A 144,179-nucleotide genomic window follows, 5' to 3' on the forward strand; every position below is an offset into this window, starting at 1 on the left:
CAGAGCAAGAAGCCGGGACGCGGTTTCGTTGTCAAAGCAACCGAGCAAGGAGAGAAAGGTATGTGACTAAAATGGTGAGAATTGATTTGGCATAGGGCTACAGTGGGAATAAATGTATTTGTCGGGTTACAGAGCAAGAAGCCGGGACGCGGTTTCGTTGCCAAAGCGACCAAGCAGGGAGAGAAAGGACGGAACCAATGGAAGGGTCTGTGCTTGCTAGCAGGTGAAAAATTGGGGCTTTGAAAAGTATATTGTAAGATTAAAGAAATATACATCGCTAGTGTATTAGTTTTAATCGAAATTAGGTGTTAAAAGGATGAATAGAAACTTACAGAGCTCTAAAAAGTGAATGGTTCAATTCCCAGTATTTCTATTCAAGTTGGAAATGCGTAGTGTAGTTTAACCTCCAGTATATAATTCTATTAGAGGAATATTCGGTTATGAACATTTAAAATTCTTTTAAAGACCGTTAAAAGCCGCAATTATATTAACAGGTTCTATTGTCGGGCAGCGGGACAAAGGGAACCCAAAAAGGACGGGAACAAATGGAGCAAAACATGCTGAAGGTAAGTAGGTGATTATGGAAAATATTATTAATCTTCATGTTTTGGGAAGGTTAATTGGGCATTATTGCATATTTCATATTTAATGTTCACAATGGTTGAAGACACTGCATTAATGAATTCCTGTGGATAGTAAAGTAATAGGGGGAGAGTATAGGTCTGTTAGTGAATATTTTCATTTTAGTTTGAGAAAATATTTGTGTTTGACTATAAGTGTTTAGTTTGCAGTACAACCGATATTAAAAATGTGGGTTAATCTAACGTAGATTCAGATATATCGTTTAAGCCTCCTGGGTGTAATGTCTGTAATTTGAATATCCAATAGTTTTCCCTCTGTTTTAGTTTATTGAATCTATTGGGAATATCATGTTGTATGTTTTCAATGGGTGTGACTGTGATTTGATTAAATTGGGAATTATGTACATGGGTGAAATGGCGTGAAACACTATGTTTTAAAAAGCCTGTGTTCACATTAAATCTGTGTTTATTTATTCGGGCTCTCAGGCACTGTGTTGTCCTCCCTACATATTGGAGTTTGCATGTACACTCCATCAGATAGATTATATAGGTACTACTGCAGCTTAAATATGACTTAATTGTAAAAGACTCTTTCGTAACTGTTGATGTGTAGGTGTCTTTTTTATTACTGATAGTATTGCAGCAAAGGCATCGTGGGTGGCCACATTTGTATGATCCGTTAGGTCTAGGTAAAAAGCTGGTTGATGGTGTTTTTGGTTTGCGGATTCTGCTTGGGGCCAGCATGTTTTTCAAGGTCAGTGACCGTCGGAAAGTGATGGTCGGGTGGGCAGGTATTATATCTTTGAGGAAAGGGTCACTTTTTATGATGTGCCAATGTTTGTGTAAGACTGATCTAACTGTTTTGTTACCTAGATTAAAAGTTGTAATAAAATTGATGTTGTGTATGTTTGATTCGGATTTTTTCTGTGCAGGATTAAGACATGACTCTTGGGATAACGATGAGGCTTTTCGTCTTGCCTCTTTGATTAGTTTGAGGGGGAAGTTTTTGTCTTTAAATCTTTTCTCTAAAGTGTTACATTCCGATTTGAAGTTTCCGTTGGTGCTACAATTTTTCCGTATTCTTCTAAACTGACCGAAGGGTACATTTGTCAGCCAGGGGCGGTAATGGGCACTTTTGAAGTCAATGTAGCTGTTTACATCTACAGATTTAAAATGAGTTTTTGTGACAAAAAGCTCGGTAGTGGTATCATAGTTGATGGTAAGATCCAGAAAATTAATTGAGTTTTCGGAGAAAGTGTGTGTGAACGAAATGTCGAAGCTATTGGTGTTTAGATGGTTGATGAAATTGGAGGCTTCAATTTCTGAGCCTGACCAAACGAAAAACAGGTCATCTATATAACGCCTGTATAACAGAATGTTCTTTTTGAAGGCATGATCCCCGAGAATATAATCCTTTTCAAAAGCCCCCATGTATAGATTCGCATAAGATGGTGCGAATCTGGTGCCCATTGCACAGCCTCTGGTTTGATTATAAAAATTGTGATCGAATGTAAATGCGTTGTGATGAAGAATGAAATTAATGCAGTCAGTCAGAAAAGAGGCTTGATTGTTTGGGATGGAGGTGTTAGATGATAGAAAGAGTTTAGTTACCTGCATGCCTTTAGTATGTGGGATGTTACTGTATAAAGCGGTTATGTCTGCTGTGAGAAAGTGTATAACGGAAGTATTGGTTTGGAGATTAAATAGGTCTTTAATTAATTGAGTAGAGTCCTTGAGATAAGATGGTAATGTGAGCACAAAGGGTTGAAGGTGTAAATCTATGAAATGGGAAAGATTGCTGGTTAGTGAGCCGATACCTGAAATGATTGGACGTCCAGGAGGGTTCGTGAGTGTTTTATGGATTTTAGGGAGATGATAAATGAACGGTATACTTGGGAATGGTACATGTAAAAACCGTTTTTCTTTCTTCGTGAGTAAGTCCTCCTGGAACGCTTTCTCTATCAGGGAAGTGTACTTGAGTGTGTAAGTAGGAAGGGGGTTCGAAGATAGTTTACAATAAAAGGTCTTGTCGTTTAAAATCCTCATAGTTTCTCCGAGATAGTCGTCTCTATTTTGGATCACTATGCCTCCCCCTTTGTCGGCAGGACGAATGACTATATTACTATTGTTTTGTAAAGATTTAATAGCCCTCCTTTCGTGTGGGGTTAGATTGTCTCGATAGGGATAGGGATTCACTAGCGACCTGAATTCACTACTGACTAGTGTTGAGAAAGTCTCAATGAGAGAGCCTTGGTGATGTATAGGGTAGAATTCAGATTTGGAATGGACGTCTACTGGAATGGCTTTAATATTTCCATGTGGTGACTGTGGTTCCTCTATGATAGTTGGTGATATGGTAGGTTTCTGTAATGCAAAGTGTCTGATTAGGGTAAGTTTTCTAAAAAACTTACCCTAATCAGACACTTTGCATTACAGAAACCTACCATATCACCAACTATCATAGAGGAACCACAGTCACCACATGGAAATATTAAAGCCATTCCAGTAGACGTCCATTCCAAATCTGAATTCTACCCTATACATCACCAAGGCTCTCTCATTGAGACTTTCTCAACACTAGTCAGTAGTGAATTCAGGTCGCTAGTGAATCCCTATCCCTATCGAGACAATCTAACCCCACACGAAAGGAGGGCTATTAAATCTTTACAAAACAATAGTAATATAGTCATTCGTCCTGCCGACAAAGGGGGAGGCATAGTGATCCAAAATAGAGACGACTATCTCGGAGAAACTATGAGGATTTTAAACGACAAGACCTTTTATTGTAAACTATCTTCGAACCCCCTTCCTACTTACACACTCAAGTACACTTCCCTGATAGAGAAAGCGTTCCAGGAGGACTTACTCACGAAGAAAGAAAAACGGTTTTTACATGTACCATTCCCAAGTATACCGTTCATTTATCATCTCCCTAAAATCCATAAAACACTCACGAACCCTCCTGGACGTCCAATCATTTCAGGTATCGGCTCACTAACCAGCAATCTTTCCCATTTCATAGATTTACACCTTCAACCCTTTGTGCTCACATTACCATCTTATCTCAAGGACTCTACTCAATTAATTAAAGACCTATTTAATCTCCAAACCAATACTTCCGTTATACACTTTCTCACAGCAGACGTAACCGCTTTATACAGTAACATCCCACATACTAAAGGCATGCAGGTAACTAAACTCTTTCTATCATCTAACACCTCCATCCCAAACAATCAAGCCTCTTTTCTGACTGACTGCATTAATTTCATTCTTCATCACAACGCATTTACATTCGATCACAATTTTTATAATCAAACCAGAGGCTGTGCAATGGGCACCAGATTCGCACCATCTTATGCGAATCTATACATGGGGGCTTTTGAAAAGGATTATATTCTCGGGGATCATGCCTTCAAAAAGAACATTCTGTTATACAGGCGTTATATAGATGACCTGTTTTTCGTTTGGTCAGGCTCAGAAATTGAAGCCTCCAATTTCATCAACCATCTAAACACCAATAGCTTCGACATTTCGTTCACACACACTTTCTCCGAAAACTCAATTAATTTTCTGGATCTTACCATCAACTATGATACCACTACCGAGCTTTTTGTCACAAAAACTCATTTTAAATCTGTAGATGTAAACAGCTACATTGACTTCAAAAGTGCCCATTACCGCCCCTGGCTGACAAATGTACCCTTCGGTCAGTTTAGAAGAATACGGAAAAATTGTAGCACCAACGGAAACTTCAAATCGGAATGTAACACTTTAGAGAAAAGATTTAAAGACAAAAACTTCCCCCTCAAACTAATCAAAGAGGCAAGACGAAAAGCCTCATCGTTATCCCAAGAGTCATGTCTTAATCCTGCACAGAAAAAATCCGAATCAAACATACACAACATCAATTTTATTACAACTTTTAATCTAGGTAACAAAACAGTTAGATCAGTCTTACACAAACATTGGCACATCATAAAAAGTGACCCTTTCCTCAAAGATATAATACCTGCCCACCCGACCATCACTTTCCGACGGTCACTGACCTTGAAAAACATGCTGGCCCCAAGCAGAATCCGCAAACCAAAAACACCATCAACCAGCTTTTTACCTAGACCTAACGGATCATACAAATGTGGCCACCCACGATGCCTTTGCTGCAATACTATCAGTAATAAAAAAGACACCTACACATCAACAGTTACGAAAGAGTCTTTTACAATTAAGTCATATTTAAGCTGCAGTAGTACCTATATAATCTATCTGATGGAGTGTACATGCAAACTCCAATATGTAGGGAGGACAACACAGTGCCTGAGAGCCCGAATAAATAAACACAGATTTAATGTGAACACAGGCTTTTTAAAACATAGTGTTTCACGCCATTTCACCCATGTACATAATTCCCAATTTAATCAAATCACAGTCACACCCATTGAAAACATACAACATGATATTCCCAATAGATTCAATAAACTAAAACAGAGGGAAAACTATTGGATATTCAAATTACAGACATTACACCCAGGAGGCTTAAACGATATATCTGAATCTACGTTAGATTAACCCACATTTTTAATATCGGTTGTACTGCAAACTAAACACTTATAGTCAAACACAAATATTTTCTCAAACTAAAATGAAAATATTCACTAACAGACCTATACTCTCCCCCTATTACTTTACTATCCACAGGAATTCATTAATGCAGTGTCTTCAACCATTGTGAACATTAAATATGAAATATGCAATAATGCCCAATTAACCTTCCCAAAACATGAAGATTAATAATATTTTCCATAATCACCTACTTACCTTCAGCATGTTTTGCTCCATTTGTTCCCGTCCTTTTTGGGTTCCCTTTGTCCCGCTGCCCGACAATAGAACCTGTTAATATAATTGCGGCTTTTAACGGTCTTTAAAAGAATTTTAAATGTTCATAACCGAATATTCCTCTAATAGAATTATATACTGGAGGTTAAACTACACTACGCATTTCCAACTTGAATAGAAATACTGGGAATTGAACCATTCACTTTTTAGAGCTCTGTAAGTTTCTATTCATCCTTTTAACACCTAATTTCGATTAAAACTAATACACTAGCGATGTATATTTCTTTAATCTTACAATATACTTTTCAAAGCCCCAATTTTTCACCTGCTAGCAAGCACAGACCCTTCCATTGGTTCCGTCCTTTCTCTCCCTGCTTGGTCGCTTTGGCAACGAAACCGCGTCCCGGCTTCTTGCTCTGTAACCCGACAAATACATTTATTCCCACTGTAGCCCTATGCCAAATCAATTCTCACCATTTTAGTCACATACCTTTCTCTCCTTGCTCGGTTGCTTTGACAACGAAACCGCGTCCCGGCTTCTTGCTCTGTAACCCGACAAATACATTTATTCCCACTGTAGCCCTATGCCAAATCAATTCTCACCATTTTATTCACATACCTCATTTATCCCACCACACCATGTTAACCGTCTACTGCAAGTTTCTATATCTGTTTATTAATGACATATGATTTTGAGTTTACCTAACAATGTATTTATGTATGTATTTTCGCTGTCTCTCACTCTTGCCCGTTCGTCTGTTTGAATTGCTATTTTAAATTTAACCTTTTAGACTGTTTTGCCAACTTTAAATGTTTCTGTTACTTAGTGCTATGTTTCTTTTTTTTAAAAAACCGGGTGTGACGTCACGATCGCACCTTGACCTTTTACAGATTTGGCGGTTTTTTTGACACATGCCTAAATGCTATATAAGCCATTTTGTTTGTAACTCTACACATGGCCTGATGAAGACGACTGTCCGTCGTTGAAACGCGTAGCCTACCTGTTCAAATAAATTGAAACCTACCTATACCTCTGGATATCGCTCCCATTTATTCCCACCACACAGCAGCGCCCCTGGAATGATCCACATTTTTCTCCTGCAACTATCGCTACAGAGACTAGGCATGGCTGCAGAATCAAGGTGCCAAAGATGTCTGGGCAGGAAACTCTGCAATCATCAGGAGAAGTTGCCATGGCGGTCTTGGCTGGATGGAAAAGAAAGAGAACATCTACAATCAGAGCAGATGTCACCTGTGGAACACTGGATTTATAGGGAAGGTTTTACCTCTCCTGACTTATCTGTCATAGTAAATCCTTGTGATCTACAAAAAGTCAACGTGTAGCCCAGGACTAATTAACAACTGGGTATTTAAATTCCACTTGCCATGAGGATGTGTCCCTACACAGTGCAAAATGGTCAGCAATTATTGGGGACTGTCAGTATATAGGGAAACAACTATTTAACTAGGGTTATGGTAACACCTAGTTGTCAATGCTAGTACAGAAAGGTGGTGGTCTCTATAGACATGGCGTTGCAGGGCAACAGTGGAGAAAGGGGGTCTAAGTTTGGGAAACAGCCCACGGCCTATGGTCTACTTAGTCCGCCATTGATAAGATCATATGCCCGCTGCACGATCAATCACATCTTCCTATAAGGCTGAGTTCACACGTCACAGCTTTGTTGTGGATTTTGCTGCACATTTGACGAGGATCTTACCATTTACATTGAAAATCGGCGACATCTGAGCTCAACTTTAGTCTCTGAGTTAAGTACTGGATGTCCTCCCAAGCTTTCAAGGCCTTTATCTGCTTTTCAGGTGTACATTTACGGCTGGATTTTTTTTCAACGGAAGCGGTCCCAATGTATGTGGTAAAAAACATATTAATATGAAAGATTATTTTTTCATGTGTTCAATATCCAGTTAAATAAACTCAATAGGATTACATTTATATCTGGGCCTCTCCCATTGCTTTCCTACAGTAAGGCCGGATTCACACGAGTGTGTGCGTTTTGTGCGCGCAAAAGGTACATAACAGCTCCGTGTGTCAGCAGCGTATGATGCAAAAGTAGATTTCTCAGAGGACAAACAGGTCCCATAGTACAAACAAACATATAGGCAAGAACAAAGACACCAATTAGAATCTGGAAAGAGTATAGCACATGCCAGAAACAGTATAACCAACACCTGTGTAATCCAGGTCTGAAGTATACAGTGGAGGAAATAAGTATTTGATCCCTTGCTGATTTTGTAAGTTTGCCCACTGTCAAAGTCATGAGCAGTCTAGAATTTTTAGGCTAGGTTAATTTTACCAGTGAGAGATAGATTATATTAAAAAAAAATAAGAAAATCACATAGTCAAAATTATATATATTTATTTGCATTGTGCACAGAGAAATAAGTATTTGATCCCCTACCAACCATTAAGAGTTCAGCCTCCTCCAGACCAGTTACACGCTCCAAATCAACTTGGTGCCTGCATTAAAGACAGCTGTCTTACATGGTCACCTGTATAAAAGACTCCTGTCCACAGACTCAATTAATCAGTCTGACTCTAACCTCTACAACATGGGCAAGACCAAAGAGCTTTCTAAGGAGGTCAGGGACAAGATCATAGACCTGCACAAGGCTGGAATGGGCTACAAAACCATAAGTAAGACGCTGGGTGAGAAGGAGACAACTGTTGGTGCAATAGTAAGAAAATAGAAGACATACAAAATGACTGTCAATCGACATCGATCTGGGGCTCCATGCAAAATCTCACCTCGTGGGGTATCCTTGATCCTGAGGAAGGTGAGAGCTCAACCGAGAACTACATGGGGGGAACTTGTTAATGATCTCAAGGCAGCTGGGACCACAGTCGCCAAGAAAACCATTGGTAACACATTACGCCGTAATGGATTAAAATCCTTCAGTGCCCGCAAGGTCCCCCTGCTCAAGAAGGCACATGTACAGGCCCATCTGAAGTTTGCAAATGAACATCTGGATGATTGTGAGAGTGATTGGGAGAAGGTGCTATGGTCAGATGAGACTAAAATTAAGCTCTTTGGCATTAACTCTACTCGCCGTGTTTGGAGGAAGAGAAATGCTGCCTATGACCCAAAGAACACCGTCCCCACTGTCAAGCATGGAGGTGGAAACATTATGTTTTGGGTGTGTTTCTCTGCTAAGGGCACAGGACTACTTCACCGCATCAATGCGAGAATGGATGGAGCCATGACAACCTCCTTCCCTCCACCAGGACATTAAAAATGGCTCGTGGCTGGTTCTTCTAGCACGACAATGACCCGAAACATACAGCCAAGGCAACAAAGGAGTGGCTCAAAAAGAAGCACATTAAGGTCATGGAGTGGCCTAGCCAGTCTCCAGACTTTAATCCCATCGAAAACTTATGGAGGGAGCTGAAAATCCGAGTTGCCAAGCGACAGCCTCAAAATCTTAATGATTTAAAGATGATCTGCAAAGAGGAGTGGGCCAAAATTCCATCTAACATGTGTGCAAACCTCATCATCAACTACTAGAAATGTCTGACTGCTGTGCTTGCCAACAAGGGTTTTGCCACCAAGTATTAAGTCTTGTTTGCCAAAGGGATCAAATACTTATTTCTCTGTGCACAATGCAAATAAATATATATAATTTTGACTATGTGATTTTCTGTTTTTTTTTTTTTTTATATAATCTATCTCTCACTGGTAAAATTAACCTAGCCTAAAAATTCTAGACTGTTCATGTCTTTGACAGTGGGCAAACTTACAAAATCAGCAAGGGATCAAATACTTATTTCCTTCACTGTATATAGGTCCAACAAAAAGTATGCCATCCTAATTAACCAGGCAAAGCTAAATGATGACCAAATGCAAACTCAGACCAAAGTCGTTGCCTAGCAACGCCCAAACACAGAAATCATTGATTAGCAGCAGTCCTGCTGCTAATCGTAAGGGTATGTTCACACGCTTAACAAAAAACGTCAGAAAATACGTTTTTAAGCCACTCCCGCTATTCGCAGCGTTTTTTACGGCCGTTTTTGGAGCTGTTTTTCTATTGAGTCAATGAAAAACGGCTCCAAAAATGCCTCGTCGGAACAGAACACCGTATTTTTCATGGGCAGATGTTTGGAGGCGTTCTGCTTCCGATTTATCAGCCGTTTATTGGGACGTTTACGGCCTGAAAAACAGCTGAAAACACTCCGTGTGAACATACCCTAACCCTTACATGAATTTCTCATAGTTGCATATGATCAGAAAACCTCTGGTCTCGAAGCTCACTCTTGTAGACCCCAATATAACTACCCACTAATTTACAAGGCATTACAAATCTTCCACAGATCCTACATCTCCCCTTCCAGAGGTTATAAAATGGGCATTTTTTTCTACAGACATTTAGGCCCCATGTACACGAACGTAAAAACGCCCGTAATTACGGGCCCATAGACTTCTATTGGCCACGGGTACCTTTCCGTTTGCTTACGGGAAGGTGCCCGGGCTGTTGAAAAATATGGAACATGTCCTATTTCAGGTCGTAATTACGGCAAGGGCAGGCCCATAGAAGTCTATGGGGCTCCCCTAATTATGCGTGGCTAAGTGTGTGCACCCGTAATTACAGAAGCGTTGCTAGGCAACGTCAGGGGATAGTCACTGTCCAAGGTGCTGAAAGAGTAAACTGATCGACAGTAACTCTTTCAGCACCCGGGACAGTGACTACCGCTGGAGTTAATAGTATTAAAAGTTCTTCCTCCAGTCCGGCATCCCGGGATGATGTTTAATCCTATGTGACCGCTGCAGCCAATCACAGGCTGCAGCGGTCAAATGGACTGCCGCGTCATCCAGGAAGGTCGGACTGGATGTCAAAAGAGGGACGCATCCCCAAGACAACGGCAGGGTACGTATGAACTTCTTTTATTTTCAATCGCTGCGGAAACTCTGCCCGAAAGGGCTGCCCCTTCTCTCTATCCAGCACTGATAGAGATGGGGCTGCCGATTAGTGCAGAGAAAACGGGTCCGTAAATATGGGTGGAATACTGGTGACAACAGACCTGTATTTACGGGCACGGGTCCGTAAATACTGGTAGAACATGGGTCGAATACGTGTGACCAAGGACCCGTATTTACGCCAGTATTTACGGGAGGAAAAAAATGTGTTTGTGTGCATGGGGCCTTTGTCTGTGGTCAGGGGGGAATTATTTAAGCATATTGGTCTACTGTCAGGGACTTCACTCTGAAAAATGTAACCACTTTTGTATCATTTCATATCCCTGTTTGGTAGGTGGGGGGGACCCTAAAAAAAGATTGATTACTTACCGGTAATCGATTTTTCATGAACCTATGACAGCACCCCTGTCATAGAAAGACATCCCATTCACTGGACAGGAAGCCTGACAATATAAAAAGGACATATCTCTCCACACACCCAGTTCTCAGGATGTGAATTAGTTATCTTTTATCTATATATACACACCGTGTGTGTACACACACACACACATTTATTATATAATCTTTTTTTTTTTTTTTTTGCGCCACCTTAGTGAAAAGCTACCCCACACAATAGATATATATTTATAGTCATATATATCCTGTATACAAGAGATACCAAGGAAGTTTACTGAAGGGGGAGAAATTAGGGGGGTGCTGTCATAGGTTCATGAAAAATCGATTACCGGTAAGTAATCAATCTTTTACCCTTTCACCTCTGACAGCACCCCTGGATATGTAAAATAGAACCCCAGTTCTTTATTAATCTATAATGTTTAATAAAGGTGTGGGGTGAGCTCCATGTAGCCGCCCTGCAAATCTGGTCTAGAGATGTGTTGGCTCTTTCAGCCCAAGAAGCAGATACAGCTCTGGTGGAATGAGCTCCAAATAATTCTGGGGGATTATTATTCTGGTCCACAAAGGCTAAGTGTATGGCCTGTTTAATCCACCTTGCTATTGTCGGTCTGCTAGCTGCCGACCCTCTATTTGGACCCTGAAACTAAATAAGGAGATTCTCTGAAGACCTCCAGTCCTTTGTGACCTCCAGGTAGTGGACTAAGCATCTCCTCATGTCTAAACAATTAAATTCCTGCTCCTTTGGAGGTTTTGGGGAGTCACAAAAGGAGGGAAGAATAATCTCCTGGTCCTGATGAAATGGCGAAATTACCTATGGCAAAAAACCTGGTAAGGTCCGTCCGCTCCGTCTGCTGCCGCTGCTCCATTTGCACAAGTCCGAAAGCCGCGACCGGAAGTAGTAATCTTACTGTCCGGCCGCAACTTCCGGTCCACAGGAAAATGGCGCCGGACGGCGCGCAGTTCAACTTGGACTGTGTGGGATGCGCCGTTCCCACACAGACGGCGTACACCATAGTGGATGGAACGGGCCCCGTTCGCATTCACTATGGGACTGGGGCTGCCGTACTCCATGTCTGTATGTGTCGTTAATCGACACATACAGAAATGGAGGAAAAAATGGCAGCCCCCATAGGGAAGAAAAAGTGTAAAAATTAAAAAAAGTTAAACACAAACACACAAATAAATGTAACATTTTTTAATAAAAGACTAAAAGCAAACTGATGTTACATTTTTTTTTTCGTGACACTATTCCTTTACGATACATTTTTGTTGAATCCATACTGCAAGATGCAGCCTGGAGATGTCTGGATGAACTACTGGGCCCTCGGACAGGAGATCTAGTCTGTCTGGAAGGATCCATGGTTGGGCCCTCGGACAACTTCCTCAACCAAGTGAACCATGGTCTCTTTGGCCAAAATGGAGCAATCAGGATTACCGAGGCTTTGTCTTCTCTGATCTTTTTTAAAACTTTCGGGAGTAGACAAAAGGGGGAAAGGCATAACCTTGTTCCTGGCTCCAACACTGGGAGAGAGCATCTACTGCTACTGGATATTCCCTGGGGTCTAGGGAGAAGAACCTGGGCACCTTCTTGTTCTCCCTGGTAGCAAACAGGTCTGTGGAAGGATTCACCCACCTGGCCACAATCATCTGGAAGACATCCTGATTCAGGGACAACTCTGACTGCAGCAACGATCTTCTGCTCAAGAAGTCTGCTACCTGATTGTCCTTTCCCCTTAGATGGACAGCTGTAGGGGACGATAGATGTAGCTCGGCTAGGGAAAAGATCTCCATAGCTAACTTCATCAGAAGCCCTGATCTTGTACCTCCCTGAAGATTTAGGTATGCTACTGTTGTTGTGTTGTCTGAAAGAACGTTTATCGATCTTCCCAAAAGTATAGAAATTGTGTTTTTCATTGCCTGAAGTACTGCCTCCAGCTCCCCATAGTTGGAAGATCTTATGGAGGTTTGAGGATCCCACTGACCCTGAAGGCAGAAGGATTTGCCATGGGCTCCCCACCCCCAAGGACTGGCATCTGTTGTCATGTTCAGGGTTGGGGACATTTCCCATGAAACACCCTTCCTGAGGTTTTCTACCTTCATCCACCACCTGAGAGACAGAGTCTGGCTACCGAGAAAAGGAGTAGGGAGTGATCTTGTGAGAGCTTTCTTTTGTCCCACTTCTCTAATATGTCCCTTTGCAGAGGTCTGGACCGGAAATGAGCCCACATTATGGCCGGCATACATGTCGTCAAAAAGGCTCAGGACGGACATAGCCCTTCTGAAAGAAGTCAAATGATCCAAAAAGAGGACTGAGACCCTCTCTATCAAAGGCTGGATCATTCGCTGAGGGAGAAAATACATGTCTAAAGGAGTCTAGAAGGATTCCCCAAAAAATTTATCTGTTGGATGGTGTTAAGTTTGACTTGTTTATGTTTATATTCCAACCCAGATCTATCAAATTCGCTTGTGCTGACTGTAGATGGAGTGTCAAAGTCTGGGCGGTGTCTGCCACTATCAAAAAGTCATCTAGGTAGGGAATGATCAGAATGTCCTTTGTTCGTATATATGAAGTCATTTCTGATATAAGTTTGGTAAAGACTCTCGGGGCCTGAGAGATGCCAAAACGGGAGCGCCCTGTATTGGAGGTAGATTAGGGAGTCGTTCGAAGCTACTGGTGAGTGATGCAAACAGGGACATGGTAATAAGCATCCTCCAGATCTATTGATGCCATCATACAATCCCTGAAGAGAAGATTTACAGTAGAGGGGATACTCTCCATCCGAATTTTTTTGTAAATCAGGAAGGAGTTCAGCTGTTTTAGGTTTATGACCCTGAATCGGCCCTCTTGTTTCTTTTCCAGAAAAAGGGGGGGGGGGGGAATAGTAGCCTTTCTCTATCTCTGGTCTCTGCACTGGTACCAGAAAACCCTTTTCCTGATAAGAGAAATAACCTCTGATTCTAGGGCCCGCTGTTTCTCTGAATCCTTCTGCCTCTTTGTGGGGAGGAATCTATCTGTAGGAGGGGACATGAATTCTAGCTTGTATCCTGTTTTTATGATATCTAGAACCCATTTGTTCGAGGAGATCTTTTCCCATTCTTGATAGAAGAGAGATAAGCGACTTCCTACAACACTCCTTCTGGCGTCATTGCTGGTGATCTTTATTCTTGGGATCGCTCCGAGGCCTAAAACAAGAAACCCCTGTTCTTTTTAGGGAATTTAAAGGATCTAAAATCCTGTCCCTTGGGAATGGGCTTTCTATTAAATTTCCTGGGACGAAAGGAGTCTGGCTTGCCCTGGGTAGGAAACCCCTTCCTCCTATTAGATGCTTTCTCCAGGAGAACATCCAGTGGAGGGCCAAACAAAAAAAAAATCTCCTGAACAAGGGATAGAACAAAGATTCCCTTTGGAGCCTGCATCTCCCTCTTCCATGTCTTCAGCCATATAGCTCTTCTGGCTGAGTTCGATAGGGCTCCGGATCTGGCTGCTAGACGGACCTAGTCCACTGAGGCATGAGCCAAAAAATCTGTGGCCTTAGACAAAACCGGTAGGGAAGCCAGTATCTGATCCCTAGGAGTCTTGTCTCTGAGATGAAGCTCCAACTGAGCTATCCAGATTTTAAGAGACCTGGCTACACAAGTGGCCGCAATACCAGGCTTAAAGGCCCTTGCAGAGTCTTCCCAAGTTCTTTTTAGATAATAGTCTGCCTTCCTATCCATAGAATCGGGGAGAGACCCAAGATCCTCAAACGGTAAGGCATTTTTCCGGGATATCTTCGCTACCGGGGCATCCAGTCTGGGAAAACTATCCCAGTCCTTACTTAAACCCTCCTCAATGGGATATTTTCTCTTCAAAATCTTGGGAATGCCTATTTTCCTGTCAGGATTCTTCCATTCCCTCCTAATGAGGCTGGTTATATTCCTATGAACAGGAAAAGTCCTCTGTTTCCTAGGACCCAGGCCCTCAAACATAATGTCCTGAATAGACCGGGTACCTTGGGGTCATCGATATTCATAGTGGCCCGGACTGCTTTAAGAAGTTGGTCCACGTCATCCACTGGGTTCTTCCCTCCCCATCCTCGTCAGAAGAAAACTCAGAGGAGCCTAGCTCCCCTTCCTCCTCACTAGAGGAATTAGAAACGTCTAGGTCTTGCCAGATGAGGTGCTAGGAAGATCACGATTCCTTCTGAGGGATCTAAGGGAGCTCTTAATCTCTGTACGCAATATATCTCTTATGCTAGAGGCAAGGCTGGGGGATTCCTATGCCAGGATTTTATCTAAACAAAGCTGGCATAACCGTTTTTGATAAGAGGCTGCTATCTTCCTACTACACACAGCACATTCTTTGTTGCGAGCCTTGTCCATCTTTTTCCTGGGACCCTCTCTGACCTAGGAAACATGCATTACACAAGGAAGAACAAAATTAATAATGGAAAAAAACGTTTTGACCTACCATGCTTCCTAGAAGATCCCATGCTGTCTAAAATACCGGACTGGAGGATTTTCCCGGGTCTGATCGCTCAGGTCGTTCCACGCGTCCTGCTGCTTCTCCTGGAGCTTCCATGCTGGTTGCTTTGTTGGAGAAGGAGCCTTCCTGGTTCAGGCCTAAAAATAGGCCTGGGATTGGCTGGGGAAGCTCACAGGCCACGACGCATTGTAGCGCCTCCTCCCCACATGGGCTGCCGGAGCACCGCTTCCTGGGACATCCGCACGTCATTTCCCAACAGCTGTTTTTGATTGACTATAGAAAAACCGCTCCAAAAATGGCCGTAAAAAACGCGAGTTGCTAAAAAAATGCCTGAAAATCAGGAGCGGTTCTCCCTTTTCAAACATTTTTGATTTTGTGTGTGCACGTACCCGAACAGTTAATGAAGACCCAAAATTTAGTCTCAGAAAATTAGATTATGTAAACCCAATTTCAAGAATTATTTTTAATACCGAAATGTTGGCCTACTGAAGAGTATGTACAGTATATGCAGTCAATACTTGGTCGGGGCTCCTTTTGCATGAATTACTGCATCAATGCGGCGTGGCATGGAGGCGATCAGCCTGTGGCACTGCTGAGGTGTTATGGAAGCCCAGGTTGCTCCATCACTGACTGTGGAAACTTCACAATGTAAATTTTGCATTTCATTTGGAAATCAAGGTCCCAGAGTCTGGAGGAAGAGTGGAGTGGCACTCAAGCCAAGTTGCTTGCGGTCCAGTGTGAAGTTTTCACAGTCAGCGTCATACACTTCTCTCCACAACGCCCACTTGGTCAAAAAGTAAAACACGCCCAGTTGTCCATTGAGAAACTCTGTAGCATAAAGCTAAAATAGGTCATAACTCCATCAAAAATGATAGTTTTTCTAAATAAAAAAAACACGGCTGTAATCTACATTACAGCGCCTATCCCATCATGTACAATATAGGCCACTTATAATGTGGTGACAGAGACTCTTTAAACATAAGTGTAATTTTGATGATATCACTGTTCTTCCCATAGAAAGTATCCCTGCAGATTTATCTAATAGATTCATTAGATTAAAACAGAGGGAAAATTTCTGGATTTACTAACTGGGGACTTTGCACCCCAATGGCCTGAATGATATAACTGAGTCTGCATTGGATTAGCAACTTTAGTTTTTTTCACATACTTTACCATTTATTATTCTTTCTTATATTTATTTTCATCCAAGTATCATTCTATTTTGATGCATATCCCATTACTTTATCACATTGAATATTCACTCAACTTTTTGTTGGTTCATTGCTTTTGTTCTGTTCTTTTCCTATTCGACGGAATTGTTCTCTTTTGCGTGTCATCTTGCGTTCCATGTTTGCTTTCTGGCTCTCCTCGGCCTCCGTAGTGTTCGCGGTTACCTAGACTCCGACAACGCTTTCTTCTATTATTATATCACCTCTCCACTGTTGGTGAGTTTTTCTATTCTCTCTTAGGGTATGTGCACACACACTAATTACGTCCGTAATTGACGGACGTAATTCGGCCGCAAGTCCCGGACCGAACACAGTGCAGGGAGCCGGGCTCCTAGCATCATACTTATGTACGATGCTAGGAGTCCCTGCCTCGCTGCAAGACAACTGTCCTGTACTGAAAACATGATTACAGTACGGGACAGTTGTCCTGCAGCGAGGCAGGGACTCCTAGCATCGTACATAAGTATGATGCTAGGAGCCCGGCTCCCTGCACTGTGTTCGGTCCGGGACTTGCGGCCGAAATACGTCCGTCAATTACGGACGTAATTAGTGTGTGTGCACATACCCTTATTCTGAATTGTCTTAGATATATCAGCTGTTTTTTAATGATTAAGTATTGAATGTTCTAATTACTGCCGTTTGACATTTGATTTTTATGTATTGCTGTAATTTTTTATAACCATTATTATCAATTATCCTATTTTTATTGACTCATATTAGTCCCCTTTTTAATATTTGTAATTTTATTTCTACATTTAGATAAACTCTGATGCTTTATTGCGGTATCTATTACGTAACATTTGATCTTTGACCCGCCACCTTTTGGCGTTTTTTTTTCGGTGCGTTGTCTAAATTTGTTTAATTAGTATAATTGTAATGTGCTGTCATTTTTTACATATATACCTTTGTCAATTGTGTGTATTTCACTTGTCTGATAAGGCCGCTGGTCCGGCGTTGAAAGCGTAGCATCTTTAATATCAATTTTATCCTCCATTAAACATGAACTTCGGTTAATTATGTTATTAAGCAGCACCATTGTGGTCCCTTCTTTTCCCTTGTTCCACTTAATCATTACCGGCAACTCCTTATGGTCGTTGCGTATGGGACCGGGCAGCAGCTATTTTTCCCCGTGACAGTGTACCTCTATATTCTAAGTATAATACCTACCAGTATTCACATTTACAAGGTGAGCACGAATTCATTTCTTGCTCTCCTACATTACCCTACTTATCTGCAATATGTGGCACCGTGTCTTTTTCTTTGTTTAAGACGTCATGAAGGAGCGCAGTTCGTTGGTAGAAGATGAGCAATAGCCACACAGCCCCCTGTAGATAATGCAACCCCCTCCTTGTAGATATTACTCCACACCCCCCTCCAGATAGCACTACATCCCATCCCCTGCTAAATTCTCCTCAGGACAGATACAGTTGAACCCAATGCTGAAGCAAGGAACAGTCAGCTTCCCTGCTTCAGTTCAGAGCAGAGGGAGCTCCTCCGTTCACTGAGGACTCCCCACAGTGCTATCTTCAAGAGGGTGTGGAATTATCTAGAGGGCACGGGGCTGCTCAATATTGACATTCTTGTGTCTCCCAAACGCTGCAAACTGAACCGGCAGACTGCATTTAGCGACACAAACTGGAAAACTAGGTTGTTAAAATAAGCACGTGGAGTAAACTCGATTAAACCTAGCGGTATTATTATAGTAATGTGTATTGTTAGAATAATGTAGTATTATAGTAATGGAGTATTCAAGAACCTGGGAAAAATGTTCCTTTCATCGGGCACTGTTGTGTGGGTGGTTCAGTAATTCCACAGATCCACCGGATGAATTAAAGACATTTTATTTAAGAACATACTACAAACCAATGAAAGTCACTGCTGCAACGCGTTTCAACCTCGTACTGAGGTCTTCGTCAGATGCCTGACGAAGATCCATAATCTATGGACTGAAATCCACCTGGAACTGACTTTTCTGGCACCTTGTGTGAAGTTGAATTATTTATATTTAACGGATGTTAAACGAATAGTTTTTGGATACAAGAAGAAAGACCCTTTTTGCAAAGAAAATAAAAATTGTTACGTGGTTCCTTCTATCGCCTTATTGATCTGAGAATTTGAAAGCTCCTCGTTTAGCACGCTAAAGCCAGTCACGTCACGATTAATGCAGGGTCAAACTATTCACTAGAGTCAAAGGCAAACTACCTCCTACTGAAAGGTGAGGAAGATGTTTTTGTTTTTTTTTCCCCTTCTAATAGAGGATATTTCTTATTCATTTTGAAATGTGTCCTAGCGTTCACAGATTACACAGCCCGACATGGGCTGTGTGAACGAGCTCCATTTAATGAGACAGCTCATTGATCGGCACACGTTTGCGCCATTCACAAGGAGCTATGTTAGGGAATGAGCAAACGTTAATACGATTGCTCACTCTCAGACACTTGTATCACGTCTAGCTTTTTACACATGTAGATGTACTGCCGACAACTATATTTCTTGCAGCATAAGCGATACAAATCAGTATATCTTTAATTCTTCCTGCAAGTTCCAAGATGTGCTGGGGAATGCTAGTTCAAAGTATAAAAAAAAAAAGGAATATATATGTAAAAGCATTTTATTGTAATAAATATTTTTCTATATGGGACACAGAATTATCATAAATTATTCACAACCTCAGGATAGCAAAACAAAGTTAAACATTCTCTCTCTCTTTCACATGAAACATAAACCCAAACAACATGCAAAATTGCACATTTTTCAGCACTAGTGCAAAGTTTTTCCTCTCCATTCTACTTATAAGCTGAAAACACCCGAGACAATTGACAGTTCCCCTTTCATATCATCAGCGAAGACTTTTGTTACAGTTTTAGTGCCCCACATTTGCCAGTGATCTTCAGTGAGGACCATGCACAGTCTTTTTAAACCATAGAAAATATTGAAACAGTTCCTGAGCTATACAGTAGCAAGACTTACATTCTTCATTGATAAAATACAAGTGATTTTTAGTTGGTAAATTCTGTGAACAGGTTTCTCTAAAGTAATGTTATTAAAGAGAACCTTTCACCTCCCCATACATGTGCAGCGAAGTGCAGCATGTAATGGGGAGGGCTGTACAAACCCTCGGGCACTTTACATTTTTTTCCTATCTTCCACCGTTATTTAGATATCAGTGCCATTATATTTGGCACCCCATATTTAAATAACCCCCTGAACTGTCAATGGGGCGTGTCACTGTCCAATCAGCTACAGACAGTGTCACAGCAAGAGCTGGAGAGAGGAGCGTGTGCGCGCGAACGTGCAGCTCAGAGCTGTGCGCACGGTCTCACTCTTCAGCTCTCGGCAGACAAGCTGAACAAGACTGATCTCTCGCGAGAGATCAGTCTTGTCCTTGTCTGCCGAGAGCTGAATAGTGAGAGCGTGCGCCCGCCCGTATGAGCGCACAGCTCCGATGCCGCTGCCGAATATACTCCCACTGCCATGGAACAGAAGAAGAATTCACATTCTTCTCTTCCACGGTGGCAGCGGAGCTGCACGCGCTCTCATCTCTCCAGCTTTTGCTGGGACACCGTCCATAGCCGATTGGACAGTTTCACAGCAATGTTACACGCCCCATTGACAGTTCAAGGGGTTATTTAAATATTGGGCGCCAAATATAACGGCACCGATATCTAAATAACATAGAAAGACAGGAAATTTTGTTAGTGAGACAGGGTTTGTACAGCCCCGCCTATTACACGCTGCACACGTATGGGCAGGTGAAAGGTTCTCTAACAGATCAACTAGAACAAAAGCAAACACTACTGGATGCCGACCGCAACTGAGCACGTTGAGGTTTACATTTACCAAGCCGTCTTAATATGTCTGGTTGCTGTGGACAACTGCTCCAGGTTCCCTTTGCACTAGTTTTCATACATCTCCCCAGAATTAGGATTATTCCAATCAACAGAAACAATTATTGCTATAGAACATATTATTCCAGTTAAAATTAAAAGGCCTGTCCAATTTTATGTAAATAAAGATTAAATTATTGTATTAATGGAAAGTTCTGCAACGTTCTAATATATTTTGCATTTCAAATCTTTACCATTTTTATAGCTCTCGGCTTGCCATCAATGAATGGAAACTTGTTTCCATTCATTGGCTGAAAACCTGTATACACCTAATACTTCTTACAGATAAGCGTTTGCCTAGACTTGATGCAATTGTAACAATGAGCTATATACATGAAAGCACAAATCTTGTGGTGATGGTTTACTACCATAATCCTCAATGTAACTGCCTCTCAGTAAGGCGGAGATCAGTACCTTCCGAGTTCCAGCCAGTAGGGATTCTTTAGGGCAATGCTCTGTGGATACCCACATATAGTTGGCACTAGAGACCGTATTCTTCCGTCTGGATGAGAGATAATTTGCATTTCAGTGTAGCTAAAATATATCAGGCTGGAATCCAGGCTCTTTAGCTCACAGAGGATTTTCTAGGATCCAAACCTGACAAACTCTCAGCTGTAGGTAGAACAGGCTTTCAGCATCTAGATGTAAATAAAGGTTTTTATCCACTGACAGCAAACAGATCTTGAAAACCGTGAAGAACCAAAACACAAAAGTACATTAGGAAGTTGTAAAAGTTTTCCTCATACAATAACAAAACTTTAGTTGCATAAAAGAAAGTTTCCTTCAGTGGGTGAGGTGCATGTAGTCAAAGTATCTGTCAGCTTTATAATCCTTATCTTCTGCAAAGTTAAAGGAAAGGAACCAAAATCTATAAATAACATTTTTTATTCTCCTAGTTGGACTTTGCACACATCCAGCAAGTTATTTAACACTGCTTTAAAACTATTGCAGGCGAAGCTGAGGCCTCTGCACATCTTTCTAGGCTTGCAAACCATATTCTTGAAGCAGCACTCATCCCAAAAGATTACAAAGCTCGAGTCCATACGGCAAGGTCAGAGGTCTGGTTCTTGTTAGATGTCCACATCATCCGAGTCTGTGGAAGTGCTGGTGCTCTTAGAATCATCACTATTCGGGTTCCAGACAAATCGGTAATTGTTCTCAAGCTGTTGTTGCCGCTTCTGTTCTTTGTGAGCGTCTTCGGACCCTTGTATCTAGAACAGAAAAACACTGAGCAAGTTGCCTACCACGCCAGTGCCATATCTAGGGGTGAGGGTTACTTCTCCTATATACAGGACTTAGACCGTTTTTCATGTCTGGACAGCCACTGCTTTGGGTATTCACCCTGACATTTGTGCCTAGCATACCCGGGTCTTTGATACTGTGCTAAGTCGTTGGTCCCCCACTTGTATAGTATATACCAAAGCATATAGACAACTATACATTACAGTAAGCTGGGCTATTACCATTACCTACGCTACATATTGTGTGCATTCTACCTTTTGGGGTGCCAGTGTATACTCAAGATTGATATTCATATCCCCTAGATTTGTGCTTGTGTATGGCATGGTGGGCGGCTTGTAGAGTGTGGCCATATTTGTGTAGTCACTATTTTTCTCCACTTTGATCGGATTACTTGTACATGCATCATTTTTGATAAGCCAATAAAATATAAGATTTTGTTATATTGCTCTGGGTATTCTTTTCCTCATGTTTTAGTTTTTATATAGGTTTAGTAATTTTGGGCCTTGACCATCTATAAATAATTTTTTTTTAAAAAAAGTAGCGACGCGGTGTTAGGCAAAAAATAAAATTTAAATATGCCTGCCCTTCCCATTATAATTTTCTGCAATAACAGCAGCAACAAAACAGAAGAATGAAAGTTCCTTTTGTTTGTCCTGGATGAATACACGGTCCGATCCAGTCATCTGTACATTCCTTACGCTTTCCAACAAACTTTGGCATACATACCAATATGTTGAAAAAAATATCTTTCAGGTTTCTGGTGTCCTCTTCTGAAAGCCAGTGTCCATCATCATCTTCACCAAAACCTCCTGTAAGTATCTTAATCTCTATTTTACCTGTTTGGAAGGGGGGGGGGGGATAAAATCACAAATAATCAGTAGTTTAAATTTATGTCAAATAAAGTAAAACAAAAAAATACAACCAGTTTAACCATTTCATTAACAACCTTTCGCACCTGACCTTTATACCTAAATGAGCTTGGCTGATATCTCATTCCAAAACCACGGGTGTGAGTACGGATTTAAGGGCCCCTTCTGTGGCTATAACAGCCTCGCTTTGCAGTGGGTCTAAAATGTCTGTATGATGTAACATTAAAATTTAACTAAACGTTTAACAAAATTCTGACATGTCATAGTGACCTGTCAGAAGTTTTGATTGGTGGGAGTCAGAGCACTGAGACCCCCGCCAATTCGCTAAAACAAAGCAGTTGGAGCGCTCGGGTGAACGCTCAGCCGCTCTGAGTCTGTTCGCCTTTTTCCGGAAATAAACGTATCGGTGTATGGACTCAGACTTTCTTTTGAGCCTGTACTTCGATACATTGATTGTCCACAGGATAGCGTCTCACGGTATGTGCTAAATTGTCCTTCTGCCGAAGCATAAACAGCTGCCGTTAAGGCATGAACTTGGTCGGCCACAATGTTCAGGTTTGCTCTACTGTTCAGTAGTCCATCCATAGATAGAGGACCAGGGTGTGCCCAGAAAACATTGCCCACACCATTACTCCACCTCCACCAGCCTGAACTATTGACCCCTGACAGGAAAGGGTCTATCGATTGATGCCGCTTGTGCCAAATTCCGACATGGTGCCACAGAAATATCTCGATTCATCAAACTGCAGTATGTATTGTAGTCTCTGCTGCAGACCTTCTTTTGGACAGGGTGAGGGTGTTTAATATTAATTGATGGTGGATAAGAATCTACCCCTTATGCTTCAATAAAGAGGTTTCCGAGGCAGTTGGTGGTAATTTAAAAAAAAAATAAAAAAATCATGCACCCTTTACTATAAAATTATTAAAAATCCCCTTGGAGTTCCACAATCAGTACAAATGCACTCAGCCTGCAGACTGTGACCTCTAATATTCTTATCATTTACAGTTAGGGGGGGGGGGGGGACGACACACGTTACAATTTCACTGTAACACATGCATATAGATTGGAGTAAAACCAACTGTGGATAAGTGGATAAAATACTGGTGAGGACCATTGCTGTGCCTCGGCAAGGACAGTCAATTCAGTTTGCATGACAAGTTGGTGCATTTTGGGAACGGCTGACTAAACGGTGTTCAGAGGATTGTGTCACGTAAGACCAAGTTAATTTATATCAGCAGATAGGGAGAAAAGAGATCACACAGAGTATTATCTGTATCGGAATTATAGCACAAGGTGGTACATAGCCCATATTAAGCAATAATCTTACTATACAAAAGATTATTTAGAGTGAGGCCCAAAAAACGCCGCCTTTAAGCACTAAAAGCCAATGCACCTGGATAGTCTACTAAATGCAAAACACACACGGAGCCAGACCACCACTCATTTGCACGAGGAGCCTACCTTCTGCCTTCAGGCCTTCCTTTTCAAGCAGGTCTTTAACAACATTCTCAATATGTCTCAGCTGTGGGTTTTCACTGCTCATTTCTTTTCTCTCAGGATGCTCAGAGCTGCCCCGCCGGATCTTTGTGACCCGGATTTTTACACGGCCATCCGAACGGTCATCTAATGTGAAGAAGGTGATAGGAAAATTAAACCTATCAATTTATTATAATAAATAAAAGGCTAAAACGAAATAGAGGGGTAATGGCCGTTCGGGGGACTCAAGCAGCAAAATGTACGACATTAACTTAATGAAGAGACCCTGCTAGCAAGCATGAGCAGCAGAAAAGAGCAGGGTAAGGAAAAGGAAGACCTGAAAGCACAATTCTAGGTGAAAAATATTCCAACCCAGATCTTACCAGTTCATCACACGGTAAAACAAAAACACACAACACAGCACATGCCATCTATACCAAAAATCACCCAACTGAAACACACAATCATTTACCTATGGTTTCAAATGCACCCCAAACACACCAGATCAATAACACAGAACCTAAGGAAAAGCTTCCGTGTAAAACAGAATTTGTCTAAACCTACTACTATCTAGTCGTACACCAACAATGACCCATTCATCACCACTCAGGTCAGAAATGCATTTTGTCTACCTGAAAATTGATACAGGACTAGAGTAGAGCACCTATGCACACTTTGGGGACAGGACTTTCATGGAAACACACCAGGACTTAACAGAGAACCTATGATCACTCAGACCAGATATCCCGATTGATTTGTCCCAAGGAGCGGGGACCTCATCAGTCAGTAAAAAGCTCACCTGCAGTAACACAGTAACTGAATACACAGGAGGGAAAGCGCGACGGACGAGGGGGAACATTACAGATATGAACATTTACAGAAGTAATAGGAAGAAAGGAAAAGGCCAAGAATACGCTGCTTACACACAATTGCATTACATCTAGTTTACTTCTACATCTGTGTGAGGATGGCTGTATCTTCATATTTGAACCCCATTTTACAGTATATATATAATCTCTATCTGCTTAAAAAGTTAAGTAACCCGATTAATCAAGATTTTGTACTTATTGTAAAATAGATTTCTTGCCGAATTAGGGGGCACAGCACCATGGGTACAAGCCCCTGCAGTTAGGCGATAACACTAGGTAGGACAGGTCATAGCCCTCCCACAGACACTGGCTAATTGAGCTTGTACAAAAGAAGGAGAAAAATAACCAAAAAAAAACAAAAAGCCAAACACTCAAAAACAGGTCCCGGGCCTCGAACCAACAAAAATAAGAGGCCGGGATCTGTGTCTCCCAATGAATTCAATGGATTTTACAGCATGTAAAATAATCCTGTTTTCCCGGAGGAAGAGGAGACCGCACCATGGAACGTCATAAAGCAGTCTCAGAGGGTGGGAAGAACAAAGTAAAAAGTACAGCCATGCAACCAGTCTAACACAGCTGCTTGCAGCAACCCAAACTGGAATCACCAGAGGCTTAAGAATGAAGGTCTGCGTACTAGGCCACGGGGGGGGGGGGGGGGGCAGTCTGGTGCCACCAAAACTGCTGTAACACCTCTTAAATATTCTGAGCAAGAGTGGAGGGAAGAGATTTTATTCGCCCCAATTTGTTACTAACCTATGAATGGACCTCATCCTCGCATTTCATTGGCTGTTCTTGTCGTGTTTTTGACTTGTTTTTTAATAGCTCCAAATGCAGTACCCCTTTAGAAATTTCATGAATGATTCTGAATGGTTATACAATTGGCCCATATACCGTAGGTCACATGATCTGTGACATTTAGAATATATTGCTTCCTTTTTTGTTATTTCTAGCCATGGTTTCTAGCTATGGTTTTAAAGCCGCATTTTAGTTTTTAAGTTAAACTTTACGGGGAACCTTATATTTCCTCATATATTCCCTTTATTTTACATGTGGATTAGTTTTATAAAAACTGAAGGAATTAATCTTCATGAAAATTCAGCGGCCAGATAGCAATTACATTATGTTTTTAAGCACCTAGGTGTAATCTGTATGTAATGATAGCATGTTACGAGGGTGTGGAACTTTGCATGTTTTTTCTTGAGGTTTTATTAAACCTTTGTGTATGTGCTTTGGGATAAAAGGAAGAGTGGGCAGGAGTGAGAATAGGTCTTGGAAGAAGCCTTTTGGCGAAACTAGAGGTGTGTGCTGGGCATTGGCGTTTACCTGGATTTAATTTATATGCTTGCATTATATGGTTGTGAGTATTAGAACTCTTTTTACAGCACTTTGGAGCAGTTATGTTAACACACCATCAGAGGCAGGTTCTTTTCGCTTTCCTCATACAGCTATTTAGGAAAATTTGTTCCGGGGATGGAAATAGTTTGTTAAAAACAGAGATCCCACCACTCCAACGCGCTCTTCTACAACCGACAAAGAAGCATTTACAGATGGCTCCAAAAAAAACCTTTGGATGATTTAGTGACTTCATTTAAAACCATGATCTGCGCAAACCTTTACTGTAAACATAACTCACTCCAGAGTGACCAGAGAGTCAACTTTGATGGCCTTGGGATCCCGTGCACTGGACACGTAGATCAGAACAATGTGGTTGAGACAAGACTCGAGACCCACGGCCAGGTAGTCCTTAGAGTATGTTCACACGCATTGTTTTCTAGCGTATTTTGGGGCGTTTACGCCTCAAAAACGCCTGAAAAAAACGGACGCTGAACGCCTACAAACATCTGCTCATTGAGATCAATGAGAAAAACAGCATTTAGTTCATAAGGTGCGTCTTTTTACGCCTCCAGTTTAAAAAAACGGAGCGCAAAAAGACGCTCTGTAAATAGTAGTAGCATGTCACTTCTTGAGGCTTTTTTTGGAGCGAATTTTCCATTGAACACTATGAAAAGCTCCTAAAAAAAATAAAAAACACCTGAAAAGAAGCTCCAAATTTAAAGTAGGTTCATTTTCAGCTTCAAAAACGCCTGAAAATCAGAGGCGGGTTTCTCTGAAAACAGCTCCGTATTTTCAGACGTTTTTGGTTAAGCGTGTGAACATACCCTAACTCTCGAACAGTTGATGCAATACTCCTGGGTGAATAGACCACTCTTCTAGATCTAGTGATTCTTGGCTGGAAAAATCTCCAAGCCAATTGTCCATTCCTGGTATATGGACCGCTCACAGCACTAGAATATGCTGCTCCACCCACAGTAGGACTCCAACGCCTACTGGTGCCACCCTGGCTATTCAGATAAGCAACCGCCGTGGAGTTGTCGGTTTAAACACTTACTGGTCGACCCCGGAGAGAAAAGAGTCCAATGGGAGAGGGTAAGGAAAATTGCCCTCAATTCCAGATCTGTAAGAACATCTGCTCCTGCAAAAAATTGCCCTGAAAAATCTGAAGACCAAAAACTGCACTCCACCCAGAAAGACTGGCATCCATTGAGACATCTAGCCAATGGAGGGGAGGAAATGACCGACCCATCATGATAGCCGGTGAGGTCTTCTACTTTTGCAACTCCTGAAAGAGGTTGTCCATGTAAGGAGCAATAGCAACTCCCCTGGCACAGAGAAAAGCCTCGAGAGTAACCAGTACCTTGGTGAAGAAATGTTCAGCCCAAAAGGGAGGGCGACAAATTAGAATTCTCCCTGCCTCAGCGATGAGACTACGGACCTTAAGGTTTCAGTGCGAATCCTCTGAATGGGAACGAAGCGGTTCAGCCTCCTCAAATCCCTTTTGAGGACTGAAGAGATTAGATTAAAACCCTTGAAAATGTATTGGCTGAAAACCCAGGACCATAAACTTTCTGTAGGAGAAGGGAACAAAGACTGGGAAAAGCAGAAACGCAATCCGGTGCCTGAGGCGGAGTTGAGGGAAAACGATCCTGGAAGCAGCTTTGAAGGCTATGTAAATCTTTGTAAGCCAATTTTTTTTTTTATGAAATCAAATGTCGTGTGTTTAAGCAACTTTTAAATTCAGTTTGATTAAAAAAAATGTTTTTTACTTTACGATAACGCTTCTATGTATCATGAATGCGGAATGGACAGCTCAGCTGAGACACAGGATCCACCTAACAATTACATCTAGGTTGATTTAATGAAAAAAAAAAAAAAATTGCTTACAGAAAAGGTGTGTATAGCCTTTAAGGACTAGATTTATGCGGTTGACACCACCTACCAAACCCAGGCATCGTCCACAAAGTCACGTCTCCTGAAAGGAAAGACAACGTCCACCCACTTGGACCACTAAAATGAATGGGGAGACACCTTTCATGTTGAAGAGGTCTTGGAAGAGGAGGGGCTTCTGGGCCACAGCGGCTATGCAGGTCTAGGCTTTAAGAGATAGGAGGATGAGCCATCCAAAGTGCTCCAGACTTCTGTCTGGTCTGAAAGAAAACGATGTACAAGAAAACGCCAGGAAAGGAATGGAAAAGGCGGATACCTGAGAAAAGGCTGCATATGGCGAGGGGGGATTCAGACGCAAAATAGAGCCCTTACTGCAAGGAGCTTCAGAATTAATCTCAGACGTTTTTAAAAAAAATCTGCTACCAACAGAAGAAAGGCCAATTAAGGCCAGATCTGCTGCCAAAGATTTCAGCCAAATAGAGCGCTGAAATAATTGGGCTAACTGAAGGGAAGCCTCAGATGAACTACGCTTCAAAATTTAATTTGAGTAGCAAGCTTGGCTAAATTCTGCTGCAGCACTCCTGCCAGGATACCAGCTTCTTCCCAAACATCGAATAAGCCTTCCTCATCATGGCAGATGCAAAAGCCAGGCAGCAAAGCAGACTTTTCCATCCATAATAGTAGACTTCGCTTGGGAATCCATTTTTTTTTTTTTAACAAGAGGGTCACTGAGTGAAGCCGCATCGGACGATGGGACGGTAGTGATCATTGATAGACTCGAGATAGCGAGATAGGTGGATCCACAGAAGGACCAGACCGTTTTGGCAAGGAAACCGTATCTGCACGTTTTGAAACAGCAAAATGTCGGATAGAATTTCCCCAAATTCACTATAGTTTGGGAAACATCGCAACAAAGAAGTGGAAACATAGCAGCTGGCGCTGTAAGGGTGCCTCCTCCGGAGAAGGGGAGATGGGGGTAATCCTTTACATAAAAGGTGTCCCTGACAGAACATATTAATGCCTACATGGCAGCTGTCCATTGCGATTCCTGTTCGGCCTCTGAATCGGAGTCAGAGGATAAGTAGCAGGAGAGAGACTAATCCATATTGCAAGCAACATCACCAGTGAAAACTCTAATATGAGACTCCTGGAAAGAGCCAGACGAGGAATGGGTCCGGTCTACGTCTCTTATTGGATCTACCATGAGAGGTACACGGAGTATTGTCCAAAGGACGGCCTCTAGGTTCCCGCTGCAATTTGGGTAGGCAAACATCAAAAGACTGAACCATGGACTGCGATGGTCTCAAAATGACCCCTAGGGACAAAGCAAAAGACATCGCTCATTCAGGGGATGCCACATCTTGAGGGGGGGATGGGACAGACCTGTGGAGAGTCCTGGATTGTAAGCACTGAGGGCAGAATGTGGTAAACTAGCCGAACGAAAACCTTGTATTACAACCACTACAGGCATAGTATGCTGCTTGGTAGAATCCTCCCACGGAAAAGACATGACAGAAGGGGGGAGAAAAGAGAAGAATACAAACAGCAATGTCCGAGGGAAAGTGAACCCTTGGAGAAGTTGCACAAAAGTAACAATACAGCCAAAATGCTGCACTACTGGAACCCTGGGTCTGTGTACCCCTGTAAACCCGAGAAGATGATGATAGGAAGGTTCCAATACACGAGCTGAATAGCAGAAAGTAATTCCTCAGATCCTTCAAAAATTATGCCAGCTGCAGGAGCTCACAGCCCACTTTAAACATGTGCCCCACCCCAAAACCCTCCTCCAGGAAAAGCTTCCAATCAACGTATGATATGGACGAGTGACAGGCAGGGGGCGGAGCAGAGAGATTGCGACCTAAGCCTGGAAAAAAAAAAAAACGGGACTATATTTGTAAGCTAGGCAGCAGCGCCAGTGGGACAAGGGGCACAAAATGGCAAAAACGCAGCACCCATCCCACATATTCACCAAGGAACATGAAAACGTGCCCCAGGACCACAGGCAAGTGAAAAAAAAAAAAAAGGTGCCAATAACTAGGAATGGCCAGAGAAGAAATCTCCCTCCCAATAAAGAATATCTTTCCCCTCTTCATATAGGGTCTACAAATGCTAGGACTCTAAAATGGTCCAGTTGGAAAACGGGGTTGGAGGGAGAAGGGAAAAAAACCTACTCACCCTCCGGAGTCTATAGGTGTACGCAGTGTGACCTCATCAGCAGCCTCGCACGTATAGTGGGGTTACTGGCACTCAGGCTGCAGGAGCAGAAAAAAAAACAACAACTTAGGTGACCAGCGGAGAAGCAAATGCAGTGCAGAGAACTGTCTGGTTTCCCAGCACACACTGCGGACTGTCTAGGCTGCGAACATGCCGAGAACCCACCTGCAACTAAGAATAGGAATAAATCTAAAATAAAAACATAGCAGCAAACCAGAGTATCAGGTCACGTCGGCTTTCTACAGACATTAGGCTAAAACTAAAGCAGCATCTGTGGGAAGGATATTGCCTGCCTGGGTGGAGCAAACACTTTCCTACCTAGTGTCGCCTCCTAGTGGCAGGAGCCTACATCCATGGTGCTGTGTCCCCCCCAAGGATACTAACAAGAATTACATGTTATTACTTAACTTGTACTGCTCCCGAGTTACAACTTATTACAGTTCACTTGTCTCCACAGCTGAATTCACTATTCTGCAGCCTTCTGTAGAGAAATACTCTAAGCACGCCTCTCTAGTTCACTGGGCAGTGTACAGTGGTCTGGATCAAATAAACTATCCCAGAACAATATGCACCACAGAACATTGCACTGTAGGCGCGAAGTTATACCACTTGGTATGTATTGGTTGACAAACCAGTTCGAGTAGCAACCAACAGAATTGTGAATGCAGCTCTAGACTAGAATACAAGCTCTACCTCAGGACAAGTATAAGGTACGTAATACAATAATTTACAAAGTTATTGAACATATTATGTAGATTCATTTTATAGAGAAAGTGTAAAAATGTGTGTTCAAGGACGAGTATACACTACTAAAAAGCATCCTGTGAACGTTGCCTGTGGTCCTTTAACCCTTTCCTTGCCAAGGACATCCCATACGTCCTTGCAGGAAGGCATTTCAGTAGCCAGGAGTGTATCCGATACGTTCTTGCTATTAAAAGCTCTAGCTCAGACTAGATTGCAGATAGAGTTGCGCTCTAGGTCTTGTTTTAAAGATCGGGTCTTCTCTGCATGCCACCAAGCGACCTCTGCACAGGAAATGCCTGTGACCTCATTATTGACACCATGGGGGTTTCCAAGAAACCGCCGGAATGCACAAGCAGCATTTCTGCATTTGAGAACATAGCGCTCATTTTGAATGCTATGTTCAGGAGTTTTGAATGACCGATCACTTATTATTTCATCCGGTCATGGTAAAAAAACAAAAAACAAACATTCTGCCGATTGAAAGTGTCAATTTAAGCACATAAATTTATAGGCTAATGGCATTAGGACCGTGCAATTAGTGCGTTAAAATTACATGAGGTAGGCGGGAAGGGTTTAATAAAAACAAGTAGAAATGAAAAAATCCTTACAGTACGCCAAGCATTATGCCACATACCGGTCGGAGCTATTGCAGGATCACGGTGGTCTTGTGTATTGACCTCATCGCTCTCAGTAGCCGGTGCCTCTTCTGCTTTCTCCTCTGCAGTATTATCCAGTTTATCGATCAGCTTGTTCAATGTGGTGGCAAGTGATTTTGAGGCTTGTTTTCTATCAAACTCACCCTTTAGACCTTCAGTCTCTAACTCTTTCTGAGCCTACAACAAAATGAGCATAATCATGACAAAGAATGACAATCAGCCGATTCCTGCCCTACACACCAGACATATACTGGTCTTCTAGAGAACACTGAACAGACCACTTAGACTACTAAGAAATTTACCTGTGTAACCAAGAAAGAAATGGAACCTGGCATCCATATGATATGATCGTACATATCGCAACTAGAAAATAGTATGAAATGTTTCCATGTGGGGTGGATTTACAATGGGCAGCATCTATGGGCACTGATAATTGATGGTCATTAAAATAGTTTCCTTAACCCCTTAACGCCGAAGGACGGATATATCCGTCCTCAGCAGCTGCTAGTTCGCGCAGGAGGACGGATATATCCGTCCTGTGATCGCGCGGGTACTGACAGCGTACCCACGCGATCAGCAGCAGGAGCACGGCTGTTATACACAGCCTGGCTCCTGCTGCAACTGCCGGAATCGAAGCGCGCGCCGATTCCGGCAGTTTAACCCATTAAATGCCGCTGTCAATAGTGACAGCGGCATTTAATGTGTTTGACAGAAGGGGGAGCTCCCTCTGTCACCCGATCGGCGCCCCCGCAAACAAATCGCGGGTCGCCGTCGGGTTTCCATGACAGCCGGGGGTCTAACAAAGACCCCCAGGTCTGTCTTCAGCATCTGCCTGTTAGGCGATGTCGGAGGCATGACCTAATAGGTTGCCTGTCAGTTTTACACTGACAGGCAATAATGCTTTGGTATACGAAGTATACCAAAGCATTATATATGCGATCAGCAGATCGCATAGTGAAGTCCCCTGGTGGGACTAAAAAAAAAAAAGTAAAACAGTTAAATAAAGTTTGTGAAAAAAAAACTAAAAAAAATTACAGTCAAAGTCAAATAAAACTACTTTTTTGCCCCAAAAAGTGGTTTTATTTAATAAAACGGTCAAAACAAATCACACATACACATATATGGTATCCCCGCGATCGTAACAACTTGACCAATAAAATGAACACATTAATTAAACCGCCGGATGAACGGCGTCCAAAGAAAACGCAAATAACAACGGCAAAATTCTCTCTTTTCTCCCATTCCCCCCATAAAAAATAAAATAAAAGTTAATCTATAAGTCCTATGTACCCCAAAATAGTACTAATGAAAACTACACATTGTCCCGCAAAAATCAAGCCCACATACAGCCACATCGACGGAAAAATAAAAAAATGACGGCTCTTGGAACGCGGCGATGCAAAAACAAGTAATTTTTTTCTAAAAGGGTATTTATTGTGCAAACGTAGGAAAAACATATAAAACCTTTACATATTTGGTATCCCTGTAATCGTGCCGACCCATAGAATAAAGTTAACATGTTATTTACGCTGCATAGTAAACGGCGTAAATTTATAACGTGAAAATGAATGCTGGAATAGCTGCTTATTTTCAATTCTCTCCTAAAATAAAGTTAATAAAAGTTAATCAATATGTTATAAGCATCTAAAAATGGTACAATTACAAAATACAACTCGTCCCGCAAAAAACAAGCCCTTATACGGCTATATAGACGGAATACAAAAACAGTTACGACTCTTGGAATGCGACCATGAAAAAACAAAAAATAATCCTTGGTCATTAACGTGCAAAATGGCCCGGTCATTAAGGGGTTAAAGAGACTCTGTCACCACATTATAAGTGCCTTATCTCCTAAATAAGGAGATGGGCGCTGTAATGTAGGTGACAGCAGTGCTTTTTATTTTAGAAAAACTATCATTTTCACCACTTTATGAGCGATTTTTAGCTTTATGCTAATGAGTTTCTTAATGCCCAAGTGGGCGTGTTTTTACTTTAGACCAAGTGGGCGTTGTACAGAGGAGTGTATGACGCTGACCAATCAGCATCATGCACTCCTCTCCATTCATTTACACTGCACTGGCGATCATAACATTTTTCGCTGCGTTTCTATAGTCCATGCATTAGCTTCAACGGCCGCGAAAAAACACAGGCAGGAAGGAATTTTGAGACAGATCTCTTCTGCTTGCAAAAAACCCCAAAAAAAACAAAAAAAAAAAAAACGCAAGTGAACTAGGCCTTAGACGGAAAAGAAAAAAACAGCCAGCAGTGCACAGCGCTCTCCTGAACAGTTTGTGGGCGAGACCAAAACTGCCATGTTTGCGCACTGTCCCGAGCTGGATAACGTGGCCATATCTGCAACACTTTATTATGGATGCGGCCCTCAGCTCCCAACTGATCAATCAGCTCGTTTGTGGGTGGTTGTTTTTTTCCTTGTAAAAAGGGTACCTCAAGTTAAAGGGGGTCTGTCCTGGAGACAAACGAAATCAGAAAAAAATAAATAAAAATAAATGTATGTTCCATACAAATTATGTCATTTTGGCTGTGCATAGTTGGTGTTAACAATAGGAAAATAACTACCAAATTAAAACCGTAAGCATAAAATACATACAAAAATGGGGAAATTACACTAAAAAGTACAAAAGAAAAAAAAAAAAAATAGAATCACTGATTACTAAGCAAAACACCGTCAGAAAGGAAAATTAGCCGTGAAACTCTAGTGGTGAATGCAAACAGACATGAAGTATGACAGTTTTTTTTGCTTTTTGCCATGACCACACCACTATTTTTGACTATCCGAAAAATGAAAAAAATTAAGTTGTTGTTTGAACTGGTTGTATTTTGGCGACAAGATTTCTCTTCATTTTGATATATGTGGCCCAGTGCATGCTCCAGCTCAAAATTATGTGCAACAGGGCCACCTAGTGGTTTAAGGCCATGTTCACACTTTTAAAGATTTGTATAACCAAAAAATAATAAGTGATCACCCACCAACTGGTACCAATTATATAAAACAAATAGGTTTTTTTATGGGGTGATCAAAAGACAATAGATTGCCTGCATCATGACTAGATATATAAACCAAAAGACGAGAGAAAGCTGCAAATTGCAATTTTGGAGTATCAAAAATATGAAACGATCTTTATTGACAAATATCTAATACATTTATATTTACAAAGGTCCACAGGCACTACAGAGGACAGCCCAATCATAAGCTCTGATAGACGTTGCAGTAGACAGAAGTGGGATGTAGATTCCTAACATGGTAGTTCACCAAACCTTGTTATTGAGTACGAATGCAATTTAGACAAAACATGTTATAGTAAAAGCTAAGAACAAGCAGTAATCTGCATCACACGTAGAGTACTACATTTACAAATCAGTGGCCCATGATGGTCAAAAATAGTCACATTAACCCATAATAAAGTATCCACCCCGACGTTCGTTTCGGCGCACTTGCCTTCACCAAATGCGCATCGGGGTGGACGCCAATCTATTGGCATATCCCAGATCTGGGACCCGGACCTATATGGAGAACAGGAGTCTCCTGACCACCGCTTTGCCTGGCCGCACAATCCAGGCGGGGGTTAGTGAAGAGGGGTTGTACCGCTCTCTCCAGTCTGTTCAATGGGAGTTACAGAAACAGACGATCAAGCGCTGCTCGGCTGCTTCCGTAACTCCCATTGAACAGAATGGACAGAGCGGCGCGACCCTCTCTTCACTAACCCCCGCCTAAATTCTGCGGACAGCGGCCACCACACCAGGCGAAACGTCAGTCGAGAGACCCCCGTTCTGGATTTAGTTGCGGGTCCCAGAGCGATCAGACATTTATGGCAAATCCTGTGGATACGCCATAAAGTCTAAGATGGGAACACCCCTTAAAAGGTCACCTGTGGCACTAAGCTATTATGAATGCGTGATGTGGATAGCAGAACTTTTTCTTACAAGATCGTGAGCAGGACGACAGATCTATTGTCTGAATATGGTTTCTAGCTGATCGATCAAAAGTATTGTACTCACCTCATCAATAATGTTATCAAATTCTTGCTCCATATCGGTTTTCACATTTTCCTTTATCTGGGAAACATCAGACTTGGTAAGGAGAATATTTTCCAACTCCTTCTCAAACTCCTGCAAGAGCACCTGCTCATCTTCATCCTCAAGATCCCGTATTTCGGAAACAGGGTTTGAATCTTCTTCACTGTGTAATTCATTACTCTCAGCGTCACTATCATCATCCTGCAAGAATATCAAATCTCTTAATGCAACCATTATAAAATGTCTAAAAGCAACTAAAACCTGTTAACGGAAGACCATCAAACTAAAAGTGTAGAGTCTAATCTAGACAGTAAGGCAGTGTCTACACCAATCATCCCTCCAGACTTCAAAGTGGCTAGTTAAAAAACAAACAAAAAAAACCCGAAACATTTAAGAATAGAGCCTGATACTGGAGCTGAACAGACATGACTCACAAGCTCTATATCCTGCCTATCGTCATGCTTACCCCACCAGACTGCGGAGGTTATGCTGCTGGCACAGTTCTACATCTTGCTACTCCCACTCTGCTAACCCATCTGGTCCCTCATACTCCACTGCCATATTGTCATTATGGTCTACTGAGCCACTGGAATCCAACTTAGGGCACCTTCAACACCACTTGAAAATGCACTTGGGCCCCTTTATAGCAGTCCTGAGAGAGACCCCGATACCAAGTGGCACCTTCCGTCAACTTCGTGGAATGACATTGCCCTGCGGCCTTCCTTGTCGGTCCTTACAGACTATCTTGAGTCTTCTAACTGGAATTCGGGGTGAGGTGAAAGAGCTATTTCACATGGTTTCAAAAAGGTCAATGCGTACCTGTGACCCCTTGACACCAATGTCTTTATTAAAGATGGTCGGTGTGCCCCCCTGGTCAGTGTGCCCCCCATCCTATTTGCCCTCATATAAGGTACAAGTTTACACTGGCAGATACCAATTAGAGCCAGCTAGTTTACCGGATTGTATGAGATTTGGCACACTGCCCGCTGAAACTACCCTGATTTCTGCTCTTTTTAAATGGATGCGTGCTAGTAATCCCTGCCTATTGCATTACCATTGCCCAAGGATGTATGCTGACAAAATACACACAGCCCATCTCTGCGTGTTTCTATAGAATGACATAAGATTTTAAGAGAATTATCTGTGGGTATACAACAGGTCTAAGGAACAAAGTTAGAGGTCCAGCACACGATAGGATATGAAAAAAAAAAAAATACAAAAATCGGTTTCAAAATTAAAACAAGAAATTAAAAAAATCCCGGGGAGAGAACGCCTACGCGTTTCAAACTTTTCAGTTCTTAATCATAGTTTCTCTCTGGTATATAGTCTGCTTTTATGGATCAGATGTTGGAAAAGGCAAGGAAGTGGGAGTGCTTAGAATTAACTCCTTCAAGTTGATTGGCTATTGGGTAGTTTTACACATTTTTAAGCAGCATACTAAACAAAATCACAAAAAAAAGAAGAAGTGCAATGTAAACAATTGAACAAAGAATATAAGTGAAGCATTCTATTATATTAAATGCATATGTACATCACCTCCTTAGCTTTAAAGGGAACCTGTCACCAAAATTTCACCAATTGAACTTTACTTATTTCTCACTGGCCGCTGCAATCAAAAGTTCATTGCCGTTATCCCCTCTCCTAAACTCCTCCTCCGACCATAAATAATGGTCTGCAAACATTTTGCGCCTTTTATCGTAATAATCCGGAGTCCCTTTGTGCGCACACCCCAGAAGAGATCATCAATGCGCAAGTGTGGGATTTTGTGTGCTGGGGAAGGTGCGGAGCTGTCAATCAAAGCTAAGGAGGCGGAGTAAACGCAGAAAGACTTGAGGAATGAAGATATGACTCTTTTCAAATGAAGATGTGACTCTTCAAATGTGGATATGACTCTTTTCTGCTCATTAGCATACGGTGTGGGAACACTAAAAACGGAATACTAAAGCTACAGAGCCGACTAAGAAGACAATTACAGGTTATATAGAAATGATGTTTCACCCACGACCACCGGGTATTGCTGGTTTAATAGGTGAAATGCTGGTGACAGGTTCCCTTTAAGAGACAATATCTGTCTCCTGGAAAGTTGTGTCCTTTCACAAATTAGTCCATTTATAAATCAGGTACTTGGATAGTGAGGCAAAGGGTGCTACAAAACCGCAGGAAAAACTGAGTACCTCGACCTATTTTGAAGAACAGATCTAGTTCTAGGAGAAATTATAACAAATACCAACATAGAATCAATTTTTCATCTTCAGAATATGACTCCACAGATGCCACTACAGATTCAGATGGTCTTTCTGAATCATATGAAACCACCAGACACCAGCACGGGCAGAGAAGCAATGATACAGCTACCCAATTTAATGGGATTAGATATTTTATATTAGATATTCTAGTACGGCACGAAAACCAAAAAAGCACCAGACAAGCAGGCGTTAACCCTTTAAGGACACTGCCTGCCTGTTTTGGCCTTGAGGACACAGTCGATTTTTAAAAATCTGACGTTACTTTATGTGGTAATAACTTGGGAATGCTTTTACCTATCCAAGCGATTCTGAGATTGTTTTCTCTTGACATTGTACTAGAGGTTAGTAAAAAAATGTTGTCGATAAATTAAATGTATCTTCTTGTAAAACCGATAGTAATACCACACTAAATAATTACTAGTTAACATTTCCCATATGTCTTCTTTATTTGCATCATTTTTTGAACATTATTTTATTTTTCTAGGATGTTACAAAGCTTAGAACTTTAGCAGCGATTTCTCATATTTTCAAGAAAATTTCAAAAGGTGATTTTTACAGGAGCCAGTTCAGTTGTCAAGTGGCTTTGAGGGCCTTATATATTAGAAACCCCCATAAATCACCCCATTTTAAAAAAATGCACCCCTCAAAGTATTCAAAAAAAGTTACTTAACCCTTTAGGCGTTTCACAGAAATGAAAGCAAAATAGATGTGAAATTTACAAATGTCATTTTTTTTTGCCAAAATTAAATTTGTAATAAAAACATTTAGTACCACAGAAGGTTTTAGCCAAGAATTGCAACTCCATATTTATTACCCTGATTCTACAGTTTCGAAATGTCCCTTGGACTGAAACACGAACCTCAAAAGGAGCACCTAGGGGATTTTGGGGCCTCCTTTTTTTAGAATATATTTTAGGCACCATGTCAGCTTTGAAGAGGTGGTGGCAAAACAGTGGAAAGCCCCCAAAAGTGACCCCATTTTGGAAACAACACCCCTCAGGAAAATTACCGAGGGGTATAGTTAGCATTTTAACCCCACAAGTTTTTTTGCTAAATTTATTGGAAATAGTCTGTAAAATTGAAAATCCACCTTTTTTCCTGGACAAAAAAACAGATTTTTTTTTTTACAAGGAATAAAGGAGAAAAAGAACCACAACGTTTGTACAGCAATTTCTCCCGATTACGGCAATACTCCATATGTGGTAATAAACTGCTGTTTGGACCCACAGCAGGGCTCAGAAGGGAAACCGCGCCATTTGGATTTTGGAGCACAGATTTTGCTGGAATGATTTTCGGTGCCATGTCGCGTTTGCAACGCCCTGGAGGGAACAAAAACAGTGGAAACCCCCCAAAAGTGACCCCATTTTGGAAAATACACCCCTCAAGGAATTTTCCTAGGGGTATATTTAGCATTTTGACCCCACAGGTTTTCTGCTGACTTTAGTGGAATTAGTCGTGAAAATGAAAAATCGAAATTTTTTTCTAATAAAATGTTGAAATTTTTTATTTTTACAAGGCTCAAAGGAGAAAAAGCACCCCAACATTTGAAAAGCAATTTTTCACGATTAAGGAAATACCCCATAAGTGGTCATAAACTGCTGCTTGAACACGGCAGGGGTCAAAAGAGAAGGAGAACCATTTGGAGCTCAAATTTAGCTGGTACGGTTTTTGGGTGACATGTCCCATTTGCTAAGTGCCAAAACAGTAGGAACCCCCCAAAAGTGACCCCATTTTGAAAACTACACCCCTCAAGGAATCTATCTAGGGGTATAGTAAGCATTTAGACTCCTCTGGTCTTTTGCCAAATTTACTGGAATTAGGCCGTAAAAATGAATATCAGTGTTTTTTCCACTAAAAAGTTGAATTTTTTCATTTTCACAAGTGAAAAATAGGAAAAAGCACCCCAACATTTATAAAGCAATTTCTCCAGAGTATGGCAAGACCAAACTGCTGTTTGGACACACGGCAGGGCTCAGAAAGGCAGGAGCGCTATTTGGCATGCAGATTTTGCTGGCTTGGTTTTTGGGCACCATGACGCATTTTCAAAACCCTAGAAGTATCAGAGTACAGTAAAAGCCCCCAAGAAGTGATCCCTATTTTGGAAAAGACACCCCTTGAGGCATTTTAAGGGGTGTAGTGAGTATTTTGCCCCCACAGGTGTTTTTTCATCAGTAATTAATGCGCAGCGGATGGTGCAAAGTGAAAATTGCAATTTTCCACTGATCTGCCATTTTAGTGCACAATATGTTGTGCCCTGTTTGTGCCACCGAGGACAAAATATCTCATACTGCTAAGCTGGTTCCCCCGGGTATGGCGATGCCATATATGTGGACGTAAACTGCTGTTTGGGCACGCTGTAGGGTTCAAAAGGGAGGAAGTGGAATTTGGTTTTTGGAGCGCAGATTAAGCTTGGTAGTTGTTCTGTTTGGGGTTTTGCTGGTATTTCAGTTTATAATGTGCGGGCATATGTAGGCTGTGCGGAGTACATCAGGGCATAATAAGAGGGTATAATAATGCGGTAAATAAAAATAGTACTTCAGAGATTTGTGGCCGATGTCTCACTGATAAATGGGGCCAGACGTTATCCGCTTTTGGACACTGCACATTATGTGTTGCTATATTCTGAGCGCCAGAACTTTATTTTTCAGTCAAAAAAAGCTGTTTAAGGGCTTTTTTTGCGGGACGGGTTGTAGTTTTTATTGGTACCATTTTGGGGTACATGCGACTTTATGATCAATTTTTATTCCAGGTTTTGAGCGGGGTGGTGATAAAAAAAAAAAAATAGTGACTGGCTTTTTTTTGCGGCGTTCACCGTGCGTCTGTGGGCGGGGCCTAGTAGGCTATCATACGTGGCAGACCAGGAGGCCACTATTAGGCCTCCAGTTGCCATAGCAGCGATCGGATTCGTCACGATAACAGTGTCGATGTCTACAAACCACTAAGATACCGCGATCGCGGCATCTGAGGGGTTAATGGCAGAGATCGGAGCTAGCTCCGTTCCCTGCCGTTACAGCACGGTGTCAGCTGTAACCTACAGCTGACACCAACAGCTGATGTTGCAGGCTCATCTTCTGAGCCTGCGCCATCTTGAAATTTCGGCGGATGCCTTTTAGGCCCCGCCTCTAGGCGGGACCTGGCAGGCTTCCGTACTTGGCAGACGGGAGGCCATTGTTAGGCTGCCGGAGCAGTCATCGGAACCCCGCGATTTCATTGCAGGTTTCCGATCGGCATGTAAACACCATAGATGCAGCTCTCGGTTTTGAGGGCTGCATTTAAGGGGTTAATCGGCCGGATCGGAGGCTAGCTCCGGTCCTGGCCTTGAAGCAGTGATAGCGTTAAGCTATCACTGCTTTAAAACAGTGTCTGCAGACGTGTCTGCCGACAGTGCCCTGTTAATGCTGTGACGTAATAGTCCGTCCGTTTGGGTTAACAGGACAACTCCTGTGACGGACTATTACATCACATAGCGGGAAGGGGTTAAACATGGAACAAAGCAATCGAAGATATCCGGCACGGAAACAGAACAAATAGGTGACTTTTCAGTCTTAAATTTGTCAGCCTCTATTCTTTCAATAGAACAGAGTTCTCAAAAAGGGTCTCAAATTTGTTCCTACGAGACATTTCGATCTTTATCGTACACTATTAGATGTGAATAAATCTGTGATATTTACAGTAAAAAAATAATTCAGAATTAAGATAATTCCACAAATTTTAATGCCACAGATGAGCCTGTACCTGAAATATTGCAGAGTGAGTATATGGATCTCAATTTCAGGGAACAATTGTCTCGTTTAACACTACAATCGTTGTGTAAAGATAACAGACCCCCAATGCAGGAAGCCTGTAAATCTATTAGGATTCCAAATCCCTCCTTTTATCCTATGAAGTCCTGATCCATTGTTATGGATGTTCAGCACATAGTTGAACAGGCATTGTCGGAGTTATACAAAGAGAAAATAGAATTAAAAAGGGAAATTTGACTAGAATATGCGTTGAAACGGCGAAGGAATAATTATAACGTAATTCGAGATTCGGATTAAGGGGGATCAGTGGCAATATTGGATACTACATTTTATGAATGAGAAATTACAACCATGTTGAATGATCAACATACATACAGAGAACTGAATACTGATCGCACAACAATTTTCAAAAAAAAATTGATCGAACTCCTGGCCGAAGGACAAGCGATGTCCATTCTGGACCAAATAGATGTGGACTAGATTAATAAAGACTTTTCAATTATACCAATTTTTCATGCTTTACCAAAGGGCCACTAAGATTCATTTCCTCCACCATTTAGGCCTATTGAATCAGGTATTGGCTCTCTCCTAGAACGATTGGGGGCATGGTTGGATAATAAACTACAACCGCTAGCTAATAGGACACCAAGTTATATCAAAGATCGCACTTCAGTCCTGAAGATTATGGACAATCCCCCTTGGCAACCAAGTTACACTTCTCTAACGTGTGATATTACAGCACTCTATACCTCTATTCCTCATGAGAAAGTCCCGATTGCCCTGGAACATCAATTGCACAGTTATTCTGGCTATGAAGACTCCCTGAAGCATTTCATTTTGATGACAATGGACTTCCTATTTAAACATAATTATTTTTCATTTAATAACCATTTTTTTCTGCAGGTCAGGGGTTGCTCCATGGGGGCCAAATTCTCTCCACGGGGGCCAACAAATATGTAGCTTGGTGGGAGGAACAATACATATATACAATTTCTAATCCTTATATCCGATATCTTCTGGTATGGGCGTTATATTGATGATATTCTTATAGTCTGGCAAGACCCTGTAACGTGCATACGACAATTTATCGGATCTATCAACAGTACAGAAAATTTTAATTTCACTTTTTCCAAAGATCCTATATCTATTCCGTTTCTAGACCTAACACTAACTGGTGACATACACAAGAACATTGTTACATGTGGTTTATACAGAAAACCCATTTCAGGCAACTCCTTTTTACATGCTACCAGCTCTCACCCTAAACATGTTACTAGGAACCTACCTATCGGAGAATACATTAGGGCTAAAAGAATTTGTACAGACCATAACGATCATCTACGAGAACGAGCCAACATTAATTTAAGTTTACAGGCGAGAGGATACTATTGGTACATTAAATATAGCTAGGAATATTGCGGACACCAAGACTAGGGGACAACATATATTCTACAAAAATAGTAATTAAACAAGAATCAAAACAGATTTTAGCACGGATTTCAATCAGATAACTGCTATTATTAAAAAATATCTACCTGTTCTTATTGGGGATGATTCGTTGTGGAACATCCTGGAGCCAGGCTGTGGTTTTGTGTCCAGGAACCCTATGTCTATAGGAGAGATGAATTCCCCTAGCGACTTTAACCCTTTTAATGACAAGCCGATTTTAAACTTTAAAGAGTCTGTCACCACATAAGTGCCCTATATTGTACATGATGTGATTTGGCGCTGTAATGTAGATTACAGCAGTGTTTTTTATTTAGAAAAACTATCACTTTTGACGAAGTTATGACCTATATTAGCTTTATGCGAATGAGTTTCTTAATGAACAACTAGTCAAGTGGGCGCTTTACAGAGGCGTGTATGACGCTGACCAATCAGCGTCATACACTTCTCTCCATTCATTTACACAGCACATAGCGATATAGCTATATCGCTATGTGCAGCCACATAAACACACTATAATGTTACTGCAGTGTCCTGACAATAGATATACATTACCTCCAGCCAGGAAGTGATGTGTATTCAGAATCCTGACACTTCGCTAATACAATCCCGACACTACAGCACAGCAAGCGTAATCTCGTTTGAAATGACAGTTTACAGCGTAATCTCGCGAGACTACGCCTGCTATGCTGTAACTCACAGAGAAGTGCAGAGAACTGGTCAGGATTCTGAATACTCATGTCCTGGCTGGAGGTAATGTATATTCATTGTCAGGACACTGCAGTAACGTTAATGTGTGTATGTGGCTGCACATAGTGATATAGCTATGTGCTGTGTAAATGAATGGAGAGAAGTGTATGACACCGATTGGTTACCGATTGGTCAGCGTCATACACGCCTCTGTACAACGCCCACTTGACCAGTTGTTCATTAAGAAACTCATTAGCATAAAGCTAATATTGGTCATAACTCCGTCAAAAATGATAGTTTTTCTAAATAAAAAAAACAAAAACACTGCTGTAATCTACATTACAGCGCCGATCACATTATGTACAATATAGGCCACTTATGTGGTGACAGAGACTCTTTAAGGTCCAAACTAGGCTGCGTCCTTAAGGGGTTAATGAAACATATTCAGACAGCGCTTTTTCTATGGTAGATACATACGACTCATTATTAAGAGGATAATTATTTAATCTCCAGGGAGATGTTGGAGAGATAAAGGATTCTTGATATGTAATGGATGTTGGTGCATGGTCTGACCACGTGATCATATCAATTCTTGTGCATGATATTCTTTGTAGTAACCATTTATCTACTAGTATCAAATCTATACGAGTATGTATTATGTGGACTAGAAAAAAAAAAAGTTATCTTTTTCGGACGCGTGAGTGTCTCTCCAAGAATCATAGAATTCTTCTGTGTGTAATAAGTTACGGTCACAATTATTGTCTCTAGGATGAGAGGGATTTCTATCAAGAATAGGATCTACAGTCCTATTAAAGTCTCCACAAATTATTACGTTGCCTTTTTACTTTGACTGAACTATATCGAATAATTTTTTTGTAAATTTATGTTGAGTGCGTAAAGACTCACTATGGTAAATAGTACATTGTTAATGAGACATATAAATCACCAAGTATCTACCATCGGGATCAGAGATCAAAGATATTAGTTGAAAAGCAATGGTATCCCTGAAAGCGATCAAGACTTTTTTTCTGTTGCACGAGAGTAAAATATATGCATAAAATGTCTATTACATATTCTGGGAGCATCACTTTAATGTAAATGGGTTTCTTGGGCACAAATGATATCGCATTTTTTATTAACGCATTCTTTCCAGAACAGGGACCTCTTAAAAGGGCTATTGAGACCCTTAACAAGTACATATCTTAATAACCATTTTGAGAATTTTACACACGCTATAAAAGGCATAACTGGGAGAGAGACTTCTGACATCACATTGCTTAATGGAAACACATCCAGCATACAGGAGTGTCAAGTTGGCAGCATTAAATATCTAAAAGAAAACCATTGACATAAAAAAAAGAAAATTAATAGTTGAAAAACATCCCAAATATCTGGAAATTTTGGGTAAAAAAAGTCTTGGTTCTAAGTGAACCCGTCTGGACATCCTAGGATAGTCACTTGACATCGAGGGGTCTGGAAGTAGAAGAAGATCAGCAAAAAAAAGACAAAAAAAAAAAGATGTGTATCAGCAGCATACATGAAGGTATTGATGTTAATAGAGCACCTAACTTTTCAGAAGACAACGATTTAAATCTCCAAATTGTTGAAATAAATTTCAAGTAGCCGGAAGAAAAGGAAATTCATGACCTTCTGCAGTGGACCATTCCTGTGGAATAGTAGTTGGCTTCTTTTTTGGGGATTTGTTATTTCCATCTAGTGGAAGATCTAGAGACCATTTCTTAAGTAAACTGGCTGCTTCTTTAGGAGAGGAGACAGAGCGTCGTTCCGAATTATCAATTTGACTGGAAAACTCCATTTGTAGGGTATATTGTTGTCTCAAAACCTGGGTGGTTGGAGCAAATTATTTTCTTCTGGCCAGTGTGGCTATTGATAAATCTGCCTATAGTGAAACGTCTTGAAACCTGTCGGGAAGTTTTTTCGTAGTAACTACAGCCTTCAGCAGCGCATCTTTGAAATGAAAAAAAACTTATTCTAGCCAGAACATCCCCAGGAATTGCAGGAGCCTGGGTTTAGGGACCCTGTGGGCCCCATCGATGAGTAGGTCAGTTAAATATTCTCTCAGCTGGTCATCTGTGATATTTTCAGGGATATTCCGGAAGAGAATATTGTTCCTCCTAGAACGGTCTTCTCGGTCAGCTAATTTCAGCCCATTAAGTGTTAAATCATCTTCTGTAGCATTAGGAGTGTCCACCAAACTATTATGAGCGGTGGTGAAATCCTCCATCTGGTCCTCTAAATGTGCCGTTCTTTCTCCAATAGCTCAGTGTGGAGATGATATTGCACCATGAATGTCTGCATGTAGTTTCCTTTATCACGGAGATGAAATTCCTGCTGAATGAGTTAGTGATAGGAAGCTCTGCAGAAGACATGGAGTGTATTGGAGTACCCCTGTATGGGGAAGATGTGGTAGCAAATTACCCATGGATTTATTGCAGCGATTTTTGAGAGGCAAAGGAGATTGTCTGCAGGTCTCATCTTGGCTGGACTGCTGAAGGACCGGGATCGAGGTACTCACATTTCTGACCGCGTTGGAGCGAGGTGGTGACTGAGGACGACGATGCACCACGCGGTCCGGCGCCATCTTGGTTCTGTGCTGCGCTGGAGAAGGGGGTAAGTTTGGCCGGGCTTCCCAGCGTTAGTCTCGTCCTGGTCACGTCGGCGGGTGCACTGGGCTGACAGCCGATTAGGGAGAGTAGGGAAGGTAGTTTTTTTTGAGAGTTGCGTGCCTGCTTTGAGCCGTTTGGTCCCCCTGATGCAGGGAGCTAGCTTTTCTTGCTGCTGCTCCGCTACACCGTTTATTTTATTTTTTACAGCGTTCACCGTGCGGGTTAAATAATGTAATAGCTTTATAGTCGGGGTCATTACGGACGCAGCGATACCAAAATATGTGCAACTTTGTCACTTTATTTTGTGTTCTTAATAATAAAAGCATTTTGTAAAGGGAAAAAGTGCGCTTTTCATTATTATTTTTTTTATAAACTTTATTACTTTTTTTCTTTAATAGTCCCCCTACTGAACGTTAACATGCGATCATCCGATCACTTTTATAATACACTGCAATACTTTTGTATTGTAGTGTATTACTGCCGGCCCGTTTAAAACGGACAGGCATCTGCTAGGTCATGATCTAGCAGACACTTACTACAGGCAGACCTGGGCCCTTAATTATTATTATAAATATAGGAGACACAGACAATCGGCGATCTTATGGCCGCGTGTCAGTGGGATGACAGGGTGCTCCCTCTCTCCAAAACAACTCAGATGCGGCGCTCGCTATTGAGCGCCGCATCTGAGGGGTTAAACGGGTGAGATCAATACGGACAACGATCTCACCCGTTCGAGCAGGGATGCCCCCAGGCCTCAGCTACCTCTGGTAGATGAGAGCAGGGAGATTTAATGGCTTCCTGCTCTGTTTATTTATTCGGATGCAGTGCCGTGAAAAGGCATATGCATCAGAATAAAGCCCATTAGTGGCTGCCGTTAGAAGGCGTATTGGCGGTCACTAACTGGTTAATAACCGGGTCAATTATTTTATTATTATGAAATTGGCTCTCTATTTCTGGTTCATATAAATGTGCAGGTCTACGATGTGGCCTTTGCACTCTTATTTATAACACCGATCCCTTCCATTCTTATGCAAATGATAAACAATATACAGGGTGGGCCATTTATATGGATACACCTAAATAAAATGGGAATGGTTGGTGATATTTACTTCTTGTTTGTGGCACATTAGTATATGGGAGGGGGAAACTTTTCAAGCTGGGTGTTGACCATGGCGGCCATTTTGAAGTCGGCCATTTTGTATCCAACTTTCGATTTTTCAATGGGAAGAGGGTCATGTGACACAAACTTATCGAGAATTTCACAACAAAAACAATAGTGTACTTAGTTTTAACGTTACTTTATTCTTTCAGGAGTTATTTACAAGTTTCTGACCACTTATAAAATGTGTTCAAAGTGCTGCCCATTGTGTTGGATTGTCAATGCAACCCTCTTCTCCCACTCTTCACACACTGATAGCAACACCGCAGAAGAAATGCCTCCCGATCTGACCCCCTTAGACAATTGCCTTCAGATGACCCCAAAGATAAAAGTCTATGCTGTGAAGATACGAGATGTGCAGCAACTGAAACTACGGATACTGGAAGCCTGTGCTAGCATTTCTTCTGCGGTGTTGCTATCAGTGTGTGAAGAGTGGGAGAAGAGGGTTGCATTGACAATCCAACACAATGGGCAGATATTTGAACACATTTTATAAGTGGTCAGAAACTTGTAAATAACTCATGAAAGAATAAAGTAACGTTAAAACCAAGCACACCATTGTTTTTCTTGTGAAATTCTCGATAAGTTTGATGTGTCACATGACCCTCTTCCCATTGAAAAAACTAAAGTTGGATACAAAATGGCCAACTTCAAAATGGCCGCCATGGTCAACACCCAGCTTGAAAAGTTTCCCCCCTCCCATATACTAATGTGCCACAAACAGGAAGTTAACATCACCAACCATTCCCATTTTATTTAGGTGTATCCATATAAATGGCCCACCCTGTAGAATTAAAACACATTCATTAACTAATACCACACATGTTGTCTATATTATATCATGTGAAAGTTGCAGGTTACAATATGTAGGTTGCACTACAAGACCATTAAAGAGGCTCTGTCACCAGATTTTCAAATCCCTATCTCCTATTGCAGCCGATCGGCGCTGCAATGTAGATAAGAGTAAAGTTTTTGTTTTTTTCAAAAACAAGCATTTTTGACCAAGTTATGACCATTTTTATATTTATGCAAATGAGCCTTTCTTATGTACAACTGGGCATGTTTAAAGTTATGTACAACTGGGCGTGTATTGTGTGCGTACATCTGGGCGTTTTTACTTGTTTTACTAGCTGGGCGTTGTGAATAGAAGTGTATGATGCTGATGAATCAGCATCATCCTCTTCTCTTCGTTACCAGCCAGCTTCTGGCAGTGCAGACACACAGCGTGTCCTCACGAGATCACGCTGTGACGTCACTCACTTCCTCCCACAGGAACTTCATCGCGTCGGATGAGCGAGGACACGCTGTGTGTCTGAACTGCCAGAAGCTGGGTGGTAACGAAGAGAAGTGGATGATGCTGATTCATCAGCATCATACACTTCTATTCACAACGCCCAGCTAGTAAAACAAGTAAAAACGCCCAGATGTAACACACACAATACACGCCCACTTGGACATAACTTTAAACACGCCCAGTTGTACATAAGAAAGGCTCATTTGCATAAATATAAAAATGGTCATAACTTGGTCAAAAATGCTTGTTTTTGAAAAAAACAAAACGTTACTGTTATCTACATTGCAGCGCCGATCTGCTGCAATAGGAGATAGGGGTTGCAAAATCTGGTGACAAAGCCTCTTTAACCCTTTCAGGGCCAAGGGTCATCGATACCTCAATGACCAGCCCCATTTTTTCAAATCTGACATGTCATTTTATGTGGCAATAACTCTGGAATGCTTTTGCCTATCCAAGCGATTCAGAGATTGTTTTCTCGTGACATATTGTACTTTATGTTAGTGGAAAAATGTGGTCAATAAATTCATAGTTTATTTGTGAAAAACACCAAAATGTAAATAAAATTTGCAAAAATTATAATTTTTCTAATTTTAAATGTAATCTACTTGTAAAATAGACACAAAATTGTTGCTAATTAACATCCCCCATATGTCTACTTTATATTTGCATTGTTTTTTGGACATTATTTTATTTTTCTAGGACGTTACAAGGCTTAGAACTTTAAAACTTTCAAAATGCTATTTTGTCAAGGACCAGTTCAGTTTTGAAGAGGCTTTGAGGGACTTCTGTATTAGAAAGACCCCATAAATCACCCCATTTTAAAAACTGCACCCCTCAAAGTATTCAAAACGGCATTCAGAAAGTTTATTAACCCTTTAGGTGCGTCACCGGAATTAAAGCAATGTAGAGGTGAAATTAGAAAATTACATTTTTTTCGCGGAAATTAATTTGTAATACATTTTTTTCGTTAACACAGAAGGTTTCACCCAAGAAACGCAGCACAATATTTATTGCCCAGATTCTGCAGAAATATCCCACATGTGGCTTTAGTGTGATAATGGACTGAAGCACCGGCCTCAGAAGCAAAGGAGCACCTAGTGGATTTTCGGGCCTCCTTTTTTTTTTTTTTAGGAATATATATATTAGGCACCATGTCAGGTTTGAAGAGGTCTTGTGGTACCTAAACAGTTGAAACCCCCCAAAAGTGACCCCATTTTGGAAATTACACCCCTCAAGGCATTTTCTAGGGGTATAGTGAGCATCTTGACCCGACAGGTCTTTTGCTTTATTTATTGGAATATGTCTGAAAATGAGAATCTACTTTTTTTCTCACTTTTTATTCTATATCTTGTTAGGGGTGATGACCAAAAAATAATTAAGCTAGTATTGTTTAATTATTTTTTGTGGTGTTCACCGTGCGGGAAAAATAATAATATTATAGTTTTATAGTTGGGGTCGTTACGAACGCGGTGATACCAAATATGTGTACTTTTTTAAAGTTTCATTTTTTTTTCCTATAATAAAAGACTTATTATAGGAAAAAAAGCATTTTAATGTTTTTGTAACTTATAACTTGTTTTTACACTTTTATAAAACATTTTTTTTATTACTTTTTTTTTTTACTTGAAGACTTGCAGCACTGATGGCTGCTATAATACATTACACTACCTAGGTAGTGTAACGTATTATAACCGGTCAGTGTGACGTTGACAGTCACACTGACAGGAAGCCTATGAGGACCAGCTGGTCCTCATAGGCTTCCGTGAATGGCAGACTGGAGGCTGTTGTATGGCCTCCGGTTTTGCCATGCAACCGACGGCAGCACCCACAATCAGTCCTCGGGAAAGTTTGTTGTACAAACCACAGAAAGAGCGGACATGTCTTATTACGGCCGCGTTCTGCGGTCCAGGCTCCAAAAAAATAATGGGTGCGGCCACGGGCACGGCCCGCGATTTGCAGACGGCTCGCAGGGGACTCCGCGGCCGGCCGGCCAACCCGAAAATCACAGCCGTGGGTATGGCTACGGTTGTGTGCATGAGGTCTTAACTGATACTTACCATCCAAAACAGCACAATGTGTCAGGTGCTTCAAAACACTTTGTTGATGTGCGCCATGGTAATACCAAAACCAAAGAGGGGGGGGGGGGGGGTTTGGAAGAAAATTCTTCAAAATAGAGAAGCTATGTGGATACTTAAACTGGAAACAAGATTCCTCAAGGATTTAAATTATAGAACAGACTTAATGTATATCTACTGATAATAATTTGATAGAAATTATATTTCCCTCACGTGTAATTTGCTCTACAATCATAAAATATTAAATACACATTCTTGCAAGATCACTAGAGTAGTGAGGTGACATGTAACAGTTTAAAATGGACAGAAGATATTCTAAAAGTCCAAATTATATAACAATATATATCCAATAGTATAGATTTGATTGAAATTTGTTTGCAATATTTTCAGAATATATTTATTAACCTCAAATTTGATACAAATTCGTTTGAAATTAGTTTAGAATATATTTATTAATATCAAATGGGATTTAAATTAGTTTTAAATATTTCTGTGTTAATAGTTCCTATAGGGGATAATTTTCTCTCTTTTGGGAGCCGTCTGAAATTAATTTTGTATTTCAAAATATCGTCATATTGATCTTACAACGCATTCATGCATTTATATACATATCTTGAGCTTTATACTAAATACTACTATATATTTTCACAAATGTGTATGTATACTTTGAAATAACTTTATACCGATTTTGTATTGAGTTTATGCCTATATTTCCAGTAAACTGTCATGTATTCTCTGGATAGGATTTAGGCATGTATGTATATATATATATGTCTTTGTATACTAGTCTCTGAATCTTTTTTGTTTGATTCACATATAACTATGTGTTTGGATAGTGTGGAGAAATGGTTTGGTGTATCTTCCCTTGTGATTAAGTTCATTAACTCCCTAGCTTTATAGTTCATTGGAAATAGATACGAATTTAATTAATATTATGGGACATTTCCATGTACAGCATCTTACATTCGTCTAAAGAACTTCCCTTTCCCTATTATCCCAGTTCTCAGATATCTTAAATGTGGTTTCAAGAAAAAAAAAAAAAAAGTCTATGATACACAAACTTATTATTATATGGGCAATATCATTAAAGGGTTAAATCGCTTGATTTTGCAGCACAAGCACCCGATTTATAAATGGACTAATTTGTGAAAGGACAACTTTCCAGTAGACAGATAGATCAATTTTCTCTTTTAAATCTAAAGAGGTGATGCACATATGCATTTAATATAATAGAATGCTTCACTTATATTGTTTGCATTGTATTTTTTCGCCTTTTTTGTGATTTTGTTTAGTATGCTGCTTAAAAATGTGTAAAGAAACTGCACCCAATAGCCAATGAACTTGAAGGGGTTAATGCTAAGCACTCCCACTTCCTTGCTTTTTCCAACATCTGATCCATAAAAGCAGACAATCATAGCTACTCCCTGGTATATAAAGAACTGAAAAGTTCAAAACGCGTAGTCGCTCTCCCCGGGATTTTTTAATTTCTTGTTTTAATTTAGACTCAAACAGTTTTGTATTTTTTTTATATCAGATCGTGTGCTGGACCTCACTTTGCTCCTTGGATTTCTACCTACTCCCGGTGTAGCTCTCTTGCCCGTGCACCGATCATACATGGAACGTGGCGTCCTTACTTCAAATGAGTGTTGAGCGGACTCCTTTTTCTTGTATATTTTATACAACAGGTCTATAGCTAGAGCGTAAAACAGCCCAAGTATGGCTTTAAACATCAACCAAAAACATTGCATAGAAGGATATGTGCAAAGCAAAGTTAAACCTGGAGTGAAGATCTTAGCTTTGAAGGCTACAGGAGAAACGGTTAGCGCAGTCCCTATGTTCACGTAGAGCACATAGAAGCTTCACCAGCATGAAAATTCCCCCCTTATTAGTCATGTTAGGGGCCCTACGGACAGCTTCTAATTTCATCCTTCATAATCTAAGAACCAGCACATGAAATCAAGATTTCAAATGGTTGTCAGTTAAAATAATATAGTCACAAACGGTTGGCGAAGCATTCCGAAAATCATCATCGATCCTGATATTTGATTCTGAGGATACCCCTGTAATGCAATACATCCGGGAAGAGGCTCAGCTGTGCTATTGCACTACTTGTGATATTGGCCTCAGTAATGCATCTTAAGCTGCCCAAACATATAAGACTATTGCCATCTAAAAAGCGTACGGGGGCCTCCCAACACCAGAGGTTGAAATCCATTATGCACAAACCTTTGTTCAGCTGGGAGATAAATTTGCTTTCTAAAAAGGTCTAGAAGGGACTCGTCTCACTCTCCCCTATTAAAAAAACAAGCATGCTCAGCCAATAGCCATCTTGGGTACAGGTAGCTTCACTCAAAGATGTTGGCAGCCGGTACCTTTTTAGGAGTTTTCTTTAAGTCGTCAATAAATTTCACCAGGTCTTCTGGATTCCTGATTATTCTATAGCGAAGAGTCCTGGCCGAACCTGAGGCACATAAAACCAGATGATCATCATACACAGGGGTGGACGGATTACAGTAGACTTCAGGAGCCAGTTTTATGATTTTTTTGTTTAGGACCCCAGAATAAGGACTTCTATAGACATAGGACACCATGACATTTCTATCTGCAGGCAGAATGGTATATAGAGCAGAGCAGATCGATATCGGTTTGTGAAAAATAGGCCAGTAGAACTTCTTTATATATTTAAATCCCTGCTTATTCGAGGCGTAGGAGTCCAGTGGGCGGTCCTACATGGTGATTGACAGCTATCTCTGTATGCAAATTCGCAATCTTCGAGGAAAAAATAAAAAACGACATACTCCATTGCATGCTTATTAAGGTGGTGCGCGCCCCATACATTATCTCAGCGGAGAGAGTTTCCTTATAAGAGCCTGCATCAAAAGTAGCACATGGGGAAAGGTGTCTAAACAAGCACATACCTTCTGTTCTTCCATCTGGAGAGTGAAGACTGGGGAATGTTTCTTCCTAGAAAAGGATGCATGACTACATATCAAACAAGAACTCAGATTACAAAAGCTAATTTTCCTTTCTCTCCAGAATGGAAATCCCAAAAACATTGATTACGACCCAAAGTTGCAACAAGTTGAAAGGCTACGTGACCGCTGTGCTCCCATCTAAGGGCCCTTTTACACAGGCAAATGCGCGTTACCAATAATTGCCCTGTGTAAATCGGGCAACTACCAGCCGATGAACGAGCAAACGGCTGCTCGTATGGTGTATGCAGGAATAAATATTATCGTCGTCGGCAGCACATGTCCCGGTGTAAACAGGGAGATGTGCTGCGGACATGATGGAAATGCACAGGGACGAGCAATCAGAATAACGAGTGCTCGTCCCCATACATTATGGATCATAGCTGATCATAGTGAAAGGAGCAAACTAGCACCGATCAACAAACTGCCTCGTTGATCGGCGCTCGTTTTTACGGTCAATATTGGCCGATGTAGAACGACCCAAACTCCGGTCTGAAAATCCATGGGAAAATATGTATGTCTAACATGCAGATTTCACGCATTGCGAAGGGTGAAATCTGTGGCAATATTCAGGAACAATTACACCACGTATTTGAAGATCCCTCAACATGCTCCGAAACCCGTGCAGATTTTTGTAAAACCCCTTTCGCTTGCATTGCACTCTAGTCTGTTGTGGAGTTCAGTCCCTGAAAATCTAAAACAATTACACCTGGTGTGAAGCCAACCCAACACTACAGCATGGCAGCTTGGCCCCGTTCTGTAAATAGGTGGGACCCGCATCTCCGTGACATTTATGACATATCCGCATGTCTCATGAGAAAACCCCTTGAATAACGTGACTGCCATTCCTATGGAGTTGTACGTGGTTTACCATATGTAAGTTTGTGATTCAGTTTATACATGTAATACCCACCACTATAGGGGCTTATAAATACATAACAGTACAAGCCATTAGAAGCTTACCGTAGGATCAGTATCTGGAGCCGGTGTTTCTGTGCCTTGTGGCCGGACTATTTTATTCCATAGATCAGTCTCGGTCTCTTCCGGCTCTTCATTCACAGCAGTTTCAGTGCTCTCGCTTTCTAGAGGGGATTTAGATTCTGAAAACCATAGCAATTGTCACATTATACAGGGCACAATGCTTTGTTACACCTAGTTAAAATCAACCTTCCTAAACTCCATATGCATGGCCTTAAAAAAATATAAAAGCAATCTCAGACAGGCCCCTTTAACCCCTTAGTGACAAGCTTATTTTAGGCCTTAACAACCATGACATTTTTTTCGTTTTTCATTCGTCGTACTTCAAGAGCTATAAAACTTTTCTCTTTTTCCGTCGACATTGCTGGACTTTTTTTATTTTTTTTGCGCGAATAGTTGTCGTTTTTAATGCCATCAGTTTGGAGTACATATTTTTTGATTAACAACTTTTTTTTTGGGTGGGGGAACCACAGCAATAACCGCCATTGTTCTATGCGTTTTAAAGGGTAACTAAAAGTTCAAAAGTAATGACCCAAACAATAGCGTTAAGGGCCGGTTCACATCAGCGTTCGCTTTCCGTTCGACTACACTATTGATTCCGTCGAAAAAACAGAAACCTGCCGGAACGGTGACAAACAGAAACCATTAGCAAGGTTTCCGACACCATTGACATCAATGGTGATGCAAACGGAAGCTGTGGTTTACGTTTGACTTTCCGTTGCGGGGTTCCACGACGGAACCCCTGAACGGGAAGCGAACGCTGATGTGAAGCGGCCATAACATGTTAATAACTTTATTGTTTGGGTCATTACGATCGAGACAATACCATATACGTGTACCTTTCTTTTTTGTAAATAAAACCAATTCTATGAGCCCGTACTCCGATAAATAGGATTTCCGGAAAAAGCTGAACAGAAACGAAGCAGCTGAGCGCTCACACGAGAGCTTCAGCTGCTTTGTTCTAACGATTGGTGGGGGTCTTTGTGCTCGGACCTCCACCAATCAAAACTTATGACATATCAGAAGTTTGTTAAACGTTTAGCTACACGAACATATTTTACTGATTTTTTCAGTCCCATAATGGGACTTCATTATGCGATCATTTGATCACTGCTATAATGCTTTGGTATACTTCGTATACCGAAGCATTATTGCCTGTCAGTGTAAAACGGACAGCCAATCTATTAGGACGGGTCTCTGTCACTGCCTAAGGGCGGATTTAAACGAGCGTGTGCGGCGTTTTGCACGCGCAAAAGGCACTTAACAGCTCCGTGTGTCATCACCATATGATGCGCGGCTGCGTGATTTTCGCGCAGCCGCCATCATTATGACACTATGTTTGTAAACAGAAAAGCACGTGGTGCTTTTCTGTTTTCAATCATACTTCTTACTGCTGTTGCGCGAATCACACGCGTCCCACGGAAGTGCTTCCGTGTGGTGCGCGTGATTTTCACGCACCCATTGACTTCAATGGGTGCGTGATGCGCGAACAGCGCAGAAATATAGGACATGTCGTGCGTTTCACGCAGCGGACACACGCTACGTGAAAAATCACGGACTGTCTCCACTGCCCCATAGGTGCGTGCGACGCGCGTGAAAATGACGCACGTTGCACGGACGTATTACACATTCGTGTAAATCCTCCCTCACAGGCACATTGCCAGGGCAGGCTTTGTTAAGCCCCTGGCTGCCATGGCACCCGATCAGAGGGCCCCGATCGCATTTGCGGGCCGCCGATAGATGACAGAGGGAACCCCTCCCTCTGTAAAAGACTTAAATGCTGCGGTCTCTATTGACCGCAGCATTTAACGGGTTAAACGGCCACGATTGAAGTAAACTTTGATCGCTACCGTTGGAGCAGGAGCAATGCTGTTATCGGACAGCCGAGCACCTGATCCAGCCTAAGGCATATTGGTGGTCACTAAGGGGTTAATAAAAGGTCTTTATAGGGTGATTTGGAGGCTGCTATTGTTTTAGCAGAAAACCTTCCTGTTTTGTTTTTTTTAATAAACTTGCCTTAGGTCAATAACGGATTTCAATTGGCCTATTCAGACATGCGTGAGTTTTCACGCAGCAAGTGTCATGCGTGAAAGTCACCGTATGTCTCATATTTGTGCGTTTTCACACACCTAGTCGCCCACTGAAGTCTATAGTTTAGTGAAAACAACGGACATCCCTGTGCCGTCCGTTTTTCACACATCAAATACATAGAAAAGCAGAGAAATAAAATGCAAAAAACAAAACAAAATGAAGTGCTTGCAGGGATGTGATAAACGTATGCCACACGCAAAGCACACCGATGCCAATACGCAACCCACACGGACAAGAAATGTAGGAAAAACGTTTACGCGCGCAAATCGGACACGCTCGTCTGAACGTAGCCTCATTCATTCAAGGGAATCCGTGACTAAGGCTGCACTCACATCTGCGTCAGGGCTCAGTAAGGCTTTCCGTCGGAATGGAGCCCTGACTGACACGAACTGAAACCAGAAATTGTGACAGAACGGAGCCCTGACGCAGATGAGAACGCAGCCCAACTTATACAGAGCATCGGAACGCTGTTCAAGAGCACGCGCTGTTCTGGGTCGTTCAGCAAGTCGTGTCATAATTAGAATACAGTCCGCTCCCCCCCCCCCCCCGGGGCTTCCCCCCCTGGAATTCTCCTGGAGCGTAGTCCCCGCCTACAGCTTAGGCAACGCTGTGGCCGGAGATTAGGGATTCCGCTCCTCCTTCTCACATGCACTTCAGTGCGGAAGCTCCAAGGGTGAAGGAGGAAGAGGAGAAGGGGGCGTGTAATATGATTGATGACACTCCGTGTCTTTGCTCAGCCTGCACTTCCTGCTGTGTAAAGACACGGCGCGTCATCAACTAGGTTTACAGGCGGTGGGACCAGAGGAGGCGGAACTCTGAAGTGCTCATGAAAAGTCCGCCCGGCCCACTGCCTAGAAATGTAGTTGATGACACACCGTGCCTTTCTCAGCCGCAAGTGAAGGCTGAGCAAAGACACGGTACATCACAGGAAATAAAAAATGTACCCTGGGTGCGGTCACGTGACCGCAGATCAGACCAGGGTAACGCTGGCACAGGTAACTAGACACTATATTAGAAATGTTATTAAATATGTCTAAGTTAAAACTGAAATCAAATTTATTCCTGGATAACCCCTTTAAGTCCCAGAAAACCCCTTTACGTATGGACAAAATAGAGATTTGTGATCTGTATCATTCTAGAGCGGCTACCTACCAATATCCACTTTCTCGTGTTCATCTTTGGTTTCTGCTGTCTTGAGATGCTTTCCTTGATCTAAAGAACCTATACCTTTGGGTGCCAATGTTTTAAGATCAAGGGTCTTCAGTTCTTCAGAAAGTTCTTCCACTATACGCTTTGTGTCATCTGTAAAGAAAACTTAATTTGATTACTAGAATATAATACTGGACCACGGCAGCGGCTACTCAATATGGCCGACCTGGGAGAGGGCACTGCAGGAAGAAGCCACTAGAGCTGCAGTGAGTCAAGCAGGCTACCAAACTTACATCCCCGGACCCGCGACCTGTCCAGCATCAGCTTCTCCTTCCTGAGCACTTCCCCTGATATCCCCACCCTCCTCTGTACACCTGCTGGGCTGCCGCACCATGCAGCACACACGTTGCTGCCTGGCCCCACCCATAATGTCTTGTGGGCAGGGCGAGAGACAAAAAAATGGATTCTGCAGGCTCTGAGGGGGAAGAGGTGAGACCAAGGGAGGAGACGCTGCAGCCAGGTAAGTATGAAGGACAAGGAAGACCTCACACCCAGGACACAAAGATACAGGCTGCTTAGTGTAAAGAGAAGATAGAGTCATTGTATAGGAGACAGTCTCTCTCTGTATACAAGAGTCTCTCTTTCACTCTGTATATAAAAGACAAAAAGAGAGGCGAGAGACTGCACGATATACAGAGGAGATTATGGAATATACAGAGAGGAGGGAGGGCATCATATACAGCGTTCCGCTCTCTCCTCAGTTCACATAGGAGAGTCTCTCTCCTGTCTGAAATAGAGAGGATAGAGACGCCCTCCTCTCCATGTTGGACACTTTTTGCCTCCTTAGTAATAGGACCGAAAAAGGAATCACGGTGCATGAAATTCCTTTATGTAGAAGAATGGACCCCATTATTTCACAAAAGGGAATTGCATATACAGCAATTTCTTAATGTATACAGATTGTCAGCGTTGTCCCTTTTAACAGTGCAGGTAGCACCAAAGGGAAAATGCTGATAATCAGTATATTAACCCCTTCCCGCACCTTGGCGTAAATGCACGTCTAGGTGAGCAATAACTTCGCGCACCTGGGCGTGCAGTTACATCCGCGCTTTAACAGTTAACCGCCCCGCGGCGCTAAACCGCAGCGGCGGTTAACTGTGCAGGGTGTCAGCCCTGCTCTCCCCGTTGCCGATCAGCGGCCTGTCGCCGCTGAAATCGGCAATTAACCCCTTCGACACGGTGGTCGATTGCGATCACCACATTGCAGAGGTTTACAGCGGATCGGCAGCCCCCCACATGCATTTGCGGGGGCTGGCGATCCTTATCATGGCAACCAGAGGCCAGACAATGGCCTCCGGGCTGCCAGGGTACGGAAGCCTCAGAGGAGCAGCCTCCGGCCGGTCCTCCGAGTCTTCCTATCACTGTGACAGTTACGTCACAATGACAGTTAGAACACATTACACTACGTAGGTAGTGTAATGTGTTCTAGCAGCGATCAGAGCTGCAAGTCTAAGTGTCCCCTAGTGGGACAAGTAAAAAAATAAAAATAAAAAAAAATGTTTTTAAAAAGTGTAAAAAACAAAGTTAGAAGTGACAAAGAATGCTTTTTTTCCTATAATAAGTCTTTTATTATAGGAAAAAAAAATTAACACGTTGAAAAAGTACACATATTTGGTATCACCGCGTTCGTAACGACCCCTTCTATAAAACTGTAGTATAATTTTTCCCGTACGGTGAACACCGTGAAAAAAATAAACGAAAAACAGTGCCCGAATCACAATTTTTGGGTTACCAACCCTCCCAAAATATACAATAAAAAGTGATCAAAAAGTCGCATGTACGCCAAAATGGTACCAATACAAACTACATCCCGTCCCGCAAAAAACAAGTCCTTACACTGCTTTTTTGACTGAAAAATAAAAAAGTTAGCGCTCTCAGAATATGGTGACACAAAAATTTATTTTATAAACAAGTGATTTTATTGCACAAATGCTGCAAAACATAAAAAATTATATAAATATGGTATCGCCGTAATCGTATTGACCCGCAGAATAAAGTAAAATGGTCATTTATAGCCCAGGGTGAAGGCAAAAAAAAAAACATTTTCAGAATTGATGGTTTTTGGTCACGTTGCTTGCCAAAAAACTGAATAAAACGTGATCAAAAAAATTTCTGGTACCCCAAAATGGTACCAATGAAAACTACAGATTGTCCTGCAACAAATAAGCCCTCACACGGCTCCGGTGCAGAAAAAATAAAAAAAAGTTCTGGCTCTCAGAATGGCGATGCAAAATGTGCAGAGTGTTCCAAAAGCAGATAAGATCGGGCGCCATTTATCAGTGCGACACCGGCCACATATCTGCGGATTATTATTTATTTACTGAATTATTATACCCTCTTATTATACCCTGATGTACCCCGCACAGATAACATGTACCCTGATGTACCCCGCACAGATAACATATGCCCCCACATTATAAACTGAAACACCAGTAAAACCCCAAACAGAACTACCAAGCTACATCTGCGTCCCAAAAGCCAAATGGCGTTCCCTTCATTCTGAGCCCTGCAGCGTGCCTAAACACCAGTTTACGTCCGCAGATATGGCATCGCCATACCCGGGAGAACACGGTTAATATTTTATGAGGTATTTGTCTTTAGTGGCACAAACTGGGCATAACATATAGTGCACTAAAATGGCATATGAGTGGAAAATTGTAATTTTCACTCTGCACCATCCGCTGCACATTAACCCCTTCGCGCACCAAGACATAGCATGTCTTAGTGTGGGGGGTGATGTATGGAGCGTCTCACGTGAAAAATAAAGAATTTAAAACGGCAAAATCGCTGTTTTTTGGTCACCGTCGCTCTACCTAAAAATTTAATAAAAAGTGCTCAAAAAGTTGTATGTACCAAAAAAATGGTGCCAATAAAAACAACCGCTCGTCCCTCAATAAATAAGCCCTCATACCGCTCTATTGACTGAAAAATATAAAAAAGTTATGGCTCTTGGAACACGGGGGAGGAAAAAAATAAAAAAGGAAAAGAAAAAAATGGATCAGTCCAGAAAGGGTTAATTACTTTCTAATGAAAAACCATTTATGACCAAATGTGGGGTATTGCCGTACTCGGGAGAAATTGCTTTACGAATGTTGGGCAGCTTTTACCCCCTTTATCCTTTGTGAAATTGAAAAAATGCAACATTTTAGTGGAAGAAATGTTGATATTCATTTTCACATCCTAATTCTAATAAATCCTGCAAAAGACTTGTGGGGTCTAAATGCTCACTATATCCCTAGATAGATTCTTTAAGTGGTGTAATTTCCACTTTTGGGGGGTTTCCACTGTTTTGGCCTCTCAGGGGCTTTGCAAATGCGACATGGCACCCAAACACCATTTCAGCTAAATTTGAGCTCCAAAAGCCAAATAGCGCTCCTTCCCTTCTGAGCCTTGCTGTGGGTCCAAACAGCAGTTTATTACTACATATGGAATATTTCCGTAATCAGGAGAAATTGTTTTACAAATGTTGGGGTGCTTTTTCTCCTTGATTCCTTGTAAAGATTAAAAATGGCTACCATTTTCAGAAAAAAAAGTAGATTTTTACCTTTACAGAATAATTCCAATGAATTCAGCAAAACAACTGTGGGGTCAAAATGCTAACTTTACCCCTAGAAAAATTCCTTGAGGGGTGTAGTTTCCAAAATGGGGTCACTTTCCAGGGGTTTGCACTATTTTGTTCCCTCCAGTGCATTTCAAACGCGACATGGCACTGAAAACTATTCCAGCAAAATCAGAATTTCAAAATCCAAATGGTGCTCCTTCCCTTCCGAGTCCTGCTGTGGGTCCAAACAGAAGTTTATTACCACATATGGGGTATTGCTATAATCGGGAGACATTTCTTTACATATGTTGGGGTGTTTTTTCTCTTTTATTCCTTGAAAAAAAATTTACATTTCTAAGTTTTTTCAGAGAAAAAAGTAGATTTTCACATACTAATTCAAATAAATTTAGCAAAAAAAACTGTGGGTTCAAAATGCTAACTATACCCCTAGATAAATTCCCTGAGGGGGTGTAGTTTCCAAAATGAGGTCACTTTTGGGGGTCTTTATTGTTTTGGCCCCACAAGACCTCTTCAAACCGGACATGGTACCTAAAATATATGCTTTAAAAAAAAAAAAAAAAAAAAAAAAAAGGAGGAGGCCCCAAAATCCTCTAGGTGCTCCTTTGCTTCTGAGGCCGGTGTTTCAGTAAATTAGCGCACTAGGGCCACATGTGGGATATTTCTAAAAACTGCAGAATCTGGGCAATAAATAATAAGTTACATTTCTCGGGTAAAACCTTCTGTGCTATAGAAAAGAATGTATTACAAATGAATTTTGTAAAAAAAAAAAAATAAATGAAATTTGTAACTTTCACCTCTACTTTGCTTTAATTCCTGTGAAACACAAAGGGTTAAAACACTTTCTGAATGCTCTTTTGAATACTTTGAGGGGTGCAGTTTTCAAAATGGGGTGATTTATGGGGACTTTCTAATATATAAGGCCCTCAAAGCCACTTCAGAACTGAACTGGTCCTTGTAAAAATCGCCTTTTGAAATTTTCTTGAAAATATGAGAAATTGCTGCTAAAGTTCTAAGTCTTGTAACTTCCTAGAAAAATAAAAGAATGTTCAAAAACGATGCCAAACAAAGTAGACAAATGGGAAATGTTAACTAGTAACTATTTTGTGTGGTATTACGATCTGTTTTACAAGCAGATACATTTAAATTGAGAAAAATGCTAATTTTAGCAAATTTTCTCCAAATCTTGGTGTTTTTTTTACAAATAAATATTGAATTTATCAACCAAATTTTTTCACTAACATAAAGTACAACATGTCACGAGAAAACAAGGACATATGTAATACAAGACGACTTTAAACATCGAGACTAGAATATATGAAGGACTAGATCTTGGTATCATATTAAAGCTTTCAAGGTGTAATATTTCAGGGGGCGGGAGTGTAGAAGATGCAAGTGACAGCAGAACGAGGATAGATCGCAGCCGGTTACTATGATCTCTCCCTTTGTACAGCCTCCCGTGAACTCAGGACGAGGAGGGATGAAGGAACTATTCTTCAGGTTATCATCCCCTCTTATTAATTAGTGCATTTGTGCTCTCAGATAGTCACATTTAATAGGATGGGGGCCAGGCTATGCCATCACTGATTAGTGGGAGGGGCCACCGATCCCGAGAATAAAAGCCAGCCGGGTTAATGGTCTGCCGTTATGAGGTAGAGTTCACTGCTTTGTGTGCTGTTAAAAGTAGAGATCAGTATGTCAGCTCAGCATCCACTTGGCCGGCTTATGTATGTAGCGAAGAGTTGAGTTTATTACACACTTGTACTGCTCCTGTGCCATCTATATTGACAATAACCGAGACTGCTGTTGTCGGAGGAGAGGACTTTAACGTGTTAAACAAAACCTGCCTAGCACCAATATCTTAATGGCAAACGCCCGTTTTTCCAGCATGGAGCCGGCATCATTTACAGGCCCTAGGTGGCTAAGATAACAGCCATTTTTATAGACTCTATGAACAGGCTTGTTAGGAGAGGGGAGATGCCCTGACTGACCCAATAGACATGAGCAAAGTGTAATGTCCATAGTCAGCTTTAAGGAAGGATCAATAGGATTAGGTTGGGGAGTAGGTTTTCAGGTTTTATTAACCACTTAATGACCGCCGATAAGCCTTTTCACAGCGGTCATTAGTGGGCTTTATCCTGATGCAATAAGACTTTTTACGTCGCTGCATCAGAATGAATAAACAGAGCAGGGAGCCGTTAAATCTCCCTGCTCTCAGATGTATCTGAGGCCTGGGGGCGTCCCTGCTCGACCGTGTGAGATCGATATTAGTATCGACCTCACTGGTTTAACCCCTCAGATGCAGCGCTCAATAGCGTGCGCCACATCTGAGTGGTTTTGGAGAGAGGGAGGGAGCTCCCTCTCATCCCACTGACACCCAGCGATAAAATCGCCGAGTGTCTGTGTCTCCGATTGCAGCCGGGGGCCTAATAAAGGCCCCAAGGTCTGCCCGTAGTAAATGCCTGCTAGGGAATGCCAGAGACATAGCCTAGCAGATGCTCGTCCGTTTTAAACGGACAGGCTGTAATACACTGCAATACAAAAGTATTGCAGTGTATTATAAAAGCGATCGTAGGATCGCATATTAAAGTCCCCTAGTGGGACTAGTAAAAAAAAAAAAAGTTTAATAAAAAAATGTGAAAAAATAAAATAAAATGAAAAACCCACTTTTTCCCCTTCAAAAAAAATGTACTATTAAAAAAAACAAAAGCAAAAAAGTAACATATTTGGTATCGCCGCGACCGTAACGACCCCGACTATAAAGCGGTTACATTATTTAACCAGCACGGTGAACGCTGTAAAAAAATAAAATTAAATTAAAAAAAGGAAAAAGTGCTGTTTTCTGTTAATCCTGACTTTAAAAAAAAAAAAAGTGATAAAAAGTGATCAAAAAGTCGCATCTACGTAAAAATGGTACCAATAAAAACTACAAGTCGTCCCGCAAAAAAAAAGCCCTCCTACAACTGTATCAGGGGAACAGTAAAAAAAAAAAAAAAAAGTTATGGCTCTTCAAATATGGAGACACAAAAACAAATAATTTTGAAAAAAAAAAAAAGTGTTTTCACTGTGTAAAAGTAGTGAAACATACAAAATCCATACAAATTTGGTATCGTTGCAATCGTAACAACCCGTTGAATAAAGTTATTGTGTTATTTACACCACACGGTAAATGGCGTAGATTTAGGACGCAAAACAAGAGTGGCGAAATTTCGGGTTTTCTTCTATCCCCCCCCCCCAAAAAAAAAGTTAATAAAATTATATGTACCCCAAAATGTTGCTATTAAAAAGTACAACTTGTCTCGCAAAAAACAAGACCTTATACCACTATGTCGACGCAAAAATAAAAAAAAGTTATATCTCTTCGAATGTGATGATGGAACGATGTAAAAAATGGCTTGGTCATTAGGGCCCAGAATGCAAGCAGGGGGAAGGGGTTAAGAGCGTATAGATACAACCAAAGTCTTTTATTTTAACCTTTGAAAAGAAAAAAAAAAGTATTTTGTGCAGAAATCTCCAATTCACAAGAGAATAACTGAGAATGTGATCCTTTTCTTAGCCAGGATTGTGCATATCCTCAATTAGAAGTAATAGAAAGAACATAAACCACTGATACTTACACACTTGGGCTCTCACATATTCAACATACTGCTCGGGACTTAGAGCAGGATGGCATCTTATGGGCTGCGGCGTGCCAGTGGAAGGAGGGCGCAGGAAAGGATGATTGCAGATACGAGTGGTGTGAATGGTTAGCACATAACTACAGGACTGCGGTTCATCCACACGAGCGATATAGTCTCCGGAGCCTTCTTCACACACAAACTGCAATACCAAAAAATTATACTTTACCGAATATTTGTAATAAATTCACAGTACCATTCAACCAAACCAGGTAATGTAAATACATGTACACAACTCAAAACAAAATTGGTATGTGTAAAACACTAAATACGACGTTTGTATCTACCGCAAGACGTGTTGGCGCATTTATTATCAATGTTGGCTTGTAACACTGGAGTCCTGGCTCTGAATACAAAGAGGGCACTATCAGAATGGAGACGGTTCTCCCTTTAAGATTCTATGGGAACTTTGCTTTTCTCCAGCACTCCAATAAACGTACCGATATTCTTCGTTTTAATGTCTTTTTTTATTTATCCCTGACCAGGTCATCATCTCCACATACAGTTGTGTCCTTCCTTACCTTCCCTCATATCCGGAGATGGGTGGCGTGAGATGACCAACTATCAGAACAAAACCTGATTTCAGGATACGGTCATGAGAGGTCTATGCTGTATAGAGTATGTGTCTACGTGCCACCCAGTGGTTTTGATGTGAATTGCAGCCCGTCAAGGGTTTTGATTGCATGTCACAGCATTGTAATGAATTGGTTTCATGAGAAATTGGAGACCTTAACCAAATTCATGAAAAGGTAAGGAAGGACACATCTGTAGAAGGCTCCATGTTGTGGTGGTTCTCGAAGACCCTGACAATTTATTTTAGTTGCACAGGATGCGTCAAGACGATCTGAGAACAGATTGGCACTTATGGTTTTACTCTACGCTGTGTACTGTGAGCTCCACCGTTCGCTGGAACTGAACGCCATGCCCCTTTATCTCCTCCGCTCTTTCTTTAGCGGCGTCATGGTTGGACCGCTTCTAGTCAATGGCTGATCATGTGGCACTTAAAAACAGAAGAGCAAAGACCACAGGGGACGAAGAGCCCGTCACTTCATTATAGTAATTTAAGGGAGTCACAACAATTGGAACCTGGCGGATTGGTGGCATTTCCTAGGAATATGCCACCAATGTCTATCCTGAGATAACTCCTTTAATGACTGCATGCATAAGGAGGCTGTAATATATTGCTGCAGAGGAAATGCTTGGAAACAATTAATTAAGCTAGATCACATAGTAATAAATTGGAAAACTGAGGAGAAATCTCATTGGCTTGTTTATTACACCCAAGTGCATGAATTGATCCGTGAATGGGGTAGAGGAGCAGACAACACAAATAAATTGGCTTCTTACTCGAACTTCAGTTTCTCGGAGCTTGCCATTCAGATCACATTTGGAGCCATTCACATACATCTGGCTGTGGTAACGTTTTAGTCTATGGTGTTTTGATGCCTTAAGGGAAGAAAACTGCATGTCAGCAGAGGGATAAAAAGAAGAGGATTACACACATTTTATGAGAAGTCTCTTCAACATGTACAACATTTTTTGAAGATCATAAAGTTACATTTTCCATTGTTGAATCTGTAAATAATTTTTTTTTATAGTTGATATGTTCTGCCGCCCCCAACACAACGCAGCGCTCCTTCTCGGTTAATGTTTGTATGAGAAAACTGGTCGATGGGGAACAGGACAGCATTGGTGGGAACAACAAGCCGTTACGGGCTCAGGGTTGGGCTGCATTAATTTTATCCCTACCAAATAAAACGTCCCATTACCTTGGTCCCAAGCTTTTGACACGTTTCTTTATCAAAACTTTTTAAGGCGGTATATTCCACTTTAAATTTGTGCCCGCTGAAACGCTACCAAATATATATTTTTTATATTTTTAGAATGATCTAATAAATATAGTCTGCATTATTACATAAATCTATACTAAAAATTAGAACGTTTATTTCAGTACTCTAAGCCGACCCTACACACAAATCAGCTATAAATAAGTAATTTCCACTCAAATATATCACTGGAAAAATAGGAAAAAAACGATAAAACTACTTTTGTTAGTAATATTTAAACAAGAAATTAATAGGGGGCAAATCTTTAAAGCAAAATTAATTTTTAGCAGAATGAAGGGCTAATCAGCTAGAAATAGGTGCAAGTTATTTCACTAGAAAAACCTCTACACAGCCCAAGGCAATTTTCTAGATCATTTTTTTTCTTGCCATTTTTTGGTAAAAAAAAAATAAAAAAAAATTAAATTAAATATGTATTTATAGAAAAAAAAAAAAAATGGACAAAAAAAAACAAACAAACGCTTTATATTAACATACAGTACCTTTATTGGTGGAAATAAAGGGCAAGACTGAGGCTCTGTTCACATCTGCGTTCGACATTCCGTCGTTCTGCTCCGTCAGAGGAGCAGAACAATGAAAATGCCAGAATGGCGAGTTCCGTAAAACAACCAGCGCCCGACGGAACCCATTGACTTTAATGGGTTGTGCCGGGGTGTTCGTGGTTTTACCCGAAACAGTAGTGCTATGGTTTACGGTATTTTAGGCAGAATATGCGACAGAGGCCCCTAATGGAGTCTCCAATGCAGATGTGAATTGGGGGTTATTTTAATGCATACATAGCTACCGATTGTTATGTAGCGCAATCACATGATTCAATTATTAACCAATAGCAGCTTGTATAGGATTTCTTTGTATTTTGAATATTTCTATTAATGAATTGGTGATATCCAATTATATGAGATGTATCATATAAAGGGCACCACGTCTTTTTTTTCTAGTGATCGACTGGGGTCTTGGCTCGCTGACCACACGTGGTCAGATGATGTTGTTCTATAATGCATATACACAATATAAATAAATCACTTGGATACAGCATAAGTGACCATATCATTTGTTAGTTCTACCAGACAATGTTGGTTTTTTCTTGGACACACAACTGACCTTTGCGGTTTCATTGTTCCAGTCAAATTCGGACTGATAGTGCCCCAGATACAGTATATCTCCCTTCACTTCAGATTCTGAAAAACAACAAGATTTATCACTTTAAAACGCATCAATGTCCTCACCAAACAATTTACTTTACTCTTAAAGGATTGCATTTTTTTTTAGGACACGTATACGCCAGTTATTCCCAATCTTTTTACCGTTGGGGAAACATTGAAGAAAAAAAAAAGAAAAAAAGAAAAAGTTATTTTAGAGAACCACCACCCATTTTTTAATTTTATTTATAATAATAATAAAATAAGGCTAAAAATAAGTAATACGCAAGTGTTTATAAATCACTGTACTGAAAAAGCAGAATAAATCTACCAGATCCCTTAACTGTACCTTTTGTCATTTCAGAAACTCCCCCTGGTTGGCACCGGCTGGATGTAAACATTGCCACAGGCCAGCCCATAAATGGTTTCCCCTCCTCTACCTGTACAGAGAAGAGCACCATAGAGCCGGCATGCGGCTGATTCTTCCAATACATCTATTAGGGTAAGTTCACACACAGCAGATTTGCTGCAGAAATTTCTGCGACTGTCCTATTCATCCTAATGGGGCTTGCAGACATCCACGTACATGCTGCAGAAACAACTCCATTCAGAAGTATGGAACGGATTTCAGGTCGTGCAAATTTCTGCAAAGATCTGCCGCACGTGAACATAACCTTAATAGAAGCGCCCACGTGAGGAGGAGCGGCCCTCAGTACAATGTATAGGATGGGGCAGGGGACTATGTATCGGCCGCATCAGCAATATTACCAGGCAGTCACGGATAGTCTGGGTGGAATCAAAAACGATAAAAGGAACAACATTTTTAATACGAAGCAATCCTAAAGTGATTTTCTCCCCTATAGCAGCCACTTACGGCTTAAAAGAAACCCCCGACCACCCCTATCCTATACCATCCTGATCGTGATTTAGGATGGATATGAAAATCAGAACCAAGGACTATTTGTATACAGTGAGGTGGAGCGTAAATCTACAAATGATATGTATTGTGCACGGTAGATTTATTGGCTTTTTGTAAACGCACATGAACGTGCTGTCTTAAAGGAGTTGTCCAGGTTTGGGGCCTTTTTTTTTTTTTTAAATACTGATGACCTAGGTCATCAGTATATGATTGGTGGGGTCCGATACACGGAACCCGTACTGATCAGCTGTTCCGGCTGTCGGAAGCTCCAAACTGGACAACCCCTTTAAAGTGACTACTTTCAAACTTATCTCCAAGTAGACCAATTATCCTCATACAACAGATTGAACAGAAGAATAATTGACTTTCTGCTGCAATTATGTTATACCAAACTCGTAAAGGACAAGATTATGTTTTAAAGTGTAGAACGAATGAAAAAAAAAAACCAAATAAAAAAAAAAAAAAAAAAAAAACACACACCTTACATTGAACAGTGAGGAGCCATACACTCGGCTTAGACGATGACAGAATTTTCAGCTGACGATATCGAGGTAGGTGTCATTTGCAGGTTTACAAGGAATTCAATTTAAATGGTTTCTAAACCAACTACTACTTCTGTAGAACCGTATGTGCAATATCAGGATAGTGACCAGGATTCTGCCGTGTGAGGCTTTTACTGGGGGCTGGAAGGTAAAATGGTGTGATCCACAGCCTCATCCTCTGTGCAGGACTAGAAGGACAAGCCGGTCACCATCGCATTGGGTAAAATTACAAACAAGTTCAATTATTTATTTATGAATTTTTTCCAACGAGGGATTAGGGGGGTGGGTGGTTTGGTGGGAATCTAAAGATGTCCAGTTTTTAAGTATATTTGTATTTATTGAAAGACAAACAAAAAAATCAAAACAAGCCGTTCCCATTGATTTCTATCCAAGTCCTGCTCGTCTATGAGACCTAGGATGTGGTTGTGAATAAGTCAGCAGGATACTGGTTTCTGTTTACGGCGGACTCTAGACACCGCCTGCAAGGGATTTTATTAAAGTGGATTAGAAAGAACCGAGGAATTGCCATTTACTAAATTTCCTAATTTAAATAAAAATAAAGCGCAGGAAAATAAAACGACATGCAGTCTGGGGGGGGGGGGGGGCGCAGGTATCCCACGATGCCACGTGCAGCCAGTGACAGTAACAATTTACTCATCCTAACAACTACAGCTGCACAAGATATGGGACATCCTACTTGTGCTTATTCTTGCTAGTCCCATCCATGTTAACATGGGTCAGTGAAGAAGAGCTTCAGAGTACTAATGTGCTGCAGCCACATGTGTGATATTTAATGTGATGATTTGGTTATGATCTGATGTGATGACCATCATGTAAACATGTTACAATGTTAGGTCTGCCCTTTCACGTAGTACCGCACTATCACACAATGTGCCTTTGGTTTCAAAAGATTGGTCTAAATCGCAAATTGGCCTTTAGATTAAATATTAAGAAAAATAAAGCTTGATCTCTTCTATGGACTTGACTGACAGCCATGGATAATGAAGACATAGGATAGAACTTAAAGAGGCTCTGTCACCAGATTATAAGTGCCCTATCTCCTACATAATCTGATCGGCGCTGTAATGTAGATAACAGTGGTTTTTATTTTGAAAAACGATCATTTTTTACCACGTTATGAGCAATTTTAGATTTTTCGCTCAGTTCCTTTTGACACCGCTGTAGCGATGACATGCCCGTATACCCACGTGATCGCTGCAGCCAATCACTGGTTTCAGTAGGTATACGGCACAGGAGCTGGCTGCAGCGTTCACGTGGGTATACAGGCACGTCATCGCTGCAGCGATGTCAAAACAAAGCGGCGGCGCTGGAACGACTGGAAGTTGAGCAATGGGTGTTTTTTTTGCATCCCTCCTACTGTGACCAAGTTTTTTTTTTTTTTTTAAATAACTTGGAAAACCCCTTTAAACCCAACACGGCACTTCAAACTCATCAGTGCTGTGTCACATACAACGTCCTGACGCTGCCCGATGTCCGGACCTTGTATAAGCGGTGCTGGAATAACAAAGGAGCCAGCAGGTGAGAAGAGAAGCGGTGAGTAACTTATTATTTATTAAACTGTACAATGGAAAGGGCCTGGGGTAGTCTGTTCAGAGGTGGCAAGGCAGGGGCCCAGAACGGGCATATACCTTGTTACACCCCATATAATAAAATATACACCAGATAGGAGCTGGTGTACAATTCCACTATAACTCACACCAGTTTTCTGGCGCAAATTCTAATAAGTTTGTGGGGCCATGTTCCTTTCTACAAAAGTGGCGAGGGTGGCGGAAAAAGGCCAAAAGAAAAGATCAGACTATTTGGCCCTTTTGTGGCTTTTCTACGCCAGAAACCAGGTTGATAAATTACCCCCTATATGTGTGAGGCCTACACCACGGAGATGGATTTTCCATGAAGAGTGTATAAGGGCAGAATTATACAGGTTGGGAACGAAGCCCACCCTGTACTAGAAGCTGCTCTTCACTAGTCAACATACCTTCAATATGGTACTGCTGTATGTGCTTTCCATAGCAGAACTCATAAGTCCACCAGTCTTTGGTCTGAAAAACAAAGTATTACGTTTAAAAAGTAGAACCTTCGTGTTTAATAAATAGCATAGTAGAGAAATATCCATAGGCAAGTGAGAAGTGACTAGAACACATATAAAAAGGGTAATAAAACATGTCTCTGGAGTGCTGTACACCACACCATACCTTTGTTAAACAAGGTGCTGCGTCCATAGCTTTTAACAGTTCGGATATCCCAAGTCCTGAGTAAGTTTGACGGTCCTCGTCCTTCTCCTGCTGAAATCTCACAGCAACCGCAGGAAGCTTACACTCATAATTCTGCTTGTATTTTGAGGCGATCGTAACTACGTTGTCAGCTTTGCTCTGCAAAACAGAACATAAAACATATACATATATTAAAAGAAGGAAAAAAGTTAATTTTCTAGAATACTGTTCACATTAGTATCAGGACTTCCGTTGTTAACCAAGTCACAACTGCTTTGACAGATCTGTTATGAAACAGACTAACCAATACTGACAGGTCCAATTGACTTAAAATAGGTTTCTATTATTTTTCGGGGGGGTTTTATACAAGACCGGAAACTAGTGGCAGTGTGAACAGAGCCTTAAAAACGAGTTTTAACAAAGAAAAAACGCACAATAAATACAAGTTCTAGAGTTGGTAAGTTGTTAAATATTTAGGGGGAGATGTACTGTATGTATTCAGACTGCACCAGCCTTAATAAAAAAACAAGCCAACGTAAAATGCGACAAATTTATTAAGAAGCACACGCCTCTTCGGCTGACTGTGCAACACAATGAAATCTACGCCAGTCAGGAGCTGGCGTATATTTCAGCTATAACGGACGCCAGTTTTGGGCGTAAATTATAGTAAATGTTTCGGGCTGCAGGAGGCTATGCCCCCTTCTATAGAGATCTACCTATTTTTTGCCACTTTCGAGCTGTTTGCACCATGTCAGAAAACTGGCGTAGGAACGATGTTAAAGGGGTTGTCCACTACCGGACAACTGATGACCTATACACCGGATAGGTCATCCATCAGTATATCATCGATGCGGGTCCGACACCTGGACCCCGCACCGATCAGCCTCTCTGGCTGCCTCTGTGCACCGGACGTACATGCCGGAAACAGTTGGCTCCGGGCAAGGAATAGCGGACGAACTGCAGCTCTGCTCCTATTTAAGTGAATAGGAGCAGAGCTGCAGTTATGCAGCACGGCCGCTATGCTATGTGCGGAGCCAACTGCTTCTGGCTCTGTACATCACATAATGGGCAAGAACGGGGTCCAGGTGTCGGACCGATGATATACCGTGGATAGGTCATCAGTTGTCCGGTAGTGGACAACCCCTTTATGTACAGTCTGATCTGTCTATATGCCACTAGACTAAAGCCAGCCAGCCACACGAGATCGCCATTTCTCCCGACTACACCATAATCATGTACGCTGGAGCCGAGAACACGTTTATTTTCATAGGGAGTGGGGGAATAAGCCACTGGTAGCCGCCCGTCTCCTGCAGGAATAAAAGGATCGGCATGTTGAAGTCTAATCATCTGCTCCCTCTGACCTCCCCCTAACATCTGCTGTCAGGGGCCCCCATATACATAAAAGATCGGCAGGTCCAAACATCTTTTATCATACGTGTATGACCAACTTAAGCGCCGTATGTATGCGTACATTCATATCATGTGTGCATTACAGGAAACTGGGTCTAGCCACTGCACAATTTGTATTTAAAAAAAAAAATCAATCAATATAAAAAAAAAATAAAAAAAATCTAAAAAAAAACAAAAAAAAAAAAACACACCACATGTATTCTAGTGACTTTTTGTGCTCACATGAGGCCAGTCAGGCACCCGTAACACGTGATCCTACGCTATATAAAAAAATACAGGAACAAGAGCACGGCTGGAGCCATGTAACTAGAAGATTGCTGCGGAGACCAACTTTTTGGGTTGTTTTCTATTAAAGTCTAGGCTACTAAAAACATCTGAGGGGCTCCTGAAATCTACAGTAATTTGTCTATTCCTGAACTAGAGGAAATCACTGAATAATGAAGTACAAAACGGGATGACCCTTCACGAATGAAACAGAGCCAAGCATCAATATATACATGGTGAAGGGTTCAATACAGCAAATACTGGGCACCTTTCATCCATCACATGGAACATGAACATTTCACCAGTATGCAAGAGGGAAATGAAACCAAATCTCTAAATCGGTTTCCTCCAGATCCGCACCACCGCGCACTTCCTCTCTCTCTCACGCATGGATGAGGGTCACATGTATATTCATCAATGTACGGTTCTCTCATCCATGGAGCGGACATAAGAACCCATCCCCCACTCAGCAGTCCTTACAGCAGCCGCTTCCAGGGTGCAATCACAAACCAAGAGGGCTCATACTTTCCATTGTCGTCTGTTCCGCCACGATTTGGTCTTTATGGTCTCGTGAAGACCGGCCCTTTTCAAAAAACTGATCCATCACAGTGGGCCCGGCTTCTCTCACCCTTGGCGGTCATCGTCGGGGTAAGAAGCAGCCAGCCGCTGCAGAGGCAATGTAGCATTACATGCGGCCCATTCTAATAGAGTATATGGACAGGGGTTCTCCTGATGAGACAGTACCTACAAGGTCAATGGGTGTCAGCTTGAAAGGGGTGATGGACTAATAGCAATTAGTCATCGGTACTCTAAGGGTATATTTACACGCGGCAGATTTGCTGCACACATTTCTGCCACTGAACTAGTCAATGGTTGTTTTTTTGCAGCATGTAAATAGCTTTTTTTTCAAGCTCCATCCAGATGAATGGGCAGTCGCAAGCATTTGTGCAACAAATCTGCAGTGTGTGAACGTACCTGAAGAGGGTATATATTAGAAACTTAGAGCCCATCTAGGCGCCACAGCAAAGGGTGGGCGCCACAGCGTCTCTGCTTTGTTGCACAGCAGGGACCTAGTGCCAATGCTTGCGATCAGAAAAATTTCTGATCGCAGCATTTAACCCCTCAGATGTGACCACCGGCATCGGGAGGGCGCTGTGCTGCTTCGTTTCTGATCGGCTTTCCTTGGAGTTGTGTACGGGCTCAATAGACCGCTAACGAGTCAGTACACCGCTCGCTCGGCTTTACGTGGAAAGACAATCAGAAACTAAGCAGCGCAACGCGGTCTGTATTCTGTCCTCCTTTCTGTGTCTCTAGTGTAATTGTTTTCCCTGACTCCACACTTGTCACTATTAGGGCTGCTGCATTGATTGTCCAGGCTCTTGTCACTATTAGGGCTGCTGCATTGATTGTCCAGGCTCTTGTCACTATTAGGGCTGCTGCATTTATTGTCCAGACACTTGTCACTATTAGGGCTGCTGCATTGATTGTCCAGACACTTGTCACTATTAGGGCTGCTGCATTGATTGTCCAGGCTCTTGTCACTATTAGGGCTGCTGCATTTATTGTCCAGACACTTGTCACTATTAGGGCTGCTGCATTGATTGTCCAGGCTCTTGTCACTATTAGGGCTGCTGCATTGATTGTCCAGGCTCTTGTCACTATTAGGGCTGCTGCATTGATTGTCCAGACACTTGTCACTATTAGGGCTGCTGCATTGATTGTCCAGACACTTGTCACTATTAGGGCTGCTGCATTCATTGTCCAGACACTTGTCACTATTAGGGCTGCTGCATTGATTGTCCAGACACTTGTCACTATTAGGGCTGCTGCATTCATTGTCCAGACACTTGTCACTATTAGGGCTGCTGCATTCATTGTCCAGACACTTGTCACTATTAGGGCTGCTGCATTGATTGTCCAGACACTTGTCACTACTAGGGCTGCTGCATTGATTGTCCAGACACTTGTCACTATTAGGGCTGCTGCATTCATTGTCCAGACACTTGTCACTATTAGGGCTGCTGCATTTATTGTCCAGACACTTGTCACTATTAGGGCTGCTGCATTTATTGTCCAGACACTTGCACTTTGCGGTATTTAGCCATGCATTTTTTGTTCTATAGGTTATCAGTATTTATATGTGGGGATCCTCGCATCAGGGGTTTGTCGTTCCATTCCATAGTCTGTATTTTATCTTGTATCTAATAAAAACGTTATATTTTGCATTATACTGGTTATCCTGCCTGTATTTTGTGATAGGAGTATTTGTTATTCAGGTGGGATCAATTATTGGTGATTCTTGAGTCCTCTTTTGGAGGAAATACACGAGAACGCGTACTCCCCCTCTAAGTACAGGACGTATCCGACACGCACGAGAACGCGTACTCCCCCTCTAAGTACAGGACGTATCCGACACGCACGAGAACGCGTACTCCCCCTCTAAGTACAGGACGTATCCGACACGCACGAGAACGCGTACTCCCCCTCTAAGTACAGGACGTATCCGACACGCACGAGAACGCGTACTCCCTCTCTACGTACAGGACGTATCCGACACGCACGAGAACGCGTACTCCCCCTCTAAGTACAGGACGTATCCGACACGCACGAGAACGCGTACTGCCCCTCTACGTACAGGACGTATCCGACACGCACGAGAACGCGTACTCCCCCTCTACGTACAGGACGTATCCGACACGCACGAGAACGCGTACTCCCCCTCTACGTACAGGACGTATCCGACACGCACGAGAACGCGTACTCCCCCTCTACGTACAGGACGTATCCGACACGCACGAGAACGCGTACTCCCCCTCTACGTACAGGACGTATCCGACACGCACGAGAACGCGTACTCCCCCTCTACGTACAGGACGTATCCGAAACGCACGAGAACGCGTACTCCCCCTCTACGTACAGGACGTATCCGACACGCACGAGAACGCGTACTCCCCCTCTACGTACAGGACGTATCCGACACGCACGAGAACGCGTACTCCCCCTCTACGTACAGGACGTATCCGAAACGCACGAGAACGCGTACTCCCCCTCTACGTACAGGACGTATCCGACACGCACGAGAACGCGTACTCCCCCTCTACGTACAGGACGTATCCGACACGCACGAGAACGCGTACTCCCCCTCTACGTACAGGACGTATCCGACACGTACGAGAACGCGTACTCCCCCTCTACGTACAGGACGTATCCGACACGTACGAGAACGCGTACTCCCCCTCTACGTACAGGACGTATCCGACACGCACGAGAACGCGTACTCCCCCTGTACGTACAGGACGTATCCGACACGCACGAGAACGCGTACTCCCCCTCTACGTACAGGACGTATCCGACACGCACGAGAACGCGTACTCCCCCTCTACGTACAGGACGTATCCGACACGCACGAGAACGCGTACTCCCCCTCTACGTACAGGACGTATCCGACACGCACGAGAACGCGTACTCCCCCTCTACGTACAGGACGTATCCGACACGCACGAGAACGCGTACTCCCCCTCTACGTACAGGACGTATCCGACACGCACGAGAACGCGTACTCCCCCTCTACGTACAGGACGTATCCGACACGCACGAGAACGCGTACTCCCCCTCTACGTACAGGACGTATAACCAGCCTTCATATGCAGTAGTTTGGCATTTGTGTGCACATGTAAATCCCCGCAGCGGCTGCAGGACCTTCTGACATTTCACATGACATCTTAGGGAGGGAACAGAGAGTCAGGAGGTGCAGCGAGATCTACACAGGCGACAGTGCAGCTCTGGAGAAGCAGAAGGGGAGAATGGCGCTAATAACTATGTAATACCCAGAATAACCCCTGCCATGCTGGTGTAACACGTCACATAATAATATTAGACTGCAGTCCTCACATACAACAATACATGTCGTTATCGTGAGGTGACAGCTGCTACACCGCTCCCATTACCTGGCCTTTAATCACCGGCTCCGACAGGATCTCAATGCCGTACTTCATATCCGTCAGCTCCTCTAGGTTAAGGAATCCTAGCGAGGCAGATGTCACTCCGAACAGCAGCCATAAAGCTCCAAAAAGAAAAGCACCGACCCCGGGTACCGCCATCTTCTCTCCCCTTGCATATAACATGCACCTTCCTCTAAACTCTCAGACACCGCCCACTCGCCATCTGCCTTATGCTGATTGGCCAGAACGCTGACAGGCGCGGCTTCTATTGGCCCACTCACCTTTCCTTCATTATTAACCTCTCGCAGAATATTTCCTTATCTATGCCCCGCCCATAGATAGTGCTCTCTGTGTGTGCACTGGTCAGGCGTGCTGTCAATCACTCCACTCTGTCACTCCTGATAGGCTGAAAGAGAGCCGGCGTTGGCTTGTTTTGGCTCTCCAAAACTGAGGAGTTGATGGGCTAGAATAAATGATGACTTGAACCAATAGGTAGCAAGTGGTAGAGTTCACGTTAAAGAAAAAGTGTCACCATTTTTAATTTTTTTTATGTGTTTTAAGTTATCGGCCTATTTTTTATTATTATTTTAATGTGTTCTCTAATGTAACTTTATTTGTGTGTTTATACTTTTGTGGGGCAACCATCTTTATTAGCATCTGTGTATATGTCTCTTCACGACACATAAACAGGTGCTATATCATACCTCCCAACTTTTGAATTCGGAAAAGAGGGACATTTTAAGCCACGCCCCCTAACCACGGCCAATACCCCGCATAAACACATCAAATCACGGCCAGATCCTTCTGCAAATAACAAGCGCAAATTCTCACTGCGGATCTCTAGACCAGAGTTTCCCAACCTTTTCAGGCTCGAGGCACCCCAGGAAAAAAAAAAAAATTCTCAGGGCACCCCTACCAAAAATTGTTTACAAAACGACAAAAAATGACTAAAAACAAGCCCTACACTCTTAGGGTATGTTCACACAGCGTTTTTTTGTAAGGCAGAGACTAAAAATCTGCCTCCAAATAGATTTAGGAATTTTGAGGCAGATTTTGAATTGACAGCGCTGTTTGACTTTTTTTTTTTGCTGTGTTTTTGCCTCCTATTAATTTCAATGGGAGGTCAGAGGCGGAAACCACTCGAAGACCATCATCCCCCCACTCACAGTAATGACCATCAGTCCCCCACTCACAGTATAATGACCATCAGCCCCCCACTCACAGTAATATGACCATCAGCCCCCCACTCACAGTATAATGACCATCAGCCCCCCACTCACAGTAATATGACCATCAGCCCCCCACTCACAGTATAATGACCATCAGCCCCCCACTCACAGTAATATGACCATCAGCCCCCCACTCACAGTATAATGACCATCAGCCCCCCACTCACAGTAATATGACCATCAGCCCCCCACTCACAGTATAATGACCATCAGCCCCCCACTCACAGTAATATGACCATCAGCCCCCCACTCACAGTAATGACCATCAGCCCCCCACTCACAGTATAATGACCATCAGCCCCCCACTCACAGTACAATGACCATCAGCCCGCCACTCACAGTAATATGACCATCAGCCCGCCACTCACAGTAATGACCATCAGCCCCCCACTCACAGTAATGACCATCAGCCCCCCACTCACAGTAAAATGACCATCAGCTCCCCACTCACAGTAATGACCATCAGCCCCCCACTCACAGTAATGACCATCAGACATACATGAGAACACGTACTCCCCCCTCTACGTACATGACGTATCAGACATACATGAGAACACGTACTCCCCCCTCTACGTACATGACGTATCTGACATACATGAGAACACGTACTCCCCCCTCTACGTACATGACGTATCTGACATACATGAGAACACGTACTCCCCCCTCTACATAAATGACGTATCTGACATACATGAGAATACGTACTCCCCCCTCTACGTACATGACGTATCTGACATACATGAGAACACGTACTCCCCCCTCTACGTACATGACGTATCTGACATACATGAGAACACGTACTACCCCCTCTACGTACATGACGTATCTGACATACATGAGAACACGTACTCCCCCCTCTACGTACATGACGTATCTGACATACATGAGAACACGTACTCCCCCCTCTACGCACATGACGTATCTGACATACATGAGAACACGTACTCCCCCCTCTACGTACATGACGTATCTGACATACATGAGAACACGTACTCCCCCCTCTACGTACATGACGTATCTGACATACATGAGAACACGTACTCCCCCCTCTACGTACATGATGTATCTGACATACATGAGAACACGTACTCCCCCCTCTACGTACATGATGTATCTGACATACATGAGAACACGTACTCCCCCCTCTACGTACATGACGTATCTGACATACATGAGAACACGTACTCCCCCCTCTACGTAAATTACGTATCTGACATACATGAGAACACGTACTCCCCCCTCTACGTACATGACGTATCTGACATACATGAGAACACGTACTCCCCCCTCTACGTACATGACGTATCTGACATACATGAGAACACGTACTCCCCCCTCTACGTACATGACAACACGTACTCCCCCTCTACATACATGACGTATCTGACATACTTGAGAACACGTACTCCTCCCACTCACAGTATAATGACCATCAGCTCCCCACTCACAGTAATGACCATCAGCCCCCCACTCACAGTATAATGACCATCAGCCCCCAACTCACAGTAAAATGACCATGAGCCCCCCACTCACAGTAATGACCATCAGCCCCCCACTCACAGTAAAATGACCATCAGCCCCCCACTCACAGTAATGACCATCAGCCCCCCACCTCACAGTAATGACTGTCAGCCCCCCACTCACAGTAAAATGACCATCAGCCCCCCACTCACAGTAATGACCATCAGCCCCCCACTCACAGTAAAATGGCCATCAGCCCCCACTCACAGTAATGACCATCAGCCCCCCACTCACAGTAAAATGACCATCAGCCCCCCACTCACAGTAATGACCATCAGCCCCCCACTCACAATAATGACTGTCAGCCCCCCACTCACAGTAAAATGACCATCAGCCCCCCACTCACAGTAAAATGACCATCAGCCCCCCACTCACAGTAATGACCATCAGCCCCCCACTCACAGTAAAATGGCCATCAGCCCCCACTCGCAGTAATGACCATCAGCCCCCCACTCACAGTAAAATAACCATCAGCCCCCAACTCACAGTAAAATGACCATCAGCCTCCCACTCACATTAAAATGACCATCAGCCCCCACTCACAGTAAAATGACCATCAGCCCCCTACTCAGAGTATAATGACCATCAGCCCCCCACTCACAGTAATATGACCATCAGCTCCCCACTCACAGTATAATGACCATCAGCCCCCAACTCACAGTAAAATGACCATCAGCCCCCCACTTACAGTATAATGACCATCAGCTCCCCACTCACAGTATAATGACCATCAGCCCAAAACTCACATTAAAATGACCATCAGCCCCCAACTCACAGTAATGTCCATCAGCCCCCCACTCACAGTAAAATGACCATCAGCCCCCCACTCACAGTAATGACCATCAGCCCCCCACTCACAGTAAAATGACCATAAGCCCCCCACTCACAGTAAAATGACCATCAGCCCCCCACTCACAGTAATGACCATCATCCCCCACTCACAGTAAAATGACCATCAGCCCCACACTCACAGTAATGGCCATCTGCCCCCCACTCACAGTAAAATAACCATCAGCCCCCCACTCACAGTAAAATGACCATCAGCCCCCCACTCACAGTAATGACCATCAGCCCGCCACTCACAGTAAAATGACCATCAGCCCCCCACTCACAGTAATGACCATCAGCCCCCCACTCACAGTAAAATGACCATCAGCCCCCCACTCACAGTAATATGACCATCAGCCCGTCACTCACAGTAAAATGACCATCAGCCCGTCACTCACAGTAAAATGACCATCAGCCCGTCACTCACAGTAAAATGACCATCAGCCCCCCACTCACAGTAATATGACCATCAGCCCCCCACTCACAGTAATGACCATCAGCCCGTCACTCACAGTAATTACCATCAGCCCCCCAACTCACAGTAATGACCATCAGCCCCCCACTCACAGTATAATGACCCCTCAGTAAAGAGACCATCAGCCCCCTCCAGTAAAGTGACCATCAGCCTCAGCCCCCCCAAAGTAAAGTCACCATCAGCCTCCGTCCCCCCAGAAAAATGACCATCAGCCCCCCACTCACAGTAATGACCATCAGCCCCCCACTCACAGTAATGGCCATCTGCCCCCCACTCACAGTAAAATAACCATCAGCCCCCCACTCACAGTAAAATGACCATCAGCCCCCCACTCACAGTAATGACCATCAGCCCGCCACTCACAGTAAAATGACCATCAGCCCCCCACTCACAGTAATGACCATCAGCCCCCCACTCACAGTAAAATGACCATCAGCCCCCCACTCACAGTAATATGACCATCAGCCCGTCACTCACAGTAAAATGACCATCAGCCCGTCACTCACAGTAAAATGACCATCAGCCCGTCACTCACAGTAAAATGACCATCAGCCCCCCACTCACAGTAATATGACCATCAGCCCCCCACTCACAGTAATGACCATCAGCCCGTCACTCACAGTAATTACCATCAGCCCCCCAACTCACAGTAATGACCATCAGCCCCCCACTCACAGTATAATGACCCCTCAGTAAAGAGACCATCAGCCCCCTCCAGTAAAGTGACCATCAGCCTCAGCCCCCCCAAAGTAAAGTCACCATCAGCCTCCGTCCCCCCAGAAAAATGACCATCAGCCCCCCACTCACAGTAATGACCATCAGCCCCCCACTCACAGTAAAATGACCATCAGCCCCCCACTCACAGTAATGACCATCAGCTCATCACTCACAGTAATATGACCATCAGTCCCCACTCACAGTAATGACCATCAGCCCCCCACTCACAGTAAAATGACCATTAGCCCGCCACTCACAGTAATGACCATCAGCTCATCACTCACAGTAATATGACCATCAGCCCGTCCACTCACAGTAATGACCATCAGCCTCCCACTCACAGTAAAATGACCATTAGCCCGCCACTCACAGTAATGACCATCAGCCCGTCACTCACAGTAATTACCATCAACCCCCACTCACAGTAATATGACCATCAGCCCCCCAATCACAGTAATGACCATCAGCCGCCCACTCACAGTAATATGACCATCAGCCCGTCACTCACAGTAAAATGACCATCAGACGCCACTCACAGTAATGACCATCAGCCCCCTACTCACAGTAATGTCCATCAGCCCCCCACTCACAGTAATGACCATCAGCCCCCCCACTCACAGTATAATGACCACTCAGTAAAGAGACCATCAGCCCCCTCCAGTAAAGTGACCATCAGCCTCAGCCCCCCCCCCCAGTTAAGTCACCATCAGCTTCCGTCCCCCCCAGAAAAATGACCATCTGCCCCCTACTCACAGTAATGACCATCAGCCCCCCACTCACAGTAAAATGACCATCAGCCCCCCACTCACAGTAATGACCATCAGCTCGTCACTCACAGTAATATGGCCATCATCCCCCCACTCACAGTAATGACCATCAGCCCCCCACTCACAGTAAAATGACCATCAGCCCGCCACTCACAGTAATGACCATCAGCCCGTCACTCACACTAATTACCATCAGCCCCCACTCACAGTAAAATGACCATCAGCCCCCCACTCACAGTAATATGACCATCAGCCCGTCACTCACAGTAAAATGACCATCAGTCGCCACTCACAGTAATGACCATCAGCACCCTACTCACAGTAAAATGACCAAATGACCATCAGCCCCCCACTCACAGTAATGACCATCAGCCCCCCACTCACAGTATAATGACCCCTCAGTTAAGAGACCATCAGCCCCCTCCAGTAAAGTGACCATCAGCCTCAGCCCCCCCCCCCCAGTAAAGTCACCATCAGCCTCCGTCCCACCCTAGAAAAGTGACCATCAGCCCACTCCAGTAAAGCCACCATCAGCCTAAGTCCCCCCAGTAAAGTGACCATCAGCCTCAGTCCCCCCCCCCCCCATAAAATGACCATCTGCCCCTCTAGTAAAGTGACCATCAGAGAGAGAAGATGTGCTTACACATGGGGATGGAATAAATAAGAAGGTATAAGAACAACAAACCCCAGCATGTCCAGGCTATTATGTGATATCAATGGACATTACAGGGAAGAGATATAAGAGGAGAGAACTACAACTCCCAGCATTTCCAGGATGTTATGTGATATCAGAGAAAGTTTGCAGGAGGAGGATGTATAAGAGGAGAACTACAACTGTATGTTCAGGCTGTTATTATGTGATATCAGAGGACATTACAGAGAGGAGGTATAAGAGGAGAGCACTACAATTCCCAGCATGTCCAGACTGTTATTATGGGATATCAGAGGACATTACAGGAGGAGATATAAGAGAGAACTACAACTCCCAGCATGTCCAGACTGTTATTATCGGATATCAGAGGACATTACAGGAGGAGATATAAGAGGAGAGAACTACAACTACCAGCATGTCCAGGACGTTATTATGGGATATCAGAGGATATTACAGGGAGGAGGTATAAGAGGAGAGGACTACAACTCCCAGCATGTCCAGGACGTTATTATGGGATATCAGAGGACATTACAGAGAGGAGGTATAAGAAGAGAGGACTACAACTCCCAGCATGTCCAGGACATTATTATGGGATATCAGAGGACATTACAGAGAGGAGGTATAAGAGGAGAGGACTACAACTCCCAGCATGTCCAGTACGTTATTATGGGATATCAGAGGACATTACAGGAGGAGGTATAAGAGGAGAGAACTACAACTCCCAGCATGTCCAGGACGTTATTATGGGATATCAGAGGACATTACAGGGAGGAGGTATAAGAGGAGAGGACTACAACTTCCGGCATTCTGGCTCCATTTCTCACACAACTGCTAGCAAAGTAAAGAAAAAAAAGACTTACCCTGCCCAGTGTTAATGGCTCCTCTCCCTCCGTCAGGCTTCTAGTGGGAAGCGGTGGGCGGTACTGGTAACAGACGTCCGCGCGTGACGTCTGCTACGGGGCGGAGCTTGTAGAAAAAATGTTTGTATTTTTTTTTGCAGTGGATGAGCTGAGTGCCTCGGCACCCCTGGACGACTCTCGCGGCACCCCAGGGTGCCGCCGCACCCCGGTTGGGAACTACTGCTCTAGACTGTCTGGATATCACAGATATTATGGATCCGGTTGTGTCGTCTTTATGTTACTTTTCCTAACTTGGATATAACATTTGCTCATCACGGCGGCAGCAGCTGCAGGACAAACCAAAAGGCTGAGAACAATGAAAGAGGGAGACCCTGTGGTTGATGACTTTTCAATTGACAGGTAGCAGAGTTACATGATGAGGATTTTTTTTTTCCAGTTGTGTAACTCTGCTACCGGTCAATGGAAAAATCATCCACCAGAGCCCCCCTGTACATAGCGCCAGACACAGCCCCCCTGTAGATAGCTCCAGATACACCCCCCTGTAGATAGCTCCAGACAGCCCCCTGTAGATAGCTATAGCTCCACACACAGCCCCCCTGTAGATAGCTCCACACACAGCCCCCCTGTACATAACGCCAGACACAGCCTCCTGTAGATAGCTCAAGACTCAGCCCCCCTGTAGATAGCACCACACACAGCCCCCCTGTAGATAGCACCACACACAGCCCCCTGTACATAGCTCCACAAACAGCCCCCCTGTACATAGCTCCACACACAGCCCCCCTGTACATAGCGCCAGACACAGCCCCCCTCTAGATAGCTCCAGAGACAGCCCCCTGTAGATAGCTCCAGACACAGCCCCCCCTGTAGATAGCTCCACACACAGCCCCTCCTGTAGATAGCGCCACACACAGCCCCCCTGTAGATAGCGCCACACACAGCCCCCCCTGTAGATAGCGCCACACACAGCCCCCATGTACATAGCTCCACACACAGCCCCCCTTTAGGTAGCACAACACAACCCCCTTATACTTTGTGCCACAATGCCGCCAGAGCGGAGAGCGGTAGAGGTAGCCTAGTGCTGCCACTCTCCGCTCTGCTTTGACGTCACTCACCGTCAGAAGAAGGCAGAAGTCTTGCAGCGGCGTTCTCACTGGTGTCGATGCCAGCCCGGGAGTGGACCAGTCCAGTCACCTGACCGGTGAGGTCAGATGACAGGTCAGATGACTGGACTGGTCCACTCCCGTGCCGGCATAGATCCCAGTGAGAACACCGCCGCAAAACTCCTGCCTTCTCCTGATCGCTGCTGCAGTCGTCTGGCATGCAGGGGGCCTGTCAGCAGCGATCAGCTGTTTTGACACAGCTGCAGCACCCAGCGGGACATTTTGCAGACCGCCCGGGACAGCGGGACCCCGGTGAGAAAACAAGACTGTCCCGCGAGATCCGGGACGGTTGGGAGGTATGCCATAACTACCGGAGAATCCATCAGCATTGCACACAGTTCCCCCAGGCTTCCGTAGTCCTCTGCTTGCCACCATGGCAATCGGGGATGCCAATAGCTAACAACACTTAATAGACCATCAGTCCCATCTAGTAGCTTCACTGTTTAGTGACTACCATGGGCAACACTGTACGGAAGTTACTAAGTGTCACAGACATATAGCTTCCTCCCTCTGTCCGTAACTTGATCGGATGACTAAACCTAGATAATGGATTTTCTGACACAATCGTCAGTGAAAGCAACTACGCTACTAGCGTGGGACAAACTGAGAGAGTTAATCAGGTATTTTTCTCTCATCCTACACTACCAGAAGGCGGGATTCACACGACCGGGTCCCGCCCGAGCCCGAGTGCCGGCCGGTAAAATCGGCCATTCTGCCCGGCCGGTTTGCATAAAGTTTTTGCATCCGTGCCGGGCCGGGCAGATCTGGACAGTGACATCAGCGGCAACTCCTGAAGGGGAATCCCCATGTGTTCGGGGATTCCGCTTCAGGAGTTTCCCCTGATGTCACTGCCCAGATATGGACAGAGACATCAAGCGCTCTGTCCAGGAGCGGAATCCCCGAAAACACGGGGATTCCGCTCCTTCAAGGAGCTAAAGTGCAGCTAGCACATAGCAGAGCGGGGAGATACCTCCCTGCTCTGCTATAGTGGCGTCGCTGCAGTAGTAGCAGCCGCAGCAGCAGCAGCTGCTAGCGGCGCCATCGAAGGTGTCGCCGGGCCAGGGCGCTTTTAAAACAAGCAGGGGAAGGGAGCCAGCGCAGCGCTCCCTTCCACCTGCTGTACACCCCGGCCCTGCCACGCAGTGTACAGCGCACAGCCATTCATCAGAATGGCATCAACTCCTCCTCCTCACATGCACTCTGCGCTGTGAGGAGGAGGAGATAGAGCGCAAGAACCGGAAAACCCGGCCATCACTCGGGACACATCCCGGTGATAGCCGTGTATTACCCGGCCCCATAGACTTCTATGGGAGCCGGGCGGCCGGGTACCCGGCCGAAGATAGAGCATGTCCTACTTTTTGACGGCCGGTTTTCCAGGCCGTCAAAAAATCGGTCGTGTGAATAGCCCCATTAGGGGTCTATTATTCCTAATGCAGCCGGGTGCCGGCCGATTTATGAACGGCCGGCACCCGGCCGGGAAACCCTGTCGTGGGAATGAGGCCTTAATCTAGTAGCACTCTATCAAGGATAGATATTGTTCTGAGGTCTCCTTTGGGAAACATTTCCAAAAGATCTGCACTACTACGCCAGTGAAAGCAAGCTGAGAAAGTTAATCAGTTTTTTTCCTCTCCTCCTAAACTACATATAGGAAAGCTGGGTGACATGGCATTATATATAGGAAAGCTGGGTGACAAGGCATTACATATAGGAAAGTTGGGTGACAGGACATTACATATAGGAAAGCTGGGTGACAATGCATGACATATAGGAAAGCTGGGTGACATGACATTACATATAGGAAAGCTGGGTGACAAGACATTACATATAGGAAAGCTGGGTGACAGGACATTACATATAGGAAAGCTTGGTGATAGGACATTACATATAGGAAAGCTGGGTGAAAGGATATTATAGAAAGGAAAGATGGGTGATCGGACATTGCATATAGGAAAGCTGGGTGGCAGGACATTACTTATAGGAATGCTGGGTGACAGGACATTACATATAAGAAAGATGGGTAACAGGACATTAAATATGGGAAAGCTGGGTGACAGGACATTACATATAAGAAAGATGGATGACAGGACATTACATATAGGAACGCTGGGTGACAGGACAATATATATAGGAAAGCTGGGTGACAGGACATTACATATAAGAAAGATGGATGACAGGATATTACATATAGGAAAGCTGGATGACAGGACATTACATATAGGAAAGCTGGGTGACAAGACATTATATGTTGAAAAGATGGGTGACAGTACATTACATATAGGAAAGCTGGGTGACAGGACATTACGTATAGGAAAGCTGGGTAACAAGACATTACATATAAGAAAGATGGTTGACAGGAAATTACATATGGAAAAGATGGGTGACAGGACATTACATATAAGAAAGATGGGTGACAGGAAAGATGGGTGACAAGACATTACATATAGGAAAGCTGGGTGATAGGACATTACATATAGGAAAGGTGGGGGACAAGACATTACATATAAGAAAGCTGGTGACAAGACATTATATGTGGAAAAGATGGGTGATAGGACATTACATATAGGAAAGCTGGGTGACAAGACATTACATATAAGAAAGATGGTTGACAGGACATTACATATGGGAAAGATGGATGACAGGACATTACATATGGGAAAGATAGGTGACAGGACATTACATATTGGAAAGCTGGGTGAGAAGACATTACATATAGGAAAGATAGGTGACAAGACATTATATATAGGAAAGCTGGGTGATAGGACATCACATATAGGAAAGCTGGGTGACAGGACATTACATATAGGAAAGCTGGTTGATAGGACATTACATATAGAAAAGCTGGCTAACAAGGCATTACATAAAGGAAAGCTGGGTGATAGGACATTACATATAGGAAAGATGGGTGACAGGATATTATATATAGGAAAGATGGGTGACAGGATATTACAAATAGGAAAGCTGGGTGACAGGACATTACATATAGGAAAGCTGGGTGACAAGACATTATATGGGGAAAAGATGGGTGACAGGACATTACATATAGGAAAGCTGGGTGACAATGCATGACATATAGGAAAGCTGGGTGACATGACATTACATATAGGAAAGCTGGGTGACAAGACATTACATATAGGAAAGCTGGGTGATAGGACATTACATATAGGAAAGGTGGGTGAAAGGATATTATAGAAAGGAAAGATGGGTGATCGGACATTGCATATAAGAAAGCTGGGTGGCAGGACATTACTTATAGGAATGCTGGGTGACAGGACATTACATATAAGAAAGATGGATGACAGGACATTACATATAGGAACGCTGGGTGACAGGACAATATATATAGGAAAGCTGGGTGACAGGACATTACATATAAGAAATATGGATGACAGGACATTACATATAGGAAAGCTGGGTGACAAGACATTATATGTGGAAAAGATGGGTGACAGTACATTACATATAGGAAAGCTGGGTGACAGGACATTACATATAAGAAAGATGGTTGACAGGACATTACATATGGGAAAGATGGGTGACAGGACATTACATATAAGAAAGATGGGTGACAGGAAAGATGGGTGACAAGACATTACATATAGGAAAGCTGGGTGATAGGACATTACATATAGGAAAGGTGGGGGACAAGACATTACATATAAGAAAGCTGGTGACAAGACATTATATGTGGAAAAGATGGGTGATAGGACATTACATATAGGAAAGCTGGGTGACAAGACATTACATATAAGAAAGATGGTTGACAGGACATTACATATGGGAAAGATGGATGACAGGACATTACATATGGGAAAGATAGGTGACAGGACATTACATATTGGAAAGCTGGGTGAGAAGACATTACATATAGGAAAGATAGGTGACAAGACATTACATATAGGAAAGCTGGGTGACAGGACATTACATATAGGAAAGCTGGTTGATAGGACATTACATATAGAAAAGCTGGCTAACAAGGCATTACATAAAGGAAAGCTGGGTGATAGGACATTACATATAGGAAAGATGGGTGACAGGATATTACATATAGGAAAGATGGGTGACAGGATATTACAAATAGGAAAGCTGGGTGTCAGGACATTACATATAGGAAAGCTGGGTGACAGGACATTACATATAGGAAAGCTGGGTGACAAGACATTATATGGGGAAAAGATGGGTGACAGGACATTACATATAGGAAAGCTGGGTGTCAGGACATTACATATAGAAAAGCTGGCTGACAAGGCATTACATATAGGAAAGCTAGATGACAGGACAATACATATAGGAAAGCTGGGTAACAAGACATTACATGTAGGAAAGCTGGGTGATAGGACATTACATATAGGAAAGATAGGTTACAGGATATTACAAATAGGAAAGCTGGGTAACAAGCCATCACAAACATCATAACTGTGCCCCAGACAATTAAACAATATCTACTCTGGAAAATAAAAATCCAGGCAGAAAACAATGCGGATTACTGGAGGGATAATAACATTACTTTCATGCTGAGCTGCTGGGGTGGAGGCGGAGTCACCGGCTTTATGAACACCTGTGATAATGAAAGCCCCGCCCCCACTTCTGTTTTTTCTGCTAGAGATGGAATTTCCTTCACAACTGGCAGCGGATAGCAGAATAGGAGGAAGTGGGACCCCTAGTGGCCGGGACATTACACAGAGTTTTGAAGGGACTTCTACATTTTAATATAACGTAATTTACAGTTTTGATGCTTATTACTGCAGTTAATCAATGAGAACAAGTTGTCTGAAGAGTTAGTGGCTATTTAAATTGTGTTCCTATGTAAGAAAACTTTGTTTAAAAAGGCTGATAACTTGTATATTACCAGAACTGTGACATCACAGTCAGAGATATGTCTAGGCACTTGTAGAACACTGAACTATGATATCACAAGAAATATGTTATAAGTGATTACTTGTAATGGGTGACAAGATTACAATCTATTGTCTACAATTTGTGCTTTATCCTCAAAACTTTTTCTATCCTCTATCCCTGTTTCTTTTATTACTGTCTGACTTAATTTGGGTTGAAGAGAGCTGAGGCCTTGTTCCTTGTACATCACTGATATTGTATATTTTTCCTCCCTATACAGATCTAGCACTCCCATAGAATCCAATCACAAATTAGTATTTACTCTCTAAACTACTGTAATGATAATGTGAAAGTGTTTAAAGGGGTTTTCCCATGAGGGATATTTATGACATATACACTGGATATGTCATAAATGTCAGATAGATGCGGGTCCCTCTGGGTCATCTCTGAGACCCGCACCTATTTCCAGAACGGGGCCCCCTAAACTCCGTTCAACTGATCTGTGTTGCGGCTGAATGAGGTGAATTCCAACCATGAAAAAAGGTTATATGGTCGTGAGTTACGAAAACAGCGTAGCTCGCTGCTTTACGTACTGCTGAGCTACTCTGTTTCCGTAAGTCCCATAGAACTGAACGGTCATTTCGGAAACAGCGTCGCTCGCATGTGACGCTGCTTCCATAACTGACATTTATGACATATCCTGTGGATGTGTCATAATTGTCTCGCCTGGGAAAACCCCTTTAACTGATATGAAAAATCAAATCTAACGATTCCCCCCATTTTTAAAAGATTCATGTACTAATAAATATATATATAGAGAACATTGTGGGCCTGGTTGTAGAGAACATTCTCACCCATTACACAGTAACATATAGATAAATAGATACAATCAGCAGCGGTTGCTATGGGCAACGCCACCTTTCTATTGCACTAGTTATTATTCTTCATTATGTCAATAAAAAATTATTACTCTACTTAAACTATATTTAATATCTTCCTGCATTTGGACGTAACTGAACTGTACATCTGTTTTGGCGGTGCCTTCCCGTCAATGGACATAGAGTTAAATCCGGTGGAAGGTACAAGAGATAGGTGATAATTGTCTGACGACTAAGGTCCCCACCACTGGGATTGCCCCCGATCGCGAGAACGGGTGTCCCAAACCCCCAAAGGCTCCTCACTGCACCCCCCCCACCGCAGTGCGGAGGAACTTGAATTCAATGTCTATGGGACTGAGGGAAACAAGCGACCGCTGAACCCACAGACCTTAAATGGAGCAGCAGAGCGCATGGTCGACCACTGCTCCATTCAACGTTCTTGCAATCATTAGTGGTCCCAGTGGTGCGGCCCCCAGGAATCAGACAATTATTACCTATCCTATGGATAGGTGATACTGTAATTGTCAATTCTGGAATACCCCTTTAAGGTTTAAAATAACAGCGGTATTAAGGGGTTAATAATGTGTTTATAATATCAGCAGGTGAAAGCCTTAAGCCGTGTCCTAACAGCTGGCTCATATCTGCCAAAGACTCTAACATCGTGGACATGCCAGCAGAGGGCTCAAACATCTGGGACGTGCCAGCAGAGGGCTCAAACATCTGGGACATGCCAGCAGAGGGCTCTAACATCTGGGACACTGGCGCAGCTATAGGGGTCGCAGCGGTCGCAATTGCGACTGGGCCCCGAAGCCAGGGAGGCCCACGGCCCCCCGCACCACATCAATAAAAAGTTACTATAGTAACTCGGGCCACGGGCCCCTGTTACTATAGTAACATACTTTACTTACCTTCCTGGTTCCGGATGGCAGCGGAGGTCCTGACGTCAGGCGCTGTGCGCAGCGCATGACGTCACAGCGCTATGCGCCGCGCACAGCATCGAGACGACAGAACTCCCGCCGCGGCCGAAGAGGAAGGTAAGGTCAGCCCTGACTGGCGGGGTCCGACTCCCGGGACCCGCCAATCAGCTGTTTTGAAGGGGCCGCAGCACTCGTATGAGAGCTGCTCCCCTTCATTCCTGTCACTTCATTCCGGTCACACTGTGAATCCGTGTCTGCGATTCACAGTGTGAGCAAGTAGTGAAATGAAGGGGAAGCAGCTCTCGTACGAGTGCTCCGGCCCCTTCAAAACAGCTGATTTGCGGGTCCCGGCCGACACATCAGCTATTGATGGCCTATCCTGTGGATAGGCCATCAATGTTTAGGGACTGCACAACCCCTAAGCCTACGATGTATCAGGATTAGGGGGCCCATGAGACAGGATCACAGATTGTGTGATCCTGTCTGCTGGGCCCTGTATCTAAGCCAATCACATGGTAGGCTTAGATACATGGCCCATGCGTGATCCTGTCTGCTGGGCCCTGTATCTAAGCCAATCACATGGTAGGCTTAGATACATGGCCCATGTGTGATCCTGTCTGCTGGACCCTGTATCTAAGCCAATCACATGGTAGGCTTAGATACATGGCCCATGTGTGATCCTGTCTGGTAGGCCCTGTATATAAGCCTACCACACTGTAGGCTTAGATACATGGCCCATGCGTGATCCTATCTGCTGGACCCTGTATCTAAGCCAATCACATGGTAGGCTTAGATACATGGCCCATGTGTGATCCTGTCTGCTGGGCCCTGTATCTAAGCCTACCACACTGTAGGTTTAGATACAGGGCCCCAGCACACAGTAATCTCATAGTGTATAAGATTACTGTCTGCTGGACCCTGTATCTAAGCCTACCTTGTGGTAGGCTTAGATACAGGGTCCCACAAACAGTATCACACATGGGCCCTGTATCTAAGCCTAACACATGTGTTACTAATCATTTTTTGTGTGTTTTCTTACAGGTTCGGTCGTTGGACTACGGCAGATTCCAGGACTACTTAGATGACAGCTTTTTTTTTATTATCAATAAAATGGTTAATGGGGGCTGTGTGGGTTTTTTTTTTATTTCAATAAAATATTTTTTCTATGTCTTTGTGTTTTTTTTTAAACTATATTACTACCGCCTTAGTAATGGTCGCCGGCTGATTGACGACGTCCATTGCTAAGGCGGGGCTTAGTGTTAGCTGGTGCAGAGGCGAACACTAACCCCCTTTATTACCCCGGTACCCACCGCCACCAGGGGTGCTGGGAAGAGCCGGGTACGATCCAGTACCTGACCATCTGTAGTGATGGTCGGCCACTGGGGTGGCCGCAGGCTGGTATTATCAGGAGGGGAAAGGCCAAAAACAGTGGCCCTTCCTACCCTGGTGATGCTAGGCTGCTGCTGCTTTATTGTATCTGGCTGGTTATGAAAAATGGGGGGGGCCCCACATCATTTAAAAAAATAAAAAATAATTGGAAAGAACGATGTGGGGTCCCCCCGAATTTTCATAACCAGCCAGATGCAACACAGCAGCAGCAGGCAGCAATACCACGGTGGGAAGGGCCAATGTTTTTGGCCTTCCCCAGCCTAATACCAGCCTGCGGCCACCCCGGTGCCTGCCCGTCACTACAGATGGTCGGGTACTGGTTCGTACCCGGCTCTTCCCAGTACCCCTGGTGGCGGTGGGTACCGGGGTAATAATGGGGGTTAGTGTTAGCCTTTGCACCGGCTAATATTAAGCCTCGCCTTAGTAATGGAGGTTGTGAATCAGCCAGCGGCCATTACTAAGGCGGTGATAATAAAGTTTAAAAAGATACAAGCACATAGAAAAAATATTTTATTGAAATAAAAGAACACAACCCTCATTAACCATTTTATTGAGAATAAAAAAAACGCCGTCATTGAAGTCCTCGTATCCGAAGTCCAACAACTGAACCTGTAAAAAAACACAAACGCACAAAAATAATCAGTAACACAAAGAAGCAAAATTATTATTCTTACCTGTCCTGGGTCCAGCGCTGGAGCCGCAATGTCAGAGAGCTGGGCCCTGTATCTAATCCAATCATGTGTGATACTGTCTGCTGAGCTGTGTATCTAATCCAATCATGTGTGATACTGTCTGCTGAGCTGTGTATCTAATCCAATCATGTGTGATACTGTCTGCTGGGCCCTGTATCTAATTGTATCTTGTGTGATACTGTCTGCTGAGCTGTGTATCTAATCCTATCATGTGTGATACTGTCTGCTGAGCCACTGTATCTAATCCTATCATGTGTGATACTGCCTTCTGAGCCACTGTATCTAATCCTATTATGTGTGGTACTGTCTGCTGAGCCACTGTATCTAATCCTATCATGTGTGATACTGTCTGCTGGGCCACTGTATCTAATCCTATCATCTGTGATACTGCCTTCTGAGCCACTGTATCTAATCCTATCATGTGTGATACGGTCTGCTGAGCCACTGTATCTAATCCTATCATGTGTGATACTGTCTGCTCAGCCACTGTATCTAATCCTATCATGTGTGATACTGTCTGCTGAGCCAATGTATCTCATCCTATCCATAGTTTATAGGGTCGTAGTGCTATAGATATGCTATGCTGTCTCCTATACACACACTTTTTTTTGGGCGGACACATATGTATTGGGGCTATTTCCCCTGACATTTTAAGCCCTGAGGGTATGTTCACACGGCAGCGTCTGTTACGGGTGAAATTACGGTGCTGTTTTCAGGAGAATGGCATGTGCAGGCGTCTTTCGCTGCGTCCATTACGGACGTAATTAGAGCTGTTTTTCCATGGAGTCCAAGTGACAGGCATTTCTTTGACGCGGGCGTCTTTTTTACACGCCGCCTTTTGACAGCGGCACGTAAAAAAATATGACCGTCGGCACAGAACATCGTAAGACCCATTCAAATGAATGGGCAGATGTTTGCCAACGCTTTTGAGCCCGAATTACGTCCGTAAATACCCTAGTGTGAACCCAGCCTTAGTGACGCCCCCGGCTGCTAGTGCTGCATTGTTGGGTCACTTAGGAGACCCAGCGATGCAGCTGAAAGCTGCGGACCGTCGGCCATGAGAAGTTTGCGGGGGGGGGGGGGCAGTAAGAATTCTTGCATCGGGGCCCATGAGCCTTTAGCTACGCCCCTGATCTGGGACATGTCAGCAGAGGGCTCAAACATCTGGGACATGCCAGCAGAGGGCTCTAACATCTGGGACATGCCAGAAGGAGAAAGCCTTTCTCAATCCTCTGGACTTATACCAAAGTCATCTATTGAACCTGAGGATCTCCATTTCCTCAGAGAGCTTGGAAAGGGAGGCTATGGAAAAGTAAGTGACCAATACATATTCCTTATACTGAGAGATCATCATTGTCTCAATCAAAGTAAATAAGCATTTGGAGAAATACATAATTTCTGAGTAATCATTGTGATGTATTCCTATTAACCACTGTGTCTGATCTCATCTATCTTGTGTCTTCCTCAGGTTGTACTGGCACAAGATCGGGGCACTGAAGAGCTACTGGCAGTCAAAATTATGGAGAAAAAGCGCATGAAGGCCCAAATCTCAGTAGAACTTGAGATCATGGAACTGGCCATTGGGAGCCGCTTCCTGACCTACCTGCGGACATTATTGGAGACACCAAAATTTTTCCTGATTGTGATGGATTATATGGCCGGAGGAGACCTGCACCATTTCATGGCAGGAAAACTGCCTCTAAATATGGACATGACAAGGTAAATTTCTGTTTCAACATTGTATGATGTGTATGATCATGTAAGCAACCACTGATCAACTCTCTCCTCTACTTCACAGATTCTTTGCATCAGAAATGGTCTGCGGACTCCAGTTCCTGCATGAACACGGCATCATCCACCGGTAAGTAGCTACATTATAAAACAGGCCAAATGAGGAAAACAGAAGAATATATTTCGCCAAAATCCATTTGTGGATAAGAACTGTGTAACATAGCTCTGACTACTTATTCAGCAAAATAAATGTCATAAACATTCAACAATATTTCTCTCTCCAGTGACATAAAGCCTGGTAATGTCTTCCTAGACAACATCGGACACATTAGAATTGCTGATTTTGGATTATCTGCCATCAGCGCATTTTGGGGAGGACATGCAGACAGGCAATGCAGGGACAGTGGGATACATCGCCCCAGAGGTAAGGAGCATTTATTACAGGAAAATAACAAATAATTATCTGATATTTAACTGTGTGTACATCCACTCCCCGACATTACCTGATCTCTAAACTGATGGTCTTACAGATGATGAACCGGGACCCTTACAACCATCTGGTGGATTATTTTGCCTTTGGCGTCACCTTATTTATAATGGTAACAGATGAACAGCCATTCTATGGCTATGGGACAAGAATGCAGTACAATCTATCACTGCAAGAGGAGGACCCTTGTTTTCCAGCAGAGATGTGCCCAGATGCCATTAACATAATAAAAGGGGTGAGTAGGATCAATTAGAGAAAAATGAGGGAAGGAGAATAGAAGAACAGTTAGTGGACATTTAGGGTATCTTAACACATCGCAGCCAAATCCTGTTTTTTGCATCGATTTTGCTATAGAGACCTTTATAATGTCCCCCATTGTGCTATATATATACAGTGAAGGAAATAAGTATTTGATCCCTTGCTGATTTTGTAAGTTTGCCCACTGTCAAATACATGAACAGTCTAGAATTTTTAGGCTAGGTTACTTTTACCAGTGAGAGATAGATTATATTTTTAAAAAAAACCTGAAAATCACATAGTCAAAATTATATATATTTATTTGCATTGTGCACAGAGAAATAAGTATTTGATCCCCTACCAACCATTAAGAGTTCAGCCTCCTCCAGACCAGTTACACGCTCCAAATCAACTTGGTGCCTGCATTAAAGACAGCTGTCTTAAATGGTCACCTGTATAAAAGACTCCTGTCCACAGACTCAATTAATCAGTCTGACTCTAACCTCTACAACATGGGCAAGACCAAAGAGCTTTCTAAGGATGTCAGGGACAAGATCATAGACCTGCACAAGGCTGGAATGGGCTACAAAACCATAAGTAAGACGCTGGGTGAGAAGGAGACAACTGTTGGTGCAATAGTAAGAAAATGGAAGACATACAAAATGACTGTCAATCGACATCGATCTGGGGCTCCATGCAAAATCTCACCTCGTGGGGTATCCTCGATCCTGAGGAAGGTGAGAGCTCAGCCGAAAACTACACGGGGGAACTTGTTAATGATCTCAAGGCAGCTGGGGCCACAGTCACCAAGAAAACCATTGGTAACACATTACGCCGTAATGGATTAAAATCCTGCAGTGCCCGCAAGGTCCCCCTGCTCAAGAAGGCACATGTACAGGCCTGTCTGAAGTTTGCAAATGAACATCTGGATGATTCTGAGAGTGATTGGGAGAAGGTGCTGTGGTCAGATGAGACTAAAATTGAGCTCTTTGGCATTAACTCAACTCGCCGTGTTTGGAGGAAGAGAAAGGCTGCCTATGACCCAAAGAACACCGTCCCCACTGTCAAGCATGGAGGTGGAAACATTATGTTTTGGGGGTGTTTCTCTGCTAAGGGCACTGGACTACTTCACCGCATCAATGGGAGAATGGATGGAGCCATGTACCGTCAAATCCTGAGTGACAACCTCCTTCCCTCCAGCACGACAATGACCCGAAACATACAGCCAAGGCAACAAAGGAGTGGCTCAAAAAGAAGCACATTAAGGTCATGGAGTGGCCTAGCCAGTCTCCAGACCTTAATCCCATCTAAAACTTATGGAGGGAGCTGAAGTTCCGAGTTGCCAAGCGACAGCCTCGAAATCTTAATGATTTACAGATGATCTGCAAAGAGGAGTGGTCCAAAATTCCATCTAACATGTGTGCAAACCTCATCATCAACTACAAAAAACGTCTGACTGTTGTGCTTGCCATCAAGGGTTTTGCCACCAAGTATTAAGTCTTGTTTGCCAAAGGGATCAAATACTTATTTCTCTGTGCACAATGAAAATAAATATATATATAATTTTGACAATGTGACTTTCTGTTTTTTTTAAAATATAATCTATCTCTCACTGGTAAAATTAACCTAGCCTAAAAATTCTAGACTGTTCATGTCTTTGACAGTGGGCAAACTTACAAAATCAGCAAGGGATCAAATACTTATTTCCTTCACTGTATGTATATATATATATATATATATATATATATATATATATATGTATATATATATATATATATATATATATATATATATATATATATATACCAAAAAGAAATTCAGCAGCACTTCAATGTGAGCAAAAATAAAGTGATTTATTCAATCAAATGCAGAGATGCGACGTTTCTGTCCAGCCTTAGGACCATGCTCGAGAAAGGTCCTAAGGCTGGACAGAAACGTTGCATCTTTGCATTTGAGCGCTGCTGAATTTCTTTTTGGTATACTATACAATCCTTGGATCAGGATTATCTGCTTTGCACCCGCCGCTATATTGGGAATCTCTATAGAGTGCTGCTGTTTTATATATATATATATATATATATATATATATATATATATATATATATATATATATATATATATATATATATATATATATATATATATATATATACATATATCAGTAATAATGCATACACATAATGGTTAACGGTCTCTCATTACATTTTTAGCTCCTTAGCAAGTCCCCGTGTAACCGTCTGGCAGTAATATCTTCCATCAGATCCCACCGGTTCTTTAGAGCAGTAAACTGGGAGGATGTGGAGTCCGGCAGCGCCCACCCACCTTTCCAGATGGACATTGTAAGTATAATGCATAGTGTTATCCTGCGCTGTAATATTCACATATTGTAATTATAATTATTATGGCCCGTGACCTAACTTAATGGCTGTAAAGCAACAATTTTTGATACTGATCTGAAGATGTCTGTGTGTCCTTTAACAGCAACCTTCTCACTGTCCAAGACCGCAAAGTAGAAGACAAACATCAACTTCATCATCGTCTTCACCATCATCATCTACAGATTACTAGATCTTGGCAAGTCCACAATATCTGGACATCTCTTCAAAGAACGACAAATGTTGCTGCCTGTGGCTCGGCTGAGTCACAGTGCCAACCCAGACTTGACCAATATTTGGACTATAGATCCAAATTCCTAATCTTTGTGAAGTTACCTCTCCCAAATGGTCTCTGCCTGTGACTCGGCTGAGTCACAGTGAAAACACAAACCAGGAGTTTTGGTGAAATAACCTGACAAAGTATGACACATGGCCCTGCCTGTATCTCGGCTAAGTCACAGTGAAAAGCCGGACTTGACCAGTCTTTGGACTATAGATTCAAATGCTCAGAGCTTTGATCTCTGCCTGTGACTCGGCTGAGTCACAGTGCCAACCCAGATTTGACAATTCTGGACTATAGGTCCAAATTCCTGGAGTCATTATGAAATAACCTCACAAAAAATTCAAGATGTCGCTGCCTGTGACTCAGCTGAGTCACAGTAACAACCCAGACCAGGAGTCTTTATGAAATAACCAAACATTGACTGACAAATGTCCCTGCATGTGGCTCTGTTGAGTCACAGTGCCAACTTGGACTTTACCAGTTTTTAGACTATAGATTCAAATTAGAGATTGTCTCTGCCTGTGGCTCGGCTGAGTCACAGTGCAAACCCTGAGCAGGAGCCTTCGTGAAACAATCTTACAATGAATGACATGTCTTTGCCTGTAACTCGGCTGAGTCACAGTGCCATCCCGGACTTGACCAGTCTTAGATTCAAAGTTTTTATGAAGAAACCTCTCAAAATATATTTTTTGCCTGTGTCTCGGGTGAGTCACAGTGCTAACCCAGACCAGGTGTCTGTGAAATAACTTCAAAGAATGACGTCTCTGCCTGTGGCTCGGCTTAGTCACAGTGCCAACCCTGACCAGGAGTCTTTGTGAAATAATCTTACAAAGAATGACAAATGTCCCTGCTTGTGGCTTGGCTGAGTCACAGTGCTAACCTGGACATGATGAGTGCCGCCTGCTACTAATCTATGGCAAATACCAATATGACATGATGACCAAACCTGTATATCTTTCATCCCAATTATACATACAGAAAAAACTGCAGTTATAGACCATCTTCAGATGAAAAGAGGATTTTAAAGACCCCCATGTTCATGACTGCTTTTGGTTGCACATTATATTGCTACATGTTTACCAACTTTATTAAAAAAAGAAAAATTGTAGTCATGCCATTTTAATAAAAACATTAAAACCTAAACTTAGTGAGTCATTATACAAGTAGCACATTACTATCGTAAATAGTCTTTACCTTGAAACTTTCTGTTATATCACACATTCTGGATTAGATAAGGTATATTGTAGTAGGACTACTCTTGCCTTTGTAAGAGCTCATTATTATTGTGACATCATTGACTAAACAGCACCTTCACTACGGGAGCAGCAATATTGCATCAGGTCCTTGTCGTTCTATCCTCCAGGCGTCTTTGAGTGGAAGGACACGCTGGATGCAAGAACATAGTACCGTCCCTTTAAATTGACCTCTTTACCAATGTATACAGGATACAAAGCAGCTGTTTTTCAAAAAGTAATTAGAAAGTTGCACCAAACACACTAATAAGCATTTTTATTTAAAGAAAAAACATAAAAAAAACATAGGCTTTAACGTCATTGCACCCATCTTTTCCCTGTGATCACCTCTGTAATATTTAATACAAATTATGCTCCTGTAAATTTTAAGTGCAATTTGTACGGCAGTAATTTATTTTATATTTTTTACACTATTTTCATACCAGTTGTTACTATGGCCCAAAGACTGTTTTCTGACGAGGAGGCGTACGCATTTCTTGCATCTGAGACTGAGTCAGCTGGCGGAGATGACACATTTTCTCCCGTCATTATCTTCGTCTGGTAGCCAGAACTGCAACTGAAGAGTCTCCTAACCCCATATGGATAACCCCGGACAATTTTGCACCCCAAATCCCTTAATTCACTGTGGACTCACATATACACATCAACACAGCAGGGCTCAGAAATCAGGACCTATTAAAGTTATTTTTTTAGACTAATTGATCGATGTAATGGTTGCCCAGACATTTGTATGCCCAACAATTTATACCCCAACACCACATCAGCTCAATTTATGCTAAATTCCACAGGTGGACCACCGTAGATGCAGCAGAGATTGTAAAATGTTGGGTTCTTGTATTTACCACATCCCGATGTTTCGCATGACCATGTCCAGGAAATGCATAGCAAACCTGAGGTTCCTACATCATAGTGATAATGCGCACAGTGTCTACCACTTGATGACCAGTTGTTTAAAATTAGGCTCCTCAGACTATTTCAGTGCCAAGCTTTCCCAGGGTTACATTCCCGAGAAGTGCATTTCCATTAATGAGTCCCTGGATATTTTAAAACGAGGCTTCAATTCCACCAATATCTGCCAAGTAAAAATATCATGTAATGAAGGCCCTAATATTTGGCAACTAGGTAGGGGGGTGCCCTGGAAGCGAGGGCAGACACCTTGTACTAAGGTAACACCTTCTAAGCGAAGTCCCCTCCACTTGAAAGAAGGGAAGGATCCAAAAAAGGTGCAAAGTGAGTTATATGAGGGGGGTAGGAAGGGACATGTGAAACCTGCCCACACAACCTGGCCTGTGCATAAAGGATGGTTTCAAAACATACGCCTCTTGAATTTAAATTTTTTTTTTTTTTATTGGAACCCCTTTATTATTTCCCCTGATGTACTCCACACATTATGCATACAGTATATCCACAAAACCACATGCTGCTCCTTCCCGTCTGAGCCCAGGCAGGTGATTACAGCTATGTGTATGGTATTTCCTTATCCACGAGAACCCATATAATAATTTCTGGGGTAGGTGTTGTCGTTGGCAAAAGATGCGCACAACATATTAGTCACTGAAATGGCATAAATATAGAAAAATGTACATTTTCACCATCCACTGTGCATTAAATCCTGGAAAACACCTGTTAGGGCAAAATGCTCACTAAAACCCCTAGATGAATGCCTTAAGGAGTTGTAGTTTCCAAAATGGGGCCATTTCTCCGAGGTTTCTACTGGAGCTGGGTGATTAATGTAATGGATTTTGAAAAATTTGTGATTTTGGCACTTCACAATGTTTTTGAACAGAATGGTTATTCTATTTTGCTAGAGAAGCGCCGCAACATGCAGTGTAGCACCATTGTAGTCTCCTGGGGAGCCTGACTCCTGCATCCATCAACCTACCTGCAGGTGCTCTGGAGTTGCCCTTACCCTACACGGCTATCCAAAAATTACTGTAGCACTCCGCCAATTTGGGCTTTATGGGAGAGTGGCCGGAAAGAAGCCTCTCCTCAGTAAAAGAAACATGAAAACCCGCCTGGAGTTTGCACCCAAAGGCCTCTCAGACTGTGAGAAACAAGATTCTGTGGTCTGATAAATCCAAGATTGAACTTTTTGGCCTCAATTCTAAGCATCATGTCTGGAGGAAACCAGGCGCTGCTCATTTTCTGCCCAATATCATCCCTACAGTGAAGCATGGTGGTGGCAGCATCATACTGTAGGGGTGATTTTCAGCGGCGGGGATAGGGAAACTGGTCAGGGTTGAGGAAAAGATGAATGGAGCAGATATTCTCAATGAAAACCTGAACCAGAGTGCCAAAGGTTCACCTTTTAACAAGACAATGACCCAAAGACACAGCCAGGACAACACAGGAGTGGCTTAGGGACAACTCTGTCAATGTCCTTGAGAGGCCCGGCAAGAGCACGGACTTGAACCAAATCGAATATCTCTGTGGAGACCTGAAAATGGCTGTCCACCGACAATCCCTATCCAACCTGACAGAGCTTGAGAGGATCTACAGAGAAGAATGGCAGAAAACTCCCAAATGCAGGTGTGCAAACCTTGTGGCATCATACCCAAGAAGACTGGAGGCTGTTATCACTGCCAAAGTTGCTTCAACTAAGTACTAAGTAAAGGGTCTGAATACTTGTGTCCATGTGAAATTTGAGTTGATGATTTTTAATAAATTTGCAAAAATTTCTATTATTCTGTTTTCACTTTGTAATTACGGGGTATTGAGTGCATAATGATTGGGAAAGGCCTGAACATAACAAAATGAAAAAATTGAAAGAGTCTGAAGACTTTCCGAATGCAATGTACATATGATCAGGAGAATCACTCTTAGGGCTTATTCTGACGAACGGGATATACGTCCCTGCAAAATCACGCGCGTCGCATGGACCTATATTAGTCTATGGGGCCGTGCAGACAGGTGCGTGGTTTTTACGCTGCTTGAGTCCGCAACGAAAAACTCACGACATGTCCGTTCTTTGAGCGTATTTCGCGCATCACGCACCCATTGAAGTCAATGGGTGAGTGAAAATCACGCATGCCACACGGAAGCACTTCCGTGGGACGCGCGTGATTCGCGCAACAGCTGTAAAACTATGAATGAAAACATCCAAACATCCAAACGAGTGTCATAATGATGGCGGCTGCGCGAAAATCACGCAGCCGCGCATCATACAGGGCTGAAACATTGAGCTGTTAAGTGCCTTTTGCGCACACAAAACGCCACGTTCTTTGCGTGCGCAAAACGCACACGCTCGTGGGAATCCGGCCTTAGGCTGGATTCACACGAGCGTGTCTGTTTTGCGCTCGCAAAAAACGCTGCGTTTTGTGACCGCAAAAGGTCCGTGTGTCATCAGCATATGGTGCGCGGCTGCGTGATTTTCACACAGCCGGCATCATTATGACACTCTGTTTTATGTTTGCAAACAGAAAAGCACGTGGTGCTTTTCTGTTTTCATTCATTTATTTTACTGCTGTTGCGAGAATCACGCGCGGCACCCGAAAGTGCTTCCGTGTGCCGAGCGCAATTTGCACGCACCCATTGACTTCAATGGGTGCGTGCAGCACGAAACACAGGCAAATATAGGACATGTCAATAGTTTCACGCAGCGGACATACACTGCATGAAATTCACTGACCGTCTGAACGACCCCATTCATTAACATAGGTCCATGCGACACGCGTGAAAATCACGCGCGTCACACGGACGTATTATTCGTTCATGTGAATAAGGCCTTAGACTAGGTTCCCACACAGCGTAAATGCTGCAAAATTTCGGCAACTAAATTTGGTGCGCAAATTCCACAGCATTTACATGACCATGGGATTACAGAGCTCGCTCCATTTCGAACCCTTATTGCTTAAACTTACCATCAATACTGTCCACTACCTTTTCTGCTTCCAGGCCTTTTTCCCCTCCTCCCATGTCACTCTCCACTCCCCCAGTGAGACACACGAGACAGTGGGTTGGAAATTTTCGGCCACAGCAGCCATTTTATTAACAAATTTACATGAACATAAAACATTCCTTTATAAAAAACATTACTAGGAAAGGGGAAGTCCTTGGAGCTCCAAAACTTTGGCGCCAAACTGCCCCCTGTATAGCTACTTACCCCCAGCCGTCCCCTACAGGCTCAGAGGCACCTTTCTGCTCCGCAGTTGGCTTGCCAAGTATGTAAAACCACTCCCCGGGACACCACCCAGCAGGAGTCCAAAATACGCCCATCTCCATGAGCAATTATGTATTTGTTAGGGACCATACCTCTGATGAATCCCCTACTTCAAATTACCACCTACTCCAAGGACCCCCCAATCCGCCAACAAAGCCACCATGACTCCGCTCCTACCAGTCACCACCAGCCGATTCCTGTAAAAGAAAAAACACCAGCAGCAACAAAGAATCCACATTGCTAAACAAAACATAACCCTATCTTAAGGGAGGGCGGGCGGGACAAGTCTAACTGCTTTCCTGGGGCGTGAATGGCGCGAAACTGTCTCTCACCCTTCCTTTATTCCCTCTGTCCACCATGCCCCCTCCCCTCCACCTTCCTCCCCCTCCTTCCCTTGAACTTTTCACCTCATTCCTTCTCCCCTGCAACCCTGGTCATGTTTGCCTCCCCCAATCATTGCATGATGTGTCCGGCTATTTCTTGACCATGGGATTACAGAGCTCGCTCCATTTCGAACCCTTATTGCTTAACCTTACCATCAATACTGTCCACCCCCTTTTCTGCTTCCAGGCCTTTTTCCCCTCCTCCCATGTCACTCTCCACTCCCCCAGTGAGACACACGAGACAGTGGGTTGTAAATTTTCGGCCACAGCAGCCATTTTATTAACAAATTTACATGAACATAAAACATTCCTTTATAAATAACATTACTAGGAAAGGGGAAGTCCTTGGAGCTCCAAAACTTTGGCGCCAAACTGCCCCCTGTATAGCTACTTACCCCCAGCCGTCCCCTACAGGCTCAGAGGCACCTTTCTGCTCCGCAGTTGGCTTGCCAAGTATGTAAAACCACTCCCCGGGACACCACCCAGCAGGAGTCCAAAATACGCCCATCTCCATGAGCAATTATGTATTTGTTAGGGACCATACCTCTGATGAATCCCCTACTTCAAATTACCACCAATCCGCCACACGAGCATACTTAGACCACCTTTAAGTATGAGAGCCCCCACCATCCATCATCGCCCGCTCGATTCCTTCCTGAATCCGCAAGGCCCATAGGTCAATGCCCACCGCATTGAGATGCACTCCATCACCTAGCCAAAACTTCCCTTGGCCATCCTCGAAATCGTAGTGCCGCACAAAAAATCCCCCGTTTTTTACCACAAAGCTGGAAACCGCCCGATTGACTTTTACCCGGGCCTTGTTCACACGCTCTACCGAACGCGCATTTCTCCATACACTACGCGGCACTATTTCCGACCAAATCACCTTTACCTTCGGAAAACAGGACCAAAGCCGGAGAAGGTCATACTTCACATCCCGAATTAATTCTCTAAACGGGCGAGTACCTAAGTCGTTTCCCCCTACATGAAGGACCAACAAATCAGGAACCCGGTCCAGCTGCGCATACCGATGGAAATCCGGCAAAACTCGACTCCACACCATACCGCGCATGCCTAGCCACCGTATCACCACCGCCGACCTTTGGAACCCCAGTTGCCGCCCATCTGGCCGCACATCCGCCCTTAACGCCCCCCAGTGCACATATGAGTGCCCAAGAATCCACACCAGCGCCGGCGTACCATCTGAAATAAAAGAATAACAACGATAACACCCACCAAAACAGCACGTTGATACGAGAAAACAAATCACATAAAGTGGAGACACACGTAGGACTTATACCTCCCCGACTCCCAACGACCTATGCGCTTCACCACATCAGGCCCCAACCCCCATGACGCAGCCTCCGTGGCTGCTCCTATACGAAAGGAGTGTGGTGAATAAATACCTTTATCCAAACCCAACACCTGCAAACATCTACGGAAGACAGCTGTAAACTGGCACCTTGACAAGAAAGCCCCATCCGTATGACATAACAGCGGCCCCCCCCTACACCCTCGCAGCGCGACGTACCGCTCATAGCATTTCACCGGGCACAACCCCGCCCTTTCCACCGCCCCCAGAACCACTCGTTTACCTTTTCCACTTTGATCCGATTTCGACCGCCATACCCAGAATTCCACTCTCCCCCTTCCTCCTGTTACATCTTCCGCTTGCAAACCCCCCGCCCTCTTCTTACTAGGGGAAATTAACTCGCCCACTCTTAAAGCCCCAAAAAACGCCCATGAAAAAGCCAACTGAAACAATGCTACCTCATAGCCTGAGAAACACACCTTCCCCAACGCTTCACCTAACTGCTCCAAAAGCGCGAAAGAAACCAGGCGACGGCCGTCTGGCTGCCCCGCCCCCTTTTTCCGAAACCCCTTCAACGCCTGGACAATCAAGAAATCTTTCGTCACGTCCCCCAACCCCCTTAGTTTAAAACCAAAGGCCAAAGCTGACACGAACCGATTCACTTTAGACACCGACCAGCCTTCCACTGAGACCAATCCCAAAAACCCCAACAAAGCTACCACTTGTTCCTCCATCGACCCGCCTCCGGGTGAACCTGTTAACCACGACACCCAGTCCCTCCACGCCGCGTCGTACGCCAACCATGTACCAGGCGCTAGAGAAGACTTGATCAAACCTCGTGCTGCTCTTAAACCACGTCCTAAAGCCATCCCGGGAACGCGACCCCTTCCAGATCCGCATCCGGTGCCAACAGACGAAACCGCTCCCACTGTAGGCAAGAGAGAGAATCCGCGATGTCATTCTGTACCCCCGGAACATGAACCGCAACAATCCACGCATTGAGTTCCAAACAACGCAACACCAGCCGCCTTAACAACCTCACCACCGGGGGTGAAGAAGCCGTTACATTATTGATTGCCAACACCACCCCCATATTATCACAGTGGAACCGCACCTTGCTATTACGGAAACGCTCCCCCCAAATCTCCACCGCCACCACAATTGGGAATAGTTTCAGAAGTACAAGATTACGAACCAGTCCCAACGACACCCATTCCTCCGGCCACTGGCCCACGCACCACTGTCCTCCACAATAAATTCCGAAACCCACACTACCTGCAGCATCGGTAAACAATTCCCATTGCACATTATCCACCACCGGCGAGATCAACAACGATTTTCCATTATACAAATTCAAAAACTCTCTCCATACTGCCAAGTCATCCCGATGCTCCCGCGTCAACCGCACAAAATGATGTGGGGCTCTAACCCCCGCCGTTGCTGAAGCCAACCTCCTGCAAAAAACTCTGCCCATGGGCATTATCCGACAAGCAAAATTAAGTTTTCCTAACAACGACTGCAACTCCTGCAGCTGAATCTTATGAAGCCGACCCACCCTGCTCACTTCCAATCGCAACGCTTCCAGCTTGTCCTTAGGAAGTCAACACTCCAATGGCACCGAATCCAGGGTAATGCCAAGAAAAACTATACAAGTACTGGGACCCACGGTCTTCTCTGGAGATAACGGAACCCCAAATCGCTGAGCGACCCACTGTATTGCCCCCAGCAAATTGGCGCACACCTCCGAACCCGCTGGGCCCACACACAGGAAGTCATCTAGATAATGTATGACCGACTCTAACCCTGCCACTTCCCGGACTACCCACTCTAGGAACGAACTAAACGCCTCGAAGTACGCGCAAGATACTGAACAACCCATCGGGAGACACCGATCCATATAATAAGCCCCCTCCCAGTAACACCCTAACAGCCACTGGCTGTCCGGATGAACCGGGAGAAGCCGGAAAGCCGATTCCACGTCAGTCTTTGCCATAAGGGCCCCCGCCCCGTACCGCCGCACCCACTCAACTGCCGCGTCAAACGACGTATATACCACCGAGCACAGCTCAGGCGCAATGCCATCATTTACAGACAACCCCCGCGGATGCGACAAATGATGGATAAGCCGGAATTTATTTGGCTCCTTTTTTGGAACAACCCCTAACGGAGACACAACCATGTTCTGAACGGGCCGCACCGGGAACGGCCCCGCCATGCGCCCTAACCCCACTTCTTTACGCAACTTGTCTGACACTACCACCGGATACTCCATTGCCGACTTTAAATTCCGTAGGGAAAGGGGGACCGCATGAACCGGGGAAGGGATCACAAAACCAAACTGAAAACCACGCAACAACAACTCGCCTTTCTCCCTGTCCGGGAACCTATTTAGGTACGGCTCCATCTCTTCCCACCTCACCGGCGTCAGCCCCATGACCCCCACCACTTCCCCCTTTTCCCTTCCCTTTTTTGAAACACTTGGCAGACCCGTGCAAAGTCCCGCCGCAAGAGGAGCAAGAGTGTTTAAACTTACAACCCGCCCCAAACTTGCATTGAACGTCGTTAAACTGCCAGCACAAGCCCGCCCTTCCTCCTGTCCCTCCCCCCGATTGCCCCGATTGTCCTGAGGGGCCGGCAACCCCAGCCCCCCCCCCTTGAAAGGACTGCCCGAACTTAGCCGGGGCCATTACTTTTAACCAAAGCCCAATGTCTTTATTATCCCATCTAATGTTGGGACGAACCGCTTTCCTCTGACGAAACTGTTCGTCATACCGCAACCAAGTCTGACCCCCATACGAGCGATGCGCCTCACCGATCGCATCCATGTACCCGAAAAGGGGCGGAGCAATTCTCCGGGGCCTTTTCCCCTATAACACTGGCCAGTATGGCAAACGCCTGCAACCAATTCACAAACGTCTGCGGGATTAAACGATATCGACGCTTCTCTTCCTCCTCCTTTTTACTTTCCCACCTTTTACCCTTATCTAAATTAAACTTTTCCAGAGGAAGAAGCGAAAAGATTTCTACGTACTCATCCCTCCAAATTTTTTCTTTCACTTCAGTCTTCAAATGCGACCCCAACAACCCCTCAAAACAAACGTACACCTCACCTTTAGCTTTATCATCTAACCTCACCCTATCCACATCCTTATCTTTATCAGTCTGAACCGCAACCGTCACTCCCCCGACCTCCACCTCGGATACCGTCATCAGGGGTTGCACCGATTCACCACCCCCCCCCCCGCTCCCGAAATCCACGCCTCAACCGGGGATGCAGCAGGCAACCTACCCTCCTCACAACGCGCTAACAACGCCTTTACACAGCCAAGCAATTCCTGCACATCTCCCCCCCCTCTCCCAACAGACAACAACCCACTATTATCAACATTCCTAACTGCCTCCCCTTGGGAACCCTCCCCAAACCCCGGGGATCTAAATAACGCTGGAAATGTATGTAATGGTGACATCGACTCACCAGACTGCATGGGCGCTGAGTTCCCACCAGCCGGGGCGACGGGATCTCCTTGACGATCATCCTCCATTGGCACACCTCCGTTTTTGCCCACCTCCGGACATCTGGGGCCTGAAGCCGCACCGCAGGCTCTGCAGCCATGCACACCATCCTGAACCGCATAAGTGTCGCCAGACGTCAAGAGCCGTTCCGGCCTCCGCTCTCTCTCCACCGCTGCCCCCTCCCTCCGTCTCTGCAGCACCACCGATTGTGGCCTGCGTGACCGTCCGGGGACATCTTCATGCTGACAGGCGGGCCGCCCGACTGGAGCATCGCCAGAACGGCCCGCCGCAAATCCTCGTGGTGCTGACCTGGAGACGGGAGGCTGTCCCACTGGCCTGGGACCCTGCCCTCCACTCTCCGGAGGGCCTGACCGGCGACCGGGATTCCTCCGCCCCCTAGTGGTGGAAGCGGAAACCCGGCCCGGAGCGTCCCTCGAGGGGCTCCCAAGCCTGCGTCGAGCCCTAGGCAATTCGTTCGGGCTAAGGCGCCGGAGGGGGGATGTCATCACATCAGGCGCTGCCTGCGTCCCGGCCGCACTCGAACCCGCTGCCTCCTCCAGCCCTGCCGACAACTCCGTCCCTGATGCCACCGGACCCGTCCTCCCGAGCTCCTCCTCAAGCCAGGCCATGCCCCGTTCCGCCACAGCCTGCCGCACTTGCTCCATCAGGGCCTGCATCGTTCACAAGGTCAGTACAAGTCTAACTGCTTTCCTGGGGCGTGAATGGCGCGAAACTGTCTCTCACCCTTATATTCTCTCTGTCCACCACGCCCCCTCCCCTCCACCTTCCTCCCCCTCCTTCCCTTGAACTTTTCACCTCATTCCTTCTCCCCTGCAACCCTGGTCATGTTTGCCTCCCCCAATCATTGCATGATGTGTCCGGCTATTTCTGTAGCAGCAAAGTGGATGAAATCGAAAAAATCTCATGTCCACGCTGTGAAAAAAAAATGCAATGTAAACGTTAATAAATTGACCTGCGTTGCGGAATTTAAATCAGATTGTCAATTTATCCTGCGTTTTCGTTGATTTCCTGTTGCGGGTTTTCGCCATTGAATTCAATGGGGATGCTAAACCTGCAACAGAAAGGCAAGTGTTGCTACTTTTTGGGCGAATTCGCAGCGATTCCGCCGTAAAAATCGCCGTGAAAAATAAATAAATTCATACTTACCCAGAACTCTCTCCTTCCTGCAGTCCAGCATCCTTGGATGACGGATACGCTACACAGTTTTTCGCAGTGTATCCGGCCTGTGGGAACACGTCCATAAGTGTGAAAAAAAAAAAAGAACACCCTAGATTTTATTTTTAGATCATACCACCCAGTCCTAGTTAAGATATTTCTCGACAAAAACCTTTTCTCCGTAGAGTATGAGGTATTTATGTCATACTCTAGTACTAGAATTGTAAATCATTGCTGAAAAAAATATTTACACTTGCTAAAGGGAAAAACAAAGTACATCTGAACTGCAATATATCAAAGAGAGCCACACTGTCCATGAGGCGAGATGAGCATTTAGCCTCAGGCGGTGGCCTGCTGCCTCTCTGAAGGGGCAGCAGAACTACTGAAACCAGCCGCCGCCACCCCCTCCTGCACTAATTGTAACTGCATCTATATGACATATATGACATAAACCGCCTGTATTCCCCTAGTAACTACTGATGCTTTATGCATCTACCTGATTGGCGTCTATGTTACCATGGGCAGGCCCGATCGGTGGGCGTTACTTATACGCTGTGATACACCGATTGTCTATGTCCGTTCCATTCCGCCCATCTGCTAGGCGGGGCTAGCTGTATAAATCTTGTGAGAGTCTCTGGCGCGAGTCAGACCAGGCATTAGTGTCTCATTACGCTCCTGAGAATACACGAATTCAGCAGCATAATATGTGCTGTATGTTAGCTGCTCAAACTAATATACGCAATTTACAAATACCCCTGAGGACGTTCCCCTCTGGTTCAGAGGGTTTCAGAAACGCGTTGGGCGATTGCTCAAAATTGCTAACTTGTGGCAAACAGACCACATTTATTTTTGCTAAGTTCTCTGTTCATGTTTCAATTGGTGCACCTAGCATCGGTGCCTGTGGAACATTCATATTGGACTGAGCTACTTTGTATCGTTGCGGCAAACGGACGAGTGGTGTGTATCACTACTCCTGTCGGGTGTTGTATCGACACTAAGGTGTACCAATCATCATCTTATTTTTACACCTGATCAGGGAACTGTGTCTCTGTTTTGCCAAACGCCTATTCACAGTATAAATTGGCATGAGTGCCCTATTTTAAATACTAATTAATAAAGACATTTTAAACGTTTATTTAGGCAGGACTTCATATGCATCTATATGACGCAGATACAATTACATGCATAAGCGCTGAATGGCCTGTCACATTCCGTGTCTGACTATTTAGTGCCTTACAATGATGCTGATTGGCAGGGCAGAATGACTTTCCCCGCCAATCAGCGCCTTTCAACGACGCTAGCGGAGTGAAGATGTCATCGTGCCGCTACCTTTATTGAAGGGCTCTGATTGGGGGGGCAAGTCATTCTGCCCTGCCAATCAGCGCCTTACAACGACGCAAGTGGCGCAATGATGTAATCGTGTCGCTTGCATCGTTCAGCCCCAGCAGACCTACTCAGAAGAGAGCAGGCCTGCATTAACACAGAATGGCGCGGGAACAGGATCAGGTGAGCATGCAAAGTTTGTTTTTTAAAGTGTACGTCGCATTATCTACAGGGGGAGGGCTATATGTTGGGTGCAATATACAGTGGGGGGCTATATGTGAGGTAAACGACAAATAAAAATAAGTCCCATACAATTACATTTTATATGCAAATAAATAATGTGTGACAATATAATCAGTTGTTTTAGTATCCTATAAGTGCTATTAGTTCTCAGACTAAGGGCCTGTTCACATCACGAGGTTCACCCGACAGAAACCTCAAACGGATCCCCGGAACGGAAAGTGAACGGTGATGTAAACAAGCCCTAACTTGCATTGTAGTGTGCTACAGAGAGGATTGTTTGTATGAAAAATGCCAGTTGGATAGGTGGATGCTTCCTCTGTTGGTGCAGTTGCACTTCTATTCCAAAGAAGCTTCAAGGGAAAGGCAGTAAGTAGTGTGTGGCTGTTACTCAAGACTTTTTTCTTCCGCAGAGCGCAAATACTCTATTGGGGATCGGGAGTTACTGGCCATAAAGCTGGCACTGGAAGAGTGGAGACATCTACTAGGGGTGCAATTCATCCCATCATGATATATACCGACCACAAGAATCTCACCTACACTACCGTTGAAAAGTTTGGGGTCACCCAGACAATTTTGTGTTTTCCATGAAAACTCACACTTATATTTATCAAATGAGTTGCAAAATGACTAGAAAATATAGTCAAGACATTGACAAGCTTTAAAAAAAATGAATTTATTTGAAATAATAATTTTCTCCTTCAAACTTTGCTTTCGTCAAAGAATGCTCCATTTGCAGCAATTACAACATTGCAGACCTTTGGCATTCTAGCTGTTAATTTGCTGAGGTAATCGGGAGAAATTTCACCCCATGCTTCCAGAAGCCCCACCCACAAGTTGGATTGGCTTGATGGGCACTTCTTGCGTACCATACGGTCAAGCTGCTCCCACAACAGCTCTATGGGGTTGAGATCTGGTGACTGCGCTGGCCACTCCATTACAGATAGAATACCAGCTGCCTGCTTCTTCCCTAAATAGTTCTTGCATAATTTTGAGGTGTGCTTTGGGTCATTGTCCTGTTGTAGTATGAAATTGGCTCCAATCAAGCGCTGTCCACAGGGTATGGCATGGCGTTGCAAAATGGAGTGATAGCCTTCCTTATTCAAAATCCCTTTTACCTTGTACAAATCTCCCACTTTACCAGCACCAAAGCAACCCCAGACCATCACATTACCTCCACCATGCTTGACAGATGGCGTCAGGCACTCTTCTAGCATCTTTTCAGTTGTTCTGCGTCTCACAAATGTTCTTCTGTGTGATCCAAACACCTCAAACTTCGATTCGTCTGTCCATAACACTTTTTTCCAATCTTCCTCTGTCCAATGTCTGTGTGCTTTTGCCCATATTAATCTTTTCCTTTTATTAGCCAGTCTCAGATATGGCTTTTTCTTTGCCACTCTGCCCTGAAGGCCAGCATCCCGGAGTCGCCTCTTCACTGTAGACGTTGACACTGGCGTTTTGCGGGTACTATTTAATGAAGTTGCCAGTTGAGGACCTGTGAGGCGTATATTTCTCAAACTAGAGACTCTAATGTACTTGTCTTGTTGCTTAGTTGTGCAGCGGGGCCTCTCACTTCTCTTTCTACTCTGGTTAGAGACTGTGTGTGCTGTCCTCTGAAGGGAGTAGTACACACCGTTGTAGGAAATCTTCAGTTTCTTGGCAATTTCTCGCATGGAATAGCCTTCATTTCTAAGAACAAGAATAGACTGTTGAGTTTCACATGAAAGCTCTCTTTTTCTAGCCATTTTGAGAGTTTAATCGAACCCACAAATGTAATGCTCCAGATTCTCAACTAGCTCAATAGGAAGGTCCGTTTTATAACTCCTCTAAACAGCAAAACTGTTTACAGCGGTGCTAACATAATTTCACAAGGGTTTTCAAGTGTTTTCTAATCATCCATTAGCCTTCTAACACAGTTAGCAAACACAATGTACCATTAGAACACTGGAGTGATGGTTGATGGAAATGGGCCTCTATACACCTATGTAGATATTGCATTAAAAACCAGACGTTTGCAGCTAGAATAGTCATTTAGCACATTAAAAATGTATAGAGTGTATTTCTGATTAATTTAATGTTATCTTCATTGAAAAAAACTGTGCTTTTCTTGCAAAAATAAGGAAATTTCTAAGTGACCCTAAACTTTTGAACGGTAGTGTATCTCCAGTAGGCTCAACGGCTAAATCCCAGTCAAGCCAGGTGGACGCTGTTTTTCACCCATTTCCAGTTTGTGTTCCACTTCCATCCCGCTAACAAGAATGTGAGGGCCGATGCTCTGTTCAGGTAATTTGAAACGGAGGACACTGAGGAGACCCCTCAATGTACCATAGACCCATCCTGTATTATTCCCGCTAATCCCCTGCAAATTAGAGACACCCCTCCAAGGAAGACTTTTGTTTGTCTGGTACATAGGAAAATAATTCTTTGCTGGGGACACAGCTCCAAACTGGCAGTGCACGCTGGTGTCCGTAAGAAACAAGACTTGATATCTCATCATTTCTGGTGGCCCACGCATCCTAAGATATTGTGTCAAGCCTACAGAAAATGGTCAATTAACAAAAATAATTAATGAAAATTTACAAAAGTTTATTATTTACATAAAATTACAAACAGATAAAAGGCGAATCATACAATGCATGAAATAGGCGTGCAAATAGCATATACACAAAAGGTTAGGCAATGGTGAGAAATTACAAAAATAGATAGGATGATGTGTCAAAATGTATGCATATATCAAAAGGGCAAAAGTCCATATATATACAAAAAGTTTTGCATGATGTAAAAACCATCAATATGAAATAGTAATGTGTCAGGGTACATACAAATGTCAGGGGGCAAGTGCCCATATATACAAAGAGACCAAGGGATAAATAGTAGTCAATTACAAGGGACAAAACATGTCTTGGAAAGTATAAATCACTAGGAAATTGTGAAGAGACATTGAAAAGCATGAAATGTCTGACACATCAATGATAATATAGGTCAAGACCTACCCATGTTGCAGCTCCTGCAATAGAGAGACGCCAGACCCGATGAGCGTTTCAACGAGGTTCCTTCGTCTTCAGATGTTTTTGAGGTGAAGGAGATCCGGGACTATAAGTGAGTAGTAGGAAGGACTTTCTATTTAGTGGACTGGAGAGGGTTTGGTCCTGAGGAGAGGTCCTGGGAGCCAGAGGAGAACCTTAATGCCCCTACCCTCATTAAAAAATTCCTCTCATGCTCTGGACTAAGAAAAGGAGGTGTAAGGGGGTACAGTAACGTCCGCAGTCGCAGACCGTCGCCTCTCCTTACCTCCCGACGGCCGCGACATCTCCCTCTAAGGAGACGCCAGCACATGCGGACACACCGCCCTGTGGTTCCCTCTAGGGTGCGCGTGTGCTCGCCCCAGCATTAAAGAGCCAGCGCGCACACATGCATTAATTTATCCAATTAACCCCAGATCACCCTGGACTATAAAAATGCTCTGCCCTTCCACTCCTTGCCTGAGCATTGTTGTTGTATTCCCATGTTACTCAAAGCAAATGGTCCTTTAGATATATCCTGTTCCCAGTATTCCCGTATCCTGTATCCCGTGCTGTGTTTGTTCCTGTGCCTTATCTAGTGTTAGAGTCATGTTGTGTCATCTGCCACTCCTGGTCATCTGCCACGTCAACCTCCATCCGTGCCATAGCCTCTGCTACTCTCTGGAGTCTTACAGGTACTCCTGTGCTAAAAAGAAGACTTTATATAGACTGTTGTTTAGCCAGCTGCCACTCCGCCATGACGGAGCAGCCTAGTGGGTCCACATACCCCGAGATCGTGACATTAAAGCAACATCTCAAGACATCAGCCAGGAGTTAAAGTACGTACAATGACCCCAAGCATACTTCCAAAGTTGTGTCAAAATGACTTAAGGGCAACAAAATGAAGGTAATGGAGTAAACATCACAAAGCCCTTACCTCAATACCATAGAAAATTTAAGGGCAGAACTAAAAAACTGTGGGTGAAGAAGGATGTCTACAAACCTGACTCAGTTACACCAGATCTGTCAGGAGGAATGGACCAGAATTCCAGTAACTTATTGTGAGAAGCTTGTGGAAGGCTACCCAAAACATTTGACCCAAGTTAGACAATCAATCCTTTAATGACCAGCCTGTTTTGACCCAATAGCATTTTTTTCCGTTATTAGATCTTTCATAGAGCCATACATTTTTTATTTTTCCAACGACATAGCTGTATGAGGACTTATTTTTTATGGGTTGAGTTGTATTGTCCCATGGCACAATTTTGGGGTACATATTGTTTATTGCTAAATTTTTTTGAAGGGGTAATGAAACAAAAAGCAATTCCACAATTATATTTTGCGTTTTAAATTTATGCTATTCACCATGTCGCGTAAATACTATACCTTCATTCTATGGGTCCAAACGATTACTGTGATATCAATATTTGTATATGTTTTTGTATCGCCACTTTCCAAGAGCCATAACTTTTTTATTGTTCCATCGATGTAGCCATATGTGAACTTGTTTTTGTGGGACGAGATGTCGTTTTCATTTTAGTTACCATTTTGGGATGCATAGGACTTATTATTTAACTTTTAGAACATTTATTTAAAAAATTCCGGCAGAGAGATTGAAAAAAAAGCAATTCTGTCGTACTTTTTTTGTGTTTTTTTATGCCATTCACAATATGGTTTATATAACATCTTACCTTCATTATTCGGGTTGTTACGATCGCGGCAATACCATATATGTACATGTTTTATTTATTTTTCTTAAACTTTGACAAAAAAAACCCACTGGTTTATGGAAAAAAAATCAGGAGCCAGAGTCGCCATCAGGAATTTCTCGGCCCCATACAGCCAAAGAGATAGGGCACCCCTCCATTACAGGGGGTGGGCAACGGAAAGTGTGGCGCTCACGTTTGTACGCTATACACAGTAACTGATTTGGTTACTGACTTCAAGTTACAGTGAACAAAACCATGGAGCAGTTAGTGACAGTTTGATAGCCTGGATTTTATTGAATTCAGCCAAAATGTATCTGTAGCGCCCATGGCCGTGGGCCGTCGGGTTCACTCACCTCCCGACGCCCGCAGCCATGGATCTGTGAGCGCTGGCCTCCGTCTCCCTCCTAGGAGATGCCAGCGCTCACTTCCGCTCCGTCCGGCTGGGTCCCGTAGGGTGCGCGCGCACGCTCGCGCCCGCTCTTAAAGGGCCAGCGCGCGCACATGAAAACAATGATCATTAACCCACATGATTTCCTGCTCTATAAGAATGCCCCAGCCCTTCTGATCCTTGCCTGAGCGTTGTTAGTCTTTCCCAGTCTGTCTCGCAAATGGTCCCTTAGTGTCTCCCGTTCCAGCTGTTACCCGTGCCACGTCAAGTGCCATCTGCCACGTCAAGTGGCATCTGCCACGTCAAGTGTCATCTGCCACGTCAAGTGCCATCTGCCACGTCAAGTGTCATCTGCCACGTCAAGTGCCATCTGCCACGTCAAGTGCCACCTGCCACGTCAAGTGTCTTCTGCCACGTCAAGCGCCATCTGCTCATCGGATACTGCCCGCCACGTCTGGCGCCACTTTCCGCACCTGCCTCCATCCGTGCTGAAGCCACAGCCACCGCCCGGACTATTTCAGGTACCTAAGCATTACTGTCTGCCATCTTACTTTCACATAGACTGTGACCTGGTCAGCTGCCTCCCCGCTACGGCGGAGCGGCCTAGTGGGTCCACAAACCCAGTGTCCGTGACAGTACGCTCAGGCCATGGAACCCGCTGGCCAACCCAAGACCCCAGTACAGAAGATTCAGACAGAGATGCATGACCTACGCACTCGTCAGGATCAGCTCCTTGAGTCGGTGAATTCTATTCTGGTCCGCCTGGATCTACTCGCTGTTCCACCCCCGGTTCTTCCTCCTGAAGCTGTTGCCGTGCCACTGCCTGTTGCTCCCCCTGTTTGTTCCGGATCCTCAGTTCCTCTGCCTCTTCCTCCTCACTACGACGGTGACCCCAGAGCATGCAGAGGATTTCTTAATCAATGCACGGTGCATTTTAGGCTACGGACTCATCTCTTCCCCCCCGAGGAGGCTAAAGTAGCGTTCATTATCTCCCTCCTCGCTGGCAAGGCCCTCGCATGGGCGAACCCAATCTTGGAGCAACAGGGACCTGTATCCTCGGACCTAGCCTTGTTCCTGCAGTCCTTTCGTGCCGTGTTCGAGGAGCCGGGTCGAACATCCTCTGCCGCAGCCACTCTGTTGACCCTCAAGCAAGAAGGCTCCATAGTAGGGGAGTATGCGATCTCCTTCCGTACCCTAGCAGCCGAGCTGGCATGGAACAATGAGGCACTGGTGGCGACCTTCTGGCAGGGACTGTCCTCTCACATCAAGGACGAACTGGCAGCCCGCGACCTTCCTTCTACCTTGGATGCCCTCATCCTGTTAGCCACCCGGGTTGATATGAGAATCCGGGAGCGCTCTCAAGAGGTTCGTCAGGAGAGCCGGGCCCACAGACCAGCACCCCCTGCCCAGAGACCACTATTGTCCACTCCTAGTGCGCTACCTGAGGAACCCATGCAGGTAGACAGAGTCCGGTTATCTGAACAGGAGAAACAGAGCACACGCTCCTCTGGACTTTGCATGTATTGCGGCCTCAAGGGTCATTTTGTGCGTCAATGCCCACAGAAACCGGGAAACTCCAGTACCTAGGGTTGTTTGGAGAGGCAACTTTAGGTGGAACGTCTTCAAACGTTAAAACCTCTTCCAAATTGTCGATACCTGTGGCCATCGTCACCGGACAGACTTCACATCCTTCCTCCACCTATCTTGACTCTGGAGCGGCTGCTAATTTTATCCACCAAGATCTAGTGGATCGGTTTCAACTACCCACAGTCCGTCTGGAGAGACCCCTGGCAGTTGCCTCTGTGAATGGTCTACCGCTGCCTGATCCGATCATGCTCATCACAGAGCCGTTGACACTACGGGTCGGAGCTCTTCACTCAGAACAGATCTCCTTCCTGGTACTACCCAAGGCTATCAATCCTATCCTGCTGGGTCTGCCATGGCTCCGTCTACACGCCCCGACACTCGACTGGAGTTCTGGAGAAGTTCTTCAATGGGGCTCCAGATGCCATAGCCATTGCCTGTCACAAGTCCGTCCTGTTGTGCCCCCTCTGTCTCAGTCACTCTCCGATCTACGTTCTCAGTATGCCAGTTTTGCGGATGTCTTCTGCAAATGAGAGGCTGAGACGTTGCCTCCACATCGGAATTATGACTGTCCCATTGAACTGGTTCCCAAAGCTTCTCTTCCCCGTGTACGAGTATATCCTCTCTCCTTGGCAGAGACTTTATCGATGTCAGCCTATATCAAGGAGAACTTGGAGAGGGGTTTTATTCGAAAATCTTCCTCCCCGGCCGGGGCAGGATTCTTCTTCGTTAAAAAGAAAGATGGAACTCTCCGACCCTGCATTGACTACCGTGGTCTCAATCAGATCACGGTCAAGAACAAATACCCGTTGCCACTCATTTCCGAGCTGTTTGATCACATACGAGGAGCCCAAAATTTTTCCAAGCTAGATCTGCAGGGGACCTATAATCTAATCCGGATTCGCCGGGGTGACGAATGGAAGACGGCATTTAACACCCGCGATGGGCACTACGAATACCGAGTGATGCCCTTCGGACTGTGTAACGCTCACGCAGTATTTCAGGAGTTCGTTAATGACATCTTCTGAGATCTCCTCTATACGTGTGTTGTAGTTTATCTCGATGATATTCTAATCTTCTCCCCAGATCTGATGACCCATCGGAGGCATGTTCGTCAAGTTCTTCTGCGACTAAGAGAGAATCGCTTGTATGCCAAGTTAGAGAAATGCACCTTTGAAAAGAGGTCTCTGCCCTTCCTGGGCTATGTCATCTCGGATCAAGGCCTTAAGATGGACCCTGAGAAGTTAAAGTCTGTCCTGGAATGGCCACGTCCTCAAGGCCTAAGTGCCATACAGCGGTTCCTGGGTTTCGCCAATTTCTACCGGCAGTTTATTCCGAATTTTTATTCTCTTACGTCCCTCATCTCTACCCTTACCAAGAAGGGTGTGAACGCCAAGGTGTGGACTCTGGAGGCAGAGTCCGCATTCATTAGCCTCAAGAAAGCCTTCACTTCAGCTTTGATCCTCCATCACCCTGACGTATCTCGGCAGTTCTCACTGGAAGTGGACGCTTCCTCTGTTGGTGCAGGCGCACTTCTGTTCCAGAGGAGCTCCAAAGGAAAGGCAGTAGTGTGTGGCTTCTACTCAAGACTGTTTTCCTCTGCTGAGCGCAATTATTCCATTGGAGATCGGGAGCTACTGGCTATCAAATTGGCCCTGGAGGTGTGGAGACATCTTCTGGAGGGCGCTGCTCACCCCATCCTGATCTTCACCGACCACAAGAATCTCACTTACCTTCAGTCCGCTCAAAGACTGAATCCTCGTCAAGCCAGGTGGTCACTGTTCTTCACCCGTTTCCAATTTCTGCTCCACTACCGTCCCGCTGACAAGAACGTGAGGGCCGATGCCCTGTCCAGATCTTTTGAAACGGAAGACACGGTGGAGTCCCTTCAGACGATCATAGACCTATCCTGCGTTGTCACCGCCAATCCTCTGCAGCTTAGAAATATCCCTCCAGGGAGAACTTTTGTTCGGTTGGCAGAAAGAAAAAGAATTCTCCGCTGGGGACACAGTTCTAAACTAGCTGGGCACGCCGGGGTCCGTAAGACCCAAGACCTGATCGCTCGTCACTTCTGGTGGCCCACGCTACCTAAGGATGTTCTGGACTTTGTCTCTGCTTGCACGGTGTGTGCCTCTAACAAAGTGGCTCACAGCAAGCCTGCCGGCCTGCTTCAAGCCCTGCCTGTACCCAGTGCCCCCTGGCAGCACATCGCTATGGACTTCGTCACGGACCTTCCTCTCTCAGCAGGATGCAACACCATCTGGGTGGTGGTGGACCGGTTCTCTAAGATGGCACATTTTATCCCGCTGACCGGCCTACCCTCTGCTCCTCGACTGGCAAGTTTCTTCATTCAGCACATCTTCCGCTTGCATGGCTTGCCTCTTCACATTGTTTCCGACCGGGGGGTTCAGTTTACCTCCAAGTTCTGGAGAGCCGTCTGTAAACTCCTGGATGTGAGTTTGGACTTTTTCTCTGCCTATCACCCTCAGTCCAATGGGCAAGTTGAGAGGATCAACCAGATCATGGAAAATTATCTCCGCCACTTCATCTCTTCACAGCACGATAACTGGGTACAACTTCTTCCATGGGCTGAGTTTTCATATAATAACCACACAAGTGAGTCCACCACTTCCACTCCGTTTCACATCGTGTACAGTCAACATCCCAGAGTTCCTCTTCCAGTGTCGACTTCATCTCAGGTACCCGCTGCTGACTCTGCATATGGGGACTTCCTGCAAATCTGGCAACAGACCCGGTCCTCTATTTTGCTGGCGGTAGATCGCATGAAGCGTAAGGCAGATACCAAAAGAAGAGAGCCACCTCAGTATCTTCCTGGGACTAAAGTCTGGCTGTCCTCTCGAAACATTCACTTGGGGGTGCCTTCATACAAGTTTGCTCCCAGGTTCCTTGGTCCCTTCGAGATCCTGCAACAAATTAACCCTGTTTCCTATAAGCTGCGGCTGCCCCCTACCCTCAGAATCCCTAACTCCTTCCATGTGTCCCTCCTGAAACCAGTGGTCCTGAACCGCTACAGCAAGACCTCTAGTTCCACAGTTGCTTCCAGCGGCCCTTCTGATGTATTCGAGGTAAAGGAGATCCTGGACCGCAAGAGGGTAGGAGGAAGGACTTTCTATCTGGTGGACTGGAGAGGGTTTGGTCCTGAGGAGAGGTCCTGGGAGCCAGAAGAGAACCTCAGCGCCCCTACTCTTATTAAAAAGTTCCTCTCTCACTCTGGTCCCAAGAAGAGGGGGCGTAAGAGGGGGGATACTGTAGCGCCCATGGCTGCGGGCCGTCGGGTTCACTCACCGCCCAACGCCCGCAGCCATGGATCTGTGAGCGCTGGCCTCCGTCTCCCTTCTAGGAGATGCCAGCTCTCACTTCCACTCCGTCCGGCTGGGTCCCGTAGGGTGCGCGCGCACGCTCGCGCCCGCTCTTAAAGGGCCAGCGCGCGCACATGAAAACAATGATCATTAACCCACATGATTTCCTGCTCTATAAGAATGCCCCAGCCCTTCTGATCCTTGCCTGAGCGTTGTTAGTCTTTCCCAGTCTGTCTCGCAAATGGTCCCTTAGTGTCTCCCGTTCCAGCTGTTACCCGTGCCCTGTTACCATTCCTGTATTCCACATTGTTCCTGTGCCTACCCGTGTTCAAGTGCCATCTGCCACGTCAAGTGCCAACTGCCACGTCAGGTGCCATCTGCCACGTCAGGTGCCATCTGCCACGTCAAGTGCCATCTGCCACGTCAAGTGTCATCTGCCACGTCAAGTGCCATCTGCCACGTCAAGTGCCATCTGCCACGTCAAGTGTCTTCTGCCACGTCAAGTGCCATCTACTCATCGTATACTGCCCGCCACGTCTGGCGCCACTTTCCGCACCTGCCTCCATCCGTGCTGAAGCCACAGCCATCGCTCGGACTATTTCAGGTACCTAAGCATTACTGTCTGCCACCTTACTTTCACATAGACTGTGACCTGGTCAGCTGCCTCCCCGCTACGGCGGAGCGGCCTAGTGGGTCCTCAAACCCAGTGTCCGTGACAGTATCCCACTGATGGCATACAATGGAATACGTCGTCTGGGCAATGGCCCTGGGGAAACGCTTCAAGTCACTCTCCATAAATGGACAGAGTCATCAGGAGCTTTCCCTGGGCCAAAGTCCACGGGCAGCGTGCTTGTGATGCTCTGTCTGGGGACTCCTGCATTGGGAGACTCCTCAAATCACTGTTCATATAGTGATGTCAGGAGCGGTATATGTTTTTTTGCGGTATCTCTCAGGAGAGAATAGCAGAGTCTACTACGCTATTCCATCCTTCAAAAAAACAAAAAACTAAAAGGTGTACTGAAGTATACCAAACTGACAGAGCCTAAAAGGACATAATGGAGCCCTATGAACACATTTATTATGTACGTAGGGAGCTTTTCCGATGTACAAGATAAACGTAGGGCGATAACACGATATGGAGGGCGCCTTAAGAGGAAGCACTTGCGAGAATTTATGGAGCACTTAGGACTCATTCAGACGAGCATGTATCTCATCCATGTGACAGACAGATTCATGTATTTCAATGGGGCCGTTCACATGACCGCCGAAGGGCACATGAAAACACTCCCCTCCATACGCATGCTGCTTATTTAACAAACAGCAGAATGCCCTAAGGCCCATGCAGATATTTTTTCTGCTGCATGCGCAAAGGGTTTTGAAAACCCTACTCACATGAGTTGTACTATAATTTGTAGTGGATTTTCAGTGCGCAATCCACTCCGAAAATAGGAGACAAATCCACCACGTCTGAGGTGGCCTTAGGGGCTATTAACACAGTCCAGTCAAATCCCATTTTTTGCCACGATTTTTGCAAAATCGCAGCAAAAATGTGATTTGACTGTACTGTTGGAATATAGCCTAAAAGCACAGTTTTTTTTATGTTTTGTACCATTTTTTTATGCAATTTTTGTAATCGCGGCACAAATGAGGCAGCTGTGTCACGATTTTTAAAAACGTGAAGTGAGTGAAAAGAAAACAAAATACCTTTATTTTCTACAAGTGGGGTCTGGAGGGATGTGAAGGAGGATGGGGCACTCACCAGTCTTGCAGGAACCAGTCGGCTGTGTAGAGAAGGACCTGACTGGTGGGCAGGCTCTCTCCACACGGAGCTTCAGCTTTCAAGCTGCTCATGCAGCAACTCCCCCGAAGTCCTCTGTGTCCCAGCGTTAATTACTTCGGAGAAAGGAAATGACCCTAGTTGAAGGGTCCGTTTGTAGGTGAGTGCTGTAGTAGTGGACAATGACTACGACATAGATGTTGGATTACCTTTTTTTTACTGTAGACAATTAGAATCGGATCTCTTCCTTGGGATAAAGCATTGACTGCAGATAACATATGTCTTCATAAATGGGTGCCGGAACCTGGGCATGAGGTAGCCACGGGCGGGTCGTTGGGACGTGAAAGTGCGCGGCTCAATGTCTGTTTCGTCTTCCCCGTGTGGAAAAGTCTCTGCTGCACGACTACGGGATTTAGGCTTCCTTGTCCTCGCCCAGTGGAAAAACAAGTCCAGTACCTGTGCTCCTCAGTGTCGTCTCCCTCGTCCTTGGGGCTGCTTTCAGGTCTGGCTGCTGCACCTCTGCACGGCTGTACCTCGGCACGGCTGGACCTCTGCACAGCTGAACCTCTGGATACCGCACGACTGGACCTCTGCGCGGCTGAACCTCTGGACACCGCACTGCTGGACCTCTGCACGGCTGGACCTCTGCACGGCTAATCCTCTGCACGGCTGGACCTCTGCACGACTAGACCTCTGCATGGCTGAACCTCTGGACACCGCACGGCTGGACCTCTGCACGGCTGGACCTCTGCACGGCTGGACCTCTGGACACCGCACGGCTGGACCTCTGCACGGCTGGACCTCTGCACGGATGGACCTCTGGACACCGCACGGCTGGACCTCTGCACAGCTGGACCTCTGCACGGCTAGACCTCTGCACGGCTGGACTTCTGGACACCACACGGCTGGTTGCTGCAGGGCGGCTAGTGCTGCTGGGCGGCTAGTGCTGATGGATGCGTGGTTGGGGGGGTTTGGGTATTCACTGCGACCTCTTCCTTGGAGAACTCGTCCGGCAAGGGTCGTCTCTTTCCGCAATGTATCTCGCTTTTTCCCCCTCTCTGAGGCTGCCTTCCTTGGTTCCTCCTCACACCCGCACACACACTCGCCTCTCCCTTTCTTCTTTCTTGTGCCGCTTCTCCCTTCCGCCGCTTGTCTCCTCCGCCGCTTCTCCCTCCACCCTTCTATCCCTTCTCTCCTCTTCGCGCTCCCTCCGTCCACTTCCGGGTCGCGCATCACTTCCGTCCTCCTCCTCCTTGCTCCCGGAGGCTTTTCTCTTCTTTCGGCGCATGCGCATCACAGCTGACCCAGCCTTTGCCAACGACTGCCCGCGTTCCTGCGCGACTCCGGACAGGTAAGTACACAAAGGGTGTTGACCACCCTTACATGTTCCGTTCTCCAAGTAACTAACGCTGGGGTCCTGATAGAAATGTATACAGTTACTAATAAGCGGGCGGGCCCCTGACTGCAGTACCAGCTGTACTGCCCTGATGGCGGATTCGTGAAATCAGTTGCCGTGAAATCAGTTGTGGCCCTGGCAGGAGCACAGGTGCTGGGCTATTTCTGATGTACTGTAAAAAGACTCATGCATTAGAATAAGACCCCTTAGTAACTGCCATAAAAAGGCGCATTGGCGGTCACTAAGGGGTTAAAGACCAACAAAATACTAACCACATGTACTTCTGAGCCAAATAAATCATTGTCTCTAGTATTATTCTGACATTTGACATTCTTCGGTTCAATAATTTTTTATTGTTTTTCAAAGTAAAGGAACAAATGCGTAAATCAACAATACAACTTTACAGCAACATTACAAGAGAAAAGAAAAGAAAAGCAGCAGCATAACATAACATATCATTTTTCACAAATATATTTAGCGATTAATTATATTTACCACTAGACGTATACTTCTTACTAGAGCTAAACTTTAAGGCAGAGAAGATTCTCTGACCAGCACTTCCAAATTTCGGTGAATTTAGGATAAGAAAAATTCCCATAGGCTATAATTTTTTCAAATGCATAGGAGGTATTTATTAATGTTATTAATTCATCTAGGGTAGGTGAATCTGCAGTTTTCCAATGTCTAGTCACTACCATAACCAAAATTTTACAAGTTAACATTCTGAATTTGGTAGGTACAACATCTAGTCGGAGGAGAAGTAAGGCTAGATGAGGGGATGGTGGAATCCTAATATCAATCAATGATTCCATCAAATCAAACACACCGTGCCAATAGTTGGTTATCATAGGGCAGTCCCACAGTATATGTAATAGCGTGCCTTTGTGATCACATCCTCTCCAGCACTTATCCTGTACATTTGGGAACATTATGTGTAACCTATCAGGAGTGTAATACCATTGTAGATTAGTTTTAATAGCAGCCTCCACCTGAGAGCAACATTGTAAGGAGCTGTGAATTAATTTATATGCTTTTTTCCATCCAGCATCATTGAAAGTTGCGTCTAGAGATTTCTCCCATACTCGCATGTTACGAGTTTTATAGAATTCTGCATTAACTTTTAATACATTAAGTATCCCTTTCAGTATTTTAGAGGATTTGCCAAGCGTAGCAAACAGTGTCAGATTGCATACTGGATGCACATTGTGCAGAGTAGCAACAAAATGTCTGATCTGTAGATATTTAAATAATTCTGTCTGTGGAAGAGAAAAAGTACGCTTTAAATAATCAAAGGAGCCTAAGCCTAGGCTTCCGTATAAATGTGACATCCGGGATATTCCTCCAGACTTCCAACTCGTTAAATTTAAATCAGGTATAACTAGTTCTAAGATGTCAATAGGAATGTATGAGTTTGGAAGAGGACGGCGGTCAGATGAGTTTTTATGAATATAAGACCAGCAATCTAAAGCCGCTTTAGTTAGGGGGGAAATGTTGGAGGGTATGGTAACATTCCATAATTCTAAAAACAGGAGTGCTTTCAAATTTGAAGGGAAAACATAGGACGATTCAATCTGAACCCAATGAGTAGAGAGATCCTCCCTCCATCCCGGGCCCAGAAGTTCTACTAAAGTAGATGAGTAGTAATTATAGATGTCTGGGATCCCCAATCCGCCTATTCTTTTATCCCTGATTAGAATATGGGAGGCGATACGTGGTTTATGATAGGACCAGATAAATCCTAGTATAGCCTTTTGAATACATTTGAAAAAGGTTTTAGGAACAGCAATTGGAACAGTTCTAAATAAGTATAATAGCTTGGGTAATAGCAGCATTTTAAAAGCAGCAATCCTGCCTATCCATGATACCTCCGTTTTGTGTAACCTAGTCATTTCCGCTTGAATACTTTGTAGGAGGGGTTCATAATTAGCTCGGTACAGAGATTTGTGGGACGGTGTCAGAGAGATACCTAAATACTTAATGTCACGGTCCTGCCAATCAAATGGGTGTCTATTCTTGAGAAAATGGAGCGTAGAGACTGAGATGTTTAGTTGAGACTTCTGGGTATTGAGTTTGTACAAGGAGATCTGCCCAAAATTTCGGATACATTCCTAAGATGCTTCTAAAGAGTCCTCCGGGGAAGATAATGAAAGGATAATATCGTCTGCGTACAGAGAAATAGTGTGAGTTCAGTTTCCTATACGAATTCCATGGATATTAGGTTGTGTTCTAAGGAGTTGTGCTAGGGGTTCCATTGATAGAATAAACACCAGAGGAGAGAGAGGACATCCCTGTCTGGTACCATTTGAGATATGAAAATTATCTGAAAGAACCCCATTAATGAACACCTTAGCTGAGGGACAAGAATATAATGCTCTAATAGCCGCAAGGATACCTCCCTTAAACCCCATTTTCTCTAATGTGGAAAAAGCATACTTCCAATGAATACGGTCAAATGCTTTTTCAGTATCAAGCGCTAACATGACTGCAGGTGTGTGTGATCGTTCAATAGCGTGCAGCAGACCCAAAACTCTACGAGTATTATCTGACCCTTGCCTACCCTTTACAAACCCAACTTGATCTTCTCCTATGAGCAATGGCAATAGAGGGGAGAGTCTCATAGTCAAGATCTTGGCGTATACCTTAACATCTACGTTCAGTAGAGAGATAGGACGGAAATTTTGAGGCGTATCCATAGATTTCCCTGGTTTTGGGATGGTAACAATTAATGCCTTTTGATTTTCTGCTGGCATAGACCCAGAGTCCATGGCTGTCTGATAGAATCTACCCATAAACGGCAATAAGATTTCCTGCATTGATTTGTAATACATGTTGGTAAGTCCATCTGGTCCTGGAAACTTTCCCATGGGCATCATCTGAATTGCAGCCGATATTTCCTTATCTACTATCGGGGAGTTTAAGGTATGCAATTGACTCTCAGAAAGTTGTGGTAAATGTATTTTACGGAGGAAGGACTGGATGTCTTCCTCGGACGGGTGGGGTGAGAAAGGGTCATTTCTTAAGTTGTACAGGGACGAATAGTATTCTTTAAATTGGTTCGCTATATCTGTGGGATGAATGCGCTTCGCTTTGGTATGGGGATCTATCAGGAATGGGATCCTAGACTTTTGGTATTACGACTTGAGCCTAGATGCTAACAATTTGCCTGCTTTATTATTCTGAGAATAATACCTAGCCTTTGTTTTTTTAAGGTTCTTTTCATATTCAGAAAGCAAGCTATAGCTAAGTTGTTGTCGTAGAGTAAAAAGCCTATCCGCTTGTTGTGTAGTCTGTTCGGTTTTGTTTAGGGTTTCCAATTTATTAATTTCAGATGTAATGGAGGAAATGGCAGCTAATCTTTGTTTTTTGACTTTATGGCCTAAGCGAATTAGAGTGCCTCTAATAAATGCTTTATGGGCATTCCAAAGGGTAAAAGCATTGATTTGGGAAGTGTCATTCTTTTGGAAATATTCTCGGAGGTCATCAGCTATTACTTGTTTATGCTCGGAATGAGACAGTAGGAAGGGGTTACATCTCCAAAGGTATGTTGGGGTACTCGTGTTATTATCTTCCAGGGTCAAGGTGATTGCTGCATGATTAGACCATTTAATGGTCTCAATAGCTGAACTCTTAGCAGTAAGGAGCAATTCTTTCTCTACTACGAACATATCAATACGGGAATAACTATTGTGGACTGAGGAATAATAGGAGTAGTCTCTCTCTGCGCTGTGTTGTGCGTGCCAGACATCATATAGCTCATGTTGCCATAGCAAAGGGCCAAGCTGTGAATGTAGCTGGCGTACGGGGTTTGTTGTATCCAAGGAGGTATCTGGGATGCCCCAGAGGAAGCCGGAAGGGCGAAACCCAGGGTCGGGCGAGAGTGTTTGGCATGCCGCTTAGAAATTTTAAAGATTTTTACTTACCTTGATGCTTTTATTTCTTGTTACTTCTAGACATAAGATCCTTTTCCTACCAGGAGTTCTTTGAATGTGGAGAGAGACGATAAGGAGCTTGGTGGAACTACAAGGATAAGAATTACCATCCACACCCTCATTGGATTGCGGACTGTCCACTGCATTTTTCTGGGAGAGAGTCCATACTGAATGATATTGGACTGTTACCAGTGCCGTCTGAGCGGTAAACTTCACTGTACTTTATCTATTATAGAGTTGAAGTCTCCGCACAATATTACTTTGCCCTTTCTAAATTTGTTTATAAGCCTAAATATTTTATGAAAGAAGCGACTTTGATGCCTATTGGGAGCATAGACATTAACCAAGGTATACGTTACATTGTTAATTATACAAGTCAGTATAAGAAATCTATCCTGTGGATCAGTATGAGTCTGAATCAACTGAAACGGCACAGTATTTTTCACAGCAATCAGAACCCCTCTTGACTTGCTAACAAAGTGTGACTGGAATATGTGTGGAAAAGCCTGATGGTGAATACGAGTCGCATCTTTTGACAGAAGACGCGTCTCCTCTACACAGAAAATATCACAGGCTAGTGATTGCGATTCTCGCCACATATGTGCCCATTTATGTGGGCTGTTGAGGCCATTAACATTTAATGATGCTAACTTCAAAGCCATCTTGTAGGATATAAAGTAGCGGATGACAGCAATCCTTCCAAGGACGAGTATATAACGCCATTCAACCTTTTGTGATAATAAGTAATACAAGCCTGTCTGATGCTTGATACTTCTGTTAAAGCTGCTGCTGAAATATAAATAAAAAGAGAAAAAACACAGTAATCGAAAAAACTGCACAACACAAGAACAGTTCATACTGTTGAACTTATTGGGGGAAAAAAAAGTCTCAGTCAGTTTGAAGACAAAACCGAATCTCCACTACTGCACCGAAGTAGTTGAGCCTCCGTACGGATCCTTCGATGGGCCCCCTCCTGACGTAAATAACTTGAACAAGTGTAATAAAACTCAAGCTAAAGAAAGGTCCTTTCAACGTCTCCATTGTTTGCGATGTTTAGCCTGCCGCCAATCTTCCTGCACTCTAGTGGGAGGATGAGTAGAAAGTTGCTCCTGGAAATGCACTTGAATGTTCCATGTTTTCAGTATAGCCACTCCTTCATGAAGATTTCGAATTATGTGAAGAGAATCGTTGCGGTGAATAAGCAAACGGACCGGGAAACCCCAATGATATAGAATCTTGTTGTCTCGTAGGGCGCCAGTAACTGGGGCCAGTTGTCTTCTTAGTTGCAGCGTGATAGCTGATAGATCCGCAAAAACAGATATTTTGTTGTATGGGGATGGGATTGCATCCTTGACATTTGACATTCTTAAAATATAGTAGTGATCCTAACTGACCTGAGACAGGGAATATGTACTAGAATTAAATGTCGGGAATTGTCGGGAGTTTTAATGAATGTGGCTAAGGTGTATGTAAAACTTTTGACTTCAACTTTACGTGTGTTAAAATGTGGGGCATGGTTTGAATTAAGCTCTGGAAGGTAGCAAAGTGGGGAAGATCCATACCATAGTATCTAATCTGCTGGAATCCTCCCTCTCCTCTTTACCAAGCAGCCATCCAGTGGTATTTTTTTTAACTCAATGGGCACCGATGAACACATTACAGCATTAGACTGGACAAAATCGGACGACTTTTACTTTTGCGGCCTACTGTGGGATTTAAAACCCTGACCTAAAGTTACATCCTGATCGTGAGCCACGCCTCCCTACCAATCACGCTTCTCCCTGGTTCACCTCACTTAAAGAGGCTCTGTCACCAGATTTTGCAACCCCTATCTCCTATTGCAGCAGATCGGTACTGCAATGGAGATAAGAGTAACGTTTTTTTTTTTTTAAAACGAGCATTTTTGGCCAAGTTATGACCATTTTTATATTTATGTAAATGAGGCTTTCTAAAGTTCAACTGGGCGTGTTTACAGTTAAAGTACAACTGGGCTTGTATTATGTGTGTTACATCTGGGCGTGTTTACTTCTTTTACTAGCTGGGCGTTGAGAAGAGAAGTATCATCCACTTGTCTTCAGAACGCCCAGCTTCTGGCAGTGCAGACACACAGCGTGTTCTCGAGAGATCACGCTGTGACGTCACTCACTTCCTCCCCCAGGTCCTGCATCGTGTCGGACGAGCGAGGACACATCGGCACCAGAGGCTACAGTTGATTCTGCAGCAGCATCGGCGTTTGCAGGTAAGTCGATGTAGCTACTTACCTGCAAACGCTGATGCTGCTGCAGAATCAACTGTAGCCTCTGGTGCCGATGTGGCCGACACGATGCAGGACCTGGGGCAGGAAGTGAGTGACGTCACAGCGTGATCTCTCGAGAACACGCTGTGTGTCTGCACTGCCAGAAGCTGGGCGTTCTGAAGACAAGTGGATGATACTTCTCTTCTCAACGCCCAGCTAGTAAAAGAAGTAAACACGCCCAGATGTAACACACATAATACACGCCCAGTTGTACTTTAACTGTAAACACGCCCAGTTGTACTTTAGAAAGCCTCATTTACATAAATATAAAAATGGTCATAACTTGGCCAAAAATGCTCGTTTAAAAAAAAAAAAACGTTACTCTTATCTACATTGCAGCGCCGATCTGCTGCAATAGGAGATAGGGGTTGCAAAATCTGGTGACAGAGCCTCTTTAAAGGAACAGTGTCATCACAAATTATTTTTTTATATGTTAAAGATCTTAGTGCTTTATTAAAAACGTTTATATTTATTTGTGTGTTTGTGTTTTACTTTTTCTTATTTTTACACTTTTTCTGCCCTATGGGGGCTGCCATTTTTTGTTCCATTTCTGTATGTGTCGATTAACGACACATACAGACATGGAATACGGCAGCCACAGTCCCATAGGGACTGCGAACGGCTCCCGTCCCATTCACTTGTGTGTACGGCGTCTGTGTGGGAACTGCGCATGCGCCGCTCCCACACAGTCCAATTTGAAATTGGCGCCGTCCGGCGCCATTTTCCTGTGGACCGGAAGTCGCGGCCGGACAGTAATATTACTACTTCCGGTCGCGGCTTCCGGACTTGTGCACTTGGACCAGCGGCAGCAGACGGAGCGGACGGGCCGGAGGGAGCCGCGGCGGCAGGAGCAGGTAAGAGATTTCAATGTATGTTCCGTGTTTGTGTGTGTTTACTACTGTATGTAAACCTACTACACTGTGTGTTAGCTCAAAAAATGGCGACACACAGTGTAGGAGGTTACACCGTTCAAACCCCTCGTTTATCCCGGCACTAGCCAGGATAAAGGAGGGGGGGATGCTGAGAGCTCACTAGAGCGAGGGCTTTTCACCCAATTTTGCAATGCTGCAATTTTGGGAATAGCTCCATCTAGTGACCAGAAATGGGTAATATTATAAATTAGAATTAATTTATAATATTACCTGACTCGTGACAAAATTAAAAAAAATTTGAACAATGTTTAATCACCCACACACTAAATGTTTAATTAAAAAAAAACAAACATGTTTTTCTGGCAACACATTCCCTTTAAGGGACATTGAAAGAGACATAGGAATCATTGAATGTACTATCTTTTGTTCTTGAACTTTATATGATAATCTTGCTAGTCCGCACATCCATCAGGGTCCATCCATCAGTTCCCCTTTGCTCCTGCTCTCTCCAGTACCCAGGCAACTGATTTCTGATGTTTATATGGCCTACTGGTGATACCTGGACCCATCTTACTAGCACACCAAGACCTCCCTACTACAGAGCCTTGTCTGACCCCATACAGACCCTCCTGTACTATTCTGGATCTCTTCCTGCCAGGAGGGGTCCCCCCAAGTGGTCTTTCCTCCTTGGGCATCATTAGCCAGGGGCACAGCTCTATTTCTGTTTTTCTCATGGGTCCACAGGACTGCATAACACCACCCCTTTATTTTTACTTTGCAACAGACTTTCTCTCAATGTGGCAGGGCCAAAATGTTATCCAGCCAGTCCCACTGTGAAGATCTTATGTATGCATAAACAAGGACATAAAACGGGGAGTCAGCGGGAGGTGCCCACTTGTGTGATTGCATCGATGGTCACTTTTTTGCTATTCTCATTTGGAGCGAATACTGGTCTCAATTAACTTCTCGACTTTGCACTATAGTTCTGCCAAGACCCATACAGCTTTGTCTATGCCCAGACGCAAGCCATTCACTTCACGCTCTTCTCCATTTCCGCACTTTTCCACCAAAATACTATGGTGACACTTGCCCCAGATGGCAAAGGAGATTTCTTAATCTCCACCCCACCCCCCACAGGAGCAATCCAACAATTATATGAAGTTTAACCTTCATATATATTCTAAGTCACAATGTTACCTCTACTAAACACCAAAAATGTTTCCCTTTCTGGGAGTTTAGCAATCCATGGTTCCCAGATCTGTTTGGATTTGTGCAGTTTTGTTTTTTTTACTTCAAAGCTACTGCTCATTTCAGGTGCGTTGCTAGGGTCTTAAAAGATCAGGGGCACAAGCACGAGACATATATTTACCACCCCAGGAAACATATTTTTTTTTTCACATATATATCGTAGATAGCATATCTATAAGACTAAAGACCCTTTTACACTGGCTGATAAGTGGCCGGTGCAGCTGAGCTCCGATCAACAAGACATTGTTGATCGGCACTCATTTGCTCCTGTCAGACGGCGGGGACGAGCGGTCGTTACCCCGATCGCTCGTCCCTATCCATTATTATCATGTTAGCAGCGCGTCAACCTGTTTACACAGCGAGATGTGCTGCCGACAAAGATAATATTTTACTCGTTCATCTGCTGATCGTTCTCCTGTTTACACAGGAGCGTTATACACAGCGTTATATAAATGCTCGTCTACACGATAATCTGCCAGTGTAAAACCCCCTTAAAACTCCTATATCTACATCGCTGGATAGAATTGGATGCATTCTCTCAGCAGACAGTATCATACATGATATGCTTAGATACATGGCCCCAGCAGACAGTATCATACATGATAGGCTTAGATGCATGGCCCCAGTAGACAGTATCACACATGATAGGCTTAGGGCTCATTCAGACGAGCGTGAATCTCGTCCATGTACTGTGCGTTGAAACAACGCACAGCATATGGACGCATTGATTTCAATGGGGCTATTCACACATGCGTGAGTTTTCACGCAGCGAGTGTCCGTTGTGTGAAATTCACTGTATGTCCTATATTGATGTAATTGATGCACCTGGCAGCCCATTGAAGTCAATGGGTGCTTGAAAACCACGGACAGCACACGGACGACATCCGTGTGCTGACTGTGTTTCACGCATCAATCACGCTGAAAAAAAAAGAAGAAATACTTACCAGTAATTGTATTTTTGGAGCTCATGACAGCACCCATGCGAGGAGACTGCCCATCCCAGGACAGGAAACCTGAGCATATAAAAAGGTTCACACCCCCTCCACACCTCAGTGATTTGCAAGAAAGGAAGTACCCGGAGGAGTGAAACAAACAAGGTATCTTGAAAGATAACAACACAAGAGGCAGAGATGAAAGGGACCCAAATCCGGTAAGTTATATCCCTATTCTGCCTAGGTAAGACCGTGACCTATAGACCTCCACACAGAGGAAAGGATAGAGAGTTAACTGACTTTCTTAGTGATCGATAAAATCTTATAAGGGAGGGAATATATACGATTCTGTCATGAGCTCAAAAATCAATTACCAGTAAGTAATTCTTGTTTTTCCACTTAAAAATAATCATCAATTAACCCATGATCACCCTGGACTATAAAAATGGCTCTGCCCTTTCACTCATTGCCTGAGCATTGTTGTGTTTGCTCATGTTAGTCTTGCAAATGGTCCCTTAGTGTTATCCTGTTCACAGTGTTCCCATACCTGCTACCTGTATCCTGTATCCCTTGCTACCTTTGTTCCTGTAAGTTGGAGTCATGTTCTGCCATGGGTCATGCCTGATGTGTTAAACCATGTCTGGTGTCTGCTGCCAAGGTCCCATCTGAGCCTAACCGTTACTACTGTCTGAACTGTTACAGGTACCCTTGTGCTTGGACTATATAGACATTGACTTGGTACATTGTTTGGCCAGCTGCTATCCCGCTACGACGGTACGGCCCAGTGGGTCCACATACCCATAAATTGTGACAGTACGCTAAGGCCATGGACCCCGCTGGTCAACCCAAGACCGTGACGACATCACAAGCCATGAAGGTGGATATGCTAGTCTTTCAATCACGACACATCGGCTGGATGCACAAGCTGCAGTCATCTCAGCATCCGTTGCTGATGCATCGGCTGTTCCTCCTGCTACACCTCCTGTCAGTACCAGTGCTGACTCACGAGTCTCGCTGCCACTATCTCCTCGCTACGATGGAGACGCAAGGACCTGCAGGGGATTTCTAAACCAGTGCCAGATCCACTTCAGTCTACATGCCAGAGCATTTCCTACTGATGGCGCAAGGATCGCATTTATAGTCTCACTCCTTACTGGCAAGGCCCTAGCATGGGCAAACTCTATCTGGGAAAGTCAGGGACCAGAGACCCGTTACTTCCAGTGTTTCCTACAGACTTGTCGCACTGCATCTCTTCTGACCCGTCGCCAGGGGGACACCTCTGTCGGTGAGTACGCCATTTAGTTCCGCACCCTGGTGGCAGAGCTGTCCTGGAACGAGGCCTTGGTGGCTACATTCTGGCAGGGACGGTCTCCTAAAATTAAAGACGAGCTTGCCACTCGTGATCTGCCACCTACCCTGGATGACCTCATACTTCTAGCCACCTGGATTGACATGAGGATCCAGGAGCGATTCCAAGAGGTTCGTCGGGAGAGAAGATTACCTAAGCTGGCTCCTATCTTCCAGCAATCCCTGTTTCCTTCACCAGTTGTCTCACCAAAGAAGCCTATGCAGGTGGACCAGTTCAAACTGTCTGCCCAGGAGAAACACAGCAAACGTACTTCAGGACTTTGTCTGTATTGCAGCCTCGGAGGCCATGTTGTGCGTTTGTGCCCTCAGAAGCAAAAGAACCTCCAATGTCCAGGTTTGGTTGGAGAGACAACCCTAGATAGAACGGCGCTAGATAGAAAGTTCTCCTTAAAACTGTCTATTCCCGTGACAATAGTGTCTAGTGAAAAGACGCACCGGCTCTCCGCATATCTAGATTAAGGGTCCACAGCAAACTTCATCCAAAAAGACCTAATGGATCTTCTCCAGTTGCCCACAGTGCCTCCGAAGACGTCTTTGGCTGTTGCCTCGGTGAATGAACTGCCTCTGCCCGACCCAATCGTATCTGAAACCAAGCAGCTGAAGCTCTAAGTTGGAGCCCTTCATTCGGAACTTGTTTTGCCTAAAGCCGTCCATCCTGTCCTACTGGGCCTGCCTTGGCTCCGACTACATGCCCCAGTGCTGGACTGGAATTCTGGAGAAGTTCTCCAATGAGGCTCCAAATGTCGCAGCCGCTGTCTGTTACAGATCCATCCTGTCTAGCCTCCTCTGCCTGGCAGGATTACCCCCATATTTCTCTCAGTTTGCAGATGTCTTCAGCAAGAAGAAGGCTGAGATGCTTCCTCCACACCGGGCTTATGACTGCCCCATTGAACTGGTTCCAAAAGCATCCCCTCCCCGTGTTCGGGTATACCCTCTCTCATTTTCAGAGGCTCAGTCTATGTCGGCCTATATCAAGGAGAATCTGGACAGGGGTTTCATACAAAAATCCTCCTCTCCGGCTGCGGCCGGGTGTCTCTTTGTCAAGAAAGAAGATGGATCTCTTCGGCCTTGCATTGACTACCGTGGTTTCAATCAAGTCACGGTCAACAATAAATATCCATTGCCACTAATTTCCGAACTATTTGACCGCATACCAGGAGCCAATACCTTCTCTAAATTAGACTTGCGTGGGGCTTATAATTTGATCTGAATTCTTCAAGGTGATGAGTGGAAGATGGTGTTGAACATTCAAGACGGGTACTACGAATACCCGGTGATGCCCTTCGGTCTGTGTAAGGGTATGTGCACACAACCTCTTTTCAGATGTAATGGAGGCGTTTTACGCCTCGTATTATGCCTGAAAAGACGGCTCCAATAAGTCGGCAAACATCTGCCCATTGCTTAAGATGTTCTGTGCAGACAAGCTGTCATTTTACGCGTCGCTGTCAAAATATGGCGCATAAGATGACGGCTTGTAAAAAGAAGTACAGGACACTTCTTGGGACGTTTTTGGAGCCGTTTTCTCATAGACTCTATTGAAAACAGCTCCAAAAACGGCCGTAAAAAAACGCTGCGAAAACGCAGCGAAAAATGCAACTTGCTCAGAAAACATCTGAAAATCAGGAGCTGTTTCCCCTTGAAAACAGCTCCGTATTTTCAGACGTATTTTGTTAATCGTGTGAACATACCCTAACGCTCCCGCGGTCTACCAGGAATTCGTCAATGATATCTTTCAAGATCTCCTCTATGTCTGTATTGAGGTCTATCTCGATGATATTCTGATTTTCTCTCCAGATCCGACGACTCATCGGAGGCATGTTCGTCAAGTTCTACTGCGATTAAGGGAGAATCGTCTGTATGCCAAGCTGGAGAAGTGCGTCTTTGAAAATAACTCTCTGCCCTTCCTGAGTTACATCATCTCAAATTGGGGTCTCAAGATGGATCCTGTGAAAGTAAAGTCTGTCCTGGAATGGCCACATCCTCAGGGCCTGTTTATCCCAAACTTCTCATCATTGATGGCTCCCATCTCTACCCTTACCAAGAAGGGTGTGAACGCCAAGGTGTGGACTCCAGAGGCAGAATCTATATTTAATAGCCTCAAGAATGCCTTTACCTCAGCCTCAATCCTCCATCATCCTGACATTTCTCGACAGTTCTCGTTGGAGGTGGACGCTTCCTCTGTTGGTGCCGGTGCACTTCTGTTCCAGAGAGGCCTCAAAGGAAAGGCAGTGATATGTGGCTATTGCTCAGACTTTTTTCCTCCGCAGAGCACAATTACTCTATTGGGGATCGAAAGTTACTGCCCATTAGTTTGGCTCTGGAGGAGTGGAGACATCTGCTAGAGCACACAGCCCACCCCATCCTGATATACACCGACCACAAGAACCTTACATATCTCCAGTCGGCTTAACAGCTGATCCCCCGTCAAGCCAGGTGGTCGCTGTACTTCGCCCGGTTCCAGTTTGTGCTCCCCTACCGGCCCGCAGACAAAAATGCGACGGCCGATACACTGTCCAGTTCATTTGAAACAGAGGACACTGTGGAACCTCTGCAAAGTATCAATGACCCATCCTGTATTATCTCTGCTAATCCTCTGCAAGTTAGAGACATCTTCTCTGGGGAGGACTTTTCTGCGGTTGGCAGATAGGAGGAGAATCCTTCGCTGGGGCACAGCTCCAAACTGGCTGGGCACGCAGGTTCTCGTAAGACCCGAGATCTGATTGCCCGTAATTTCTGGTGGCCCACGCTGCCAAAATAGATTGTGGACTTTGTCTCGTCCTGCACTGTGTGTGCTTCCAAAAAAGTTGCTCACTCCAAGCATGCCGGTCTGCTCCAACCTCTGCCTGTGCCCAATGCTCCCTGGCAGCATATAGCAATGGACTTTGTCACTGACCTTCCTTCCTCTGCAGGATGCCATACGGTCTGGGTGTTGGTGGACCGGTTCTCGAAGATAGCTCATATTATCCCGCTGATCGGCATGCCTTCTGCTCCTCACTCGTGAATCTCTTCATCCAGCACACCTTCCGTTTGCATGGTTTGCCTCTTCATATCGTGTCTGATCGGGGGGGTTCAGTTCACCTTGAAATTCTGGGGAGCGCTCTGTAAACTACTAGATGTGAAGTTTGGAATTTTCTTCAGCCTACTATTCCCAGTCTAATGGCCAAGTCGAGAGGATTAACCAAATCATGGAGAATTATCTTTGCCACTTCATCTCCATGCAGCATGATGATTGGGTACAGCTTCTTCCATGGGCCGAGTTCTCGTACAACAACCACGCAAGTGGGTCCACCACCTCCACACCATTCTACATTGTCTACGGCCAACATCCATGAATTCCTCTTACTGTTACGGCTACATCCCTGGTACCCGCAGCGGACTCTGCATTTGGAGATTTTCTAAAGGTCTGGCAGCAAAATCGGTCCTCTATTCTGCAGGCAGTCGATCGCATGAAGCGAAGAGCAGATGCTAAGAGAAGAGAGACATCTCTGTATCTTCCAGGTTACAAAGTCTGGCTATCCTCAAGGAATATCCGGCTGAGGGTGCCGTCATACAAGTTTGCTCCCAGGTTCCTCGGACCCTTTGAGATTCTACAGCAAATCAACCCTGGCTCTTACAAGCTTCAGCTACCTCCTACCCTCAGAATCCCCAACTCCTGTCATTTTACGCGTCGCTGTCAAAATATGGCGCATAAGATGACGGCTTGTAAAAAGAAGTACAGGACACTTCTTGGGACGTTTTTGGAGCCGTTTTCTCATAGACTCTATTGAAAACAGCTCCAAAAACGGCCGTAAAAAAACCGCTGCGAAAACGCAGCGAAAAAAGCAACTTGCTCAGCAAACGTCTGAAAATCAGGAGCTGTTTCCCCTTGAAAACAGCTCCGTATTTTCAGACGTATTTTGTTAATCGTGTGAACATACCCTAACGCTCCCGCGGTCTACCAGGAATTCGTCAATGATATCTTTCAAGATCTCCTCTATGTCTGTATTGAGGTCTATCTCGATGATATTCTGATTTTCTCTCCAGATCCGACGACTCATCGGAGGCATGTTCGTCAAGTTCTACTGCGATTAAGGGAGAATCGTCTGTATGCCAAGCTGGAGAAGTGCGTCTTTGAAAAGAACTCTCTGCCCTTCCTGAGTTACATCATCTCAAATTGGGGTCTCAAGATGGATCCTGTGAAAGTAAAGTCTGTCCTGGAATGGCCACATCCTCAGGGCCTGTTTATCCCAAACTTCTCATCATTGATGGCTCCCATCTCTACCCTTACCAAGAAGGGTGTGAACGCCAAGGTGTGGACTCCAGAGGCAGAATCTATATTTAATAGCCTCAAGAATGCCTTTACCTCAGCCTCAATCCTCCATCATCCTGACATTTCTCGACAGTTCTCGTTGGAGGTGGACGCTTCCTCTGTTGGTGCCGGTGCACTTCTGTTCCAGAGAGGCCTCAAAGGAAAGGCAGTGATATGTGGCTATTGCTCGAGACTTTTTTCCTCCGCAGAGCACAATTACTCTATTGGGGATCGAAAGTTACTGCCCATTAGTTTGGCTCTGGAGGAGTGGAGACATCTGCTAGAGCACACAGCCCACCCCATCCTGATATACACCGACCACAAGAACCTTACATATCTCCAGTCGGCTTAACAGCTGATCCCCCGTCAAGCCAGGTGGTCGCTGTACTTCGCCCGGTTCCAGTTTGTGCTCCCCTACCGGCCCGCAGACAAAAATGCGACGGCCGATACACTTTCCAGTTCATTTGAAACAGAGGACACTGTGGAACCTCCGCAAAGTATCAATGACCCATCCTGTATTATCTCTGCTAATCCTCTGCAAGTTAGAGACATCTTCTCCGGGGAGGACTTTTCTGCGGTTGGCAGATAGGAGGAGAATCCTTCGCTGGGGCACAGCTCCAAACTGGCTGGGCACGCAGGTTCTCGTAAGACCCGAGATCTGATTGCCCGTAATTTCTGGTGGCCCACGCTGCCAAAATATATTGTGGACTTTGTCTCGTCCTGCACTGTGTGTGCTTCCAAAAAAGTTGCTCACTCCAAGCATGCCGGTCTGCTCCAACCTCTGCCTGTGCCCAATGCTCCCTGGCAGCATATAGCAATGGACTTTGTCACTGACCTTCCTTCCTCTGCAGGATGCCATACGGTCTGGGTGTTGGTGGACCGGTTCTCGAAGATAGCTCATATTATCCCGCTGATCGGCATGCCTTCTGCTCCTCACTCGTGAATCTCTTCATCCAGCACACCTTCCGTTTGCATGGTTTGCCTCTTCATATCGTGTCTGATCGGGGGGGTTCAGTTCACCTTGAAATTCTGGGGAGCGCTCTGTAAACTACTAGATGTGAAGTTTGGAATTTTCTTCAGCCTACTATTCCCAGTCTAATGGCCAAGTCGAGAGGATTAACCAAATCATGGAGAATTATCTTTGCCACTTCATCTCCATGCAGCATGATGATTGGGTACAGCTTCTTCCATGGGCCGAGTTCTCGTACAACAACCACGCAAGTGGGTCCACCACCTCCACACCATTCTACATTGTCTACGGCCAACATCCATGAATTCCTCTTACTGTTACGGCTACATCCCTGGTACCCGCAGCGGACTCTGTATTTGGAGATTTTCTAAAGGTCTGGCAGCAAAATCGGTCCTCTATTCTGCAGGCAGTCGATCGCATGAAGCGAAGAGCAGATGCTAAGAGAAGAGAGACATCTCTGTATCATCCAGGTTACAAAGTCTGGCTATCCTCAAGGAATATCCGCCTGAGGGTGCCGTCATACAAGTTTGCTCCCAGGTTCCTCGGACCCTTTGAGATTCTACAGCAAATCAACCCTGACTCTTACAAGCTTCAGCTACCTCCTACCCTCAGAATCCCCAACTCCTTTCATGTGTGCCTCCTGAAGCCTGTGGTCCAGAACCGCTACACAAAAAGTCCTAGCCTTGCAGTTGCTCACGGCAGTTCGTCCGATGTATTAGAGGCTAAGGAGGTCCTGGACTTCAAAAAAGTAGTAGGAAGAACGTTTTATTTGGTGGATTGGAAAGGGTTTGGTCCAGTGGAGAGGTGCTGGGAGCCAGAAGAGAACCTCAATGCTCCTGCCCTCATTAAAAAGTTTCTCTCTCGCTCTGGTCCCAAGAAGAGGGGGCGTAAGGGGGGGATATTGTATCGTCTACGGGCGCAAACCGTCGGGATTACTCTCCCCCGATGGCCGCAGCCATGGATCTGTGAGCGCTGGCCCACATCTCCTCCCCAGGAGATGCCAGCACTCACTTCCGCTCCGATCTGCTGTGTCGGACAGGGTGCGCGCGCGTGCTTGTGCCTGGCCTTAAAGGGCCAGCGTGTGCACATGAAAATAATCACCAATTAACCCATGATCACCCTGGACTATATAAAGGGCTCTGCCCTTTCAGTCATTGCCTGAGCGTTTTTGTTTTTACCCGTGTTAATCTTGCAAATGGTCCCTTAGTTTTATACTATTCCCTGTGTTCCCGTACCTGCTACCTGTATCCTGTATCCCGTGCTACCATTGTCCCTGTGCCTTAGAAAGTTGGCGTCGTGTTGTTCCATCGGTCACGCCTCCTGTTTTAAACCACGTCTGGTGTCTGCTGCCAATCTCTCATCTGAGCCTAGCCATTTGTAATGACGGGGGTAGGGAAACAGACAAGTGAGCCCTAATCTACCGGCCAATTAGTCCCTGCCTACTTGCAACGACCTGCCCTAGGCGACGGGGTACAACTGGGCGACGGTCCCTACGCTCAATAAGTGCACGACGGACAAACAGACAAGGGTACACAGAAGCTATGGGAAATGGGGCAGTTGCCCACGGCAACACCGTGAGCAACAGAGTAGTGAACGAGCCGAGTCAAACCAGGAGTGTACGAGGTACCAAACGCAGAGCAGGAGAGTAGTCAGTAAGCCAGGGTCAATATGAAGCAGGAACCAATAAATCAAGAAGCTGCAGCAGGGCCAGGAAACAAACAGAGAAGAATTACAAGCAAGGAGGAACAGGAAAGGCAGGCAGGTATAAATAGACAGAGGGCGGGAGCTAGCTCCGACTGGCCAGGCTGTGATAGGCTCTCCCACTCCTAAGCCTGCCATCCTGAGTGGTCGAAGATGGAGTCAGTCTCACAGACATCGAAGCAGGTGCAGACTGATTACCTATGGGCATAGACATAGAAGAAGTGCATGGCAGATCCTTTACAGTACCCCCCCCTTTTATGAGGGGCCACCGGACCCTTTCTAAGTGGACCTGGTTTATTGG

General features: G+C 44.2%; 1 protein-coding gene across 3 annotated transcripts; it reads right to left on the minus strand.

Annotated features, from left to right (window-relative positions):
• Positions 1–21,188: 21,188 nt before the first annotated feature.
• OS9 (OS9 endoplasmic reticulum lectin) lies at positions 21,189–77,920 on the minus strand. 3 transcript variants are annotated; one of them, XM_075851964.1, is made up of 15 exons: positions 77,712–77,919; positions 72,073–72,249; positions 71,856–71,919; positions 68,361–68,437; positions 66,763–66,861; positions 65,356–65,557; positions 58,123–58,272; positions 54,865–55,001; positions 53,848–53,893; positions 53,302–53,390; positions 35,633–35,851; positions 31,594–31,792; positions 23,893–24,054; positions 22,288–22,397; positions 21,189–21,530 (listed from the first exon to the last, which is right to left on the minus strand). In XM_075851964.1, the coding sequence occupies exons 1-15, from the start codon at positions 77,886–77,888 to the stop codon at positions 21,390–21,392; spliced, it is 2,049 nt and encodes a 682-aa protein (XP_075708079.1). In that variant the 5' UTR covers positions 77,889–77,919; the 3' UTR covers positions 21,189–21,389. The 3 variants fall into 3 exon arrangements, with proteins under 3 accessions (XP_075708079.1, XP_075708078.1, XP_075708080.1); XM_075851963.1 differs by having other exon boundaries at positions 66,763–66,876; XM_075851965.1 differs by lacking the exon at positions 23,893–24,054 and having other exon boundaries at positions 66,763–66,876; positions 77,712–77,920.
• Between the last annotated feature and the right edge of the window lie 66,259 nt (positions 77,921–144,179).

Source organism: Rhinoderma darwinii, chromosome 2, assembly GCF_050947455.1.
Source record: "Rhinoderma darwinii isolate aRhiDar2 chromosome 2, aRhiDar2.hap1, whole genome shotgun sequence".
Taxonomy (NCBI): Eukaryota; Metazoa; Chordata; class Amphibia; order Anura; family Rhinodermatidae; genus Rhinoderma; species Rhinoderma darwinii.

What these genes read in the sequence shown, in the direction of transcription:
- OS9 (XM_075851963.1), bottom strand. Translation starts at nt 77,888, where the DNA reads ATGTTATATGCAAGGGGAGAGAAGATGGCGGTACCCGGGGTCGGTGCT. An exon ending in TCCGAGAAACTGAAGTTCGA is followed by an intron (nt 65,558 to 66,762) that starts GTAAGAAGCCAA and finishes TTGGTATTGCAG; the next exon opens with TTTGTGTGTGAAGAAGGCTC. An exon ending in TCCAGATGGAAGAACAGAAG is followed by an intron (nt 53,391 to 53,847) that starts GTATGTGCTTGT and finishes TATGTGCCTCAG; the next exon opens with GTTCGGCCAGGACTCTTCGC.